Here is a 144,179-nt window from a genome sequence, read left to right as displayed (position 1 = left end):
CTGAGCCCTCTTTTCAATAGCCCTTGCCTCAGTTTACCTATGTGTGAATAAACACCGCTGCACTGTCTCCGTGCAAGCTAATTAGTGGTTGTACAGTGCTATGTACATTCTTAATTCCTAACTGGACTGGACATAACACTGATGTCAGTGGTCTGATTTACTGAGGGTATGAAATATAAGAGAGGCATTGTGGAGATTTCTTTTCCTGTGAAATGAAAGTTCAGTTAATTTTTAACTGCATTGATTAAACATATTTTGTGCCTAACAGTTAACTTCAATCTCACTTTCAAAAGAAATTGATCTAAATTAATTAATGATCATGAGGGGACAGTCAAATCCTATTTCTCTTAAAGATATCACATTTCAGATAACACTATTTCCTTAGCGCTTTAACATGCCCCATTAAGGAGGCTAGGAAAATATAACCATTTCAGGAAATAGCCAGTAGAAGAATTTCCACGTTGTTTTAGATATTATATCCTCCTTGACCAACTGTCACAATTATTACCATCAAATATTACTGGACATAAAATTCATATTGATGAAATGAGTGAATAAAAGCAAACTACCTGTTGATACGTGTAGAGTCACTACCCTTCTGGGCTGGGAATCTGTGGCTTGTGACGCAGTCAGTTAGGTCACAGTTAAATTCAACAGAGACTGGTTTGTTTAGGAACATTACATAAAAGCATTGTATTTGTAGACCTAAGAGGACTTTACAGGCCACTTCATCCAACTTAGTTATTTTACAGAGAAACTGGGGCAGGATAATCAATATAAATCTAAAAGGGGAAAATTGTTATGAAAATAGGTACTTTAAAAATAGTATTTAAAAATATATATCGCCCTGGCCGGTTTGGCTCAGCGGTTAGAGCGTCGGCCTGCGGTCCGGAGAGACCCGGGTTCGGTTTCCGCTAAGGGCATGTACCTCGGTTGCAGTTTGTCCCCGGCCCTGGTTGGTCGTGTGGGTGGCGGCCACTCGATGTGTCCCTTTCACATCGATGTTTCCCTCTTTCTCTCTCTTCCTCTCTCTCCCTCCCACTCTATGTGTGCAAAAAATGTCCTCGGGTGAGGATTAAAAAAAAAAAAAATTAAAAATATATATCTATGCACATTTCATCATGTGTATTCGTGAAGACTAGAAAGGTGACTTTCATAGGAATAGATTCATATCTGCGAGTAGACTACAGCCGTAACCATGGTGCCCCCATGGTTAAACCTGGCACAGAGATGGCACAAAAGCTCAGCCCCTTGAGTTGCTGATTCAGCTGCTGCCATCAAAGGGGGACAGAATTTTTATCTGATGTAAATCAATGAAGGGAATATAATTTAATGCAAAACTCTGGGATTGAAGAACAGAGGAAGAAACCAGAGACTCTAATTTTGGGTTCCAAAACAGTTACACACGGGTCCTTCTTTGATTTCAGTGGTTCTAATATTACCGTTTCACTAATTAAAGTCGAATCTCTTGACTGAACATTCCTCATTGAACTATGTTGAATGTATTTCCGAAACGCTCTGTCTCACACTGGCTGCACCACACCGATAATTTCTCTATCCTGTCATTTGGACATGGTGTCTTGAATGCAGTGTTAGTTACACACATGGATTATGATGATTGGTTTCTTCTGCCTTCATGCCCAATCCATTCATAAATTCCAGCAGTACTAGAGATTGTTATATTATAACATAGATATACATATAGGTGTCTGTCTTCTCCTTTCGATTTTGTGATTATTGAGGACATACATTTCCCTTCCTCCATAATGCCAAATAAGTACCATGAACAGGGTAGGTGTCAAAATACATTTTTTATTGAAAGAATGAATGAATGTAAATGCATTTCCAGGATTATCAATTGTTCTTCCAATCAGGCAGCTATTTATCTTTCTTTCGCTTCTGTCATGAAGGTAAGATTTGGTTAAGGAAATATATAAAGGTATCTAATGTATTAAGTCCCTCTTTCTTACTCTCCCCCGAGACTGTCAGTGTTGGGCTCCAGCTTCTTCTTGGAAATACGGGTGTACAGACTGGGCAGCCACTGTGCAAAGCAGCTGTGTCTGATTCTTTCCTTTGCCTGGGAGAATTTCTGGCCTGATAAGAAAAAAAGTGAGGTTACCTATGGAAGCAAAGACACTTATGTGGGTTGATGAGGGGTTTTGATCCGTGCAGTAGCTTTTCTCCATTGCTCAAATAAATACTTGGTTGTTCCCATTATCACCCCCAAAAACCTGTACTTGGAAGATCATTAAAATACCTCATTAAGAGGGTCATTCATAGATTAATGCCTATTGGGATGCTCTACATTTATGAGAAACTCAAAAAGATTTATTGGATATCTGATGGAGATAAAATGATTGCAGATTTGTTTTTCCTTCCCCAGTTCTATATTCCCTCCACAGCTCTGATTAATGGTACTGCTAAATTGTTGTTCTTTGAAAGCTATTGTACATAATCATGCATCTACTTCAGCAGGGTTCTGTTTGTTGATCTGACGCTCTGAGCTCCCTCACAGTCTCTAGATTCTTTCCTTTCGTGGCACAGATGGTCTCTTCGGCTTAGAACAGAGGTTAGCAGGCTCCTTCTGCAAAGGGACAGAAACAGTGAGTCATTTCAGCCTTATGCTCTCTACTGCAACCACCCAGCTCTGCCTTGGTGCATGAAAGAGCTCATAGACAGTACATTAGAAATAAATGGACTGTGTTCCATTAAAACCCTATTTGCAAAAAAAGGTGGATGGTTGAGTTTTGGGTCACGGGTTGCCAACCGGGCTCTTCTTCTCTAATGTCACTTCCAGCCATGGTGCACTAGCCTTTCAGGTCTGGGCGACATACCCAGTTCTGATTCTAATCCCACGCACTTAACGTATTTTAATCTTCTATTACAGTTCACGTGAGTACTTACGCCTTAGTTTTCCTGTTTATGAAGCAATGATTTACTGCTCTGCCTGTGTGTGAGGGTAAAATTCCCATCTGTGAAAATGTTCTCTGAGTTGTGCTGTGCTACGTAAATGTAAGTGTAGGGTTGTTTGGGTGATCATTAAATCTGTGAGATCATTTAAAGTTCTTAAATTATTGGTTTTACAAATGGAACATTTAAACATAAGAAAAAAACCGTGTCATTTCTGACAGGATTTTTCAAATGTGATCACATAAAGGTGGACAAAACACATGTTCAATTTATATTCAATGACAACTGAGGGCATCTTTGGCACATTAGCACACTAGTGATGTGTCCATTTATCCTTAATCAGCGACTCAAGAATTCCTGATAGTGAACACGATGGCAAACAGTGGCTTCCCACTTCTCACACCAGTTCTAACTAAGAAATAAATGATTCCAAAATGTCAAGAAATTTGACCCACTGGTTATATTAGCATAAATAATGATATGATTCTGATTGTACCTTTCCAGTCTGTACTAGTTTCTCAAAGTCATGAATTTATCTTTAATGCATAAAACTGCTTTCTTAAGATAAAAAAAAAAAAATCTAGCTGCAGAAGCCAGAAAGAAAATGGAGTACACATTCACTGAGCTGTGAAATGTGAAGATCTATTCAACTCCATTAACTACAAAATATACATCACCCACTAACACGCTGGACAATGAATGACTCGGTATGGAGCACTACGTGTCCAAATTGCTGCAAGATGAACACTTTGGTGAAGGTTAGACACCACAGATATCAGTTTACATATTTTACTGGAAGCTAAGCAGTGGCGAGCTCACAGTCCTGTTACAAGCTGAATTCCCTCCAATTCCAAAGAGCACTATAGGAATTTTATAAAATCCTCTGTGTTGATCATTCACAAACTTTTTTTCAGAGTAGAGAGAGATTAAATTATGTGTAAAACTCTTCATTTTAGAAAAGGTATCACCCATGTGGACTTTAGAATAATTTTTATTTTATTAAGCACCTATTAAATGCCTCCTTTATATTTTATGCTACTAAAAGGAGTAAGTGGGGAGGTGGGGAGTAAGCCTCCCTATGTAGCAAGAAGCTTAAGGTATCATTTTTGTCAACATGAATTTTTGTAATTTTAAAGGGACATGATCTATATTTTTATTTTTAAAACATTTCTAATTATTGTAATGATATATCTATATTTAGGAAGCTCTTATAAAGATTAAAAACCCTTTTAAAAAATTTTCTGCAGATATAATTCATTTTGTAGTTTCTATTGCAAGATGAATATTTCCTTCTTTTAAAAAAATTTTTTTTTATTTATTAATTTTTAGAGAGAGAGGAAGGGAGAGGGAGAGAAATATCGATGAGAGAGAACATTGGTAGGCCACCTCCTGCTGCCCCTCACTGGGGATCGGGCCCACAACATGGGCATGTGCCCTGAATGGGAATCAAACGGGTGACCTCGTGGTGCATGAGTCAACACTCAACCACCGAGCCACACTGACCAGGCAAGATGGATATTTTCTGTGTTTTCACAGGGGAAAAAATACTAGGTTTGAATATGTCGCCATAATAATCAGCAAACATGCTTATATGCAAAGTAGGTGGCACAAATAGGTAAAAATGAGTAAATGTTATATCTCTTTTCTCATGGAATTTATTCTATATACATACAGATCTCTGTGGGTGTATATATGAAAACCAGGCATTTATACATCAAACCATAAATAATTCGAACTAACATAGGCAAAGTGACACATAAATAGTAGTTGAACTAAATGTCGGGAATTTAGAAAGACCAGTATTTTCATCACTTACAACAGTAAACTAACACTTCCTGTGTGCAGACCATCTGTCAGCACTGCTGAGTGCTTCCCGTGTACCATGTGACCCTCCCAACCTCCTGATGACATACGTTCCCAGTTCCATTTTACAGATGAGACCTGAGAATGAGACAAATTCAGGAACTGGCCCCAGTTCACCTCGGCACACAGTGGGAGAGGCAGCATCTAACCCCAAGCCGTCAAGCTGCTGAGTCCACACTCTCAGCGCTGCAACCAGACTTCCTCCCACTAAGTAACACACCACCGGTGCCTTCGCCTGCGTGGGTTTGAAATCCCGATGCCACACTTTTCCAAGGTCCTTGACTCGGAGGATCCATTTTATTTATTTTTATTTTTTATCCTCACCCGAGGATACTTTTGCATTCATCTTCAGATAGAGCAAGATAGAACGAGAAGGAGAGAGAGAGGAAGAGAGAGAGAAACATCAATGCGAGAGAGACACATCGACTGGCTGCCACCCACACGACCCCAACCGGGCTGGAGAAGAACTGCAACTGAGGTAGTAACTTTAGTGGGAACCGAACCCAGGTCTCTCTGGATTGGGGGCTGGTGCTCTAACTGCTGAGCCAAACTGGCCAGGGCTTGAAGGATCCATTTTAAAGAGCTCAGAATTTCATGTGGCATCTCCAAACCGCACACACAATTTATACTTATGAAAATTCAGTTAAGTGAATATTTTGAGTTGCCGTAGGTGATGCCCTTATCAAATGATGTGTCACCATTTCTGAGCAGCAGAATTCACACAATTATTTGAATATTTCAATGCGTTCTTTCACCCTTAATTGGTACCAAATCATGAGAAAGCTACTACTACATCCTTGTTATGAGAAAGACCTCATACAATTAAAATGGATCAGCCAGAGTTTGAACCTCCTAGTAGCCTAAAAGCTGTGAGTTTTTAGCCTTATTCAGATTTTTCAAAGGACTTGAGCCAATTGATTTCAATTGTGAAAGAAAAGATCAATATTCACGACCATGTGTGAACTCCTGGAAATGTAGCATCAAAGACTGTGCATGGTTTAGGGTTCTGCAGTGTCCGGGTGCTACCACCAGTCCCCTCCCCCGTCAGTGCCCAGTGAGTGGCTTACTGTTCCCCACACCCTGCCTTTTCTTGCGCTAGTTTTCAGAAGATGTTATGTATTAAATTCATTAACTTCCTGTGTAATACTACAACATTCAATCTTATTTCTGTTCAAAGGCTATTAAGCCTTAGAAACAGTTCATCATTTATCCCAAATGGAAAGCAAAATACTTCACTGCACTTTTTAACCTTTTTTTAAAAAACTTTTTAACCAGTTGTTCGGCCTAGGAGGAGGGTCTGTAATGTAAGGTATGGCCACTTAGTCACTGGCATTTGTTTGTGAAGCTCTCGCCAAGTCTAAATTTAGGGAGAAATAAAGAATGGTTAGTCAAAAATAGATACATGGTATGTACATTACTTGTTTTGAAGGAAATTTCCAATTTCTATAATTATGATCTAATATTTGAACACTAGGGACACAAAGGTGTTTTTTATGTAACAAAAACCAAGTCATTTTAAATATTTTAAACAACCTTGCTTGGCTGGTTTGGCTCAGCGGTGAGAGCGTTGGCCTGCGGACCAGAGAGACCCGGGTTTGGTTCCCACTAAGGGCACGTACCTCGGGCAAGTTTGTCCCCGGCCCTGGTTGGGGTCATGTGGGTGGCAACCTGTCGATGTATCTCTCTCATATCGATGTTTCTCTCTCTTTTCCTCCCTTTCTCTCTCCCACTCTATCTGAAGATAAATGCAAAAAAAGTCCTCATGTGAGGATAAAATAATATATATTTTAAACAGAGCTTCAGAACAGTATCTTTTAGAGAGCAACAATAACAAAAATCATTTTCATACAAAATGATAAGAAAATGTAAAAATGTGAATAATACTTATTAGTGGGTATTTTTTTCCTTCTTTCCCACTTTTCTTTATTTTCACATTTTTCTGTGATAATTTGAGAGCATTTATACTGAAATTTGGATTTGGGCATTTGGCAGAAATGATTGCACAGAATCTCCTCGAGTTTAAGCCACAAACAGATCTTTGTTTTAGAAATCTTTATATCTCAGTGTTTCAGATGGTTAAAGATGTTATATTTGCAGTGTTCTGAATTTAAAACTACTTACTGGCTATAATTTATTTGAAATAAATGTAACTAAATGGAAGTAGAAACCACACATTTATTCCATACCCATTTTATTAACACTCTCCACAGCGCAATTCCGCTTTGAAAACCAGTTTACATGGAATTTCAGTGCAGTATCGGAGTAGAAAAATAATGCAGCTTGAATTGGATGGCTTTGTCTTCACCAATTCTTTGAATTATAATTCCTATGTGTTTTAATCAATCTCCTTAATGGCACCAATCATTTTTGTGGGGTCAGGGTTTTGCCATAACATAGATTAGTAAGGTGTAATAATTCTTCTTTGTTAGTGCAGCATAACTAATTAAGTACTTCCTTTTAATGTTTGATTGAATTTGGTAAAAACCATAGTTCAAACAAATGAAGGTGTGTCACTGACCTCAAGTGGGACCTGAGTTTAAGGAAATCATTTGATGAGGCAACTGAATTACTTCTTTTCCTCACTCTGTTTTACCATATGAAATTTCTCAAGCTGGTTTCAAATCATGAAAGTGCATTTGTAAGATGCTTATCAAATTGTGAATTTTTTTTTTATCTCTGGTGCAAAATTTAAGGCAAAACAGAATTTCCTTTACATATTTATTATATATATATATGATTTACATAGAAATTTTATAGATTTTTCTTTCAAAATGTTATTAAATCAGGACAACTGCTTGTTATGTCTCCATTTATCATAGTGTCACTTTATTTTCGTGTTGTCATATGAATAATAGGCAATCAGGGTGGAAAGTTTTTTCCAAATTGCAGTCCTCTAGGTATTATAATTAAATTAATTACAAATCCAGAATAAACACTTCTTACCCACATAAAACAGTTCTGCCACATGATACACACCTTTGTTCGGATGTAAAAGGAAAGCCAACGGAATACTTTTTTGAGTAAATAAAGCTGCGTGTTCGCCGAGCTCCAGGTAACCCTCGCTAGTACACAGGCGCACTGAGAGGTGCCACAGACATCTGCTGTTGCTCAAGATGACATCTCAGGTTTCCGTTTTAATTTGAACAATTTGACCATCTAAACAGTACTCATTTCCCAATTTTAAACCAACAATCGACAGCTAAACAATTCTTAAGTACTTTATCCATGGGCAAACTAGCTTGACAAAATGGGCTGTTTTCAGGAGAGGGCCAAAGAGGGAGAGGCAGTCAGGGGGTCTTAGTCTGTTGGGGGTGCGACACCAGGGTACCACAGACTGCAGGGTTCATAGACCACAGAAACCTGCTTCTCACAGTTCTGGAGGCTGGAAAGTCCAAGGTCAGGGGCTGGTAGATTCGGCATCGGCTGGGGCGCACTTCCTGGTTCATAGGTAGTTATTTCTTTCTCTGTTTTTTCAGTTTTTTTTTTTTTTATTCCTCACCTGAGGATATTTTTCTGCTTATTATCAGATAGAGTGAGAGGGAGGGAGAGAGAGAGACAGAGAGAAACATCAATGTGAAAGAGCCACAACCACTGGTTGCCAACCGCATGACCCCACCAGGGCTGGGGAGGAACCGCCACTGAGGTGCGTGCCCTGGACCAGAATAGAACCCGCGACTCATTGGTCCACGGGCCGATGCTCTAACCACTGAGCCAAACCGGCCAGGGCCATAGATGACTATTTCATGGCTGTGTCCTCACATGGTGGGAGTGAAGTTCTCCAGAACCCTGTTTATAAGGGCACAAATCCCATCATGATGGTTCCATCATCATAAACTAATCACCTCTCAAAGGTCCCATCTTGGGTCACATTGGGGATTAAGTTTCAACACATGAATTGAGGGGCCACACATATTCAGTGTATAGCACAGGGATGGTAGATCTCACAACTAGTCAAGAAGAATTATGTGGAGACCCAGGTCCTCCAGTGCTGGAGTTATGCATAGACTAAGACACAGTGGGGTGTTCCTCTGGGTCCCCTGTTCTGTGGCAGGCAGGGAGAATGACGAAAGAAGCGGGTTAGAGGAGAGGGAGGGAGGGAGGAAGGGAGAGAGAAAGAGAGAGAGAGAGAGAGAATTCTTGTGAATAATAAAGCCATTAAGTGCCCCATTATTGCTAAGCAAAAGAACTGGGTCTGCCTTTGCACATGCCCAAGGTCTAATAAAAGCCAAGGAGGGATAGAGTTTGAATTGTGTTCCCCTTTTTCAAAGACCATGGCTTGTGCTAAAAGCTACTACCTTAAGGCAAAGGCCTGAGACCATGCCTTCATAATATCTTGGGATTCCGCTCAATTCTCATTCTCTGGCCATAGAACATTTCCTTCAAAACAAGGTTTTCTTTGTACCTATATTCAGGTGTCCGGTGCAAGTCAACTTTTCCTGGGGACATTCAGCTCTCTCCCTGGGAAGTATAGTTTTCTTGGTTTTCTTATAGGTTCCACTAAAGGAGGCTGGATTTTGTTGTTTGTTTTATGAGGTCAGATAACCTGCTAGGTGAAGCTGTTGCAACATGTCATGACCTGGACAACAATTACCTATGGACCTTAACAGTAAACATTTTGTAAGTGGCGGTGCATCTCTGGAATTGAATCCTGTAAATACTAGAATCATTTTAGGGAGGGGAATACCAGATATACTTGGACATGTTTCTAAACTTCAGACTTTTGGGGAGATGACTCAAGAATTAGTTGAGAATGGCCAAGAGCCATATTTTGGAGTGAGAAATCTATTCTGTGTAATGTAAAACATTATGTGAAACAGCTATGCATATGATAAGCTATAAATAATGTATACATAATGTATCATGCACAATTTACCTCCCTGCCGGCATGAACAACATGGCCATGTCTGTGGTGGTCTAGTCTGAATTCTTCTTCTCCTGAGGATTCCATTTATTCACACTTCATTTCTTTCTTTAAACACATATGTGCTGAGTAAACACACAGATGCCGTCCTAGGAACTGAGGCTGCTCTAATCCCTGCTGCTAAGGGTCTTGTTCTCTGGTAGATCCACTCAGCTTGGGGCTCAGTGTCACGTCAAGTACAGGATTATGATGAAGACTCAGGAACGCAAGGGGCCTCAGGCCATTTAAACGCCTTGGGGGGTCAGGAAAGACTTTCTAAAGGAAATCTGCTAGAGACGGAGACAAGAAAGAAGAGCGAAGTTAGGTGGGGAAAGGGATTAAGTTGGAGCATTCCTGGTAGAAGAAACAGTTCCTGTGAATTTCCTATTTCCATAAGTCCCGAGGCCCTGACTTGGAATTTTTGCCAAGTACAAAATTAAGAAATTAGTTTTAAAGAGACTTTATTGATATGGACCAAAAGGCTTTGTTTCCTTCCATTGAACTGTGCTCTATAGCGCCACCTTTTTTCAACCTCCCCGAGGGATGGCAGGTGCTACGCGGCCACCTGTCTGTCTTTCCCAGTTCCATGCCTGCCTGAGTGCTTAGTGTGCTCTGTCTGCCCTGGCCACACTCTTTCTCTGGATGTTGATTAAAGCAGACAGTGTTTCAGATATTGGCATCAAAAATGCTCTCTTTATCTCAGCAGCAATGAAAGTGTTTTTAGGGACAAATGAATGATTTTAAGAGTGCAAAGCAAAATGAAATTGACATGAGCCTGCAAATAGCTTTTGACTCGAGAATAATTTGTTCAAAAATTTGAGTGAATTTTTCTACATTTTCCCCCCTTAACTAAGAATGCATAAGAATCTTGCAGAAGATGGAATGATATTACACATGCCCTAGGGGCCAACCTGTACCTAATTTTGGGACCTAAAAAGTGATCTGCAGTCTTCATTAAGGGCCATTGGCTTAAAAGAGATAACACAATAGCATCTATTTCTCGAAGCCCATACCTTACACTAAAAACAATTAGATTGATTATTATAATTATCTACTTACAGGTATTTTATATACCTTTATTTGTGTTTCATCTGCTCTTTCTTGAGAGTTATTCATTGATTTGTTTTAATCCTCTGTTTTAGAATGAGTGCTTTGTTTTGATTTATGTAAAAGGTAGTATTTATTCATTCAACATTATTTATCAAAAAACAATTATGTGACTATACTCTGTTAAGCACCAGCCTACATACAATCTTTAAGAATTCTATATTACACTAGAAGAAACAGTCAAGAGAGCTAACAGTTATTATATTACAACATACTGACAAAAGATATTCTAGGGGAAAGCTATACCTGGGAATTAAATTCACTAACTACAGTGAGGCGTCTTGGAAAAACTAATACATTAAATGACTTCCGAAGGATACATAAGAGTTAGAAGGAGAAAGATATTCTACCCCAAGAAGCAGCATGCCCCCTGGTTGGGAGCAGTGAAACCGCCTGAGGAGAGCAATTGAGAAACTCAGAATAAGTTGTAAATATCTGGAGTGAAGGGTGGGCACTTGAACGGTAGCTGGGTTTAGGAGCAGAGTCCAAGATAGATCCACGTAAAGAAAAGCTTGGTTCCTTGAGCTGAGTTAGAACTGTATCCGTAAAGATATGAATAGCTATTTGAAATTTTTAAATACTATTAAAGGATTTATGTAGTAGAACAGTAACTCACGCATTAAGCAATATAAAGGTTAGATTGGGGATGGGTTAGGGCACAGGAACTGCATCTCTGAGTTTTGTTGCTGTCCTAGGTGCTACGAGTTATACAAAGTTGAGCAAGATGTAGTCAATGACCATAGATATAGGAATTATTTACTAAGTTCCTTATTTATTCCCTGCCTTTTTTTTTTCCAAAATGAATTTCAAACAGGATGAATCTCAAGTTGCTCAGTACCTCTTCAGAGTCAGAGAGGGACAAGAGGTAACATACATATGTAAGTACCTAGATTATATAAGAACACATACCAAGTACAGGTGAGCTGTTTAATTATCTAAGAGAGTGCTGGCAGGATCAACTTCAGCTGAGGTGATTAGGAAAGGAATCAAAGGAGCCAAATCAAGGAAGAGGGTTCATTTTGGAAATAGAAATTTATTGCCACTACTTTGAGGCTGTCCAAATATCCTCAACTTATTCTAAATTAAAATTATGCAGTACCTGGAACAAGAAGGAATTTAAAATGGAATTTACTATCAATCAGAAAAAAAAGTAAACCAATATTCTGAAGTCTATTAAGGGGATTATTCCATAATGAAATATAGAATTTATAGATGTTTCCAAAAAAGACATTTCATTTTCCACATTATAAATGTTCTCTATTTCCCTTCCAAATCATTTCTCAGTAAAGAAAGTATTCGTTCCCAAATCATTTCTCAGTAAAGAAAGTATTCATTCCCAAATCATTTCTCAGTAAAGAAAGTATTTTTCCAGTGCTTCTTTATTTACACTTGATGATATTCCCTGTCTCTTTCTGAAGATTTGTTGTCATAAATGTCATCTCAATGATCTACTGCCAAATACCAGGAATTTTGTCATAAAAAAATCAAAGTTTTTTTATGTTTTATGATGTCAGGAATTTCATTCAGTCCCTTACTACATTCAAAGACACTAGTGATATAAAGAATGATAACTGAGACCGACTAAAAACAGGAAATAGAAACAAAGACTCAACCTCATCAGATTTTTTCTTCTACTAACATTGCATTTTCTCTAGTTAAAACTTCTTTTAAAAGGGTATAGTTGATTACAAATTAAAGATGACTCTGTGATCTTCTAACATAGTCTTTAACTTTGGCTAGATGTGATTACCAAGGAAAAGAGCAATCTTTGAAAAATGCTCCTATTGTAAAGCCTTTGAATAAAAGAGTAATTACCACTAACTGATGTTTTTTGCCTAGAAACATCTGTATGGTGAATGTGTTTCGATAGGCAGATTAACAGAAGAAAATGTAAACATCTTTAATTTAACTACAAAGGCCCCTTTAGAGACCCCTTTTCTAGAACCAGAAGTGTAAGTCAACTGCTTAAAGTCAATATGTATTTGTCTAGTTCATGGTCAGCAAAGCAAAAAAAAAAAAAAATCTACCCAAAAAAACTGTTCAAATTCTAAAATGGGAGGAGAGCTATCCAAATCAAAAGTAGATCCAAATAAGTTAGTTTTTAAGATGACTATAGAAACATTACACCAAAAGGACCAATGGAAGCATTAAGAAAACCAAAATAGAGGAAGCATTGTAGAATTTGCTTGATTTCTCCTAATTACGCTTGAACTCTCCATAGGTCTCTTTTCCTCCTAATATCTCTGTAGAAGTACACATGGAATCCAAGTGACTGCACTCAAGAATACTGTTACAATTAACTTGATTTTATTAGCCTCTTTTCACGTCTGAGACATTGTCTACAATGCACCAGAAATAGGCACAGCTCAATTCAAACTTTGACCCCAGAAAAAGTGGGTGCAAGTCTTTATATAAGTACTTGGAACCACATTAATACATTCTGAATTTTCTCCCCTTTATCTCACATGATTCTACACTAACAAAAATTTCCTTGCAGCTTTCCGTCTGTTCTTTTCCTATTCCCATGTTGATGCTCCTTCACATCCTGGATGCTAAACACCTTCCAAACTCTAGTCCTTGACTAATTTCTCATCTCTACACTCTTCTCAAAGCAATAAATTTAAAAATAGGACAGTACATATATTCCCAAGAAAATATGAAGAATAAACTTTTTAAACATATAAATAATTAGAAAGGATGTTAAAGTCTTATTGTTTAAAAAGGTAGGCGATCAGATGCAGATATAAGTATAAAAGAGTACATACTTCTTCACAGGAGCACTCTCTCTTATGCATAGCTCTTTATCCCAAACCAGATTTATTTGGTAGGCCTTGCCAGTGTGGCTCATTGGATTGAATGTTGTCCCATGGACCGAGAGGTCCAGGTTTGATTCCCAGTCAGGGCACATGCTCAAGCTGTGGGTTACATCCCCAATAGGGGGCGTGCAGAAGGCAAGCAATCGATGTTTCCTTCTGACGTGGATGTTTCTCTCTCTCTCTCCCTTCCTCTCTCTCTAAAAAATAATTTTAAAAAATTATTTAAATAAATAAATTTTAAAAATTTATTTGGTAGAAACACCTGAACTCTTAAATCTTGTCCTGCTTAATGTGACCACTTACATATTTTTCCTGCAGAAATATTATTATGATTACAGAGTACCATGCCAGACCCAGTATCCAAAAGTAAAATGTTTAAGTATTAGCAAAACAATTACAAGAATATCATTTAAAATAATCATTGTTGTCAAGTATATTTATTTTAGAAAATTCAAGGGTGGTTTAATATTAGAAAGTGTATTGCCTGGGTGGTGTGGCTCACTGGTTGAGAGTCAACCCATGCACCAAGAGGTCACCGGTTTGATTCCCAGTCAGGTCACATGCCCAGGTTGTGGGTCCGATCCCCAGTGGGGAGCATGCAGGAGGCGGCCAGTCCATGTTCTTTCTCAACAATGTTTCTATCTCTCTCACTCTTTCACACATTCTCTCTCTAAAATCAATAAAGAAAAAATATTCAAAAAAAAAAAAAAAAGATAGTTTATCAATGTAAGTCATTTCAAAGGGAAAAAAGATTGCCTTAATGGATGCTGACAAGATGTTTGACAAAATTCTGTTTGTTATAACCTGATGTTTTGTTTTTTTTTTTAACAAAGCATTATAGTTAAACAAAAATTGGAAGAAAAAAAAACATTTTTGTGTAAGTTAAATAGCATTTACTAAAAGCCAAAAACAATCATCAAATCAAATGAAGAAATGTTAGTAGTTTTTTATCTTTAGTAATAAGGCAGAGATGCTTACTGTCACTACTACATTGTTTTTAAGGTTCAGTTGAATGCAACATTATAAACCTAATATAGAAGCACCACAGAAACAAAGACATCAGCACTATTTATAGATTATACAATCATAGTTTTTGAAAATCTTAGAGAGTCAACGAAAATGATTTGTAATAATAAAATTTAGTTGAATGCCTGTCATTAAGTCATTTAAATTTGTGGTACTCACCTAAACTTTCTCTGCTTCAGTTTTCTCATCTGAGAAAAGTGGGGAAATAATATCTAACTCACTGGGTTGCTTTGAGGATTAAATGAGTCAATGTGCGTATGATGAAATATACAAATAGTTGAAGTGACTGGTCTATGGGTGTTATTTATTGTTGTAGCTATTACTATGGATATGTGTGTATATATATACACACACACACACACATGTGTGTGTATATATGTATATATATTCAATCAGAAACATATACTATTATTATATATACATATATATATATTTGTTATTGTTGTTGTTGTTGCATTCAGAATTTTCTTCCCACTAGGCTACTGAAATAACACTCACCAAGTCCCCAGCAATCTATTCAAAATATTTAACATTCAATTTTCTATTCTCATCTTATTTGTCTTCTCAATAATATTACACAAAATGGACTGTGCCTTTGTTCTGGTAATACTTTCATCACTTCTCATAGACATGTTCATTTTATTCCTATCTTATTGGCCACTAGTTATTTGTCCACACTATGAGCTGTTCTCTTTTTTTCCTGCCTCCTAGTATTGGAATGCTTTATGACTTAGGAATTAAGTTCTACTAGAGCTGTGCTACTTTCCCTATGTGGTCTCATAAGGAACTCAATTTAAAATAACTGACAGAGTACTATAACCATCTGCAATGTGTGTGTGCATTTATTGGCTATCATTCCCCACTTGAATGTAACCTGCATAAGAGCAAGAAACTTCTCTGTCTTATCTACTATTTTATTACTGGCAACTACAACTATGCTTGATAAAGGTAAATATTTGTTAAATAAGTAAATAGATAAATAAATATCAGTAATAACTAATTAGATATAGAAGTAGAACACATCCAATTAAAAATATCAACCAAAGTATATAAAGTACATAAAACATTTTAAAATAGTATAAAACTTCTAAGAAGACAGTTACAAAACTTTAAGAAACAAAAAATGAGAGGATTTCAAAAATGGTGGCGGAGTGAATGGAAACTACACAGACCATCTCCAAAGACCAAACTAGAATTACAACTAAAATAAAGACAAAGCATCAGGAAAAAGCAACAGGTCCTTGTGAGGACCATATAACCAGAGACACTGAATTGATCCTCGTAGGATTATGGAGGCACAAGAGAAGGGCTGGAAGCCCATGAACAGAAGCAGTCTTAGCTGTGAGCAGCACCCTCGGGGTTAAAATCCCAAGTCTACTCCACACAGAAGGTTGGGACAGAGTGCTAAATTAAGCACAGCTACTCACCTTGGGCTCCGGCAGAGGGAGAGCAGACTAGACTGGAACTGCGTGGGGACACTCAGGATTTGGAGGGGGCTCAGAGCTTTTGCCAAGTTGCGGCCATGCAGAGTGGTGGCCATCTTACTCCTTCCCAGGGCTGTGGGGAGAGGCAGTGGCCCCTCCCTGGGAGATTCAACACCACTCAGATGGCCATTGAAATGCAAATTGAAGCTCATTAACAACCAGCAACTGCACCAACCTTGGGAAATCCTCTTACACTGAACACCTGAGGAAGTTTTTCATTCAACTGAGAACCCAAGGCTCTTCAAATAACTGAAACTAATAGACTCCAGGCAAAAAACTACAGGATAAGTGAACCATTCCTGGGCTTGCAAATCTACCCAGGAAAGTAAGACTTGACAGTGGATAGACAAAATGATGAAACAAAGAAACAAATCCCAAAGAAAAGAATAAGACACCTCTACCAAAGATGAGATAAATTAAATGCAGTTAAGCAAGTTATCAGAGGTAGAATTCAGAGCCATGATCTTGAGGAAGCTCAACAGTATGAGTAAGGACATCAACACCATGAGTAAAGGTATAGAAACATTGAAAATCAACCAATTGGAAATGAAAAACCACCAAAAAGAAACGAAGAATGACATAGCAAATATAAAGAACACATTGGAGGAACTTAACAGAAGACTAGAGGAAGCTGAGGACAGGATCAGTGAACTAGAAAACAGGGTAGAGAAAATCAACCAATCAGGAAACCAAAAGGAAAAAACAATTAAAAAACAGGAAGACAGCTTAAGAGAACTGTGGGACAACTGGAAACGTAATAATATTTGCAGCATAGGAGTTCCCGAAGAAGAAAAAAATGAGCAAGGGTTAGAGAATATATTTGAAAAAATAGTGACAGAAAACGTCCTTAATTTGATGAAGGAAGAAGGCATTCAAGTTCAAGAAACACAGAGAGCCCCAAATAAGAAGAACCCAAAGAGGCCCACACCAAGACACATAGTCATTAAAATGCCAAAAATTAAAGACAAAGAGAGAATCCTAAAAGCAGCAAAAGATAAGCAATAGGTTACCTACAAAGGAAACTCCAAAAGGTTCTCAGCTGACTTCTCAACAGAAACACAAAAGGCCAGAAGGGAATGGCAAGAAGTAATCTAGGTCATGAAAAACAAGGATCTGAATTGAAAACTACTCTATCCAGCAAGGCTATCATTCAAAATAGAAGATCAACTAAAGAGCTGCCCAGACAAAAAAAGACTAAGGGAATACATTAGCACCAAACCAGCACTGCAAGAAATGTTAAAAGGACGGCTGTAATTAGTAGAAGAAATAGCAAGAAAAATATGATCACACTAAACAAAACTGGCAATAAAGTACATATCAATAATCACCTTCAATGTAAATGAATTCAATGCTCTAATAAAAAGACACAGAGTAACTGATCAGATAAGAAAGCATGATTCATATATATTTTGTTTACAAGAGACCCACCTCACAACAAAAGACTCACATAGGTTGGAAGTGAAAAGATGGAAAAAATCTTCCTAGCAAACAAAAATAAATAAATAAATAAGGTGGGGTACTCATATTTGATAAAATAGATTTCAAAATGAAGGCTATAACTAGAGACAAAGTAGGCCACTACATAATATTGAAAAGTTCTATCTAACAGGAAGATATAACCTTGGTAAACATATATTCACCCAATATAGGAGCACCAAAATGTATTTAAAATCTTCTGGAGGAATTCAAAAGAGAAATGGACAGCAGTACAATCATAGCAGGAGATTTCAACACCCTGCTGACATCACTAGATAGGTCCTCGAGACAAAAAATTAACAAGAAAATACAGACTCCAAATGAAACACTAGACCAAATGGATTTAATAGATATCTACAGAGAATTACACCCCAAAACTACAGAATTCACATTCTTCTCAAGTGCATGTGGGGCATTCTCAAAGATAGACCACATGTTAGTACACAAGATAAGTCTCTACAAGTTCAAGAAGATTGAAATCATATCACAATGGCATGCAACTAGAAATCAATTGCAACAAGAACATGCAAAGACATTTGAAAATATGGAGGCTAAATAGTATGTTATTGAACAATGAATGGGTTACCATGGAGATCAAGGAAGAAATTAAAAACTTCCTGGAAACCAATGAAAATGAATACACAACAACACAAAAGCTATGGGATGCAGCGAAAGCAGTTCTGAGAGGAAAGTTCATACTACTACAGGCCTGCCCTCAAGAAGCAAGAAAAATTTACTATTGATTATCTAACTTCACAATTTAAAGAACTAGAAAGAAAAAAAAAACAAAAACAACCCAGAGCAATAGGAAATAGGAAATAGTAAAGATCAGAGCAGAAGTAAATGACATAGAGACCAAAAAAAAAAAAAAAAATTTCAAAGATCAATGAAACAAAGAGCTGGTTGTTCGAAAAGATAAACAAGATTGATGGACCCTTAGCTAGACTCACCAAGAAACAAAGAGAGAACCCAAATACACAAAATCAGAAATGTAAGAGGAGAAATAACAACTGACACCACAGAAATACAAAGGATCGTTAACAACTACTATGAACAATTATACGGCAACAAATTAGACAATCTAAGTGAAATGGACAAATTTCTAGAAACGCATAGTCTCCCAAAACTGAACCAGAAAGAGATAGAAAATTTGAACAGACCAATAACAACTAAGAAAATTGAAGATGTAATCAAGTCACTCCCAGCAAACAAAAGCCCAGACCCGGACGGCTTCACGGGGGAGTTTTACAGAACATTCAAAGAAGAACTAACACTCATTCTCCTCAAACTATTTCAAAAAATTCAAGAAGATGGAAGACTTCCAAACTCATTTTATGAGGCCAGAATAATTCTAATTCCAAAACCAGAAAAAGACACTACAAAAAAAGAAAACTACAGGCCAATATCCCCAATGAACCTAGATGCCAAAATCCTCAACCAAATACTAGCAAATCGGATCCAGCAATACATCAAAAAAATTATTCACCATGACCAAGTGAGATTCATTCCAGGGATGCAAGGCTGGTACAATATTCATAAATCAATAAATGTGATACACCACATAAATAAAATGAAGAATAAAAACCACATAATCATATCAATAGATGCTGAAAAAGCATTAGACAAAATCCAGCACCCATTTCTGATGAAAACACTCAGCATTGTGGGAATAGAGGGATCATGTCTCGACATAATAAAGGCCATATATGAAAGACCCACAGCCAACATCATACTCAAGGGGCAGAAACTAAAAGCATTTCCCTTAAAAACAGGAACAAGACAAGGATACCCACTTTAACCAATTTTATTTAACATAGTACTAGAAGTCTTAACCACAGCAATCAGACATGATGAAAAAATAAAAGGGATCCAAATTGGAAAGGAGGAAGTGAAACTGTCATTATTCGCAGATGACATGATATTATACATAGGAAACCCTAAAGACTCCATCAAAAATTTACTAGACTTAATAAATTAATTTGGCAAAGTAGTCAGATACAAAATTAATGTCAAGAAATCAACAGCATTCTTATACACCAATGATGAACTCACAGAAAGAGAAACTATAAAATCAATCCCATTTACCATCATAGCAAAAAAAAATTAAGATACCTAGGAATAAACTTAACCAAAGAAGTAAAACACCTATTTGCAGAAAACTACAGAACATTGAAAAAAGAAATAGAGGAAGATATAAAAAAGTAGAAGCACATACCCTGTTCATGGATTGGAAGAATTAATGTCATTAAAATGTCCATATTACCCAAAGCAATCTATAGATTCAATGCAATCGCCATCAAAATACAAATGACATATTTCACAGAACTAGAACAAGTACTTCAAAAGTTCATATGGATCCAAAAAAGACCCTGAATAGCCACAGCAATCTTGAAAAAGAAGGACAAAGTAGGTGGGATCACAATACCAGATATCAGGTTATACTACAAAGCTACTGTAATCAAAACAACCTGGTACTGGCACAAGAACAGATATATAGACCAGTGAAACAGAGAACCCGGAAATTGACCCAAGACATAATGCTCAATTAATATTTGACAAAGGTGGCAAGAGCATATAATGGAGTAAAGACAGCCTCTTTAATAAATGGTGTTGGAAAAATTGGACAGCTACATGCAAAAAAATAAAATTAGACTATCAACTTATACCATACACAAGAATAAACTCAAAATGCATGAAAGACTAAAACGTGACTCGTCAATCCATAAATATCCTAGAAGAAAATGTAGCCAACAAAATTTCAGACATCATACACATCAGAATTTTCACTGATACATCACGTAAGGCAACAGAAACAAAGAAGAAAATGAACACACAAGACTACATCAAACTCAAAAGCCTGTGCACAGCAAAAGAAACAACCATCAAAATGGAAGGGCAACCCACTGTATGGAAGAGCATAATTGCCAATGATACATCAGATAAGAAGTTAATTTCCAAAATATATAGAGTGCTCATACAACTCAACAAAAGGAAGACAAAGAACCCAGTTAGAAATGGGCAGAAGAACTAAATAGACACTTCTCCAAACAGGTCATATAAATGGCTAAGAAACATATGAAGAAATGTTCAACATCACTAATCATCAGAGAGATGCAATTAAAACAACAATGAGGCCCTGGCCGGTTTGGTTCAGCAGTTAGAGCATCAGCCTGCAGTCCAGAGAGACCCAGGTTTGGTTTCTGCTAAGGGCACGTACCTTGGTCGCAGTTTGTCCCTGGCCCTGGTTGGTCGTGCAGGTGGCAGCCACTCAATATGTCCCTTTGTCCTCGATGTTTCTCTCTCTCTCTCTCTCTTCTTCTCCCTCCCTCCCACTCTATCTGAACAAAAAAATGGAAAAATGTCCTTGGGTGAGGATAGATAAATAAATAAATAAATACATAAATAAATAAATAAATACATAAATATATAAATAAATAAATACATAAATAAATAAAACAATGAGGTATCACCTCACACCTGTCAGAGTGGTTACCATCAACAAATTATCAAACAAGTGTTGGTGAGGGTGTGGAGAAAAGGGGACTGTAGTACACTGCTGGTGGGAATGCAGACTGGTGCAGCCACTGTGGAAAACACTATGGTGTTACCTCAAAAAATTAAAAATTGAATTGCCATTTGACCCAGTGATCCTACTTCTAGGAATATACCCTAAGAACAGCCCAAGGGTCCATCGGTAGACGAATGGATAAAAAAGGTGTGGTACATATGCACAATAAAGTACTATGCAGCTGTAAGAAAGAAAGATCTCTTATCCTTTGAGATGACATGGAGGGACATGGAGAGTATTACGCTAAGCAAAACAAACCAAGCAGAGAAAGACAAATACCACATGATCTCACTTATTTGTGGAATATAATGAACATAACAGTCCAAGGAACAGGGTAGACCCAGAGAAGTGGAAGTAAGGTACAGACGGACAATCCTCAGAAGAGGGGGTGGAGGGAGGGAAGAGATAAACCATAGAACTTATATGCATGTACGCATAACCAATGGACACAGACAACAAAGCTGGGGACAAGGCGGGGTGGATGGGGAGGAGGGTGTCAATGGAGAGAAAAAGAGAAACATCTGTAACAAAAATAAATTAATAAAAAAAAGAAACATAAAATAAATACATGAGAGACATACTGCAATCTTGAGTGGGAAGACTTTCATATTGCAATAATATTGATCCTTCTTGAATTGATATATATGATACATTTTATGTATTACTGTGAGATTCACAGTAGGATTTATTTGTTAGTTTGCTCCTTGGAACACAATTAAATTGTACAAAAGTTCAAATGGAAGAAAAATGTGTGAGATGTGCCAAGGAAATCTTGGAAAAGAACAGTAAGAGGAGGAGTTAATATTTCATTAAAACTACATTCCAAAGAGTGGTGAAAAAAGTAATTACCCAATAAATGGGGTTGGGACACCTGACTCTTTACTTGAAAGAAATGAAGCTCTTACTCTAAGGTATTTATTTCACAGAATGAGAATACATATTCACACAAAGCTCTCTGTACAATTATTTGTTATGCTATCTGTTTTTAATCATTGCCAAAATCTTGAAACAACTCACTGTCCTCCAACTGGTGGGTGGATAGAGAAAGGGTGGACCATCCGAACAATGGTGTCTACTCGGCAGCTTAAAGGAATTAGTGACTGATACACAGATGAACCAATCTAAAAACCTATGCTAACTGAGAAGCCAAACTCACAATGAAATCTACGGTGTCATTTCATTTGTATGACTTTCTGGAAAAGTCATACAAAACTCCAGGGACAGATATCATTCTTGCATTTATCTTCAGAGAGAGCAGGAGGGAGAGAGGGAGGAAGAGAGAGAGAGAAACATCAATGTGAAAGGGACACATCGAGTGGTTGCCACCCACACCACCCCAACCGGAGCCAGGAACAAACTGCAACCGAGGTGGGTGCCCTTAGTGGGAACCGAACCCAGGACTCTCTGTTCCACGGCCAGATGTTCTAACCACTGAGCCAAACTGGCCAGGGCGCCAGGCCTTTTCTGAAACCTCTGCTCAGGCAGGGTCCTCTTGCACTGGGCTCCAGCTCATGTTTCTGTCAGGGTGAGGAGTGGGGAGCAATGTTTTCTGGGGCCTGTACAGGCTGTAAGAATCTACAGATGTAAAAGGTGCCTTCACTTGAAAGAAATCTTCAACACCACTCCACTTAGTGATGAACTCCTGAGAGCCTTAACTTTTGCTTGCTGCCTATGAAATCGAATTACTATATATTTATTGTGAAAAGAGTAGAAAATAGAATAGAAAAAGCACCCATGAGTCTATCATTACTTTTTCTCTCTCTCTTTCGGAATGTAGAGAGTAAAGAAGGAAACTGCTCTGGCTGGTTTGGCTCAGCAGTTAGAGCGTCGGCCTTCAGACCAAAGAGTCCCAGGTTCGGTTCCAGTCTAGGGCATGTACCTTGGTTGTGGTTTGGTCCCTGGCCCTGGTCGGGTCATGCGAGAGAGAGCCAGTTGATGTGTCTCTCTCACATCTGTTTCCCTCTCTCTCTCTCTCCTGTTCCCTCCCTCCCACTCTATCTGAAGATAAATGGAAAAATATCCTCGGGTGAGGATTAAAAAAAAAAAAAAATGAAACTCTTTCTCTCCCCGTGGCCCACCCCACCCCCAAGAGGCAGCCACCATCCAAAGCAGTTTGGAGCACATTCCACCAGACTTTTCTGCTTATACACCTACAGGTAGAGTGGAGTTTTGACTTAGTCCGTTCAGACTGCTCTAACAAAAACACTGTTGTCTAAATGGCTTATAAACGGCAGACACGTAATTCCCACAGTTCGGAGATCCAAGATCTTGCAGGATATTTCAGCGTCTGGCGAAAGCCCACGTTCTGGTCCAGAGACCGCCAGCTTCTTGCTGTGTCCACACACGGGGAAGGGCAGGCAGCTCTCGGGGCCTGTGTCAGAGACCACGAATCCCATCCGTGAGGGCTCCCCCCGTGACCTAACCACTGAGAAAATATTCCGTGAAACACCCTCAGGAATGACGTCTTCTACATGTAATAAGGGGAAAAACGCACCATCCACAAGCGTTTAGTTTCTTTTACCTACTTTGAAGACGTTTCTTTTAAACCACGCAGGAAAGTTAAGTCATCAGACTTCCCAGATGGACATAGTCTGCACTGCTAATTGTCTGCTGGCAGAGAATGTGATCAATAAATTGTTGCTGTTTGTGAAACATTTACTTTTTAACTCTCAGAGTTACCAGAATGGTGGTGGTGGTGGTGGTTTTTTCCCACATTATTTGACAGCTGAAATCAAACAAATCCTGTTCAACTACAAGGCTAATAGAAGGTTTACTATGTGTGTCATTAGCATCATCCATATAAGGTAACAGGAAATATGAGGTGTGGATTTTTTTTTTTTTTAATTTTTTTTGCCTCTCTTGATTTTTAAAGAGAGAGGAAGGAAGAGGGAGAAATAGATAGAAAGAAACATTGATTGGCCGCCTCCTGCATGCCCCCCACTGGGAATCGGGCCCACAACCTGGGCATGTGCTCTGACCGGGAATCAACCTGGTGACTTCTTGGTGCACGGGGTCGACGCTCAACCACTGAGTCACACTGGCAGGGCTATGAGGTGTGGCTTTTGAAAATATGATAAAATATATGTTAGATGCACAGGAAGATGTGACTTCAAGCCTGGTGTATACTTGTTAGAAGGAAAGTGCCTCTGTTTTATTTTACTAAAGTAATCAGCATTATATGGGTCTTGAGTTGACACGTTTCAAATTATTTTATCAAGTCAAAAATATATACCTTAATGGAAATATGTTTGAACTACCATGTCATTTTAATGTAATATATGGCATGAAAGATTGATTCATAATAGGCTGTGAAATATTTTTGTATTAAAAATTATCATGGTTTGAATGAAGAAACATTATTTAGTTATATTTTTTAGCTCTTAACACTTTTGCAACATTATTTTTATGCTTGAATAGAAGAGTTTTAAGAACGTTTAAAAGCACATCAAATTACTCTAAATATTTAAATATTTAAGACTGAGAGGGTATATATGTATATGTCTTTATATATTTGTATATATAAATTTTAGTGAGCACATGTTATAATCATGATGCTTAGATTATGTAATATGACCCCGGGGGCAGTTTATAATCCTGCCATTACCTTTTTCTTATTTTGCATTTATACAACATCTTTCATTCAGAGTTATTCTAGGAATTCAACACCAAAAACACAAGGGTTGCCTACCCAGTGTGGCTCAGTGGTTGAGTGTCGACCCATGCACCAAGAGGTTGCTGGTTCGATTCCCAGTCACCACATATGCCCAGGTTATGGGCTCGATCCCAGTGAGGGGCATGCAGGAGGTGGCCAGTCGAAGTTCTCTCTCATCAATGTTTCTTTCTCTCCCCCTCCCTTCCTCTCTCTCTCTCAAATCAATAAAGAAAAAATATTTTTTTAAAAAGAACACGAGGGTTGTGTAGCCTACCTGCAGCCAGGAAGAGAATGAAGAGTAATCATTTTCTCTTTAAAACATGCACACTGGCCTGGCTGGTGTGGCTCAATATATTGAGCATTGCCCATGGACTGAAAGGTCCTGGTTCGATTCCCAGCCTGAGCACATGCCTGGTTTGTGGGCTCGATCCCCAGTAGGGGGTGTGCAGGATGCAGTCGATTGATGTTTCTCTTTCACATCCATGTTTCTAGTTCTCGCTCCCTAAAAAAAATCAATAAAAACATATGAAAAAATGAAATGAAACACTGATGTCCCCAAGACATGTTAAATGCCAGTTGAATTGTATAATTCCTAAGGCTTATTATTTTTATTTCTAATCCTGTTTATGCCCATAATAGTTACTGTAATTCCGTAACCTAATTAAATAAATAAGTATAAGTATGCAAAGAGAGTTGTTCTCAAAAAAAATCAAAATGATGAGTGTTAAACTGGATAAGGACAAATTGCTTTTTACAAAAAGGAATTGCTGTGCATTTAGGTGTGGATGAGACAACTATACAACATTAGAAACAAAATTTGTAAAACTCTAGAATAGAAATTCACTTACATTCCTTTACAAATGTTTTTGCACCACTTAAAGATATTGAAACTCAAGATTGTGAAAAATACAGTATAAATATGGTTAATGCAAGAAAATTCTGTGGAATTTCAGTCAGTAGATCCATTGTCAAAAAAAAAAATTTCACTCTAAATATAAAGTAAAAGAGAATAAATTAATTGGTGAGTGACCCTCTGCTTATGTATTTTAATTAGTGGGTCCTATGCATGCATGTCTGTAATGTTTCTAATCATTCTTCTCCTAAAATGTTTTCTCCTAACTGACTAATTCCTGGCCCCAACTGGGCTTGGTAAGAAGGCTTCTACTATATGTAGTCAAATACTCAGCTGGCAGAATCAGGCTCCCTGGGTCCCAATACAAGCTCCACCATCTACTACATGTGGGGCTTGACCAAGTTGTTTAACCTCTTTTGAGGTTTGGTTTCTTTATCTGTTAAGGAGAATAATAGTTGATGAACCTTACAGAGCTGGGTTGGAATCACTGGACCCTCACTGAGCAAACACGGAGCACAGGGCCCAGCCACTGAAAGTTCTCAAGAGACACCAGCTGGCGTGTCATGAAATATGGGCAAGACTGTGACTCTGGATTTGCTGCTGTTCAACGATTAGCATTTTCCCTTATAACTCCCAGATGTTTAAAAATAAATATAGAAAGGACTCTATATAAAAAGCAAATCTAATATCATTTCAGTGTTATTAGTATTCAGACTATAAGATGTTGAACTTCTATGCTTTTAAAATTAAGAACATAAATATAAAAAATATAGTCTGTAAATAAGACATACTCTAAATAGTATGCTCTGTTTCTGTGTCAAAATTCATAACATGTGAAAACATTCTAAGATAAATATCACTGATTATTTATATGAACTGATAGAATAATGAAGCTGAAATTGGGGGAAAACTGTAGAATCCACTTTTATTATAAGTGTCGTTGATGTTAAGAATATCTCAAGGGTGACTAAAGTCATAAAACTCTGTCCTATATTTGATACCGTTTTTTCCTTAAGATAAACATACGTCAGTATGCACAGGGTTCATTCTTTCAGAAACAGTCTGAGACAATAGCCCTTAAGTTATGCAGTGTGTGTGACTTGTTGCAGAGAACAAGTTTCAAAAAGTATTAGTCATTATTGAAGGCACCCAGTGTGCCCATTTACAAAATGGAACTCATTTTAAAAATGAACAGTTAGCTATAACCACCCCCCTTTTTCAAATTTTTAAATGTCAATGAAACATTGCCTTTTTCTAGATCGACCAATAGTGTTTGCATGATTCAGGTGGCAATCCTCATATACTTCTAGACTTGTTTTAAGATGTGACTGAGGAGGAATTTTATATGTATACATCAAAAGAAAAATGGAGTTCTAGAAATTAGCAGAGAGAGTTTCTTGGATTTTAAACAAGTGTTTCTATTATATATTATTTCAGATGATTTTGAATTTTTTTTTAGTAAAAAGAAGTCTGTAATTCTAAGCCTGTTCTCAAATTTGTGGAGTTTGAGATCAAGAAGATGAATGTCATCTCTCTGGTAATGTAATTTGTTCTTATTAGTCTTTACTTAATATGTGCGAAGGCAGTGATTCTTGTTGATACCACCCTCTGTACGTGACAGGAAAACAGTATATTCCTTATGTGAAATGAGATCATTCTAAATATACGCCATCAACGAATTCATAGGAATAAATGTCCTATGACTCGTTAGCCCATCATTTAATGACATCCCTGATAGCACTGATTCTAATAACTAGCTTAATACTAAAATATCATAAAAGTACATCTTTTATAGTAGTGTGCTAGAAAGAAAAGGCCAACTTGATTGTAGCTTATCTGAATTTTTTCACCTTGAACAATGTTGATTAAATAATACAAACTTCAATAAATAATGCTTTTTGTCTCTAGAGTTATTTCAAACAATTGCAAAAATATGATATTTTTATCCTCCTTGTTGTCTTTTTTCCCAAGCACAATAGATACACAAAGGGAAGAGAGTGTGGTAATAAAAAAATTATTTTCTCTAAGTAAACATCAAGATTATTCAACTCAATAGACTCATTTTCTTGGCCAAAATTAATAATAACTATGATAATAAGCTGGAAGAATAGCCTACAACCTTCCTTCTCTCTGGGCTCTATTAAACTGGGAAAATGCACAGCTATCCTCATCCATCATTTCTGATTACATGATTTGAAATGCTGGTGTAAAGAAGGGAAAACTTGAGAAAGGGACTCTGCTTGTTATTGCTTTGGAAACAGTATAGATTAATCTTAAAAAACGATTCTCAAGACTTTGAAATATAAAGCTATTTCTATGTTTTAAAGTTTTTCAGTTAGGAGATTCTTCTTTGGAAATACCAATGTCGTGTTAACACACGTGTTCCACTGTAAACTTCACAGGTTGGGGGGCTGCACTTCCTCCCGTGATGTAGAGGAAAGCTCACTGTACCTTGTCAAACTGGGTGTGGAAGCTGGACTTCAGATACTGTCACCACCACTGTTGTCACATCTTGTAGTTGACCAATGCTTTGCAGGTTTTTGTTTGTTTTTTTTCCTCACCTGAGGACACTTTCCCATTTTTTGTTCAGATAGAGTGGGAGGGAGAGAGAGAAAGAGAGAGAGAGAGAAACATTAACGTGAAAGGGACACATCAAGTGGCTGCCACCCGCACGACCAACCAGGGCAGGGGACAAACTGCAACCAAGGTACATGCCCTTAGCGGGAACGAACCCAGGTCTCTCTGGACCGCAGGCCGACACTCTAACCGCCGAGCCAAACCGGCCAGAGCTGCTTTGCAGTTTTAAAGGGTCACCAAGGATGAACACATGCCGGTTTGCTCAAGACAATCCGGGTGTGTACACAGGGCCCCAATATAAGTTTCAGTGCTTTCTCCTGCTGTCTCAAAAGTGCCCTGGTTTAGATGACAAAGCTATATAGTTACCCTGACTTTAACCAGCATTAACTTACATGGCTCGTCCATGAACTCCGAGAATCTGTCAGGAAATTAGCACGGCCCTTATGTAACAGATGAGAAATCTGAGGTCTCACTTGACAGTGAGAAACCGAACTGAACTAGGTCTCTTGGCTCCTTTTCCAAGACCCCTAGCTACCAACCAAGTTCTCAGAACCTGAACTCAGGCAGAAGTGCTGCTCTCCTGACATCCTGTAGTATCCTTAAAAACATCTCTGTTTTGTGGAGTGTGGGTTAGAGATTCCCAGGATTCTGTTTTTTCCTTATTGGATGAGCGTGTGCGCGAGTGTGAATCTCGGTCACATTCCTAAGGGTCAAAGAGCATCTGCTCACAGCCCACACGGCCCAGCCTTCTGATGGGACCGCAGCAAACATGACTCTGCGCGACCCGCTTTCACAGTGCCACCGGGCAGACCCGGGAATCCCACAGCCTGGCGGTGCTCCGGCTGCCAGCGCCGTGCCTGCTTCCTGGCTGTAGCCGGGAGGAACCATACCAGCCTGTCTCAGCCCCCGCTGGGGACGTGTTGTCAGAAGAGAAAGTTTTAAGTAGAGAATGTGGTCACAGAGAGGTTTCTCTGAGGGCACAATCTTATCTGGCGTAGGCTTTGTAGGTGCAGAATGTCGCCCCTCCGCAAGCTTTATCTCTTCCCTCTGTCTTAGATACGAGTGTTTACTAACATGGTTTAAACAGTTGCGACATAAAAGCAAATGTTAAGCAATAATTTAGTTATTTTGAATGTGCCTAAGAGAAGATATTTTTGGAAATTCACTGGATTTTAGTCAACATTATTTCACAATTAAAAATAACTTCAATAGCACAGCTTCCAAGAAGAAAGAGTGCAAAAATAATTTATTATGAAACAAGTAGATGCATTTAAAAAGAAAAAAGCGTTTAATTACATCTTAGTATATTTGCAGTGATTCATGATGGCTATTTACATCAAATGATTTTTTAAATATTAAATATTAAATCCATTTAAATGCAATAAGTTGTATGGAGAATTTTCATCTTTATTTCAGAGTCATGCTACTTTAAAATTCGTCATTAGAGTTAATAAGAAATTATATTGGAACTACTCTGTACATTTAAATGAAGCATAAATCAATTATTGAAGCAAGGAATTTTTTCATCATTGTAATGATTATCAGAATAAATTTAGTTCTTCAATGCTGCTTAATGATATCTTCAATAAAAAAAATTGCATAGACTTAATTTTTACTAGGAACTCTTTAAATGTGCTTATAATGTCTTTTTTTCCCCCCAGTCAGAAATATTTTAGAGAATTCTCACACAGTATTGCAATGCTCTGAATGCCAGATTCAGTTATCCTCAATCCCCTGGAAACCAAAATGAGATTCAGAATCAATATTCTGTACTATCCACTTAACATCTAGTCCACCAAACACTGACAGCATTTATGAAAGAGGACCAGACTCAGAAAGGTTAAGCTAGTAAAAACAATCAATATAACAAGTAGTACTACAGAAAGGGAATTCGGTATGTCTGCGACTCCCTCAGGTGTGACCCACAGAAGCGAGTTTGCTTCTGGAAGCATACCGTTTGGAATTTCTTTTCTTTTTTTTTTTAATCCTCACCTGAGGACATTTTTCCATTTATCTTCAGACAGAGTGGGAGGGAGAGAGAGAGAAACATCGACATGAGAGAGACACATCGACGGGTTGTCTCCTGCATGACCTCGACCAGGGCCAAACCTCAACAGAGTACGTGCTCTTGACCGGAATTGAACCTGCGACTCATTGGTCTGTGGGCCAATGCTCTAACCACTGAGCCAAATCGGCCAGGGCTGGAATTTCTTTTGGCATTCACATGAAAATGCCTTAGTCAGGCGTGAGGTGTGGACACCTGCTTGCACTCCCCTGCACTTTGAACTTTTCATCTTTGTCCAGAACAAAATCTAAAATCATTGTTTGGCCACCTGCTGGTTACATGCTGGTGTGAGTTAACAGAGATATATAATAATCATTATCATTATTATTGTTATTAAGTGCATACTGTGTGCCAGGAATTTGGGAAGCACTTAATACACATTATCTTATTCAGTCCTCACAGCACTCTTCCTCATTTTCCTGAGAAAGCAAACACGGAAAGGAAAAATGACTTACCTAGGGTTATACTACTGCCAGGTGGCCACGTTGGAACCCTACTCAATCTACCTATGGCAAAGCCCCTCTCAGTAGCCATCCACGACTGCCATAGTGCAGGCTGCAGTGTTCCCAGGGACTCAAGAGTCTCTGAATCCACAAGAAAAGAAAGCAGTGATATTTGTCATTACCTCACCCCCGCACATACACATGTGCAGTATTCACATTAACCAATAGAAACCTGAGCTAAAAAGTTATTAACCTTAATCTATACATAAAGAATTTAAAATACAGTCTGGCCAATGTGGCTCAGTGGTTGAGCGTTGACCCATGCACCAAGAGGTCGCTGGTTCGATTCCCATTCAGTGCACATGCCCAGGTTGTGGGCCCGATCCCCAGTAGGGTACATGCAGGAGGCAGCCAATCAATGTTCTCTTTCATTGATGTTTCTCTCTCTCTCTCCCTCTCACTTCCCCTCTCTCTAAAATCAATAAAGGAAAAAAAATTTTTTTTAAACAAAAACGAATTTAAAATACAGATTTTAAAAAATGATAGTTTGTCAAATGTCTTCACAAATTCTGTGATTTTTAGGCCAGACAATATCAGATAAGACAAGTGTTCCTGGTAGAGTGGGCCGTGAGAAGGTGACATGGGACTGACTAGTCCACTGCACGTCATGCAGATCTGTGTTCCCTCTCTCTGAGAGTGTAGTGACCCTACCAATGGGGTCTTAATACCTTGATATAGCTGATAACTTATGAAGTGAATTAGGACAATAGCTCATATGCTAATACTTGCAAACAGATAGGTCAGTGATAGATGATGATGATGATGATGATAGATAGATAGATAGATAGATAGATAGATAGATAGGATACAAGAAAGGAAGGAGGGGGGAGAGGGAGGGAAGGAGGGAGAAAGGGAAGAAGGAAGAAAGAGAGAAAAGAAGATAGGTATAGAAAAACAGTTTAATGTGTTACTTTAAAAATACGACTTTCATACAGATATGGTTTCTTGTTTTATTTTTAAAGAACAATCTTTATTTTATTTTTTAAATGAAATGTATTGAGGTGATATTGGTTAATAAGATTATAGAGGTTTCAAGTGCAGATTTTTATGATACACGATCAGTATCTTGCATTGTGTGCCCACCACCCAAAGACAAATCATCTTCTATCACAATATATTTGGCTTCCTTTACCATTTACTACCCCCACCTCCTGGCCTTTGGTTACCACCATACTGTTGTCTGTCCGTATCTATGAGTTTCAGTTGTATATCCCACATATGAGTGAAATCATATGGTTCTTAGCTTTTTCTTACTGACTTGTTTCACTTAGCATAATATCCTCAAGGTCCATCCATGATGTCACAAATTGTAGTATTTCACACAGATATCACAAAAAAGAAAACTACAGACTGCTATCTCTGATGAATACAAATGCAAAAATCCTAAACAATATACCAGCAAATTGAATGCAACAATACATTAAAAGAATAATATATCACAATTAAATGGGGTTCATGTCAGGGGTGCAAGGATGGTTCCACGTGCACAAATCGATCAATTAAAACAGCACATCAACAAAGGATAAAATCATATGAGCTTATCAACAGATGCAGAAAAAGCAGTTGGTGAGATACAACATTCGTTTATGATTGAAGCCCTCATTAAAATGAGTACAGAAGGAAAGTGCCTCAACATTAAATGACCACATATGACAAACCCTCAGCCGATATCATACTCAGTGGTGAAAAATTGAGAAGTTTTCCTCTAAAATCAGAAGCACGGCAGGGATGTCGACTCTCATCACTCGTATTCAGTGTATTTCTGGAAGTCCTGGCCAGAGCAGTCGGGCAAGAGAAAGAAGTAAAATGCCTACAATTGGGAATGAAAAAGTAAAAGTGTCACTTTTTGCAGAGGACAAGATTCTGTATATATTAAAAAAATCCTAAAGACGCCACCAAAAATTATTAGAAACAATAAACAAGTACAATCAAGTTGCAGGATACAAAATCAATGTACAAAAATCCACTGCATTCCTATATACTAACAACAAAACTTCAGAAAAAGAAGTAAAGAAAACAATTTCTTTTGCAATTGCAACCAAAAGAATAAAATACCTAGGAAAGAACTTAACAAAGGATGTGAAAGACTTCTATACTGAAATCTACAAAGCATTATTAAAAGAGATTGTAAAAGACACAATGAAATGGAGAGATATTCCATGTTTATGGACTGAAAGAATCAACATAGTTAAAATGTCCATATTACCCAAACCAATATACAGATTTAATGCAATCCTCCTCAAAATCCCAATGTCATTTTTAAAGAAATAGAACAACAAAAAAAAATCAGATATGCATTCTTGAATGAAAAATGAAGGTTGGCGTTTCAGCTCACCTTTGGGGAATTTGCTTACTGGGAGTACATCACTGATATTAACGTCATCTTATGTGTGTTTCCTACATTAGGAAAAGGTTTGCCGCAGCTGCTCAAGGGGGATGGAACCACAATAGGAAATGTTCCACGTGGACTTGAGGAACTAGCAAACTCATTCAGGTATGATCAAGAGCAAACCGATCAAAATAAGGAATGAAGGTAGGACATACTACATGTATATTTATTCATTATATTATACTGTCTAGAGATGTCATGATTTAGATTTTACATTACTCCTTTATTGACTTCAGCCTGCAGAGACTAGGAAAACTGGTGTTTTTTCTTTTTGGGCATAGATGGAAAATTTTTCATCTGAGTTCACATGGTCCTAAGAAACCCAATTTATGGATATGATGATCTATATAAATATATTTATTTTGATGGGAAAAAATCCGGGTAACCTCAAAGAGAATTCTACATAGAATATAGAATTAAGTTAATCTCTTATTTTGCTAACAACTGCTGGGGGGTTGCTGCTTACACTTTCACTAATAAAATTCTATAGCTAGGCGCTTAAATACAGAAGGACTTAATGACTGTTTTCTAGATGCTTCACATTTCATTCAGCTGTCAATATGTTATGTGAATAGACATGAATTTCAAAAAGAAGCTAAGAGGACATAAAAACACCAATGTAAACATCCGTCATCATGCTCATTTTCCACTTAGAATCTGGCAAAGCACGCCAACCCCAGTACCCTCAGACACAAACCAGATGTATGACTAGAGAGTCTGAACGTGGCCAGCCACTTAGGAGCTGAGTGGCCTTTACCAATGCTCTTGATTGGTCTGGCTCTCAGTTTTATCATCTGTGCAATAACAATATACTTACAGTTCTGAAATGATCAGCAAGGACTTTAAACTGGGTAATGCAAAATTATGCAGGAGCCCTGGCCAGTTTGGTTCAGTGGTTAGAGCGTCGGCCTGCGGACCAGAGAGACCCGGGTTTGGTTCCTGCTAAAGGCACGTACCTCGGTTACAGTTTGTCCCCGGCCCTGGTTGGGTTGTGAGGGAGGCAGCCACTGGATGCGTTCCTTTCACAACGATGTTTCTCTCTCTCTGTCTCTTCTTCTCTCTCCCTCCCGCTCTATCTGAACAAAAAATGAAAAAATGTCCTCAGGTGAGGATAAAAAATATATATATTATTCAAGAAATACTTGAATGGGTTATTTATAAAACTGTATTGTATAGGTTTCTCCCTCACCCATGACCAAATTCTTTCCTCTTGATAAAGACGACAGAAATTGAGTATTATATTGAATAATATGAATATATTTACAACACAATAATTCTGCAGAGGAAGTCATCGCCCTCATGCTCATTTCATAAAGATAAAGAAAACGGAGGCCCAACTCTACTGACATTCCTGGAGTTAAGCTTTGCAGAGACAGTAAGGGATTAAATGTTAGTGCCTTCAAGATGTTACCTCTATGAAAACTCCCTACTCTTCCATTGCTTATTCATGTCTGCCTCACTCACTGGAACATGACCTTTGGAAGGCTCCTATGTTATTTCACCCAGAATTCATCTCATAGCCTGAGGCATCCTAGTCGCGTCTGAAGGGTTCTGAGCAGAGACATTATGGCGGGAGGGAACCGGAGCAGTGGCCTGCGCTCCGCTGTGCGCTCCGCTGTGCTCTCCGCTGTTCTCCGCTATGCTCCGCTGTGCTCTCCGCTGTTCTCCGCTGTGCTCTCTGCTGTGCTGTGCCCCGCTGTGCTCCGCTGTGCTCCGCTGTGCTCCGCTGTGCTCTCTGCTGTTCTCCGCTGTGCTCCGCTGTGCTCCGCTGTGCTCTCTGCTGTTCTCCGCTGTGCTCCGCTGTTCTCCACTGTGCTCTCTGCTGTTCTCCGCTGTTCTCCGCTGTTCTCCGCTGTGCTCTCTGCTGTTCTCCGCTGTGCTCCGCTGTTCTCCGCTGTGCTCTCTGCTGTTCTCCGCTGTGCTCCGCTGTGCTCCACTGTGCTCTCTGCTGTTCTCCGCTGTTCTCCGCTGTTCTCCGCTGTGCTCTCTGCTGTTCTCCGCTGTTCTCCGCTGTTCTCCGCTGTGCTCTCTGCTGTTCTCCGCTGTGCTCTCTGCTGTTCTCCGCTGTGCTCCGCTGTGCTCTCCGCTGTTCTCCGCTGTTCTCCGCTGTTCTCCGCTGTGCTCTCTGCTGTTCTCCGCTGTGCTCTCTGCTGTTCTCCGCTGTGCTCTCTGCTGTTCTCCGCTGTGCTCTCTGCTGTTCTCCGCTGTTCTCCGCTGTGCTCTCTGCTGTTCTCCGCTGTTCTCCGCTGTGCTCTCTGCTGTTCTCCGCTGTGCTCTCTGCTGTTCTCCGCTGTTCTCCGCTGTGCTCTCTGCTGTTCTCCGCTGTGCTCCGCTGTGCTCCGCTGTTCTCCGCTGTGCTCTCCGCTGTGCTCCGCTGTGCTCTCTGCTGTGCTCCGCTGTTCTCCGCTGTGCTCTCTGCTGTTCTCCGCTGTGCTCTCTGCTGTTCTCCGCTGTGCTCCGCTGTGCTCTCTGCTGTTCTCCGCTGTGCTCTCTGCTGTTCTCCGCTGTGCTCCGCTGTGCTCCGCTGTTCTCCGCTGTGCTCTCCGCTGTTCTCCGCTGTGCTCTCTGCTGTTCTCCGCTGTTCTCCGCTGTGCTCTCTGCTGTTCTCCGCTGTGCTCTCTGCTGTTCTCCGCTGTTCTCCGCTGTGCTCTCCGCTGTTCTCCGCTGTGCTCTCCGCTGTTCTCCGCTGTTCTCCGCTGTGCTCTCCGCTGTTCTCCGCTGTGCTCTCTGCTGTTCTCCGCTGTTCTCCGCTGTTCTCCGCTGTGCTCTCTGCTGTTCTCCGCTGTGCTCTCTGCTGTTCTCCGCTGTTCTCCGCTGTGCTCTCTGCTGTTCTCCGCTGTGCTCCGCTGTGCTCCGCTGTGCTCCGCTGTGCTCTCCGCTGTTCTCCGCTGTGCTCTCTGCTGTGCTCCGCTGTGCTCCGCTGTGCTCTCCGCTGTTCTCCGCTGTGCTCTCTGCTGTTCTCCGCTGTTCTCCGCTGTGCTCTCTGCTGTTCTCCGCTGTGCTCCGCTGTGCTCTCCGCTGTTCTCCGCTGTGCTCTCTGCTGTGCTCCGCTGTGCTCCGCTGTTCTCCGCTGTGCTCTCCGCTGTTCTCCGCTGTGCTCTCTGCTGTTCTCCGCTGTTCTCCGCTGTGCTCTCTGCTGTTCTCCGCTGTGCTCTCTGCTGTTCTCCGCTGTGCTCCGCTGTGCTCCGCTGTTCTGCGCTGTGCTCTCCGCTGTTCTCCGCTGTGCTCTCTGCTGTTCTCCGCTGTTCTCCGCTGTGCTCTCTGCTGTTCTCCGCTGTTCTCCGCTGTGCTCTCTGCTGTTCTCCGCTGTGCTCTCTGCTGTTCTCCGCTGTTCTCCGCTGTTCTCCGCTGTGCTCCGCTGTGCTCTCTGCTGTGCTCCGCTGTGCTCCGCTGTGCTCTCTGCTGTTCTCCGCTGTGCTCCGCTGTTCTCCGCTGTGCTCCGCTGTGCTCCGCTGTGCTCTCCGCTGCTCTCCACTGTGCTCTCCGCTGCTCTCCGCTGTCCCAGTTTTGCAGTCTTCACTGTGTTTTGCCTGCAAAAAATGGACCATGAGCATCGCCTCGGCTCCTCTCCCAGGCTTCGAGAACTCTGCCTAGGGAGGGTGGGAAATCGGGAACAATGGGACATGGTGGAGCAGGGTTAGAGGGATTTATAAACTTACATGTCTTCAACATCCAAAAATAGATGTTTAAATATTCACTCTGATAAGCAGAATCGCTGTGAACCTACAGAGGCTTCTGAATAGGACCTGCTTCCCTTCCCAAATATAAGAGAAGTCAGCCGGACTCGGATCCAGAATCGCGACCCCAGTGCTCCCTCGGTGGTAGCATGGCGACTTAACCGAGCTCAGCTTAATGAGCCGGCGATATGGAAACGCGTGGGGTCGTGTCTGGCACGCGACAGAGCCCTTCTTTCCCACTCTTAGGGGTCTTACTTTGCCACCATTTCAGAAACGTTTCCAAATTTGTAATATTAGTAGTCCATCATTAGAAAATTAAAACCAAGTAAAAAACTATATAAACCTCCAAGATTTTTGTATAGATTTTCTAAGTGATGTTTGTTCCATAAAATATTTAATTGTTATTATAAGGGTTGTAGCATAAAAAAATATGAGTATAAAAATTGTTTTCTGGGCGATGGGCAGAATGAGTAAGGGGGTCTCTGGGTAAACGGGAATATTATACAATGAATAGGTAAAGGGGATATAATGAACTGTTTGGTGACTAGAGTTAATAACATTATATTGTATATTTAAAGATTGCAAGAGGGTAAAGCATAAAAGTTTTCATCACAAGAAAAATATTTTGTAACTATGTGTGGTGACAGATAGTAACTAGGTATGTGGAGATCATCTGGCTATACACACAAATGGTATATTATGTTGTACACCTACAAGTAATATATTGACATGAACACTGTATTTGCTTCTAGCAGTCTTAGAATTGTTCTCTTCTTTGCATATTACCCATTGTTTATCTAAATGTGTGGTTTTTTAAAAATATTTTTGTCTTTCCAGACTTTGATAACTAGTAGAAACCAGATTTATAAAGTCTGTCATCTACCAGTTTTTCATACTTATATGTATTTGGTCTAAATACAAGCTCTTGCATTAATCTCATAAGTCCTCAAATACTGTCCTTAAATTCTACTATATCAGTTTCTGTCCATATTATTGAAGTAGTCAATCTTGCAGACGGCCTGATAAAAATAATTTGTAATGAATAATGACATACAAATACACTTTGAAAAAGTTTAAAGTGTGATGGACTGTGAAGTTTTCACACTTGCAACTTCATTACCTGGCACAGCGGAGGCAGGACGCCGTGGTACCCTTACACTTCCAGGGGTCTGAGGGTCAAGGAGTTTTTGCGGACAAATTACTTCAGACAGGGACTCCACTGCTAAGGAGGGGATTGGTGCAGAGGCCATTTTACAATAAACCATAATATGCTAGTTGATGCCTGGGTTATGATCATTTTTTTAAAATAGCACTTTAACAATAGTGAAGCCAAACTTGAGCATCTATGTATTTTTTTAAATTAATTTATTTTTATTACAGATGTTTCTCTTTTTCCCCCCTAGACACCCTCCTCCCGATCCTGCCCCCCCCCCCCCCCCCCCCCGCACTCCAGCATTGTTGTCTATGTCCATTGGTTACGCATACGTGCATGTAAATTCTCTGGTTTATCTCATCCCTCTCCCCTGCCCCTCCTCGGTGGTCTGTCAGTCTTAACTCCTTTGTATGTCTCTGGGTCTATTTTGTTCATCAGCTTATTTTGTTCATTATAGGTATTTCGAAAGAGGTCTCATAGGAACACAGTGAGCATAAAGTACACATCACAGCCACAGTAGATGTTCAGCTTCCCTTTTCTGCTCAACCTTCACCTTGCTATTGTGATTGCCATTATTTCATTTATCTTTCCGCCTCACCTATGCCTACAATTCCCATTCTCTTGGCTAGGAACCCATTCCACTTAGCAAATACACTCATTTGGTAACACGTGTCCAGCAAATGACGCTGTGTGTCGCTGTTCCCATGGAGTACTTGTCCTTGGATAGAAACAGAGGAAACTTCAGAAATCAGACTGCCAAATGGTCATCAGAGCTATGTAGTGAGAAAGAATAAGAATTCCCTTTTCTGATATCCAAAGACAGATGGGAGGGAATATAACACATACACATGAAAGAAACTCACTGTACTTGGAACCATGTAAATTTTTTGCAAACCTGGCATTCTTATTACTACCTTTTTTAAATTTCTTTCTTTTTTTTAATTGATTTTTAGAGAGAGAGAGAGAAACATCAATGAGAGAGAATATCGATTGGTTGCCTCCTACATGCCCCCCACTGGGTATCAGGCCCACAACCTGGGCATGTGCCCTGATCAGGATTTGAACCGGTGACCTCTTGATGATCAACCACTGAGCCACACTGGCTGGGCCTAATACTAACTTCTATTATACTTTTATATAAATACATGTTTTATATAAGAAAACATTCTTAGAGACATCCTCTTGAGAAATGTTTCTTTTTTTCATATTTAAATAGAAATGATTTTTTTTTCTCCACAGAACTCAGTGATTCACTATCTTTGCAATTCCTAAATATAAGACTAATTTTAGGGGGCCCATTACACAGGTGAAGAAAATAAAGCATTGAAAGACTGTAGCTAGATCAGGCTCAGGGATGATGCTCATTACTGAAATTCCACTTTCATAATTCTCTAGTTTATGAAATAAGTCTTTGGGCCAAGATGTCTTTGATGTAGCATATATCACATCACGCTTTTGTCAGGAAATGAAACATATCTAAATTAAATAATCACCACCGTCAATCCTAGTAGAAATGCTTTGTCAGCAGTAACAAAGTTTTTCTATTTAAGTGAAACAGAATCACAGAAGTTTGAGCTGAAAAGACCTTGGAGATAATGTAATCCACCTCCTCATTTTCCAAATAGTGAAACCAATTCCGAAAGAAGTGAGGCAGATTACCCATGGTGACACAGTTAATCCACGTCAGGGTGGGACAAAAGTCAAGTCTCCTTATTCCAAAGTCATTACTTGTCTTCCTACCTTTTTGTCCCCATATATTCCTAAGGACTGTCTAGAATTAAAAGTAAATTTGCATCCTGAGCCCAGCCGGTGTGGTTCAGTGGTTGAGCATTGACCCATGCACCAAGAGGTCGCTGGTTCTACTCCCGATCAGGGCACATGCCCAGGTTGTGGGCCCGATCCCCAGTGGGGGGCATGCAGGAGGCAGCTAACTGATGTTCTCTCTCATCAATGTTTCTCTCTCTCTCTCTCTCTCTTCCTTCCTCTCTCTCTAAAATCAATAAAGAAAAAAAAAAGAATCTGGGGAGAGCTCCCACAACATAGGGCAGGGGTGCAGCCCGTTCCCAGGCATGAACTGAATACAAGACTGGAACAGCACAAGGAACCAGGAAGACTTCTCTCTTTTTCTCTTTCCTCCTTCTCTCTGTGGATCATTCTTTGCTGTTACAGCAGAACTGCTATCTCTCTCTCCCAATCCACCGAGTTAGAAATGGGTACTGCTAATAACTCTCCAGTTGACATCACTTCCACTCAAGAATGAACCAAAGAGATTTGCAACCTTCCGGTCTCAAATACAACTCCCAGGCAAACCTCCCCATTGGACTGGTGCCCACTCCTCTCCCAATGAACTGTGACCAGGGGACTGCTCTGGCTGGAACTATGGGTGTGGCAGAGAAGGATGTCTCCAGAAAGGGGGGCCGAGCAGACTGAGCAGACAAAACGGGTATTGCATACACTGTTGTGTTCCTGTTTCCCTGTAACTAGCACACACCTCACTAGCTCAGATCTTAGGTCTTGTGACCATGATGGGCCAAATGTTTTGAATAAATTAATTCAAAAAGGACCTAGCCAGTTTGGCTCAGAAGTTGGAACGTTGGCCTGTAGACCAGAGAGTCCCCGGTTCGGTTCCTGCTAGGGGCATGTACCAAAAAATAAAAATAAAACAAACAAAAAAACAAAATGTCTTGTACAAACCCATAATTTTATATATGAGTAAACTGAGAAGCAGAAAGAATAAGTGACTTCTTTCAAGGACACATAAATGGTTAGCAATCAAATGAGAGCCTAGATTCTTGGAATATTAGTCTTAGGCTTTTATTTAAACGTGTTTATTTTGTTACCAGGTAATTTGCCAAATGCTTTACCGACATTATCTCAGTCAATCGCCATAAAAACACTATGGTGAATACCAATATTATGTAAGAAGGAGCTGAGATAGAGAAATTAAATGACCTCAGTAGATCAGAACCAGGACTCAAAGCTGGGTCTGTCTTACTAGAAACTTTTAAACCGGCATTGCACATTGATATAAAATGCGACCTTTTCGTCCCACATCTTGTGGAGGCCTCAGTGGTCGCCGCTGCTCCCGGGGTTTCGCTATGCCACCCAAGGACGACAAGAAGAAGAAAGATGCTGAGAAGTCGGCCAAGAAAGACAGGACCCAGTGAACAAGTCCGGGGGCAAAGCCAAAAGGAAGAAGTGGTCCAAAGGCAAACCCAGGACAAGCTCAACAACCTAGTCTTGTTTCACAAAGCGACATATGACAAGCTCTGTAAGGAGGTTTCCAACATCAGGACAGATTTTCAGCCTGACTGATATCCAGCCTTCCTCTGCATCTCATGTTCAGTGTGGTGCTGCTTGGTCCAAGGAGGGTCGCACTAACTTGACATCCTGCCTCCACCTCCAGGTGAGCTACCTGCTGTGCTCCTGTAGGCATGGTGGGAGGCCACCCAGCAAAAGCTCTGGTGGGGACTCAGTTCCTGGAGCTCACAGCAGAGGGGCTCGTTCCAAGAAAAGCTGCCATGAAAAATGTGGCTTCGCCTCCTGCTCTCTCCAAAGACACCAGCTCCATTTCAGTTACTCAAGAAATTCAAAAACAAGTCGCTCAACATTTCTTAGTTTGGAGTTCTGCTCTCAAAGTGACCTCTCACTAGATGACAAGCAATAGGTGTGTTTTGACTCAGATGGTTTTCCAAGTTCCAGTATAGACCAAGCAGGACGGTTGTAGCCCATCCAGATGCAGGCGGGAGGGGCCCAGCATTAAGCACATGTAGAGCCTCCATCTCTGCCTCATTTCTCAGCCCGTGGGCAGCGATTAACATCAGCAGCTGACAATGCTTGTTCTCTTTTCAACACCACTTTCAGCAACTATACGTAATGAGAAGACACGCAAAGATTGCTGGGAAGCCCACGAATCTATGAGAACATGTAAGGTGAAAAGTGAGGAGAGATAATTATGTATGCCACATCTATCCGTGGTGAAGAATAATAATTTTATAAAATCCAAGAACTCACAATTCTGCATTATTTTATTATAGTTCATTTCCAAAATGTGATTTGTTCATGGGAATCTGAGTATATTATTTTATTGATGAACAAATCTGAAGAGATTGAGAACTGTTCTAGAATTTAAATATTAAAGAATTAAGTACCATATCATCTATCGATCTACCTTTTAAAATATTGTTTTTATCAACTCCCCTCTTCTCCCATGTACCTATAATATTAAAGAGTTTAGGATAACCACACTTAAATATGTTAATAACAAATGGGATGTATTAAAATGAATTCATTTACATCACACCCATTTCTAATATCCATGATCTATTTTCTTCCATGTAGAGTAGCACTCATTTGCAAAGTCGACAGATTAATCATAAAGACATTTGTTTTTCCATTTTGTGAATTTTTGTCACATGCTTTTGTCACTGACCACATTATAGAACAAATGAGGAGAATTTAAAACAAAAGACATTGTTCCTGCCTTGGAGAAATATATAATGTGAATTCTCTCTTGGAGAGACAAGACAAACAAGATAAATTACTGCATGACTTCAGTAATCGCCAGAGTAGGTGGAAGAGATGCAAACAGGAAGAACGATGCTATGTGATGGGAGAAAGGAACAGGTCGTCTGAGACTGCTGCTTGGGAGAGTTAAAAGTCCCAGCAAAGTGGGGCTCCATTTAAAAAAGAATTTTTAATATATTTGGGATGAGATTAAAAAAAATCATTGGGTGACATGAAAAGAAGGAATAGAATTTAGGTTACAAAACAAGGAATGGACATTCAGGTGTTAAAAACAGAGAAGCAGAGAGAAATAAGAACTTTAAAGAAAACCTCAATACCTGGGACATAGTCAGTTTTTAATAAATGCTTACTCTTATTAAAATAAATGTAGGAATGGTGAGGATATTTCAAAGGCAGGCAATGAATAATATCAACATAGTGGTTGAGATGACTTGGGAATTATTTTAGCCAATTTAGAGTGAAAATTAACTAGAGGCAGGAAAACCAAGAAGAACAGAGACATAGAAGTCAGAGCACCTGGCCGAGGGAAGGCAAAAAGGAATGGGCAAAAGTAAAACAGCGTCTGGGGAAATAATTGCCTAATTGAGAAAAATGATCACAGGGTACTCATGATTTAATAAAATATCTAAAATGATGATGTCACTCATTCCTGGTCATTATGGGAATAAGTGCAGACTAGTCTAAGGTTGGTCTCTTTCTTGAATAGAAACAACTCATAACATTTCCTGTGTTCAGCTTTTTGTTGAGAGAGGGAGGAAGGGACAGAGAGCATGAGACAGAGGGTGAGAGAGCAAGAGACACTCTTCTGGGCCCTTCTATAATGTTGCTGTGCTAAAAAAAAAATAAATAAAAAAAAAAAACTTGCTTAATATCTTTGAGTTTTTTTAAAAAAAGGTGAAATAATATAGTCCCACAATGACATTATTATTACTGTTGTGTTTAGTACAATTCTCACACCATATTATCAGCTTTTCCCTTTCCTTCTCGTCACAGAATCCTCTCTCTCTGGAGTCCATGGCCTAATTCAGTGCATGTTGCATTTTTTTTAAAGAAATGAGCAAGAATAAACTCTCTGACCAAACATGCTGACTTGACACTTTGTACCAAAAACACATTTTACGAACTCCATCTTCAAATGCAAGGAACTAACTAAAAATTCCTTCTGTGTTTAATTATAGGGATTTATGATACCTGAGTATACATTTACCCTTCTAAGCTGTTTGTATACCTGTGCTACTTTTTAATGATTTTCCATCGTTTTTTATGTCTGTGCCGTGCTTTCTGTTCCAGTTGCAAACTACTCCAAAAACAAGTGGCTTAAAATAAAAGCCATCCCTTATTTAGCTCATACTCTGCAAGTTGGGAAGTGTGCCGTGGGAAGGTTGTGTTTCTCCACAAAGACCAGCTCAGCTGCCCCATGGAAGGCTGTTGGATCTGCTTCCAAGGTGGCTCGCTCACCTGATGGCAACCCGGCTGCCAGCTGGGGGCTCAGCCAGAGCTGAGGAAGCGAGGGTCTCAGTTCTTCCCCGCGTGGCTGTGTCCGCGCAGGCTTCTCTCTGGGTTTCCTTGCAGCAAGCGAGCTGGTTTCAAAGAGTAAGCATTCTACAGAACCGGGCCAGACAAAGCCGCACCATGACCTAGGTCTGGGAGTCACAGAGCATCCTTTCTGCCACAGGCACGGGTCAACCCAGATTCCAGGGAGGGCCTGGCCTGCAGAGCCCACCCAATGGGAGAAATGTTGAAGGTCACATGATAAGAGTTAGGTGGGATGAGATACACGATTGTGGCCATTTTTGGAAACTACAACTGTTGTAGGTTCACAATAGGCCCAACTCTAAGTGAAGGAAACAAATCCCAAATTGTATTGCTCAGGAACCCGACATTCCCCTCTGGGGCTGTTGGTTCTTGAGAGCGAACCAGGAGGAGAGGGTTAAGGAACAGAAATCTGCTGCCTCCTAGACCTACTACGGAGATCAGTTAGCTCTGGAGTCTAAAGCTGCACGCTTCCGAGAGATCACTAGCTACCTCTGTTACAACTCAGAGTACTTCCCACGGATGTGATCGTCATCATGACTTAGCAAATCACAGCGCCCACTGCCCCCTCTACACACCTCCTGGAGTAAATTTAGAGAAAAGCAGGAATACGTAACTTGACAAAGCAGAATAAAGTTAGAAAGCACACCACCAGGGAACAGATAACAGTATGTTTTCTATGGAATAGCATCTGTAAGAGTTGCCTTAAAGGATTGTCTTCCTAAGGATGGATTGGAGAAACGACTTGATCTTGGTAGAGTTCTGGCTCAGATCTAAGGGGCCGTGTCATGGTGGAAGACGCATGGGCTCTCAAACAGATAGATTTAGATTATGATTCAGCTCTGCCACTTAACTGTGTGATCTTGGGCAAATCACTTAATCCCTCCGAGCCCCAGTTCCCTTGTCTGTTAAGCAGGAATAATAACACCCATCTCACAGGGTAAGGACTAAATAAGATAATGTAAGAAAACCTTTCTCTCTACCATATGGCAGGCCCTACATCAATTAATTCTCTTCCTCTTCTCTTTGCTGCTGACTCGCTATGCTTCCTAGCTCCTAATTTTCCTGAATCTCAATTATCCCATTTATAGTAAAGCAACTCAGATGAATTTGACCTTCGTACTTAAAACCAGCAAGTGGATGGCAATGACAAGAATAACATAAATATATTAAATATGAAAGATACTAAGTGCTGTTTAGATGCAAAGGATGTGTAAGTACAGTGAAACCCCATCATCATGTTTTATAAAAATAAAAATAAAAAAATCAATTCCCTCAATGGTGGCAAAGAATGCATATGTATAAATGAGAATTCTCAAGAGAAAAAGACCACGTGGAGACTCTCTGGACCATAACACGTGGTTACATGTAGAGTTTCACGATGTAAAATGTTTTGTGTATATATGCTATATCTATAATTTAGTTTGAGAACAATGCTGGTGAATGTGGCAATCGTGGGGGGAGAGCAGATCTTAGAAAATGCTATGTTTGCTTAAAATCCCGTGGAGAACTTAATTAGATTTAAATATGAAATCACCAAGAAAATACCCATTAAGTGTTTCAAGTGCACCATTTTTGCTGTGGGCTTATGTGACTGGCCTTTTTCTGGATCATTGCCCCAGTGCCTGCTCGTGATGAAGCCAGCAGACAGAGGAACGCTGGCGTCTCGCACATGCTCCGAGCGCTGAGCTGGGGGGGGGGGGGGGGGGGGCGGCGGGGGGGGGGGGGGGGCGGCGGGGGGGGGGGGGGGGCGGCGGGGGGGGGGGGGGGACAAATGTGTACTGTTTGCCGAAACAGCCTGGAGTCACGGGCTGGGCTGAGCTTAGAAGCTGGCAAACGCTAGAAGCTGATTTTAGCGTTAGACGATGACACTGAATCCACACTCTGACCAGAATGCCAGTTCCTGAAGGCTCTAGAAAAGACCTGCAGTGTCACCTGAATGCTCGCAACAGACGTCTTTTATTCGGTAAACATGACACACTGTTAAACCCATCTCAACACAGGGCCAGCTTTCCGTGGCTTTGAACACTGTGGATTTGTGGATTGGGGATAGTTGAGAACATTCATTTATTTTACTTATTTCCAATTGAATCACTTTAAATGGGAAGCTGGCCCAAGAGGGCATTACTAGTCTTATCAGAATCAGTTAGTATTCAATTAGCAATAATTATCTCCAGGCAAACAGAAAAGAGGAAGTCAACCAAATCTGAAAATGGACCCAGTTTCCTCATCTACAAAATGTATTCTTATTTCACAAAATTGCTATTGTAATCAGATGAGAAAATATTTTTTGAAGTGCTCTGTGAACTCTCCAGAGGCGAGGTGAGAGGAAGGGCATCCGATTCACCAGACTGAGAACCTCGGAGAAGTCCCCCGAGTCCTGGGACGGGAATGCTAACAGCAAGCCCTCACAGGAAAGTATTCGGTCAGGAGAGGCAGGCTGGGTCAGGCCAAGTGAGATCATCTAGGTCTGGAGCCCAGGGGATATCTCAGGTCTGGAACCCAAAAGACAGGGGCCACGATGCGAGCCCCAAGTGCAGGCAGGAGAGCTACAGCAGAGGGGGTAAAAGGCCCGGGACTGGAGCTGCATGCTTCCTGCCTCGACATCCTTCTAGTCCAGCCTCCTTTTCTTCCACAGAACGGAACGCTTACCCTCTTTCACATGAGTGTTTTGGGGTTCTTCAGATATATATCCAGAAGTAGAATTGCTATGCTAAGTGAAATATGTCAGAAAAAGACAAAGGCCATATGATTCCACGTATATATGGTGTCTAAAGAACAAAATAAACAAACAAAATAATAGAAACAGACTCATAGATACAGACTCATAGATACAAAGAACAGACTAATGGTTGCCAGAGGGGAGGAGAATTAGGGGACTGGGTGAAAAGGTGAAGGGATTAAGAAGTGCAAACTGCAGTTACAGAATAGTCCTGGGGATGTAAGTACAGCACGGGGAATATAGTCACTCATATTGTAGTAACTGTGCATGGGGCCAGGTGAGTATTTGAAATATTGGGGGAACCACTATGCACAGTACATGATTGTCTAACTACTATGTCGTATACCTGAAACTAATATAGAATAGTATCAAATGTAAACTGTAATTTTAAAAAAAGAGAGAGAATTGACTGTCACACGACAACAATCCACCCAATCAAAATGAACCATTAGTGTGTCTTCCCCAGGACATCTGGTCTCTGACTGGCTGACCACTGGGTCTTGGGATATGACAATGATGAACAATAGTGGCTATTATTTCTCCTAAATGACAATTTAGCTGTAGGGCATTTTTAATGCTATGAACCAAAAAAAAAAAGGAGGATCTCCTGCTATTGCTGGTGGGAGTGAAACTCTGGCCGTGTTTCCAGACAGCCTTGAAATCACCCTCCCGAGGTGGGCACTGCCCCTGCCCGCTCACCGAGAGGCAAGTGGTCGGGCAAATGTCCGAAGGGAGCGCCTCATGGCGATGGTACCGCCAGCAGGGGGATAGTCATTCATTTGAAAACCAATGCAAAACACTTTGGGAGAAGATGATATATAATTCATCAGTCTTTGTGATTTTCCCGAACAATGCAGTTAATGGTCTGAGATCATGCATACAATTACCATAATATTAATTTATTCGACAAATATTTATTGAGCATTTACCGTATGCTGGGCAGTGTGCCAGGTCTGGGATATACAGTGAGCAAGACCGTACCGATCTGAGCACCCAGATGAGTAATTGGAAATGTGAGGGTGGTTCTGAGGGGAGATACAGGGTCGTAGGAGCGAATACTAACAGGGAATGGCCATGTGAACTAGGAGTTAGGAAGAGCCTTTCTGGAGAAGTGTCCTTGAAGGGTTAGTAACAATTAGGTTAAAAAATAAAATAAAATAAAACGGGGGTGGGGGGGAGTGGTAGAGAGGCAAGAACTTTACATTACAGGGGCTGAGGTGTGAAAAGGGTCAGTTATTTTCCAGGACAAGAAGAGCAGTGTGGATGTAATCCAGAAAGCCAGAGGACAAGTCAAGTTAGAGGACTTGGAGAGGTGGGCAGTGGGTACAAGCTACAATCTCCTGTGTGTCTCGTGAAGAATTCTAGAGTCTATCCAGAGTGCTGGGAATGCCCTGGACAGTGGGGGATGGACGGGGCCATTTCATTAGCAAAAGAGCATGTTACTTAAATGTCAAGAAATCGGTCTGGTTCTTGTGAAGATGGAATTACAGCAGGGGCAGAGGAGGTCAAGTGGGCGGGCAAGAGAGGGAGCTTGGATGAGAGTAGAGGCAACAAGTAAGGAAGGGAGGGCAGAGACAAGGTGTATTTTTACAAGAGGGAATTCCGGAAGACGGCGTGATGGATTGGGGTGGGGGTTCTGCGGGACCGAGGAGGTGTCAGAAATGCCTCTCACATTTCTGACATAAGCACGTAGGTACGTGGAGGTGTCATTCATGGAGATGAGTAGATGCTCCCAAACTGATGGGGTTTCAAGCATAAAACTCACAAAGTGTGGAGATCTAGGCTTTACCTTGAAATAGTCGATGAAAATGGCAATGCCAGTCGCTATCATCATTTGAGTGTTTCTGTATGTGACAGCGACCGTGTTTGTGCTTTGTGGAGAGGAGGACAGGGGGCTTATAAAGGGAAATTGCAAACAAGTAGATATCTAGAATAATGAAAAAAAATGATCACCAACTAGTATGGAGGCTACTGGGGAGTCTTTCTGATGCAAATACATACCTAAGTTAGCTATGCTTTCACCTCAGGAAAAAAAAAAAAAAGAAAGAAAAGCAAGGTTTAGAAAAGAAACACTGTCACCACAAGCTACAGATTTCATTGTTTCTAGGGAAAAATTCATTTACATCAAATATCGGAAGCTGTCAGTGCATACAAAGACTTTGAAAGCATTTGTTTGGAGCTAATACTGTACTTTCTATTTATATTCTAATACCTCTTCCACCCGCTTATGATTCTTTGTGAACTTGCTCAAGTTTTGGCTCCACTATACTTTTATTTTTTTTTTTCTTCCCCTGAGACACACTTGTAATCTTTACAGACTTGTTCCAAGAGCAAAGAAACGGATCATTAGAGAAAGAATGAAATGTCATTGGACGGTGTGCCTGCTGCTTTCTTTGTGGAGAATCTGTTCCCATCGCCATGTGAAATTGAGGAGGCTGCATGCCCCCAAAGCTAAGGGCCAGCTTAGACCTGGTCAAGGTCAGAAAACACATGTTCTACCCGCCCCCTTCCAAGAAGATGAATTCAGAAGTGGAATGAAGCCTGAGATTTCTAACTGTTTTTATTGAGAACAATCTGTTTGTGACCTGTCTCAGGAGTGATCGACGGCCTCTGAAAATGAAATCTAATGCAGACTTTGGACACAAAGCTGCCATGAAATGAGTCATAATGATAACAACACTTTAGTGAAAATAGGACTGATCGAAATTAGGTCAGAAATAATGAGGCACTGAGAGTCATTGGCCACTTGAAGTTCTGATGATAATAGTCTGGAAGAAAACACGTGAAATCTTCAGGGAATTTTCAACTCTTATAAAGATAGAGATCAAGAGAATGGGGTCTACCAAGAAAGAAGCAGATGTAAGAAACTACACATGAACCTGTTCAATTTTGGAAAAGAAATACAGGAAGGATGAACCGGAAACTAGAGAGATTGTTTCTCTAGAAAGGGTGGGTCAAGAGTTGGTAGAAAAGGGACACAGTGAATGAGTTGAGAACCAGGTGGAGGGGGAGGGACACCTCTCTGAGGACATCATTTTAAATAGCTCTGACTTTTAGAACATGATATTATTTCACATTCCAAAAAGATAATTACCCGAAATTTATCAGGTTGTGGAACAAGAAATGGAATGCAAACTGGGCAAATAAGCCTAACTGTATAACCACATTTCCGATGAGTCCTACCACTGGAGGCATATGGAATAGAAGATCTAACTGAGGAGAACAGGGAAGGGCCCAGATACGCCAGGGCTGAAGACCGAAAGGATAGAACACAAGCACTGTACTTGTCAATAAATGTGTTTCTTACAGGAGTTTTGGTTTGCAATTCTAAGACTACCTCGTGTTTATACCAGGAAGAAACAAATGAATATTTTATAGATAATGAGAATCTGATTTCTCAAAGGTGGAGAAAGAAGTTACAAGTAAGAAATGGAGAAAACTAGAAGGAATACTGTGGTATTGCATTTAAATCAGAGAGTATGAACTCATGTTTTTACTATGTGGATGCAGAAAGATATAGAAACAAATATAGATGTATATACATGCATGGATATATGTGTGTGTATGTATTCCTGATTCTTGAACTTGTAAGTAAAATTCTTGAGAAAAAGAAGCAAAGTAGAACTAATATAATATTGAATGTCAAGCTTTACGGGGGAGAAAAGAAGCCCATTAGACACCATTGCCTCACAGACCATTTGTTCCTTGGAGTTGCAGAAGACATACTGGTCATAGAATCAATCGTTCATTTAACTAATAATATTCATTACTTTTATGTTCCTACAAGATTATTCTATCAATGTTACAGTGAGAACTATGGCTCATCCAATGACCCTTTGTTAGTTGACACATGCTGGGAAAACCTCATAATAGAAGCAGTTTCTATATTTGGTATTTCACATATTCCCAAGGCATTAAAGCAGGCTATACATAGACTGGGAAAAGGGGGAGAGAGAACACAATCCCATATATCTTTTCTTAGCTCTCTAATACCATTATAAGAAATACAAAGTGACAGGAAGTAGGTTATAATGTAAAGTTTTCCCAGCAGGTAAGAGTGGGTGGGAAACAAGTTGGATTGTGGTAGCCGCAGGGACCTTATGTGGTGATGGAGTAAGTATTTTCTTGAGTTCCCTAAGGGGCCTTCTCCTTTCCAAAATCTTCCTGCTATGATCACTAAAAATGGAATGGCTTTACAAGATTCTCATTTCATAAGTATCATGAAATCAGAAAGAGGTACAACAATGTCTTTAGAGCACACCAATGAACAAATGACTAATAACAGGTCCTATATCCAAAGCTGACCATGAAAGGGCACCACAACAGAGAAGTATATTGTCTCTTACTTAAAATATTGATTATTCTTTCTCTAAAAACTTGTCTAATTTCTTATCTGATTAAGTGAGAGAGAAACTATTGGAACATAATGATTCCAAATCTCTACTGAGTCTTTACTCAATACCAGGCATTGTTCTAAGTGCTTTTAGGTATTAATTCATTTAATCCCCCCCCCAAAAAAAAAAACTCAAGGAGGGTATTTTTATTATACCCATTTTGCAGAACAGTAAACTGAGGAAGGTGAAGCTAACAAAACTAGAGCGGCAAGATACTGCCTTGAAGAGAGTAAGGGTAATTCTTTTACTAACAGTGAGATTATTGTCAGTGGATAAGTACCGCAGTTTTTAGTATTTTAAAATAGAATATTTCCAAATGCCTGTGCTTGCTATTGTGGTATGTTTAATGCTCCAGGACTCGCAGGTAAATCAATGGTTATTGAGGGACTCATGTCACGGGTACAAATCCTGATGTAATCCTTTCCATCACGGACCTTCCTTCCAAAATAACGTAACAACTAGATATAGAGGGAAAGATTTTTGGAGAAAAGGACAAAACAGTGCAGAGAAGAGGTCCAAGCAATTCATTATTGCAGCCAGAGAACTCTGGGATCCATGCTCCTATGTACGATGAGCTCTAATTTTTTCCATGCTAATTCTTCATAGATTCATATTTTCGATTTCTGAGCATGTCATATTAATTTTCATGTGAAGAATAAAAGACAGAAACCAAGTAAATGTTACCGCTCACAATTTTATGAGTTTTGCAGTAACGTATAGAGGAGACAGATTCGTTATGTAAACCTTAGGTACAAGTGCGAAGGGGTTAAACAGAGCAGCCGTCACAGCGGTTCAGGTTGGTGAGGAATCTGGAATAGGGGCAGGGGAGCCGGACGGGACTGCAGGCCCTTCGGGGGGCTGATCCTAAGGGCTTCCAGACCTCGCAGAAGTGCTATGGTGTGTGCGCGTGTTGTGCACAAGGAGGACCCTCAGCAGATTTCAAAGAAAGCACAGCCTTGTTCTTTTTAACAAGCCCACTCCAGCTTTGGTGTGAAGAACACAGTCAAGAGGTTGAAGCACGGAGCTGGGTGAGAAGTTTACTCTAATAAGAAATGATGGGACATTTCGAGGGCTTGAGGTGAGCGGAGTGCTGTATCTTCCGTTGGACCGTGGGCATCCAAGCTTTGGGGAAAGAGCAATAATCACAGAGCAGGAGCAGAAGAGCCTGTGGAGAAGGCTGAGGGGAGGCAAACAGGTCAAAATGGCAGGAGGAGAACCAAGGGGGAGGAACTCCCGGCGGAGGAAGCAAGTCCTGGGCCGCATGACACGGAGAACTGGAGCCGAGAGCCCTCCAGGGCCCGAGACTCGGGAAAGGCTCCGTTCTCGGAGGACAGGTGGACAGGGCGCAGGGAACCTCTCTCACGCCCGCGCAGGGGAGTGACGGCTCCTGATGTCTCTCAGCCTTGTCTCTGGTGGGAAGTGGTCTCCTCTGAGAGTCCTAAGCCTAGGGCCTACCCTCCCCCATATGGATTTTTATTTGAATTAAACTACATATGCGGTCTACGAACTGTCAGACTTTGGAATTAACATAAAAGTGGTCTGCAGCCATTGATAACCTTGGAAAAACTGTCAATACAAAATGTATCTCAGAGGGATATACCCTTAACTCCAGAAGCAAAAAGAAAAAAGACTACTCGATTACCTTGCTAAAGGTTAGCTGAAGTTTATAATCCAAATGAGCACACACATAGTAACAGAGAGAGAGAGAGAAGAAACAATAGATCATGAGAAATTAGGAGAATATTACAGACCCCCTCTCCCCCATTTTTCCTGGTAGAACTATCAGGTAGAGACTTTGAAAAATAGACAGTGAAAATAGTAGACGTAAAAATAAAAGAGGAAACATGAAGGGGGAAATGCAACCGATACCAGGAAATTTGGGGGAAAAAAATCATTTCTAAAAATTAAAAGTAGAGGTAAGAAATGCAGTCATTGAAATTAAAACAACATTTAAACATCAGACAGACAGATAAACAACAGAATCAACAAAGTTAAGATAGGAGTAGTGACCTTCCATGGTTCTCACTGATCATCATTAGTTGACTCAGGACTTGGAAGTCTGATACAGTAAACTGCATTCTCTCCTCAGGCATTTGTAACAATGTGGTTTTGTGAGAGTGACTGAACCTCTCCTAGCCTCAGCTGTTGTTTCTGAAAAGCTATATAAAGGCTATGTAAGAATCTGAGAAATCTGTGCAGAGTACAAAAAAATCTGTACATAGTAGGTACTCAATTAACAGTGGCAATTGTGTTCTTCTCCTGTTAGTATCTGCTGCAATGCTAACATATCTTTTATTTTCATTCTGAGTCTCCAGTGAGTCTATGTTTGTCATATACCAGATGGGAAAGTGGAAGCATGGGGGATTACAATAAATCTGCGCTTCAAACTCCCTACCCCTCCAGGAGTTATCCGAAACTCCCAAGCTTCTGAGATGCTCTGTAATATTTTCCCCTATAGTCATTGTCTCTCTTTCTAAACCATTGGACAGGAAGATATATATATATATCTCCATAAGTATTCGTAGCTATTATTTTAACTTAAAAGTCTATAGCAAATGTATTTATTAAAAATATTAACAAAGAGCCCTGGCCGGTTTGCTCAGTGTTTAGAGCATCGACCTGTAAACCAAAAAGTCGCAGGTTCAATTCCAGTCAAGGGCACATACCTCAGTTGTGGTTGGGTCCCTGACCCTGATTGGGGTCATACAGGAGGCAACCAATCGATGTGTCTCCCTCACATCGATGTTTCTTTCTCTCTCTCTCTCTCTCTCTCTCTCTCTCCTTCTCTCTTTTTCTCATTATCTCTCCCTCCCACTCTGTCTAAAAATAAATGGAGAAATATCTATCCTTGGGTGAGGAACACACACATATATATTAACAAAGATAAAACCCTACAAAGAAGAAGAGACCTATTTTGGGTGTGTTGTGGGATGGGTTATGACATTAGTTTTGACAGGTAATCATTCCTACATACTATAAACATTTTAGTTAATTCTAGAAACCAAATTTGGACCTGGAAAAGAACACATACAAACACAGTCAACACCTTCATTATACAGAGGAATAAACCCAGAGAAGCCAAGCAACTCGTTCAAGGTGCACAGCCCTGGATTCTCAGTCCAGTTTCCAGAATGTAAGTGGCAGCAACCACATGTGAATTCTCCTGTTTTATGTACAATGAGCCTTGAGCAGAGCTTGGTCCGGCAGTGTGTCCAAATCCACAAAGTGAGGGGCAGCAGGACCACAATTAGAAAGCCCTCGTTCTACACCCCATTTGTTAACCTTTGGTGGGTAGTTGCCTACTCTCCCCAGCTTTGTGGGAAAATTCATTTTTTCCTCAGTGGCCAGCACAGTAATTGACTCGTGGGAATAACTGTGAGTGGAATCTAAGTTTAAACAGCGAACACTGGACGCTACGTCAAAAAGGTCTCAGACAAAGCAGGAATTAGAAACTGAAGATCTGTGAACTTCGTGCCATGAAGACAACTAACCTGAAAAATTAGAACAATAGGGTGTAAGTTGATGGTCTAGGCAATAGAAACAAAGGAGAAAATGAACACATGGGACTACATCAAACTCAAAAGCTTCTGCACAGCGAAAGATACAATCATCAAAACGGAAAGGCTACCCACTGTATGGGAGAGCATAATTTCCAATGATATATCAGATAAGGGGTTAATTTCCAATACATATAGAGTGCTCATACAACTCCACAAAAGGAAGACAAAGAATCCAATTTAAAAATGGGCAGAGGAATTAAATAGACACCTCTCCAAACAGGACATACAAATGGCTAAGAGACATATGAAGAAATGTTCATCATCACTAATCATCAGAGAGATGCAAATCAAAACAACAATGAGGTATCACCTCACACCTGTCAGAATGGCCGCCATCAACAAATCATCAAACAACAAGTGTTGGCGAGGGTGTGGAGAAAAGGGGACTCTAGTACACTGTTGGTGGGAATGCAGACTGGTGCAGCCACTATGGAAAACAATATGGTGTCACCTCAAAAAATTAAAAATTGAACTGCCATTTGACCCAGTGATCCCACTTCTAGGAATATACCCTACGAAGCAGAAAACACCAATCAGAAAGAATATATGTACCCCCATCTTTGTAGCAGCACTATTTACAATCGCTAAGATCTGGAAACAGCCCAAGTGCCCATCAGTAGACGAATGGATTAAAAAGCTGTGGTACATATACACAATGGAGTACTACGCAGCGGTAAGAAAGAAAGATCTCTTATCCTTTGAGACTACATGGAGGGACCTGGAAAGTATCATCCTAAGTGAAACAAGCCAAACAGAGAAAGACAAATTTCATATGATCTCACTGATTTGTGGAATATAATGAACATAACAGTTTGAGGACAATCCCCTAAGGAGTGGGGAGGTGGGAGAGGGATGAACCACAGAACTTATATGCATGTATGCATGAACAGTGGACATGGACAACAATCTGGGGAAGGGGCAGGGAGGGAAGGGGGAGCGGGGAATCAGTGGGGGAAAAAGGAGAATCATTTGTAACAAAAATTAATCAATAAAAAAAAAAAGTTAAAAAAAAAATTAGAACAATAAACCAGTTATGGAGGGAAAAGGAGTGAGTTTCTAATTCTATAAATCAACTGCTTATAAGGATCTAATATCTCAGTCGCTCATCCTCGACTTCCATCAGCCTTTGGCTCAACTTGCTTGCAACCTTCGTTTCAAAGTTCAGAGCATCACTGGTCCTCAAAGCAAGAATACAAGTTGAATGCTCACTGGAAGTCTTACAGCTTGTCATTGTTTATGTTTCTTTGACAACCTTTCGACTTGCCTCTACATTGTACCATCTTCTCTTGATAGTAACAGGGACTTCTATTAAATCCCTTTGTTCCACTGTTTGCTATTTTAAGTTCCATTGTTTTGCCATTATCTTAAAAGAGGTACATGATCTCTAAAGACTTGCAATGATAATGTTTTGACATTGCAGTTTAACATGGCAAGGTGGTCTCAATAACCTTTCAGCGACGTTGTTTTACCATTGTCTTGACATTGTAAAATGGTCTCTCTAGACTTGCATTTTGCCATCACCTTGACATTGAAATATAGTCTCTATAGATTTGCATTAAAATTTGTTTTGTCATTGTCTTGATATTATAATGTCCTCTCCATGGACTTCTCTCCACATATATCATCCTCTCCAAAGACTTGCGTATCAGCCCCATTACAAGAGCAATGTACACGGTTAACTCTCCATGCAGGTGAACTGGGAGTGATCTTTCATGATTTCTACTTAACAGAAAGTATTACAACTCATCAATAACTATTTTCAAACTCTTTTATCTCCACTCTTCCCAAATCTCATTCCTGATGCAGGGTTTTTACCAAGAAGCAACGTGGACAAATTCTCATTAGGTCAATCTGCCTTTACATTTTTTTATTTTTAATATGAAACTCACTCACTTTAAAAGCATTAAAGTGGAGCAGATCATGAGGGAGTCTGCATCTCTCTAACCCATAATAAGAAACTATTTCATAGAGTAGATCCAAGCTATATAATAATACAGTAGAGTACATTAGAAAGAGAATTCTGATACCTTCCCTACTCACAAAACACCTCGGTAAACTCTGTTCCCCTTGTTAATGTCATCACTTTTAATGCTCGCTTCTTCAGACAGTGGATGGCACTGCATATAGCACCTTTTGCCATTGTCACATACCCAAAAAACACTAGGGGTGTTTAATATTCATATTTTCATCCACTTTCTAAATGCATGCCTCAATGAAATCACTTTTTTTTCCTAGTCGTAAAATGCAAGTTTAAACAAAGCAAGCAAGCCCATTTAGTGAGATCATGAATTTTCTCCTGAAATGTGAAATTCTCTCATTTGAGCCCCTTGGGGGAAAGCGAAGGATAAAATAGGTCTCTGGTATTTGGCCTGTGCCTAGAATGCAGCCCCCACTGGTTGAATAATCAACCCCTGCCCCCAGAGTGGAACACTAGGGGCAAGTTTATATGTAGTGAGTTCCGGCATTGTGCCAAGCACTGTGCCAACTACTGTGTGCATAATCTCGCCCGACAAACCCATAAACTCTATACATTCCCATTATTCTTCTTCCCCTTTATAGGCTTAGTATCACTTACTAAGGTAACAGCTGGTAAGTGCTAGCAGTGAGTGGGATTTATACCCAGTTCATTTAGACACCTGACCAGAGGTTCTTATTTTAAAGAGCATTTGAAGGAGAAAGATGTATCTGAATTTCACTAACTTCTAACTGAAATGCATTGTTCTTTCAGTTTTGAATGCAGGCAATAAAGCATAGTAGTATTAGCAATATCTGTGACTTTGGCACCAAAAGAAAGCACAGGGTATTTTCCTATCACACGACAGTTAACTGCAGATCTCCCAAAAGAGCGTTGATGCTCATCACTACTGCAAAATTGCAACTGTTATCACACCTGCCATTAGAACGAGTTCTTTAATGTGTTAAAGAAGCACATATATTGCTACATCATTATTTGGTTTCTAATGTTTTGATAACTTTCTGTGATTTCTTTTTGTGATTTTTTTTTTGCTATGTCCATACATCACCTGTATTTTATTTATATAATGTTTTCTTTAACCAATAACTAGTTTACTCAATGAGGGTTTATTAAGGGAAATTTCTCTTTCTCCTGTTATAACAAATAATTATTTTGTGAAGACATTAAAATAAACCTGCAACTATTAGAACTTTGATAAGAAGAATCTGTAGCTCACATTACACATTTTGAGAAATGCTAAACTAAGGCATAACATGCCAGGTCTGGCGCTGTCCTGGCAGGCAGTCTGCTTTGCTAAAGGCTAGTGTTCCCTGGGTGAGCAAAGGGTTCTCCAAGTGCCATTCTGTAAGTGCAGAGCTCACGGCAGCCCTCCGAGTAGGAGTACTGCATGAGTCAGTTTCCCTATGAGGTGGCGAGACCCTGGCTTTGGAGTCACACTGTGGTATAGATTCTTCTCAGCCATCTTCTAGCTAAGATTAACTCACTCAACCTTAGATAATTGACCAGATCTCCAGTAGTCCAGTAAATAGCGAAACCATGAAGATTCCACCAAAAAACTGTTAGAATAAAAAAATTCAATGAAGTCGCAGGATACAAACTCAACATACAAAAAACAGTTATGTTTCTATACAGTAATAACAATGTATCTGAAAAACAATTTTTAAATCACACAATTGCATCAAAACAATAACACTTTTAAGAATAAATTTAACCAAGAAGATGAAAGATCTGCACGTGGAAAACTATAAGGCGTTGATGAAAAAATTGGAAGACTTAATGCTATTAAAATGTTTATAATGCCCAAATTTATCCAAGATTTAATCCAATACCTATCAAAACTCCAATGGCATTTTTCTCAGAAATAGAAAAAGTCCTGAAATCCATATAGAACCAGAGAAGACCACAAATAGTCAAAGCAATTCTGAAAAGGGAGGACAAAGCTGGAGGCATCACAGTTCCTGATTTAAAACTATACTACAAATTATAGTAATCAAAACAGTGTGGTACTGGCATAAAGACAGATAAATGCAACATCAAGAGACCAGAAAGAAACATACACATATATGGTCAACCAATATTTGACAAGGAAACCAATAATACAAAATGGGGAAAAGATAGTCTCTAATAAATGGTGCTGAAAAAACTGGATATCCACATGCAAAGGAATGAAACTGGTCCCTAGCTACACACTATACACAAACATTAACTCAAAATGAATTAAAGACTTAAAGGTAAGATATGAAACCATAAAACTTCAGGAAAAGCTCCTTGACATTGGTCTTGGTAATGATTTTTTTTTTTTTCCCTCACCCGAGGACATTTTTCTATTTTTGGTTCAGATAGAGCGGGAGGGAGAGAGAGGAAGAGAGAGAGAGAGAGACATCGATGTGAAAGGGACACATCGAGTGGCTGCCACCCACACAACCAACCAGGGCCGGGGACAAACTTCAACCGAGGTACGTGCCCTTAGCGGGAACTGAACCCGGGTCTCTCTGTACCACAGGCCGACGCTCCAACCGCTGAGCCAAACCGGCCAGGGCTGATTTTTTTTTTTATATGACACCTAAAGCACAGGCAACAATAGCAACAATAAATAAGTGGAACTACATCAGACAAAAAAAGCTTCTGTACAGCAAAGGAAACCATTAACAAAATGAAAGGCAACAAATGGAATGGGATAAAGTATTTGCAAATCATATATCTGATAATAGGTTAATATCCACAATATATAAAGAACTCATACAACTCTATAGCAAACACACACACACACACACACACACACAATATCCCATTTAAAAAGGGGCAAACGCCCTGGCCAGTGTGTATCAGTTGGTTGAGCATTGTCCCATGCATTAAAAGGTTGCTGTTTCGATTCCAGGTCAGGGCACATGCCAGGTATTAGGCTCAATTCCCAGTAGGTGGTGTATAGGAGTTAGCTGGTCAATGGTTCACATTCACATCAACATTTCTCTCTCTTCCTTCCTCTCATTCTAAAAATCAATTAAAAAATATTTTTTAAAAAATGGACAAGGAGCCCTGGCCAGTTTGGCTCAGCGGTTAGAGCGTCGGCCTGCGGTCCAGAGAGACCCGAGTTCAGTTCCCGCTAAGGGCACGTACCTCGGTTGAAGTTTGTCCCCTGCCCTGGTTGGTCGTGCAGGTGGCAGCCACTCAATGTGTCCCTTTCATGTCGATGTCTCTCTCTCTCTCTCTCTTCCTCTCTCTCCCTCCCACTCTATCTGAACAAAAACTGGAAAAAAATATCCTCGGGTGAGGATAAAAAAAAAAAAATGGACAAGGACCCGAGTAGACATTTTTCCAAAGATGACATATACATGGTCAACTGGTATTCAAAAAGGTGCTTAACAACAGTAATTATCAGGTAAATGTAAATCAAGACCAAAAAGAGATATCACTTTATTCCTGTTAGAATGACTATTATCAGAAAGACAGGCGATAGCAAGTGTTGGTGAGGATGTGGAGAAAAGAGGACCCTTGTGCACAGTTGGTGGGAATAAAAATTGACATAGCTATTATGGAAAATGGTGTGGAGATTCCTGAAAAAGTTAAAAATATAATTAACAACTGATATGCAATCTCACTTCTGGATATATATACAAAAGAATTGAATTCAGGATCTCAAAGAAAGATCTGCATCCCATGTCCATTATTCACAATAGGCAAGATATGGAAACAACCTAAGTATTCGTCAATGGATAGAGAAAGTGTGACACACACACGAGAGAGAGAGAGAGAGAGAGAGAGAGAGAGAGAGAGAGAGAGAGAGAGAAATGTTACTCAGCCATAGAAAGGAAAGAAAATCTACCATTTGTAACAACATGGTTAAACCTGGAGAGTATTGTGCTAAGTGAAATAAGTTAGACAGAAAGACAAATATTGCATGGTGTCACTTTTATGTGGAATCTAAGAGTCAAACTCATAGAAATAGTAGTATGATGGTTGAGAGGGGCTGGGAGGGGTTGGTGTGAGGAAAATGGGCAATGTTTGTCAAAGGATATAAAATTTCAATTATAAGATGAATAATTTCTGAAGATCTAAGGTATAGCATCTTAATTATAGTCAATAATATTGAATTACATACTTCATACTTGAAAATTGTTAAGATACTAAATATTAAATGTTCTCACCTCACAAGAAATGTTACCTATGTGAGGTGATGGATGTATTAATTAACTTGATTGTGGTAATCATTTCACAATGTGTACATATATCAAATAACCATGTCATACACCTTAAGTATATACAATTTTATTTGTCAATTATACCTCCTAATGCTGGGGGGTGGGGTGGTGAACAGGATGCCATTCAAGGTCCGGATTAAGCTCACAGAATGACCTCTCTCTCCCCTACTCCTACTTCCCACTGCTCCTTCTCTTGGTCAGGAGGAAAAGGAGACGTCTGCAAGCTGAACAGAAAGACAGATGATTTTAGAGATGTGGTATCACAGTACTCTAACAGGTAAAGACTCAGCTTTGAGTGGAGCCTAGGGTAGTAGAAAATGTGCCTTATACAGAAAATCTGGATTCCTATGTCTACATATTTCCGAGTGACCTTGGATAGGTGAACCTTCCTGAGTATCAAGTTTTCTTCTCTCTACATTAGAGTGATGTATAAGGTACATCACTAGTTTGTTGTAATAATTACATGGATGATAGATGCAAGAGTACTTTGTCCATGACATACAGGAATATTTCACAGTTATTTATCTGGCCTACAGACTTCTGAACTTATTTGTAACTTTTCTGAATGACTCAATGTCATCATTATGATCATCTTTTTTTTTTTTTTTTTTTACTATATGTTAAGTTAAATTGTTTCTATAAATTCTGTTTCTTCCCTACAATATTGGACTACAATATTGTCCCACCTGCTCTATGTTAATTGCTGTACTTAAGTTTTCGCCAAAAAAATGTATTGATCGTCTACAATATGTCAGACCATAGTGATGACAGTGATAGCTGGTAGGAGGACCTACCACTTACATAGAACTCCATATGTGTCAGACACTATCCAAAGCCTTGTATATATATTAACACATTTAATGTTTACATCAATTCTATGATCTCTAATTTTCAGATGAGGACACTAAAACATGGACAGGTTAAGCAACTTACCCAAGGCCACACAGTAAGTAACTGGCAGAGCTAGAAATTATCTATTGCCGTCTAACTCCAGAGTCTCTGTCCTAATCACTATATTATGCCCCCTCTACGACAAACAATGGGCATCATATCTCCCTTTCCCAGGGAGCATCTGTAAAATAAGTGCATCTCAACAATAGTAAGGAAATAGAGCTTTACGTTTTCCTGACCATTTCATATTTCGTCAATAGCCCTGGAGATAGGTAAGAAGGATATTAGCATCTTCATGATATAGATATAAATAATAAAACTACAACATAACTTTGTTATTTATTTTTTCATTACAGTTCTGTGACATAATTTAAAAGTGCTAAAAACTATCAAAAATTGAGAAGCAAAGACCTTAATTTGAATTTTTCATTGATTTGAGAGAGAGAGAGACGGAGAGAGGAAGAGAGACATTGGTTTGTTGTTCCACTTATTTATGCATTCATTAATTGTTTCTTGTAAGTGCCCTCATGAGACTGAGCCCGCAACCATGGTGTATTTGGACAGTGCTCTAACCAACTGATCTACCCAGCCAGGGCCTCAGTTTGAAATTCTCATAGCATAAAACATCATTTCATGGGTGTTCTCCTCTTCTCTAATACTAAGGGTAATTATGAAGATAGAATAACATGATAGATAAGGAAATACTTTATAAATTCCAAATAACTATACATTACCATAAGAAATAATAAGAGGAGGAGGAATATAATTTTCAATGTCCACAGTAATCTGACTCTCCATACAAGATTCATGTACTTTAATCTAGGACCATGGCCTTCATAATAATTTCAGACCCCAAAGATCCTATTCTGGCCTTAAACCCACACACAACAGTATACATAGAACTCTGCTAACGTAACATTGCAGGATATTTCAAACCACCAAAAAAAACATCAATTGTCTCTTCCTCAAGGAGGGAAGTCTGAATTCCAAACCCAACCCTGAAGCCAACCTACTGGGGGAAGTGGTCCAGCTGCAGACCTCTGGGCTTAACATCTTCTTCTGCAAAATAGTTGGCAGAAGTAATGAGAGTCCTCTTCTCTTTTCTGTTTTCTTTGTGGGTTGTCCTTGTTTCGCCCTTTACCCACTTGCCTCCCACACCCATATCAGAGTTGTGACGCCACCCTCTCCACACTGTCTACTGCAGGCATTCATTCAAGAGTCCTGATGTTGCCAGCATGCATTTGATGATAAATGGAATCCAGTTTTTCTTGAGAATAATTGTACTATTAATCAAACAATATTTTTTAAAAATCAGGGAGCTAGATTATTCTTCACCTAATATACTGTATATTTTATTTTGTCATATTATTAGTTGGAGGGATCTCAATTTCATCGAGTTTAAGATTACCAGTATGTATGGTCAAGATTTGTCCATCCTGCGCAAATCTTCTTTTACAGCCACAGACCTCTTTGAATCAAACTTGTGTAGGAAAAAATTATTCAGCTTCATCCATCTTGCAAAGTAGAAAGAGCTCGGGCTCTGCAATCTGACAAATCTAAAGTTGAGGTCTTGATGTTCTTACTTGTAAGTGGACATAAGACCATATATCTCCCAAGGTTGCTCAGAAGGGAAATGCAATAACGTGAGTGAATTCCTTTGCTCAGTGCCGGGCACATAGTAGATGCTCAGTAAATGTTCATTTCTTCCTATATTCCTTTTGCTCTGAATTTTCCACATTTGAAACCTACACTCAAAGGTCCAGAATTCAGCATATTTGTCAGAAGGAAGCCTTGGTTTGGTATTCTGTAGGTAGCTATAATGGTAAATAATAACCGTCACTTAAGTGTTCAAACACAATTGATTTTTCTTGTTAAAAAAAAAAAGACAACAAAAGGTTATCAACTTACAGAAGCCCATTCCCAGGCACCTCATCTTCTGCTAGGACATGAGGAGCAAAATTATTGCTCCTAATATTTATTATGACTTTCACAACATAAATCACCAACAGACGTTTGCATGGCTGTTAGTCATAATGACTCCAGTTCTGTGCAGAAGGCACATCCCGATTTATTCTTGGCACTTAAATAATTCTTATTATTCAAATAAAAAAAAAGGGTCTTCAGATTAGCTTCTAATGCCAGGTTTTTCATTAATTTGTACACTTTGGATAGAAGTAGGCAACATTTGATGGAGGGAAAATCTAACTAAAACCAACTGTGCGTTCACTAGATAACGTTATTCAATTAAGAACGACCCCGAAGTACATCAACACAATCAATAACTGTTCATGTAGTCCATACAAAAATAAAAAGGTATTGAGTGATAGTGAGAGCTTCCAAAAACAATTGTACGATAGAAAAAGGAGCTCCTTGTGTTAGAGCTCAAGTTGAACATTTGGTTTTTATTCTGCACTATTCCGTTTTACATGCATGTTATTCCCAGTAATGTCGGCGTAGGGAAGCAGAGCATCAGTCAAGATCCACCAGACAGATGTGAAAATTGAATTTTTCCAGTAAGTTACAAAGTAAAAGGAAACACTGGTACGTTGCAGGGTTAGATGGTGGAGGAAGAACACTGCGTGACGACGGGAGCTGCAACTATAGCAACGTGGGAAATTGTGATTAGAGAAATCAGAGGAAGAGCTGTACTGCTGAGGACGAGTGGGGGCAAAGGAATTCTCCCCTAATGATTCGGATGTTTGAGACTAAAATATATGCAAGAGATAAGCTGATCTTCCACCCACACTACCATGGAGGTAACGATGCCCGATGCCCGGGCGGGAAGACGGGCTGTGATTACGGACCGCAGCCTAGCTGGACCGCAGGTCTGCTCTCACACACACCTTGAGCAGTGTTGCTTTGATAAGAAATACGCCATCCGCCCTGGCCGGTTTGGCTCGGCGGTTAGAGCGTCGGCCTGCGGTCCGGAGAGACCTGGGTTCGGTTCCCGCTAAGGGCACGTACTTCGGTTGCAGTTTGTCCCCGGCCCTGGTTGGTCATGTGGATGGCAGCCACTCGATGTGTCTCTTTCGCTTCGATGTTTCTCTCTCTCTCTCTTCCTCTTTCTCCCTCCCACTCTATCTGTACAAAAAATGGAAAAGTGTCCTCGGGTGAGGATAAAAAAATAAAATAAAACAAATTAAAAAAAATAAAAGAAATACACCATCTTATGAGCTTTACTAATGTATCCTGTGGGAGGATAGACATGATTAAAACTTCTGTTTATCCTCAAATTTCTTACAAGTATAAGAAGTGCACATAATTCTATTTAGGATAGAGAATGGTCATGCTAATTTAAGAAACAAATAATGACAACTGCTATTTGTATAATCATAGAATATTATACTTTTCAAATTTCTTTCACATGTGTTCTCTGGTGATTCTCTCATTAAACCACCTCAGAACTCCCTTATGAAAAGATTATTGTTAACTCAAATTCTATGGACTTTGTAGTTAGATTCGGGGAAGTGCCCATAATCACACACTGGGTGTGTGGCCTTCTGGGGACTAAAGTCCTGCTTACAGTTGTTTTTACTACTCATTCTCCTTTGAAAACCTCATGCTGTTACACTAATGTGAGCTTACAGAGTTTATAAAAGTTTCTCTGTGTGTTTTCTCTCCCTTAAATCATGCAACTACTGTGTGAAGTAAGTATTTTACTCATATTTTGCAGATGAGAAAACTAGGGCTTAGCAAAGTTAGTACCTTGCTAGAATCTCCTAACTTGCAATAGCACAACCAGGGTCTGGACAAGGTCTTTCAGTCCTACGCTGCCTGTTTGGGAACTCAGAGGCTGAAGATACTATTTCTTCCTCTATCAATCGTCCTTTTGCTGGGTCTTGAAACTACACGAGGAGCTGCTGGCAGAAAGGAGAATAACCCAGGTGGAGGGGCCCTATCAAACAAAGAGTATAGTAGGTCACACCGTCTAAGAAAACAAGAATATTGGATGTATTGGGTTATAAAATAAAATCAGATTGGAATCAGTTGGTGGAAAATCTAACTCCTTGCACGAGTTTAGATGTCATTCTTTGGGAAATAGAGAGCTTTAAAGATGGATGATAATGCATTTTTTTATTATTCTTTGTTGTGTTTTTGTCTTTAATCTAGTAAAGGCATAAGAAGGAGAGATTGAAGTCAGGGAAACGGGGTTGAAAATTATTGCAATAATATAGACAAGCAATAATGAAATTATGGCCCTGGTTTGTGTGGCTCAGTGGTTGGAGCCTTAGCCCAAACACTGAATGGTCATGGGCACAATTCCTGGTCAAGGGCAAGTGCCTGGGTTGCAGGTTTGATCCCCAACCCCAATTGGTCAGGGTGCATGCCATGGGGGCCGGTAACCAATTGATGTGTCTCTCTCACACCGATATTTCTCTCTCTCTCTCTCTCTCTCTCTCTCTCTCTCTCTCTCCACTCCCTTCCACTGTCTCTAAAAAAATCAGTGGATAAAGAAAAATATATCCTCTGGTGAGGATTAACAAAATAATAATAATAATAATTAAATTATGAATTAGGTATTGACAGTAGGAATGAAAACCAAAATAATCATCCCTATTTTGCAGATGAGAAAATTGGAGGCATTGAAACGATAAGTTTCAGGTGAGAGCGGTGTTGCTCTTGGGTTATTATACCCAGGGAGAGCTCGTGAATACGATGCTGACCTAACACCCCAAAGCTCAGGACGCAGGGCTCTTCTCAGCCTGGACATTCTTACCAACCTGTTTTCCATGCCACACGCCCCAGCCGCAGAACTCCCAAACTACCCCTGGTCTCCCATTGTACTCTGTTCTCTGTGCCATTCCGCAAACGGAGCCCTCCGCTGTGGAATCCTTTTCTGCCACAGGACACTTGCTCTGCCCACAGCCCAGTGTGCTTCAAGAGCCCTCTCCGGCAGCCCGGGGTGCAGCTACGCTGCCTACACGAACTACGCGCATGGTACTAACACTTAGGCATTTGTCTGTCTCGCCTAGAAGCCAAAGCTAAATTGTAATTGTCTTCATGTCCCTAGAACCTTACCTATTTTAAGGTCCCCATATAGTTTACCGGATGAATATGTTGAATGTCTTCATCATTAATAATCATTGGTGATTTGATTGGATGATGAAAGGATAGCATAGCAAGATGTCTAACCCACTGGTTTCTCAGGCTCTAAACTGACAAGGCAAGTGTATAGTTTGGGCCATAATATGTTTCTGAATTTTGAAAAACCCAGACAGGCATCTAGCTGTACATATACGTACTGGACTATTCAAATGGTTGTCATTTCTAGGACTCTGTTTCTCCCCCGACTCTGACCTTGTTGCGTCATTTATTCAGCTCTCCCCTGCCCCCCTTGTCCCTTGCTCCAGACTTGTTACCTGATCCCCACCTCACCTGACACCTATTCCTTCCTCGTCCAGGCTGTCTCCTGCCCTAATTAGGCAGCTGAGCTCACAGCACTGCTGCCGCCTGGGCCGCGCAGGGGTCCCCGGTGCCCTCCTGAGCAGGCGGAGCAGGGGCGCGATTAGTAATATGTTGGGGTGGGGAGTGGTATTCGGGGAGTGCTCTTCCTAGAAAGATGTTCCCTCTTCATTGCTTACATCACATCTTCTCTCATCAGATGAGTAAGGACATGCAAAAGCAAGATGTGAAATGATTCAGACATTGTTGACGAAGCGCCATCCATACAGAGTAGACAAAAAATATATATTTAAAGGGGAACATACCCATTTCAAACCAAGTCTTATGTGTTCTTTGCAGATTTTCCATTGTCCACTCAGAAATGAATATGGACCACACGTGGCCAACAACAAGGTGCTGTGGTTTCCCACCGCCAGAAAAGACAGGGCACCGTGATTACCTAAGCGTGTTGGGCCTTTGAGGGAGCGCTCAAGAACACATTAATGATTCTTAAGAAGGAATTTGAGGTTGAGTATTAATTTTACTTGGTTCAGTTTATGCCAAGTTCCTGAATTTGCAGATGAACCGCATGGGATCACAATACAAAATATGAACGAAATACAAAATTTGAGAGGAATTAGGAAAAGTTTGTTTCAATATGAAACAACAAATTCCACACCCTTTGGAATAAAGAAGTTTTATAAATAATGTGAGCAAGTTTACCATCCAAAATATCTAGGCAACTGTGATCTTTATAGGTTGGTATGACTATTAAGACCTTGAATTCTGGCCCTGGCCGGTTTGGCTCAGCGGTAGAGCATCGGCCTATGGTCCAGAGAGACCCGGGTTCGGTTCCCGCAGTTGCAGTTTGTCCCCGGCCCTGGTTGGGTCATGCGGGTGGCAGCCACTCGATGTGTACCTTTCATATCAATGTTTCTCTCTCTCTCTCTCTCTCTCTCTCTCTCTCTCTCTCTACTCTATCTGAACAAAAAATGGAAAAATGTCCTTGGGTGAGAATAAAAAATAAAATTAAAAAAAAAAAAAAGACCTTGAACTCTGGAGTAAGAGCTAATGGATGAAAATCCCTGGTATCCCCTTTGCTTGCATTTTAAACTTGGAAAAATTCCTTCACCTATATGAGCTTCTGTTATGGGAATAACACAACTAGCTACCTTATAGACTAGATGAAAGTATTAAATGAAATAAAATATACAAAGTGTGTTAGTGGCTGCATAATAATGCATAGAGATCCTGTGTGAATATAATTAACTATACTTCACTGGTTTTTAACACTTTCAGGATTTACCTTCATAAGAAAGCAGCTATTATTTCTTTTGAATAGGCCTTAATATTAATTATATATTGACTGATTTCTGCATCTACTGTAAAATTTTGATTATTTAAAACAAATGCGTCAAAGGAAAGCCTGTGTTCAAAACTACATATTATCATGTAGAAAGTTCTGCTGTTTGGTGATCATGATGGTCTGTGAATGTTTTTACTCCTCCTATAAAAAAGTGGAGTCCAATTCCTCTCCCCTTGAATGGAGGTTGGCTTTAGTGACTCGCTTCTAACAATGAAATGTGGTAGACATACCATGGAAACAACCTCTGAGCCTGGGTATGAACAGGGAATAAAGCCAGGCCAGCTCCCTCAGCACACACACCTACCCTGAGCCCCGGGCTTCCATCCTGAAGACCATGTAGAAAGACCAAATAAAGACAGAAGATACCCAAGGAGCCTGAGGCTACTCTAGCCTCTCGGCTGTTTGAGGCCCTGCATCAGTGACCAGACATATGAATGAATGAGCCTTAGATGATTCAGCCTCCAGCTCCCAGACTCCAGCTGATAATGAATGAAGCAGAGACAAGATGTTGCCACCACTCCCTGCCCAAATTGCAGATTTGTGATCCAAATAAATATTGTCTTAATCCACTAAGTATTGGAGCCGTTGGTTGTACAGTTAGAGTATTGGAAAAAGTGATCAATGTATTTGCATCTATGGGTATAAAATGTTTTGCTTATTAGGAAGGTTGGTTAATTATATAGGTGTATTTGGCTGTACTTGAAAATTTAACCACGTGTCTGATAGTGCTCCAAAAGATATTATTAAATAATCAGCACACCGTACCATTTTCCTACAAATATATATTTACTGAGCCTTAGATATAACGTAGTCTTAACCATTTTTTAAATGAAAACCAAGCTCAGAGGTCATGTAATTTCCCCCATATTTTATAGCAAGAGGGTACCAGCCATTGAACTGGCTATTTGCATTCCTGATACTTTGCAGAGTATTTGCTCAAGAGCATTCCTTTGACAAAGTGTATAATTTGAATTTTTTCTGATGGAAATAAGTGAGTGGTTTTCAACCCGGAAATACTGATGTCAAGATCATACTCCCAGAGGCTCTGATTGAATTAGTCTAGAGTGGAACCTAGATGTCTGTGATTCTGTAAGTTCCCAAGCTAAGTCCTTCAAACAGCTCTGTTACACGCATAACTACCAACAGTCCTTCCTTGGTAGGACTACACTGTATTTACACAGAAGCAGTAACCTAAAAGAAATCTCTTGGGAAGACAAATTTTATTTGTCTTTTATCTCCATCAGTATAGATCAATTGTTGTGCCCGGGGATATACTTAAGGCCGTGGCAGGAGAGGTGGCAGAAGCAGTGCCCAAACCTAGCGAACCATCCACCACTGCACACCTAGGTTGGTTGGTTGGTTGGTTGGTTGGTTGGTTGGTTGGTTGGTTGGTTGGTTGGTTTTAAACTCCTAGAAGTTGTCCAATTAACCCCTAATAACTCTAAGTCAATTGTGATGCCTAAGGCAACAGCCTGGTTCCTTTAACAGCTTTTTATCTATAAAGGTCTGCCCTTGAATTGGGTGAGAAAAGGGGGAAATGGTGAAATAGTTTTAGTGATTTTAACTTGATCCTTAAAAAAAAAAAAAAAACACAGCATAGTGGAGCTTGTTGAAAAATACCAACTATTTTAACAGCAAAAGAATCATGAGTTTAACTATTTATTTAGACATCCAGTCTGATTTTGTATGCCCATGTGCTTTTATTTATGTTTGTTAACTTTTCTTTTGGCAAAATAGGCAGTTAGATCCCTCTCACACAGAAAAACAAGTTAACCCCTTTAGAAATAGATGAAATAAGTTGTGCAGCCACTGTGGAAAACACTAGGGTGTTAAAAATTAAAACGTTAATTGAAAATATTAAAAATTAAAAAGTTAAAAATTGAACTGCCATTTGACCCAGGGATCCCACTTCTAGGAATATACCCTAAGAAGCCTGAAACACCAATCAGAAAGAATATATGTACCCCCATGTTCATAGCAGACTATTTACAATAGCTAAGATCTGGAAACAGCCCAAGTGTCCATCAATATTATGAGTGGATTAAAAAGCTGTGGTACATATACACAATGAAATACTATGCAGCTGTAAGAAAGAAAGATCTCTTATCCTTTGAGATGGCATGGAGGGACCTAGAGAGTATTATGCTAAGCGAAACCAGCCAAGCAGAGAAAGACAAATACCACATGATCTCATTTATTTGTGAAATATAATGAACTAAACAAACTGCTGAACAAAATAACCCGGAGACATAGAGGTGGGGTACAGACTGACCAAGCCTCAGAGGAGGGGGAGTTTGTGGGGGAGAGATAAACCACAGAACTTACATGCATGTATGCATGACCAATGAACATAGACAACAATGCTGGGGGTGGGGAAGGAGAGGAGGGTGTCAATGGGGGGGAAATGAGAAACATCTGTAACCAAAATAAATTAATAAATAAAAATTTTTTAAGAGAAATAGATGAAATAAACATAGGGCATATTTTAAGAATAAGAGTTTATATAATAATTGCAAAAATAATATACAGCCGGACGCACATGGCCCACACCCATCTCTTTCGCCTGCGGAGCTATAGTTCATTTACTTCAACTCTGTTCAGCTCAGTTTCCTCGTTTGTAAAATAGCAACCCAATAGGACTGTGATTAAAATCAATAATACACTCCAGAGTAATCATTAGGAAAAATCCAAAAGAGGGGCACACTGCAAAATCCCTGACCTGTATATTCCTCAAAATGGTCAAGGTCATCAAAAACAAGAAAAGACTGAGAAACTGTCACGGCCCAGAGGGGCCTAAGGAGACATGACAAGGAAATGCAATGTAGTGTCCTGGCTGGGATCTTGGAAAAGAAAATGGGCATTGGATAAACACAAAAGAAATCTGAATAAAGTTGGGACATTCGGTAGTAACACTGTATCAATATTGGTTCAATAATTGTAATAAATGTACCAATGTAGATGTTAATAACTGGAAACTGGGTTTAGGGTATATAAGAATTTGCTATACTGCCCTGGCCGGTTTGGCTCAGCGGTTAGAGCGTCGGCCTGCGGTCCTGAGAGACCCGGGTTCGGTTCCTGCTAAGGGCACGTACCTCGGTTGCAGTTTGTCCCCGGCCCAGGTTGGTCGTGCGGGTGGCAGCCACTCGATGTGTCCCTTCACGTCGATGTTTCTCTCTCTCTCTCTGTTCCTCTCTCTCCCTGCCGCTCTACCTGAACAAAAAATGGAAAAATGTCCTCGGGTGAGGATAAAAAAAAAAAAAGAATTTGCTACACTATTTCTCAGTTTTTCTGCGAATCTAAAACAGTTCTAAAAAATAAATATTTTTTAAAAATCAAGTGAGGAAACATGCTTCCTAAATCTTTCATCTTCTCCTCTGGCCAGTGTGGACACACAGACAAACTTTTATCCATGTTCTCCTGTGTCTTCACCCGCACCCCTTCCTAATCCAGCAGAGGATTCTGGGGAAAACACAAGCCACGCTGTGTTCTCCTTCGAAGGTCACCAGGAGTGAGAATGGTTACACTTCGTTTAAGGCTATTTTAATTGTGTCTGTGAGGCAGTTTCAGCCACCTCATGTATGTAGATTGATGCTTGTTAGACCCTAGCAGGATTCTTTTGGCCCAAATAACTTTACAAACTCTTATATCAGTTCAATGTATCCATAATTCCCCATGGATATACATTTTGTCACCTTGAAAGAGACTTTGGTACGTGAAAGGTATTTTAAAATTAGGAACAAGATCTATATAAAAATGTTTCCAAGAAGTATTTTTTCCCCCACAAATACAATGTATAAGCTATTCAAATGTCTTCATATGCCTCCACTAGAAAAAATCTCTCTCCCTTTTTTTTCTGGCTTAGTTCTTTAGAGAACTGTTTCTTCTTACTTTACAGTCTCGCTTCTATTGTATCAATAACACACAACCCAAAGATGAAATAAAAACTTGAACTTTTAGAATATAGGTGAAGATATGAAATGTTAAAATCTTGTTTTTTCCAAGTTATATGATGGATTTTAGTGTACAAATCATAAAAACACTTAAGTAAAATTTTACTTTGGCAAGCAAATATCCTACACAAAATTCACTATATGGTTTGACCACTATCTTAAATACTTCTCTACTTATGATGTGTAGTATTTTAGTCTGCATATTACATTTTATTATATTAAGGCATAAGATATATCTTCCTAAACCAGAAAAAAACATGCCTAAGTATCCCCATAGTTTCCTCCATCAAAGAAGTTGCACCCTAAAATGTACACCATTTCCTCTTGAATTTTGATGTAGAAAAATCCAGGAAGAGTGCTAATCTGAGGCCTGATGAAATTCCCCCAGTGTTCTGGGATTCCGGTTCCTACTGCTGAGGTCTTTGTCGGGCAGTGTGCCCAGTGAGTCTCAGCCCGGGATTTAAGATTCCTTTGCTGTGTTAACACATTTGAAAACATTATTCCGATCAGTAGTCTGGAAGTGCCTTCATTTTCTCAAGTACAAAATGGACATAATTGAATATTTACTACAACTTAGAGAAGTGTGCAGCTTTCAGAACACTGGAACATTTAAGACGCTCAGATGAAAGATTATAGAATTAAATGTACAAATCGTCTGTCTAAATTTTGATCCAAATGGGTAATATTCAAGATGATGTAACCCAGCACGTTACCTAGCATAATTTGACATATTGAACAAAATATCTCAAAAAGCACTAGATGGACCTAAACTGTAGCCAATCGCTTCCTCCATTAGTTGTGAGATTATTAGGGAGATAATATAGGTAATGTTTCCAACTGCCTTTTTTCCTTTAAAGCAAAAACCCTCTTCTTTGTTTGTTAGAATGTTCTTGACCTTCAGCTAAGTGAATAATTCACTCATTCCTTATTAAAGAAAATAAGAGGAAGTGAGCACAAAACGAAAAAAAAAAATTAAAATTCTAGCACTTGAGACTGAATTTACTACCTATAACAGTAATTTCCTGTACTGTTTTCAAGATGCAAACTATTTTATATATAAGAATGTAACGAGTAACAGTTATTTAGTTAGCTTCAGAGCAGACCTTACAGTTGCAGAATTCATTATCATTTTCATATAAACCTGTTCTAATGGGTTCAACAATTCTTTGTGTTTAAATTATAATTATTTATTATAGAAAATATATTTTATTCTAAATTCCCTAGTATCACTAAAAACGAGGACTGTTGAGTGAATACTGTAACTTATTTTGATATGCTCTGTAAGTTAGATCAGTAGCAACATTCTAACAGAGGAAAAGATAATCCACTTTCTGATACTGCATGTCCTTTGTTACTGCGACCATTCACATCTGTGAGCCGCTGTCAGTAATTTCTTTAATGACATTATCGTGTTTTTTCTTTTAGAAATGTAACTGTCAGGCATTTTACATTTGTCCTTACTAATAATTCCCCAGGCCTTTATTAAAGAGATTTACTGATTTCTTAAATCCACAATCCTGCCTCACTCTGATACCGACTTCCAATAAAATAATAAATTAGATTTTATTCTTTGTCTTATCCTTACAAATGAGCAAATAAAAAATGTTTACGGAATAAGCTGTCCAAAGCCAAAATATATCTTCTGCTTTGCTTTTTCAAGCATTTTGATAGCTATAAATGAGCATCTATTTGATATTGAATAAAATAACCCCTTTAAACATTATGTATTTTTATAAAAAGGAGAACTTCGTGATTGGAAAAGAAGCACTGCGGTTCAGACGCTTTTCAAAGAAAACATTCTGTGATAGCAAATTAATTACATATTTTTTCAACAATCGCTTTCTTACTTTGGGCAGGTTTGCTTAAGAAAACATGCTAAATTGCAAAATGTTTTTTTTTTTTTCCCTTGAATTCCAACTCACTAGAGCAGGTCTGTTTACTTAAGTCGCTTAAGACATAAGATTTAGAAATATTTTCGGACATCTCCACCATAACTACTAAATGATCGATGTTCATCATTTACGGTGAAATGCTATTTCTCTAAAACCAGCAAACATTACAAGGCTGACGATTTGGCTCTCCGAGTATTCCCTCTACCTGTTCTTCCTTCCTTCTCTCCATAATGCCATGTTGTAGTACATCCTTCTGAGCCTCCAATCAACATTTCAAGCACTGGGATCATGTTTGATATTGTCAGATGGCCTGGAAAATTAAAAACCCAATTAAAGGCTCAGCACGCGGGTCAGCTCTTCTGCATATCAAAAGGCCTCCTCTGGCTATTCTTCTCAAATTGTATCTGTTAACAGCTCACTTTGCAGAAAGTGAAATAGCAGAGCGTTTATGAGTAATAAGTACTTTCCAGCTGATACATTTCAAACATAAACCACTTTCATGGCCCCAGCAAAAAGTACAAGTCATAATCAAATTGTCAATTTTTTTCCTGTGAGATGCATAGATCTATTGTAACTGTGATTGTTAAAGAAGGAAATGCATTTTATTCACATGTTGGGGGGAAAAAAGATGCACATTTTCCCTACAATTAAAGATTTTTTGTCACTTTTTTACTGCCTTTTCTTTACATTTCTAAATAGTTACTGTAATTGATTTTCAGCTTGCATTCTTTTTTTTTTTTTTCCTTTTCTTTCTTTCCTTTTTTTTTTTTTTTTTTTTTTGGTAGGAGAATCGTTTATAGTTTTTATGTAGTGGAAGAAATGGTTGGAGTGAATAGCATTTTTGTTTAGCTGGGGTATTAATGTTCACCCAAATGTTTATAATGTGAATGTGCAAAGCACTAAAAGCTTTCGAGCTAAATGCAAATTAGTCGAGCACTCAAATGACATTTTTAGAAGGAGTTCTCATCTGTCAGTGTGGCATAATATTAAGTCAAACTAAAGTCACTACTTTAGCTACTGGCCATTTGAAAAAAAAATTTCATAAGATACCAGGGTTGACAGAAAAGAAAACAAACTACATAAATATTTTTCAACGTATTATATTAACCAAGCAGCTGCTACAGGATTTCACAAGAAGTTAGCATATAATGTCTCCCCTTAGAATATATTGCGAGTGGATGCAATGTCAAAAATCTAAATCCTTGGGTTTTGCATAATGCATTAAGGTCCACGTCTAGACACGGAAGATTTTTCAAAGAAATGTCATGTGATGAAATAGCACATACTTCCTTCAGTTAAAAAAAAAAAAAAATAGTGACAATAATCCAAAAAACATCATGAATTAGGAAAATGAGTACCCACCTACAACGTGTATTTATATAGTTCTGATTATGCCTCTTAAAATAAACACCAGTGTTTCTAAGTGTTTCTGTATGTACCTGTTAATAATTTATAGTAAGCACTTAATCTCTATATTGTTCTCCAAACAAGAGCCTACGAGGACTTAAGGTAATTGTCCAGAATTATTGAGAATCCCGGACTCATCAAAAGGAAGGGAATCGACAGCCACAACAGAAACCTCACTGAAGTGCGCGTCCACGGAACGTAGATGTAACAAACCCCACTCACCTGCTGTTCGAGCCACTCGCAGCCCGAGGTGGCACAGAGAGTTGTTGTCGTTAATGGGGGATGAGCCTGCACACTGATGTTTTTTAAATCTGCATTTGGTGGACTCACTGATGCTGTGTATGTTGACATTCTCCTCTGTTGTGTCCACAGACCCCTTGATGCTTTAATTTCTTGTCTCACGCTATGGACTCTTTTTATCGTGTTTTGCACAGATGCCAATAACACATTTGAGAAGGGAGTGCCTTCTTTCTTCCATGAAGGGGAAACTAAAAGATGGAGGAAAATCTTCACATAGGACTTCCAAACCTCTTTTGATGGACTCGATTTATTAGAAACTAGGTGGCTTTCCACCTAGTCTTCAATGCATTTTTGCAGATTTTTTCCAAGCTTGAAACAGTGGTCTCAAAACACAGCGGCCCATCCACTATGGTGCCTTTTGGTCCACAGGAAAAAAAAAATTTTTTTAAGTGACAGATCTTTAACGATAGAGGCACAAGTGGGTGCCCTGTTAATGACTCAAGCGCCTCGCTACACCTTATTCATATTAAAGGGCAACATATTGCATATTAATAGACAATTTAAAATAATTACAGGCTTTAATCTTTTCTAAAGAACAGTTACTTGTCTCTTGAAAGTTTTGTACTTCTTATATAGAAAAGAAAGCAAGTGCTTTTTCCGAGAAACAATGTATAATAATATGTCAGTAAAGATTGAGCAATTTTGAGTAGTGATGGGTGAAAAGGACATTATGTTCCTTTTTCTTGTCATGGTCGGTATTTCTCTGACAGTCGGCAAAGGCTGCACTCAGCAAGAAGAAGCTAAAGACCTGCATTGAGAGACGGGAGGGTGACAGCTACCCTGACAGGTCAGAAGATGACTGCAGAATTAGCCTTACTTTAATTCGCACTAAAATTCACAGCTCCTGACGAGGAAATGGGAAAAAGAAATTTCCTTACACATTTTCTTTTCATTTCATGTGCAGATTATACATATTCTGCTTCCATTAACAAGAAGGAGATTGTACTTTATGCAGCTCTATATTTAAGGGCAAAAGACCAAGAAGATGACAAGAGTGACCTCTCTCTTGTCTTATGATCAGTGCCAGTTTGACATGACACTAATTAGACTGCCTTCATCTAAACCCAGTCAGTCTGCACGCTTGCAGCAAAACCATTGTAAACCCTAACGCAAATTGCCTTCGGCCTTTGTCTTCTCAAATCCCGCTTTCTCCCTCCACCCACACCCCCCATCTTTACATACTCACATGTGTACATGTGAAGAACCGGATCTTTTATCATTCTACCCCATTAATCTTAACAAATAAGTCCACGAGTGTCCTCTTAATATTCCTCTTCTGTAAATGTCACCAACGTCCACTGCGTAATACTGTCTGGTATGACTTGCTGGACATGGTGGGAAGTTGCCTTTCATTGTAAAAACCTTGAGGGGAATAAAGGTCTGAAAAGGGCAAGGGAGATTTTTTAAAGTACATGGTGATGCTAGATCTATGAAATACGTTTAAGTGTGAATTGAATAGATTTCTCCTCAACAAAGAAAAAAGCAAAGGGAAGAAGAAGATACCTTCTTGACCAGCTGATTAAAAAGGGAGTCAGTTAATTTGGCAGGAGGTCACAGAATATTGGGAGGGGTCTCGAAGATGAATCAGTAAGTCAACTTTCTCTTAAACACCCCAGGAGACTCTGAGCACAAAAAGGTATATAAGGAAGGAGAAGAAGAGATGAGCACGCTGAGACCTATTTGAGAATCACTAACTTTAAATATGTGTAATCATACATAAATCTCTTGAACGAATGCATTGATGTCCAGCCAAACTATTGTTTGTCATATGAAGTGTTACCTGGTAAATGCAGGCAACAGGAGGTGGCCGTGCTGAGTGTCTTCCCAAAAGAGGAAGCTACAGTTGAACGTGCATGTCTGCATTGCTTCTCGCTTCTTGCTTTCTTGCAAAACCAAGGTTGCATTTCTTCCATCGGCAAGTCCTCAAGGACGTGGCAGCTGTATTGTAAGGACATACTAATTCCCTAAAAAGCATGTGGCCAGAGATATGTGCTAATGAGATGGTATTTCCATTCTTTTCTGTACTATGTAAAATATAAAAGTGCATTTGAAGACAGAGCTGGGAAATGGGCTTCTTCCTGTCAACACCCGTGATGTTTCGTGTGGGAGTGACACTCCCTGACCTCCTCTACGCTGCAGGCAGAGATCCTAGCCACAGCATTGACTGACCCAGGGCTGCACAGCTTCCCAAGCCTGTTCCCACATCCTTTTTATAACAATCTCATAACAGTGTCTACAATATATTGAATACCTACTCAATAAGTCTGAGGCAGGGCACCATGTGCATGATCTCATTTTATCCTGACCACAATCTTTTCTTTAAAAAAAAAAAAAACATTGCCCTGGCCAGTTTGGCTCAGCGGTTAGCGTGTCGGCCTGCGGTCCAGAGAGACCCGGGTTCAGTTCCCACTAAGGGCATGTGCCTCGGTTGCAGTTTGTCCCCGACCCTGGTCCAACCAGGGTCGTGCGGGTGGCTGCCACTCGATGTGCCTCTTTCACATTGATGTTTCTATCTCTCTCTTCCTCTCTCTCCCTCCTGCTCTATCTGAACAAAAAATGAAAATATATCCTCGCATGAGGATTAAAAATAAATAAAAATAAAAAAAATTTAAAAAAATCATTATTTTCCCATTTTACATAGAATGGAATTGAGGATCAAGGAGTCTAAGTAGCGTGTGTAGGATCAAACATCTTCTATGGACAGTGCTAGGATCCAAGCCACATGGTCAGTCCCCAGCGCTGCTTCCTACGCAAACAGAGAGGTGTGTGAAGAGGGGTGAAGGATACAATAGGGAGTGATGGGGAGGGTGGTGAACCTGAGTCAGCATGGTCATCATTTAAAGGCTAAATAAAATATGTCTATGGGACAGTTATGCCAACAATCTGCAGCCTGGACAATGTTATACCGTCTCTGCTTTAGGAGCCTTGAGAACAGCCACTCTGCAGGAGCAAAGTTACAGCCCACGTAACACCAACGGGAAAACAATATGGACTTCATTTCTTTCTCTAGCCTGCATCTCTATGTGAATCGCATGATCAGGGAAAGAGACAATTGCGTAGAGGTCACTCCAAACACCTCCAGGTCAGAATCTAAATTGTTATGATTTTGTTGTGAACAAACACCAGTAGTTGTTTGTGAATCTCAGGAGCGCTGTCTTTCTCTCTCTTGGTTTGTGTACAGATTTTCTTGGTTGAATAATGGAAAAGTCACTGCTAATGAATATTAAAAGCCTGTAATTTAGTCAAAAACAATATTGTCCACACTTTTTTCCTGAGTAATTTCAGTTGTGTTTTTTTTTTTTCAAAAATCAAGCCTAAATGGTAGATAATGTTCCTCGGAATGGGACCCTCAGGCTTTCTTGGCGGAGGCTTGTTTAGCTTGCCAAGTTTAAATATTTTCCGAACTGATCCCAGAACTGAGAAACCTTCATCACAGCACAGCATTAAAAATGATGGATGTGATACATATTTAATACAATAAAATGGCCATTTATATGCCCATACTAGACACAAGGGAAATCCTCACAGGAAAGATTTCTAAAATCAAAAGGGGCCTATTCTCTAATCGATGTGCGGGGATTTAAGCGGATAACTCCCATTAATGCTAATGGGTGTTCTGAGCTTATATCCTGCATGCACCATTGGAAAGATACACTCAGTGCCACTCGAGAGGAAGCTGCCGCGCTCAAGAAATTCCACCAGAGTGTTCGGGGGAAAGAAACTCGGAGGAAGAGCTAAAATAATGCGAAAGCTGCAGTCAGTTTGCTTCATGAAGACACTGCTCTCTCCGTTCAGGGGGCTGGGTTCAGGGCGGCTGTCGCCAGGAGAGGTCCTTTTGACTATGGGTCATGATGAAGTGTGGTTGTAATATGCAGACTCCTAAGCTGTATTATGATGCTTTTAATTCTGCAGTGCAATGCCGTGTTAGGTGATCGGGTAGGTTCGGGGAAGTGAATGATGCTGAAAGTAATTGTAACAAGTTAAGTCTGAATCACGTGACAGTGTTTGCTCCTTACTCTAGGGAGAAAACTATAACTGACTGAGGTAGTCTTGGGAACCCCCTACGCCCACCTCCAGGACAAAGGGAGACAGTTCCTCTGGCTTGCTTAGTAAAGTGAGTTTAGGACCTTCATCTCTGAGGCTGGTTTGCTAGTAGCGTTTACCGCGCATTATGTGACATGATTGAGGGATCATGTCCTCTTGCCAGGGCTGACGTCACCCAAGTGGGCTAGGAAGAAGGATTTTTGAGGAGCTGTAGCCACATTCCCCTCAGATAGGGTATTTAGCAGCCACTGAAAGTGTTCTATGTCCTAGAAATACAATACCTTGAGTTAACACTCTGCAGAGAAACTCACAGTGATTCACGTATAGTATTTTGTACTTTTAACAGTTATCTTTCCTTAATTTTGCAGTGGAGAAAAACACTCAACACCAAGAAGCTAGATCAGAAGCCACTCAGAGAATGAGTAGAATGACTGCTTATAAGACTCTTTGCGCCAGTATCCTCCTTCTCTGCTGAGCACACCTGTCGTACTTCCTCTGTGGCTTCCTTGTGATACCGGTCCCATGTTCCGTGGCATTTTAACGATCTATGTGCTTGTCTCAGATTCCCTGAACCACAAGTCCCCGAGGTCGGGATCCATTTCAGATTCACCTCCATGTTGTCAAACTCACAGGATGTTCTCAACAAATGCTGAATGAATAAATGAACAAGTTCCTAACACCCATTTGTGGCCCTCGGTAGCTGTACAGCTGTTCTTTTTAGTGCACGCCCGATGCTCCATTCCTGTGGCATTCTTTCCAGGACACATGGAAATGCTTCGAGGAAAAGGGCAGAGGGAACCCGAGACGCCCGAGGTGGCCTCTGCGCGGTGAGGAGAAGGGGCTGGACCTGCGAGTCTGTGCTGGGCGCTCCCAGCTTGGACAGCTCTGCAGAACCCTCCGCCCGCGTGTCCACACGGCTCCCTGCCCGCCTGACTGCAGCACATCACACTGTCCGGCCACTAAAATGCCACCTAACGGTATTTTTTCCTACTGAGTATTTTTAATTACATGTAATTCTCTCTCTCTTTTTTTTTAAAGAATACTTTTGGATAGCCCCATACACTTGGTGTTTGGAGAGGGAAATTAGGTCCCAGTTGAAAAGAGGCAAATGGCTTTAGCCCATCCTGTGTGCACGCCCTTGTTAGAAAGTCCAGGAGGCTTAGCTGAAGTGACCATACCTGAACTCTAATGATGAAGTCTACAAGAATACAGCAGACTAGGTAATACTTGAGATTCTGAAACTTACAGAAGAGACTCAAGTCTCGTAAATGACAGAAGCCAAGACAACTGCATTTGAAAGTAAGCCACCCGAAGGCGGATATGCAGCCATATACTGTGCCTGATACAAAGTCTGGCATTGGGCTGGACACTCCTCAAGTATTGCTTAAATGATCACCACAATGGCTGATCAAGTCAGTTTCATAAATAAAAGTGAGCCCACCTGGATTCTCAGTGCCAAGTACGCAAAATAACTAATTAACCTTCTATATATCCACTTTTCTATCCCTTAGTCCTGACATTATAGTCACATACCTTTTCACTTACATATTTCTCAAACAAGAAATAAAGTCCTTAAAAATTCAAACCACGCCCTTTTAGTTTATTTACACTGTTTTATTTCAGCAGTTGAAGAACTGTAATGCCTATCAAATCATTGTAAAAATAATCAGGATAAAAAAAAAAGGTCAGTTTTATTTTTCACTCCTGAACACTTCTTTTCTATGAAAGTTCTCCACTAACCTCCTCAACGATCCCTACTAGTGGTTTTAAGTTTGGTCTGAGAAACAGTTCAATAACATGCAGGAGAGACATCAAGTTAAAATGAAAATTAAGCACTTTATTGATAAGAAGGATTAATACCCCAACAAAAAAATAAAATCCATACGTACTTTCTTGCTGAGGAAAAAATGATGTGCAGACAACACAAGACTATCGATTTGAACCAACTGATGTTAAGGTAGAATATTTACTGAGCCTTACAGTATTTAAATGCCCTAAATTCCACTCGGTCCCACTGGCTGGCAGCGCTGCGGAATTCTAGGATTGCACCCTGCCGTTTGTACTAATTGGTGAAGGAAGCAGGCCCGATGTCAAAGACAACTATAATTGTCTGCTGCTTTTGACACCAGTATATGGTGCACCCCATATATCACATCCTCCTTGCATAAGGAGGTGTTGTTTTATGTAGCCAAGGTAATTATAATTGGCTTTAATGTATCTGAAATAACCGCGTATAAAAGAGTGTTGTAAGAAAGGAGAGGCTTACCATGACCTGGTAGCATTTATGATAAAATGGTTGCTCCAGGAATTTAAAAAAAGAAGAAGAAGCCTAACTGAAAGCAGAGGCTCATATTATGCAGGTTTTAGAACGTTAGAGAGCTGCGATTCAGTGACGATCCTATTTTGACCATAATGCATTTTGTCACGTGAAGATTAAATGTGGGGGACGTTCTCATTTCTCCGAGTCACCGAGCTTCCACCGCAGGACTAGCAGTTTTTTTCTCTCACATCAATAGACATCTTTTTAAACATTGTGTTCATGTCTGTCTCTCTTGACAGCAAATAAAATTTAATAAATAAAATTCTGTGTGATACATATGTTAGGTTTATGGAGCAGCCTTGATAAAGTGTGACGTTTTCCAAAATGATTTGTGAAAAACAAATAAATTTACCAGGGCTAATGTGTTACCAGCTCCAAATATATTATCGGTGATGCATAGAAGTATAATGACCCAAAAGAGCATTTGCACAGGTTTTCACGCTGTTTAAATTACTGCCAGATAGGGGGGGGGAAATTCTCCAGAAGTTGGACCCATTGCCTCTGTAGATCAACATCTTACTGTAGCAACATCTTGGCTTGTCAGTAAATTTCAAATCAACAGCAGCCACTGATAGCTTAGAACAAGGGAGTCTTTCCGCTTCACCAGCATCAGAGCCGGTGGCACATTTTTATAATGTGTGGGCTTTCTCCTCATCCCCTAGTCTACCCTCTGCCAGGCTTGAGGCCTCCTGACCCACTACGTTCTAGTTGCCAAACCACGTCATTACCCTTCTCTCTTACACCAGAATTCACAGGCTTTGGGTTTGTGAAGTGGGATGGCCCCTCCTCCTGGATTTTATTTTATTTTATTTTATATTTTTTCTTTATCGATTTTAGAGGAAGAGGGAGAGAGAGAGAGAGAGAGAGAGAGAGAGAGAGAGAGAGAGAAACATAGATGAGAGAACATTGATTGTCCGCCTCCTGCATGCCCCACACTGGAGATTAGGCCCACAGCCTGGGCATGTGCCCTGACGGAGAATTGAACTGGTGTGGTGACCTCTTGGTGCATGGCTCAATGCTCAACCACTGAGCCTACACTGGCCCGGCTGCTCCTGGATTTTATTTTTTTTATTTTTATATCCTCACCCAACGACATTTTTTGTGTTTATCTTCAGATAGAGCAGGAGGGAGAGAGGGAGAGAGAAACATTGATGTGAGAGAGACATATCGAGTGGCTGCTACCCACACGACCCCAGCCGAGGCCAGGGACAAACTGCAACCGAGATCCATGCCCTTAGCGGGAACCAAACCCCGGCCTCTCTGGTCCGAAGGCTGACGCTCTAACCAGTGAGCAAGACCGACCAGGACTGCTCCTGGATTTTAGAGCATTCATTATACTTTACATCACAAAATGTATTTCACACCCCCTCACTTCCCCGCCCAGGACTGTGAAGCTAACATCTACTTTGTGTTCAATTAAGCCAGTCAGTATGCTGAACACTTTATATGCATCATTTCAGTGAGTCCTCAACACCTCGATTCTGTCAGATAGTTACTGTTAATCATCTCCATTTTATCGACGAGGAAACTGAGTTTGGATGTCAACGCCTGTGCTCTTAGCAACTTAGTAACACCACCTCCCTCTCTGAAACTGATGTTTTATGCCACATTTATGTTTTTCTCACATTCATTATGTTTACCTAACAATAAGGAACATCATGTAGCCTCTACCACATAAAATACAATGGTGACCTTTTGATAATGACAACTAAAATATATAGTTTTAAAATACTTAATAGCTTCAGATTTTCAGAATTTTTAGATATCTTTGGAATAGGACAATAATTACTCTGGGTGGGGGGGGGTGGTATGTCAGGACTCTGATGACATCATAGCAAATTCTCTACCAAGATGCTATAATGAGTCTTGAATTAATAGAGAATCTATTTACAACCAGGAAGCATCTACAGTGATTAAAAACAGGAGAAGTAATAGGGAGGGAGATCTTGAAAACATTTTGCCAATGACAAAACGATCTCCATTTGTCGGTTATATACGTAATGTTGAAAAGTTTCCACATTTTCTTTTTCTGTGTGTATGACCAATCACACATCCGTGCAGTTATTTATTAAAGTGTCATGTGTGTGTATTTCTCCAAATTAAAAAAATAAATAAATACTATCTATGAAAGGGATGTATTGACTCTATTCCCTCGTTTTTAACATACCCAATTTCTCTTTTTAGCAATAGTATAATTTTTTAATGGAAAGTAACTTTTAACACTGAATTAGAGTAGAATTAGGAGAATTAGAGAAGAATTACCAGCAGCCTCTCCAAATCCACCAAGTCAGAGCCAGCCTGCGTAGTAGGCGTATCCAGGTGCTTCACAACGGAGCTGTGCTTACTAAACAAAACACATCGAATTTTTATGGGGCATTTGGATTAGGCACCATTTAGTGGTGCCTACTTTGTATCAGACACTATAATGGGTATGATATACAGATGTTAGGGAGAAATTGATAATAATAATAATAATAATAGAAATAGAAGCCAGAATGTATTGAGAATGTCCTCCTTCACATGCACTATGCTAGGTTTCTTGCTCATTAACACATATTTAATGAGACAAATCTGGTTCTGGGTGGCAGGTAGGACAGATAAATGAATAGAAGAGATAGGAGCTACATAAGGGGAAGTACTACCATTAGCTTTCATTTTACAAAATAAAAGAGCGAGCCTCAGAAGTATTTAAGAGACTTATCCAGCATCATAAGGCAGGAAAGTAGTAAAGCTTAGATTTAAATTCTCCATCTATTAACTTTAAACTTTTTATTCTCACCCTACCCACACCCACCCCAACACACTGCATGCAGCCTTAGTACTATTCTAGTCATAGAGGACTTAACATTTTTTTTATTTGTTGATTTGAGAGAGAGGGAGCAATTTGTTGTTCTCTGCATTCATTGGTTGATTCTTGTGTGTGTTCTGACCGGGGATGGAACCCACAACCTTGGCGTATCAGGTCCATGCTCTAACCATCTGGGCCCAAAGATGACTTTTCATAATGTTTGAAGAAGAGAAATTTAAGGTTAGTACTTGCCTCAAATTAACTCTGATATAAATTCTTATTTAAATAAACTTCCAGGGTCTTCTTGAAAAAGACTAATTTTGTCATTAAATCAAAGATTTAAAAAATCTAAAAAAATATATATGCTACAGGGTGGTGAAGCTGAGGGCCACACTCCTCCGTAACAGGACCTTTTATTTTATTTATTTATTTTTATAAATTTTTTTATTTATTTTTTTGTTACAGATATTTTACCTTTTTTACCCCATTGGCACCCCCCTCCCCACTCCACCCCTGCCCCGTCCCCGGCTTAGTTGTCCATGTCCATTGGTCATGCACACATGCATATAAGTTCTGTGGTTTATCTCTCCCCACCCCCCACCCCCTCTTCTGAGGGATGTCAGTCTGTGCCGTAACAGGACCTTTTAGAGCAGCTTACGTGAATAGATGTTCATGGAAGGCTGTCACTGTGGGGCAAGAACATAAAAATAGACATCTTCGTTTAAAGCCATAATTCTGACATTAACTAGCTATTTTAATTTTTCAACAAAATTTAATGAGTACCTGTTAAACATCAGGCACAGAAATAAGTGCAGAGGAGACAATGGTGGAAAAGGACGATCCCCGACTCCATGTAGCATCCGTCTAACCCGGGCAACAGACAGTACACATCTGGTTGAAATATGAGAACTGTGAAGAATAAGAACAGGGTATTTTAAAGAAAGATTAACTCGAGGGAGTCATAGGAAAACCCACATTTAAAATTTTTTTTCTGTATTGATTTTTTTTAATTCTTTTTTTTTTTATCTTCACCCAAGGACATTTTTGCATTTATCTTCAGATAGAGCAAGAGGGGGAGAGAGGGGGAGAGAGAGAGAGAAACATCCATGTGAGAGAGACACATCGACTGGTTGCCACCTACACGACCCCAACCGGGGTCGGGGACAAACTGCAACTGCCCTTTGCGGGAACCGGACCCAGAACTCTCTGGTCCGCAGGCCCATGCTCTAACCACCAAGCAAAGCAAACCAGGACTTTATTGATTTTTTTTTTTTAGAGAGAGAGGGAGAGAGAGGTAGAAACAGCGATGAGGGAGAACATCCTGCATGCCCCCTGCTGGCGATCTGGCCCACAACCTGGGCATGTGCCGGGAATCAAACCAGCGACCTCTTGGTGCATGAGTCGACGCTCAACCACTCAGCCACACCAGACAGTTCCGATCATTAGTCAAGTGAAGAAGTGAGGCTGGATGGTAGGTGGGATCCCCTTCAGCCACTACATTTCACAGGTTCCATTATTCAACTAAGTTCAACTCTGTGTGATCAACTCTAATATGCCAGGTTCTGTGCTGGGTATACAAAGATGCATGTTGCAAAGTGATAACCCATGGAGTCTATTTTCCAGGTGCCTAAATCCAATGAGGAAAAAGGACATGAGCACAGGTGGCTATAATACAATGTAAAAAACGATATCCCAGAGGAATATGCATTGCATAAGTGCATACTAGAAAGTGTAATACGATTTAGATCCTTTACTTATAAAATCTTATGCAAAAGAATTGCATTTTAGAATTTCATAGGATTAGGTTAGCTTGACCAAGAAGTTCTGCATGAAGTTCTCTTCGAGGAACATCAGTGTGTCTTGGTGTTTAGCATTCCTATCCTCTCACTTGGGTTTAATCTTTGCCATCAGAAGTCCCTTGTTAAAGTGTAAATATAACACATGGACGCAATGAACATTAACTCGGAAAAATTGATTTCAATTTGTGAGTCAACTCAAATCATTTGGAAGTAGCTCCTTGCAATGTTGTTCCAAAAAGACATCTGAGACCACGTGCGAACTCAGCAGAAGGCACGGTAAGATCAATTCTCACATGGCGATGGGTAAGGACAGAGAGCAGCACGTACTTGTCGATGCAAAACTCACGATTTAGTTTGGCATGTGGCACTGTTATCCCTGGATACATGAAACTGTACACTTTACACACGCAGTTTTTTACTTTATACTTGCACAGTAAAATTTTGCAAGAGAAGAGTCTTTAAAAGAATGAAAGATCAGTGGATTTGTGCCCGGAGAAAACTCAAATCTCCACTGGATGTCATGGTGGAGGCCACAGGCAGCTAGGATCTTGCTAACATGGGAGATGTGAGGTGGAGGAGGATACAGAGATGGATGTAGGAAACTTCAGAATCATGCTTTGCCTTCTGCGTCACCATCCGCCCAAGTTGTACGCCTAGGATACCAGTCTGTGCTGCCCAAAATGAAATTAAAAGTCAAGATCCCCCCGTAGTAGCAGGAAGAAAGGTGCTGCTGACCTCACAGCTGCTTTGGTTCTGATTCCATTTCTGCGTCCTGTATAGAGAGCACCTGAAAGCAGCCATTGAGGTGGGTGAGCCGGAGGAAAAGGGCCCACGGTGAGTGATGCCAGGGAGCTCAGAGCAATGGTTTCCAGAGCTTCATCGCTTCAGTAAGAGATGAGCTGTCCTAGAAATAACTGATCTGTTCTGACACTTCCCCCATTGCACGTGTTCATTTTGCGTATGATACTGTTTTGAACAAAATAATTCTATTTGATTGATAACTTCCATGCCACATTTCAATTTAATTGGAAACAGCCCAATATTCTCTTAAAAGACAAAAAAGAATGCAGAAAATGTGCAAGAGAAAAATATTCTCTCTCTCCTTCTGGTGTTCAGCCAAATTAGCATGCTTATGAAAGAACTCACCTCTTCCTGTGTTAAGCACTGTATCTTTATATAGATAACTATTTTTATCAAATAACAATTGACTACAGGCTTAAGGAAGAAAAACTTTTTATGTAGTTCGTAGTAAGGTAAAATTGTGTTTTCTAACACAATGTTAAATATAAATATAAATTTTTATAAAAATATTCTCAGTGAACTAAATCTTCATAATTGGTCAAATTGGTGAGGATAGAAAAAAGGATGGAAAAATAAAGTCACTTGTGCTCTTAGACCAATTTGAAAGTCTGTTTCATTTTGAAAAATAACTATCTTCATTCATACTTAATTACCCTTAATTTGATCAAATATTTTCTGTAAAAATGTAACAACACAGGAGCATAAATAGCTTCATGTTCATATCCATAAGGCCACATTTTAAGAAATTATTTTCTGCTTTATTGCAGATACAACAATGTAATAAATTAATAATATTAAACACATTGTGACAATTTTTCTGAAACAATAAGTCACAGAAGCTTCACTTTCTGCAAAATTATTATGCGAATAGTTAAAATATTGAAATGAATCTAAAAACTGATACTCTAACAGATCAGTCCTGTTATAATTTGTTGACGGTGAGTAATCTATTTGAGACAAAGTGAAAGCGGCTACAGAGGAAACTTAATAGGAAAATTACGCCTACGAAGCATTTAAATATAGGTGCTGAATAAATTATCTATACGTTAAAAGGTTCATCTATTTCAAAGAAATGATAAAAAGTTTGAAAAAATATGAGAGAATTTAGCAGAAAGCAATAGAATTCTAAATGTGATCAAAACTACAGGAGAACTCTATTAAATGTACAACCTTGTTGCACACAAATTACTCATTTCAGAGCCTGTTCTTTTATTGGATTGCTCTGCCATTTTATGGAATATATTTTAATGTTGTACAAAGAAAATGAATTTCACGGATTTGATTTAACAGCTCCGTTTCTCCATGTTACTGTCTTGTGCTACAATGGAAGTTTGCTCTTTTATTCCATTATCTACTCCATTATAGGTCTGACAAGGTTTCAGGGTGTGTGTGTGTGTGTGTCTGTGTGTGTGGTACAGCTTGTTACAAACCATGTATTATTCAAGGGAAGTCTATCATTTTATCAGGAATGTTCCACGCATGCTCCCTAAAAGAACATCGGATCGATAAAAGTTAGATTCAGCAAATCATTTGACCTCCTCTTTGACAAATGACTATCTTAGAAAGCATTCCAGGGCTTGTGGAATATTGCAAACTAGAGCAGAGAGTTGATTTGTGGAGACCATCTTCTACTTTTTAAATTATCTTCATTGATTTTGATTCTTTTGAAATTGCGTTTATTTTGAAGCAAACTTAATTGTGGGGTATATGCTATTTCTGGAAAGGAGCCTTTTAAATAGTAAAAACAAAGTGATGATGTAATTGCATTGACAGAAACAGACCTTATGTCCATATTTTAGGAATCCAAAGTTTTATGATAATAGTGGCCATTATTATTATCATTATTATTACTATGATTATTATTATTGTTGTTGTTTTAGAGGAGGGCATGAAATTATAAGGCCACTGAATTCAAAAGAAAGTGCATGGTTTGCCTCGCTCCTATATTCTTGGACAAGTCAGCACTGGCAACCAGTCTATATAAAGTGGATTTGGGTACCGGATAATCTGCCTTTCCTCTTCTTTTGTTGGGTTTCCAATGAAAAGAAGACCAAAGTCAAGAATTGACAGAAAAAATAGGGCTAACCAACAGTTTATAACAATATTCATTTGCAACTCTGCCTCAGTCTCCAGAATTTACCCTTTAAAATGGTACTGCCCTTCCACCTCAACCATGTCCACAGTCATGTCTATATTCCGCTGTGTCATCCTTTAGGAAAAATCAAATATACCAGACAAACAAAGTACTGCATCAAGGGCTAAATTTAGTGAACCAGGAGAAATCCTACAGCCCATCAACTCCAAAACCCTCATTTCCCCCATTTCTGAGTAAGGCTCAGAAACCGTTAATGAACTACCCAAGGCCACTGAGCTAGCTAATAGCAAAATCAAGATCAAATTCACTTCCCTGATTCCCAAACCCTCCACCATGTTGGTTGTATTCCAGTTTGGGAAGTCGGCAGGAAACGAAATCTGCATGGCAATGAGACTACAGGATTCCTTTAAAGACATTAGGTGATATGCAGTGTGGAGCCAATGAGAGTTTAGAAAAAGATATGTTGGAAAAGAAAAAGTATTTACACAGTTTTACAGTTTTGTTTGTTTGGTTAATCCTCACCACTCTCTCAGAGATGGGGTTAACATTTTTTTTTTCTCCTGCATTGAAAATGATGTATAAGGTGTCTGTAGTTAATTCAAGAATATTTTTTTTTAAATAAATGCTTTTGCCCTGGCCAGTTTAGCTCAGCAGTTAGAGCACTGGCCCACAAACCAAAGAGTCTCGGGTTCAATTCCAGTCAAGAGCGCTTGGTTGTGGTTGGTCCCCAGCCCTGGTCCAGGTTATGCGGGAAGTAACCAGTAGATGTGTCTCTCTCACGTCGATGTTTCTCTCTGTCTCCCTCTCTCTTCCTCTTTCTCCCCACCCCCAACTCTAGCTGAAGATAAATAGAAAAATATCCTCGGTTGAGGATTACAAAATTAAATAAATAAATAAATAAACAAATAAATAAATAAATGCTTCTGTTAGTACAAAAACTTTGGGTACCAATGACCTTTTACATCAGCCTAGTTTACCTTGCCCAGTATCAATATTATCCCTGAACAGACCAAGCATTTGATAGACAAAAGGAACACATGATTTTTCTAATTACATAGAAAAGATACAGCAGAGCTAAAACCAAATCATTTATCTTCACACTCATAAGCTGGTGGGGGGAAAATATGAAAAGAAATGGTTACCCCAGTTCGTGAAACCTGGCAATAAGTAGTTACTTAAGATAAAGCAGTGATTTAAGAACATTCCACCTGCAGAACTATGAGTGGGTGTATTAGGGGGAAGGAAGTGTGGAGGACAACTGTTGGTGATAATGATGGTAAAGAAGTTTTGATAAGTAGAAATTTTAAAATAAAAAATATGCTTGACATGGAAGAAATTTTCAAAAGCAGGAAAACATGAAGACAGGAGAAATGGCAGGCTTCACTATGTCCACACATGGCTAAATTTTAAGGGCAATCATAATAATGATTTAAAGTTCTAATTAATTGCACTTGGGTTCTGGGAGAAGTAAGGGTGGTTAAATTTTGGATGCTAACAGGTTAACGGGTAGGTGATCCCTGTAGGCATTTGAGGCCTTACTTATGTTTGTGGTTAAACTAAGTTAACATTACTGTTGGTAATTTGAAATTGATTCAAGTTTTTATCTGACAGTGATGCATCTCATACAATTTTAGTTTTTATTATTTTTACTTATGCAATGGTAATAAAACCTGGGGGAAAATATGGAAGTTATTTCAGGCATGAAACAGGCATTTCATGAAGATTTTTAAAGAAGGAAAAAAAAAAGAGAAGACTGCATTTCTAATCCATGCATTTCAAAGCTGCCACTACAGTATTCGGAATTGTCTTGTAATTAATTCTTTCCATTTCATATTATTCTGGGACTATTCATTTGGAGAAAATATGTAGAACTCCTTGTCTGGCCTTTCTGAATCTATTTTTCACAGTTGCAAAGTACTGGTCAAACAAATTAAATTACTGCAGCAGTATGTAACTAATTTTATGTAAATTAAGGTGTTAATGTTCTGAATCACATTCCTGAAAATGGTCTGTTTTCTCTTGCAGCTTTTCTTCATTAATGATGCTATGAATAGTCAAATCGAAAAATTAATTCCTACAAGACTAAGTGGATAAATTGTCACCCATTGACCCCTTGAAGAATTAGATCTAAATACAGTTTTATGGTCATCTCAGTCTGCACTTGTCAGTAGCCCAACCAAATACATCAACATTTTAAACTTAATGCAACTAGGGGTGAGATGATGTGAAATAAATTCCATCTTGTTTATACAGAAGGGGATCTTTTAGAGCTAATGATCAAACTGTGTGAGACAGAATTAGTGCCAAGCTTGAACCTTTATGGGCAGTCTTTCTGGTCCCAGTGAAAGGTACCATCTCACTCCAACATCTATTCTGTTTGAACTTTGCAATGTCTACCTAAAAAAATAATCCATATGAACTCATGGAATATCAGAGGAACACAAACATTTTAATTGGAAGTACCTAAGAGAAATTGAAATAGGAAAGGGAGAGTAAATTCATCCTCCACTGAAGTACTTTGCAAAGCATGTAAACAAATCAAAGTGTTTTCTAATTACTTGGCAAACTCACATAACCCATTGATTGAATTAAAACTGTTTAGTAGAAGCAAACACTTAAATTATTTATTTGTTAGGATTTTTATCTAGAATAATAAATGTGTATCTTCTCCCTGAAGTACAGTGTATATAGATAACATTGCAGCACAGAGTTCGAGAAACGTAACTGGATTATGACCAGTGCTTCTGTGACAAGAGGCAGTTTGAGTAGTTGGGACCACAATACTACCTTTCCAGGTGCCAAAAGATAGTTTTTAATTTTAAAAAATCCAAATTTGGCCCTGGCCAGTCTGGCTCAGCGGTTAGAGCATCGGCCCACGGACCAATGAGTTACGGGTTCGATTCCGGTCAAGGGCATGTACCTCGGTTGCAGTTCACCCCTGGTTCTGGTCAGGTTGTGCGGGAGGCAGCCAGTTGATGTGGCTCTATCACATCGATGTTTCCCTCTCTGTCTCTCCCCCTCGTTCCCACTCTATCTGATGATAAATAGAAAAATATCCTCGGGTGCGGAATAAAAAATAATAATAAAATCCACATTTGTTTTTATGTTATTTGAAAAATGTTTTCTAACAATCTTCTTGTCATTCTTTTTACAACTTCCAACAGATAATCTATAGATAATCCAAACCTACCTAATGTGCATTATTTCCCATTCTTATGTTGATCCTTAAACCCATTTCTAAACGTGCAAATTTAAAAATGTAATAACAGCACACTACCAATTTTAAGTAAGCCTCTCAAACACAAAACACTGGGACTTCTCTAACCAGTTAATGAGTTCCAAACCGTGACCCTACTCTACATCAAGGGCTCAAGTTCTTACTACTATTAATAGATATCTATGTTTTGTAACTGGTTATAAGAAAAGATAGCAGAAGACCCTGGCTGGTTTGGCTCAGCGGTTAGAGCATCAGCCCTCAGACCAAAGGGCTGTGGGTTCGAGGGCATGTACCTGGGTTGCAGGTTCGATACCTGTTCCTGGATGGGGTCGTGCGGGAGGCAACCAATTGATGTGTCTCTCTCACATGGATGTTTCTCTCTCTCCTCTCTCTCTCTCTCTCTCTCCCTCCCTTCCTCCCACTCTACCTGAGTCAATGGAAAAATATCCTCCTTGGGTAAGGATTAACAACAACAACAAAGAGATAGCAGAAGAATTAGAATGAATTGGGAAATAACTGGAGGGAGAGCAGTAATAATGTCTGCAAGCCAGTCTGGTCTGGTAGTTTTACATGTGATGCTGTCTACAGAGTAGGCTCCTGCCTGTCTCCTGAGCTCAGGGCAGAACCCACTTTGAGGACAGGGGTAACAGGAGCCACCAGCCCCATTTTCTTGGGCATCCACGGAAGAATGCCCTTGAGGGAAGGAAGCCTCGGAGCTGTCAGAATGTAAAAAGGGAACCATGTAGAAGCAAGGTTGTATTATTATTTTTGAGCTAAGTTAGCTCATGCCTATTTAATACCCATGAGCGTCGGCATATGTTATTCTAAGCCCTCACTTAAAATTTAAAAATAATTAACATCCTCCAAATGAAATACATCGCAGCGGCTTTTCCAACTTTATAGCTTTATTACCAGATTCCCGGGATTTTTGCAAAGCCAGCTGCGCTGCGGTTGGAGGGACATCAGAGGAACACGGAGCTACAGGGAGAGGCAGTCGGCTCCTGGCTCGGGAACCAGGCCCGGGTTCTAACTGTAAATCTCCGAGCGCTTTTCATACATTACGTCTAATATCCTCTGGGACAGGCTGGTTGAGGACTCTTTTTTCTTTAAATATATTTAGTTCTCATAAAGTCAATAGTGCCTATCCAGGATTCAGTATTAATAATACTTGGTGCTTCCATAACACTTCCTCTCTTCATACTGCGTTGGAAATACATTCATTTATCCTCTGACCCCTGGAAGCAGATCTGATGATGCGGTATCTTTATATGCCCCACATGATGGAGCACAGTACTTTGATCAGAAACATCTTTTTCTAGTGAAAGAGACACTGGACACAACATCCAAAGAGGCCCAGTCAAGCACCGGGGTGTAACTTCGGCGAATCGATTGACCTCCCGGAGTCCGCCTGCTCATCCGACAGCTCTGGGAGATTAAATGAAAAATAAGTGTGAGTGCCGTTTTTATCATTAGTTAATTGGTTTAATTGATTCATCTATTCAAAAAGTATGGTAGCACTAATGGGTGCCAGCTACGTGCCAGGTGCCGGGGACACATCTTGAGCCGGGTTGGTCCTGCCTCCCGAGGAGCGCGTGGTGCGGCCGAGCACACAGACACCCGCTGGTGAGGACACGCAGGCCGAGGCCCGCAGGAGAAGCCACGACAGCCCGCCGTGCGGTCAGGGCGCAGGCTCCACAAAGGCGACAGGCAGCTACTCCAATACATGTGAATGAACACATGATAAGGCTAGGTCAAGATAAAGACATGTTACGTTTTCTTTTTTTTTTTTTATTCTCACCCAAGGACACGTTTCCATTTTTTGTTTAGATAGAGTGGGAGGGAGAGAGAGGAAGAGAGAGAGAGAGAGAGAGAGAGAGAGAGAGAAATCGATGTGAAAGGGACACATCGATTGGCTGCCACCCGCATGATCCAACCAGGGCCGGGGACAAACTGCAACTGAGGTACGTGCCCTTAGCAGGAACCGAAATCGGGTCTCTCTGGACCTTAGGCCGATGCTATAACCGCTGAGCCAAACCGGCCAGGGCAAGACATGCTACCTTTTCTAGGTCAAGCAAAAAGATATTGAAAGAAGTAAGATGAGAAACCAGAAATTGGAATTCTTTGCCTGGTTTTTGTCCAACAGGCTGTAAGTCTGTAACATCTGATGAATGGCTGGGTGGAAATACAGGAGACACCTGCTCATCACGTAGCTCATTGGTGACGTCTACTTTCCAAGCTGACGACTGAGCGCACTCTGTTGAGCACTGTTATAATGTTCAGGACCCTTGGACTGCCTTTGTAGAAGACTCTCTTCTAATAAAGTCTATTTAGTACTAATTTAAAGTAAGCACTCTGCCTGAAATGGAGACCTAATTTATCTTGAAAACTTCATTGTAATATACTTTGTTGTAGCAAAGCAAAAGACATCAACTGGAAAAACTATCACAGCAACTCAATACAAATATTGAGACAAAAAAAAAAAAGAGGAAATCAAGGATCATTGAGCCCGCCCTGTGCTCCAGGCACTGTGTGAGGATGCTTTCACACATATTACATGGCCTAATCCTGTTTAAAATGTTGTGAATTCCTCAGCCAAGTGATCAAGGTTAACATCAACAGTGATAAGTCATGTTGCTATTATGTACCCTTGAAATGATGTGCTGAGAATGGCACTTTACCCCTGCTGTCTTCTTTCTAAAACACCATAATCATGAGAAAAACATCAGACACATTTCAATAGAGGGCCATACTACAGAATATCTTACCAGGACATCTCAAAGCTGTCAAGGTCGTCAAAAACAAGGAACGTCTGAGAAACTCATAGTCAAAGAAACCGACACAGACACAATGACTCGATGTATTGTGGTGTCTTGGATGAGATCCTGGGAAAGAAATAGGACATTATTTTAAAAAGGAAATCTGAATAAAGTACAGCATCTAGTAAATAACAGTGTATCGGTATTCATTTATTAATTATAACAAACATACCACAGTGATGTGAAATATTAATAGTAGGGGAAATTGCATTCAGGAGATTTGGGAATGTTCTGCACTCGTCGTAATGTCTCTGTAAATCCAAAAGTGTTCTAAAGAAAAGTTTATTTTTTAAACGTTTGTAGATTTTATTAATCTCATTTTACCAATGAGAAAAATTTAAATAATTAAATTACATAGCTAGTAAACTATTCATTTGAACACACGTCTGCCTGAATCCAAATCTCACACTCTAAATGAGGAATCTGGTTTTGGCTCAAGGAAGTGTCATTTCCAAACCTTACATAATGTTTTATTATTTTAAAATTTCTAGCACGAGGAAGTATATAAAAACATTAGACAATAATTGCTGTAGCTGATTAGCCAAGTGTCATGCATCTCTATTCAAGGGTTCGCTGGTGCTGTGTATTCATTCAGAGGGAAGGTCAGGGAAGGCACCCACGTGGAGGTGATGTTGACGCCAAGCCAGAAAAATGGGAAGCAGCTAACTATACAAAAAGGAAAGAATGGGCCTACCAGGGAAAGGGAGCAGAAAGTTCAAAAGCCCTGTGGCAAAAAAAGAGCTGAGAATGTTTTCGACACTCTTGGGAAGGTAAGCAAGCCTAGAGCCACACGTGAGACTTGATTGGCATGGCAAAGAGGGGCCAGATCCCGTGGCCATGGTCATGAGCGGGGCTTCATTCAAATCTTCAGCAACTTCTTCTTTATATCCAGTTCAAAACTGCACCCTTGTAATGAAAGGTCATGTGACTTACTTTGACTGACAGGACCTGAACAGAAGGGGCGTGAACCATTTCTGGGGCAGAAGCCTCAAGGGCAAGTGCATGCTCTGTCCTGTGCTGTTCCCTGGGCTGCAGTGTGGCTGGCAAAGCTCCACATGGTGACCGCCCTTCAACCTGGGTCCAGTAAGAACCAGAAGCAGAGCCTCAACGGACCCCTGCTGGACACATAGCTAAGTAAGAAATAAACTTTTGTTACTGTAAGCCACTGGGGGGAAAGAAAGAGTTTACTGACTGATTTGGTTGAAATAAAGCCCATATCTGTGATAATGAATTTTGTGTTTTAAGCTGATATTCCAACATACCTGCACACACTCACACATCCTCACACACGGAATGCACACGTGCACACTCGCACAAGAGAAATAACTAGCGAAATGTGTGATTTTAAATTCTTGTTAGTTCCTGGAAAGTGTCTTTTTCCCCAATTAACATAGCAAACCAGAGGGAGTCCCTCGTTCAGCAGCTTCTCCTTACTTCATGTCGTTTGTGTCGCCAAATAACAGATGAACTCCTCGTTCTCTCGTTGGTTAGGAACCGTATGTCCAAATTAATGAAAAGTCATCACTTGCATATACCTACCACTCATTCATTTATTCATTTCCAAAAGAACCTAAATACCATGCAGTGTTCTCAAAGTAAATGTAAACATCATCACAGGTGGTGCAGGTGGTGTTACAGGCGCAGGTTGTGCTATAGGTGATCGAACGGGCCAGAGGGGGCACTTCAGCAGAGGACACAGCATGAGGAAGAGCCCAGAAACATGAGCGTGGAGGAGGTGCTGGGATCAGCAACCAGGCGGCAGAGGAGTTCATTGTTCAGTTGTCTTAGAACCCTCAGAAAGCAAAGGTCCTTCCAGACAGCTTTATAACTTAAATATTTCTATTTTTTATTTTAATTAATTAATTTATTTATTTTTCCTTTACTGATTTTTAGAGAGAGAGGAAGGGAGAGGGAGAGAGAGATAGAAACATCGATGAAAGAGAACATCGATTGGCCGCCTCCTGCATGCCCCCCACTGGGGAGCAGGCCCACAACCTGGGCATGTGTCCTGACTGGGAATCGAACCAGAGACCTCTTGGTGCATAGGTCGATGCTCAACCACTGAGCCACACCGGCTGGGCAAATATTTCTACTTTTTCAAGGCAGATATTATGTTTGATATTTTAAACGGATATGTATTTGTTTGCTTATCTAATAATTCTAAATTTCAGGGCATGTTTACCTTCCTCACGAAAATGTCTGCTAATTTGGAAAAACCAGTTGTAGCAAAATATATTGGTACTATCTATGAAATTGAGTTTAGTCAAAATGTGGTTAAGAATTCATGCCCATGCTTGAGTAAGGTTAGGGAACTGGTCATTTTATCAACATTTTATTTTTTAATTGTGCTGATGAATTATGAATTGTCAACGCTGGAAACTTTATCGTAGCTAAAGGGCCATCAATATTGCTGATGCAAAGTTAAACCAACTTTTACAGATGAGAGACGCCTTTGGAATGGCTGTGGTGAAATGTACTTCACCAGATGAATTTCTGTGGCATGATTGCAAAATGAACCTTTCTCCCTCTCTCTTTTTAAACAGGCAAGGGAAGGGGCAGTCAGTCTGAGATTTACACCTGATTTGTGTAATAGTAATCTTTGAAATTAAGAAGTGTATCCTTGCATTTCATTAAATTCCGGCTAATGAGATAACTGTCTTCCCAAGGAGGGAATGATAAAGTACTCAGGCCATAAAGCATAAATTAATACTGCAAGGTTAAACACTGGAACTAACTCATGTTTCAACAAAAGCCCCTACCAGCAGTTAAATTAACTGACATAAATACCATAAAATCTGTCTTTATTTTAGTTTCAGATGATGCTTCTTTTTACACCCCTGATTTCAGTTTGTATAACTCATTTTTGCACATTATTGCATGCACCATTTGCCATTTAAAGAATCAGCTACGATGGGGGAAAGATTTAAGGAATAAAATACTCAGAAAGGAAAAAAGAAACTGGTGGGTGTGGGGATATCATATTGAAGATTGTTGGTGCCATTGAAAAATACAATAGACAACAGTAGTTCAAAGAAACAGTTAATTATGAGACAACCAGACCAAAGAAATCTACTTTTTAAGCTTTTGATAGACATTTTGGGGGGGAAAAATGCTAAAGAAAACCTGTGGTGATAATAGGTTTGATATATATTCTGGCAAAAATTATATCACATTAATGAGGTGGCTTAAAGGGCTCATGCATTTTGTAGGAGGCATTTCAATGTATTAGTATAATTAGCAGTGATGAGAAAACTGTTTGGAACTGAATTACCTCTCACGAGTTCATTTGAGCTATATGAAATTACACCATGCAAGAAGGAAAATTATGGAGCCATCCAGAGAGAGTTCATGCCTGATTTGATCATAGCCACTAATTGGATGATCATTTTCGTAAAGCTTTTCAAATGGTTGACAGTTTCTGCCTCTCATTTTTTTTTTTAATGGACTAGCTCTTTATTTCTTGTACTAAGCAACCAAACATAGGTTTGTTAGAGATTTGGGTGTTTCTACAGAGACCTTACAGGTGTAATTGTCACAATCTGAGCCACCTTTGTCCCTAATTAGCTGCTTTTGGGGAACCCCTAATAAGAGTTGCTGTTCTCGTTAACAATCTTAGAGCATACCTGATGAGTGAAGCTCTCCAGGCCTGATGCATGTCAGCAGCCACCATATGACAGCAATTTAATGAAGTTAAAATCTGACCCGAGTGGGATGGATAGAGGAGCGTTTGTGTTGTACTGCTTTTGATTTCTCTCTCTCTCTCTCTCTCTCTCTCTCTCTCTCTCTCTCTCTCTCTCTCTCTCTCTCTTTCTCTCTCTCTGTCTCTCTCTCCCTCCCTCCCTCTTTTTAATACCAAGTGAGTGCTCTTGTGACAACAGAAAAGTGAAGGGTAGACGGTAGAGAAATGAAGTTTATTAATGGATCTGCCTTGTGAACTCAATTCACAAGACAGCCAATCACCAGTATCAGAGGTAAATTGAAATCATGGAATTAGCTTTCTTTGTAGAAGCTGCTTCATGTGAACTGTGTAATACAACAAAGTCTTCCTATTTGGGGGATAACTAAACATTATATTTGCTTTCTGCTTAACTTTTTACTTATCTTCTCCATGCCTCTTCTTTGAATTATTATTTTCATTATAACCAGACAAGATTTTCAAATGAGATTCAATCATGTGGAGTTAACCATTTTTTTTAAAACATTGTAGCTTTTTTCAAATAATAAATATGACCTGATATATCAGGAAGGAACATCATATGAAAACATGCCACCCAATTTGTTGCTGAAAAGAAAGATGCAACATTAGATTAATGGTTTTTCTGTCTGATTGGGAAATTCTATTATTAGAACAAGCCGGCTGAGATACAAGGTAGCACTGGTTGTGTTTGTGCCTAAATGTGTGTGTGCACCATCAAGCTCTAAATTGTTGTTCTTTCTCACGGCCAAACATGGCAGGTGCTACTTTCTCTACCTGGAAGTGTTGCCCTATCTGCAGCTGATAGATGTCACAGGATGCTTTTGCTCATAAACACTGCTTTTGGCAATATTTACTATCTGTATTAAAATCACAAATTGGAAGGTGGAATATCGATAATCTCAACGTTTCTGGCTCTCCCTTGGCTAGGCTGTGCCTCCAATTTGCTTAGGTATGCAGAGAAGTTGCTAAATTTAGCCGCTTAGAAGTTAAAACCAAATATCTTTTTATGAGAAACAGAATATTTTGTAAATGTTTGCTACACTCAGGGAACATAATTTCAAGGCATCTGAAGTAGAAATTTCAAGGAATCAGAACTTCAAGATATTGTTATTCTTAGATAGGTTAGTTATTTCAAAAAGCAAACATGTTCCCTAGTAATAAGTGTGTCCCATTTTAACTTTCGTTTTGTTTTGTTTTTTGTTTTTGTGTTTTTTCCATGCTAAAGGGATCATAGAGATCTGTGAACAAATTGGTGGATGTAGTTACAAGACCTATTTGCAATCTACTCCCTGTTCTGCCACTGACATGGGTTTGTTCAAACTCCCAAGAGATAAAATAGTCAGCAAATTTCTGAATAAAAAATGCAAAGGATATTTTTTAAATTTCTCATTCTAATGGTTCTCCTGAACTATTTTGTTGTTGTTGTTGTTGTTGGCTTTCTGGAGATTCTCCTTTCCTTAGCTTCTTACTGTACCAACTTCCCCATGAATATCTAATCTATGCTTTGGTTTATTTTCATTTTTACTTACTCCTTTCTTGAACTGGAATTTGGTTACCTCTGGGTTTCCTATGTTAGTTCCTCTCTCATATGTCCTGTCTTCTTTCTTGTATTGGTGTTAATTTTCTGAATCCTTGCTCTCATATTTGATTGATAGTTCAGCTAGGTATGGAATTGTAGGTATCAAAGAATTTTAACACTGCTGAATGATCTTCAATTTAATTTGCTGATAAAATATCTGATGCTAATTTAATTCTTATTTCTTTATAAATTACTGCTTCCCCACCCCACCCCAAGAGTATAAGGCTAATACATTTTCTTAGCTCTTATTTATTTCAGAATGTCTTTCTGTTACCACTACACATTAAAAGAAAACCTGACTGGGTAAAGTCCTTGGGATACAACAATCCCTACTCAAATCTTCAGCTTTACTTTGCAGAGTATAAATCTGATACTGTAAGTCACTTGTATTATTGGGTATGAAATATATTCTCCTTTTACACTTACAGGATTATTTTTTCTTTAACTTAGTGTTCAAATATTTTTAGAAAAATATATTTGTTTATCTGAGACAGATGAGTTGCTCCTATATGACTATGTAAGTAATATACTCATATATATTTAACCATGGGAAAATTTTTCTTCAATATTATCTTTGATTATTGTTGGTATTCTGATTATTATGCTTCCTCTTTGGGAATACCTGAGCACTGAATTTCTCTTTGCATGATTTTCATCTCTTCTCATCTCTTGGTTCTGGTCTTCTACATTTTGGGAGATAATCTCTGGGTGTTTTGTTAGCTGGTTTGTTTGTTTCCTTCACATTACTGAACTGAGCTTCTATAGAAATAATTCTAATTGTTTTTCTGGTTTATTAACTCCAGAACAGACTTAAGTGTGTGTGTGTTTTTGTTTTTTTTAAGTCTACTTAAGTCTTTTCACTTTTTATTTTATCTTCTTATCTCCATGTCAGACTCTTCTCCCCTTACGATTTTTTGTGTCTGTTTCATAGGGGCCAAGTATTCTTTGAGCATAGTTAGAATGTCAAAAACTGTTTATATATTCTTTGATTTCCTGGAAATTAACATTTTCAATCTGCAATGATTTCTCCTCTTCACTCTTCATAGTCCCATGGCTGGACGTTTTTATCGAGTCAGTGAGAAACTACCTCAACTTTTCACTACCAAATATAAAAAGTGTACTCTGTCTGCACCCATTCATTCTCCATTGCTGCTACTAATTGTGTGAGATGCCCATTCTCTTCGGTGAGGTGAAGGTCTTCATCTGCGCCCCACAGCCCATTTCTTCTGGGCCTCTCAGGAACTTGCATAGCTGATTATGCTGCTCATCTCACTACAGTTCCCTCCAATCCCCCACCTACATCAATAAGTACAAATTGGTAGTTTCAAATAGTCATAGTGATGTAAAGTACAGCATAGTGAATATAGTTAATAATATTGTAATAACTATGTATGGTGCCTGGTGGGTACTGGAAATACCGGGGGAACCCTTTGTAAAGTATATGATTGTCTAACCACTATGCTGCATACCTGAAACCAATACAAAATAATATTGACTATAAACTGTAATTGAAAAATTAATTTTAAAAAAATCCCCTACCTAGAGCCAACATCTCTGACCTTGTGGATGTTTCTCTTCTTCCACCTTCACAGACTTTTCAGAAGCATTGTCTACCTTCCAACTCTGAATTTCTTTAACTAACACAGGCTAGCTCCTGCCAAACCATTTCACAAAAATTGCTTTCATCCCAGAGAGGAACGACCCTCCTCCTGCTAATTCCAATGGATGTTGTTCACTCCACATACCACCTGACTTCTCGACAGAATTTGAAATATGGTTGACTACTCTCTCCTTCTTGAAACACTTTTTATTTATGCCAGAGAATTTTCTGCCTATATTCTTCATCCTTTTATCTATTTAGGTCCCTGGTATTTACAGTATTGATTTGTATAAGCTTTACCTATTAAAGGTATTAGCATTTTGTCTGTGATGGGAGGCATTTTAGGAAAGAGATATTGCAGATCACTTAGGGCAATATAATACGGGCACTTGTTTAACAAATTAAGAAAGGGAGATACTGAGGAAAACTTTTCAAGAAAATAACATATTTTTCACTTCAAAAGTATATATTTCTCTGAACTTCATAGCCCTGTAAATTATATCAAATAAATTATATAGACAGATATTAATTTTTAGTATTTCTTCTTGGAAAAATAAATTGTTCTTGATAACTTACTATTTTATTATACTAATTATACTAAAAAGCTTCTTATTAACCATGTACTTCAGAAAAAATTAGGTGAAGAAAATATTTAGCAAATGTAATCAATTGTTTGAAAATATTAATACATTTTAGTATTTGTATAATGAATATTATTGTTTAGTTTTATGGAGAGGAGTCAATACTGGAATAAAATCAAGGTTTTTAGAAAGAATGAATGAGGGCGGTTATGTTGGGTAATTGATCAACAGTCTCTGCTATGAGAGTTTACAAGAAAAATGCTTATTCATCAGCACTGGTCTAACAAGGTTGCAAGGTAGAGAAAGTTTGCCTTAAGGCCCTTGAACTCTCCACCTACTCTGCAAAACCAATACCTTTTCTGTGGCATCCACACTCTGATAGCTCGCTACTCTAGATGAGTTTTTATTTTCATTTAATAGAGATCAAAGTGTTAATGCTTTCTTCCTCCTTTCTCTGGAATAATCATAAACAACTTTAGAGACCACAGGATTATACAGTAATTTTATTATTAATGTTTTTCTTTTATACTCCTCTAAGCTACTGTAAATACTTCCAAACTCACACATAAAAGTCAAGAACATAATTATAACCATTATAAAACAAACTATTTGGAAAGCACCATTATACATATATATTATTATTTCTTTCATTATAGTCTGGTGAAATAAATATTATTAAAATCTTCACCTTAAAGCTAACACATTCAGAGATAATGGCGTGCCAAAGGTGGCGTGCCATGTAAGGGGCACGTCCAAGACTTGAAGCGACATCTGCTAACTCCAAAGGCTGTCATCTTCCCACTATAAGATGCAATCAAGGGGCACAATGGGACTGGAAACAGTAAAAGTGTTGTGGGGGGAATTAATAGTTGCCTATTCCGCATCTGTTCTACTCCTTTGATAACAGAATCCTCATTATTTTCAGAGTGACAATGGGCACAACTCAATATTTGTATTTCCCATTCTCCCTTGCCACTGAGAAGCAAGTGGAAACAATGTGGAAGAATGCCATAGTGTGCAGGAATAGCATACGAATGCATCAGAACACCATGACGCACAGGGAGGCTGACTGAGCTGGAAGATGTACTTCTTTAGGCCCCTTTTCCTTTCCTCTTTCTTGTTGCCTGAAATACTCTAGTAATCAGCTGTCCTGGTCCACGAGGTAGACTTCAGTACACAAACCATGTGCTTGAGGATGACGGATAAAAATATAGAGCACCATAGCACCTCTGACCTGCCTATCTCTTGACTTCTTTTATGTAGAGAATAAGTCCTTGGGTCTCAGCCCTTATTATTTGGAGGTTTCCCTTCTAGGCAACTGGAAATAGTTCTAATTGATACGGACGTATAGTATTTTGTTAAATCAGAAAAAAAATCCATGGATTGTCAATAAGCAGCATCCAAAACAATCTTGTGCAAAATATTGCCTAAAGCTAACTGTGTTGCAGAAGCATAAAACACTTTGCGGGGGAGGGTAACAAGTTAATAGAACTATGGGATTTAAAGTTTATTAGGAGAAGAATTGGATGCTTTGCGGTTATTCTCCGGCATAGGGAGAGTTTATGTGTGGCAGTAATGCTGCGGGCGGAAAGCTGGTGGGTAGAGTGACAGACTTAGAACAGTTATTTGAGAGTGAGGCTGCTGTGAATGTAGAAATAGCCTCAGACAGTTCATGCCCTTGAGGACAAATGATGATTCGTTATTAAGCTTGAACCATGATGAAATCAGTGAAGGCATCGTAGTAAGAAGCAAAACCATGGGGATGCTATTAAGAGTTTAGCAATTCTAGTTGGTGTGGGAATATGGCTTCCACTTACCAAAAATAATAGCGTATAGGGAAAGAAGAAAAAACTTATTGTCATTGTTTTGAATTGCTCCTGAGCTATGCCATTGTGTCATGAATTTCAAGTCAGATTTAATGTTATTAGTATTCATTTTATTAGTGTGATGTATGTACAGTGCCACGATATTGCTATAATACAGTAATATGATATTATGGGTTGTCATCCTCAGGTCTAAAGTAATGGTTGTAAAACATGTAGTGGAAGTGCACACCAGTGTGCAAGGCAGAGAGAGCCCGAGCGCGAGTGCAAGGGAGACAGACAGGAGAAGGAGAGGGATGGAGAGATTGATTCTCTCCTACGCGCTCCAGTTCTTAGGTGCCTCAGTTACTCTCTTAGTTAATAACACACTTTCGTATCAGTGCCCCTTTGTTTATAGTTCATCATTAATATGTCTGTGTTAATCTATAGCATACCCAGGCAGAAATGCCTTTTTAATGCAGCATTATACTAGCATTACTGTTCACTGGACACCTGACTCTTAGTTGTGGCAGCTAGGCAAATCCCAACATTTACCCATAAATACACCCAGAAGCATTTTTAATTGAATGTATTAGGGAGACATTGGTTAATAAAACCATATAGGTTTCAACTGTACAATTCAACAAAACATCATCTGCATCCACATTGTGTGCTCACTACCCAAAGTCAAGTCTCTTTCCGTCCCCATTTCCCCCCAAACTTTGCCCACCTCCAAGTAGCCCCCACTCCCCGTTCCCTCTGGCCATCACCACACTGTTGTCTGCGTCTGTGTGTTATGTATAAATGTTTGTTGTTCATCCCTTGGCTTTTTCATTGATGGCTATATGAAGAAAACCACAGAACCATCTGGAAATGACTGAATCGGAATCTACATTCTGAAATAAGAACCAGGTACTTATTTCTAGGCAATTAACTTTGGTAGACTTACATATAACAAATTACAAATGATATAAAATGGAGTTCTAGGAATTTCTTCCTCTTCATCAAGGACCTGGAAATTCCACCTTGCCGTAGGAGTTGTCCCTGTACTCATTCAGTATAGATTTGCCTTTCCTTTTTTTTTTTTTATCCTCACCAGAGGACATTTTCTCATGTTTTGTACAGGTGGAGTGGGAGGGAGAGAGAGGAAGGGAGAGAGAGAGAGAAACATTGATGTGACAGGGACACATCTAGTGGCTGCCACCACACAACCAACCAGGGCCGCAGACAAACTGCAACCGAGGTACGTGCCCTTAGTGGGAACCGAACCCGGGTCTCTCTGAACTGCAGGCCAACACTCAAACCACTGAGCCAAACCGGCCAGGGCTAGACTTGTCTTTCAAGGGTCAGCTGACATTCTTCAGGTCGGCCATAGTGGGATTCGGTGTCACTGCCTGTGATACAATGAATGCATCTAAGGTCTTAAAATATGGGTAGGAAGTAGATGGAATAAAGAAAAGGAAAGAGTATTCTGATCAACATGAACATCTTAAAGAAATTCACACAGCTGAAAAGAGAGTGACGATTATTACACGAGTGCTGGCTGGCGGACTGGGAATACATGCTCCTCCTGTGTTATTGCAGCAGCCAAGCTGGGCAGCCAGGGCAGGAACCTTAGACAACAGGCATTGAAGGCAGGTCTGCTGTTCCAAGCCCCAGCAGCCTTTCTGGGTGTTAGCGAAAAGGGTGCCATGACGAAAGGGGTATTTTTCAAACACTATCTCACTTGTGCAGAGGTTGAAATAAAATGGGAAAAAAAATTTTTAAGGCAGTTTCATTCAAGAGGATTTAGTTATAACTCAAGTATAATTTAGAAAAACTCAAACTATCTGGGAGAAAATAGAAAAGCACAAATGTTTAAAGGAAAAATAAACTCTATTCACTCACATCACCAAATGAGGAAAAGGTATAAAGTTAGAGACTAATAGAAGCAAACAGTAGCCCTTTAGTAAAGTTATTTATTATTTTTAATTTAAGGAAGGAGGGAATAAGTTATAGTATACCTTAGAATCTTCCTATATTTGGAACACATAGTATTTGTGGATGCTACAGGCTTCTTTGTTTTGTTTGTGATATAGATTAGAAAGAGAAGCATCCGTTTAGGTAGACACTCCTGTTTCTATCTGATGATTTGTATATATTGTGGGGATTTCTGTTATATTTTGGATAACTGCAAAAGTTTATATTGGGTTTATATGGAATTATCAAATCAAATTGATACCATAGCCTTAACCATTTACCTTACTCCTGCAGTCCACAGAAATATTTTTATTTGAACGACATGATTAGTATAGACCAGAAATAAGATGGAAACTATGGTTCGTTCCATTATTAATGACCTTGGAGCACTAACTGATAAGTGAGAAAACAAACTTTTCTGTTTTCTATATATGACATAGGCAAGACATTGAACCAGCCTCTGCCTCACCAAGTCATCTCTCAAGTCATTCACCCTCAGTGGCTAAAAAATACTTTAGCAAAGGAACTTCATGGTGATTGATTTGCTCTCTCAATCACCATGCTCTGTGATGTTCTACAAGAAGGAGTTTCTGCTTCATAAATGGAATTGCACATTCACTTCTATACATAGGGTCTGGGAAAAGCTGTCGAGTTTATCAAAAATAGGGAAGACTTTTGCATTCGGACTGAGTCATAGAAGGAAATTGCTCAGCGTTGGGAGTGGGTGGGAATAAGGATTGCTACCCCTATTCCTTAGTTCATTTTTCTCCAAGCACTTATCCTCCCCCGATGTACGATTTATTTAATTATTGATTAGCTAACTGTGGGTCCCCCACTGCTAGAATGAAAGCTCCATAAGGGCAGGGATTGGGGGGAGGGTTGTGGATATAGTCTGAAAGCATTTACTCACGCCCTGCATCGTGCGCAGCTGCTGGTACGCAATGCGTGGTTTCAGTAACCAGGGATTTGAGGGGGAGAGTGTTGGGTGTCTGCATATTTAGACAGCAAATGTAGTTATTCTATTTTATAACAAAATACAATATTAAAACTCTGGAAGAAATTAGATGTGAGCTTTTCGGCTTCAATATTGTGAGTTGATAATGTCTCTGTAATCTGGTGTTACAAAACGCTCCTGCGTGACATTCCCTGTGAACATTTTTCCCCACCTACTTTGCATTGTCTGGGAGCACTGGCTGAATCTATTTTGAAAACTGTAATAAGCAGCAATCCAACAGAATGTGTTTCATCTGACTTAAAACAATGGGTGGGTTCTCCAGTTTTCTTCTCGCTTTTCCAAATGTTTGCAAGTTGCTTCTCCAGACTAAGGTATCAGGATGTTCAGTATTATCCAAGGTGCAAATCCACCGCTGAGCTACATGGGGTAAGATGACAGGTGGTATCACAGAGGATAATAGAATCCAGTGGTGAATAGGATAGAAATTAAGAAATTTGAGACCAAATAAAAAAAGTAAAATTTTATTTCTAAGAACTAATAAATATGTACAGGAATTGAAAGGTGATTACAAAAATCTGAATTTTTTAAAAGTGTTTCTCACCTGGCCAGTGTGGCTTAGTGGATTGAATGTCGTCCATGGACTGAGAGGTCCTGGTTTGATTCCCAGTCAGGGCACATGCCCAGGTTGTAGACTCGATCCCCAGTAGGGGGCGTGCAGGAGGCAGCAGATCGATATTTCTCTCTCACATCCATGTTGCTAGCTCTGTCTCCCTTCTCTCTCTAAAAAATCAAAAAATCAATAAAAACATTTAAAACAATAAATTAAAAAATGCGTGTTTCTTGATCCAGGTGGTTAAATAATGATAATTATTTAAGCTCTTCCTCCAGATTCTTCCTTCCTCCAGGGGCAATTTAGATAAATCTGAACAGCACTGTGTCTTATTTTGGTTTGTTTTACTTCCAAACATTCCACCCTTTTAAATTTTTTCTAGTCTTATTTTTATTGCCCCAGTGGACAATTATTTATGCCCCTAGAAGCCCAGTTTAGAGTGTAATGTGTCCTTATATACTATTTTTTTTCTGATTAATATTAATGAGAAAAATCTATCTTAACGTTCTCTCTGATCTTTGGACTTTGATATCTTTGACTGAAAGTTTATCATCTTTATCCTTCATTTAAGAAAAAAAAATAAATTTCAAGTAAAATCATTTTATAAAGCTTCAACCTTGTTAAAAAAAAGAAAAAAAGAAAACGAAAGAAATATTAATGCTAGTGATGATTATTTGCCCTGATGGAGACTTACAGTGGAAAAGTGAATAAAAAATGGAAACAATCCTTCTATTTATTTGGGGGATGAGATGTAGAACTTGTATTTAAATATGGTGAGTCTGATTTTCTGAATCCAAAGAAAGAAGCTAATGTAGCCTGGACCTAATTTAACAGACAGGAAAGAGGTTGGCTTTGCATTTGCTTCTCAGCTCCTTTCTGCACGCTGTGGATAACACTCCCTTTCTGACTGACACAACGCAACAATTTAAGATAAATTGCCCTCTCTTAACTGTACTGAATTCCTTGGTCCTAGGTGAACCAAAGAGAGAGAACAAAATGGTTAGAAATCTGTTCCAAGGTGAGCATTTGATTTCTTTAAAAAATTTTTTTTTCTTTATTGATTTGGGAGAGAGAGATAGAAACATCGATGAGAGAGAACATTGACTGGTCGCCTCCTGCATACCCCCCACTGGGGATCAGGCCCACAACCTGAACATGTGTCCTGACTGGGAATCGAACCAGCGACCTCTTGGTGCATGGATCAACGCTCAGCGACTGAGCCACATCAGCTGGACAGGGTGTTTGATTTCTTGAGTATAAGGCTGGACAGCTTCACTCTTCTTTAGGTCTATCAGTTTGGAAAGGGAGGGCAAACGGTATTTTGTCATTTTCTTCCACTTCTTTGAGCACATGTAATTTTGAATTGCTTTAAACAAGTTAATTAGCAACAGGTTTTTCTTCTTTGTTGGACTGATGTTTATATATTTTATTTATTTTAAATTTGGGCATTTGTATTTTGTTATTGATCAGTGAGAGCTTGCTAATCATTATGAAACTTTATTAACTCAAGATCTGTTATAAGATGTGTGTGTGTGTGTGTGTGTGTGTGTGTGTGTCAGCACCTTTTCCCCACTCCTGTCAGTCAGGTTATTTCATACGTTTGTAATATAGTTAAATTTCTTTGTTATATTCTGCCTTGTATCCTGGGCTCTCCTCACCTTTTCAGTGTTTTTATTTAATTCGCATATGTATGGTTCACTCTTTTTTCTATAAAGTTCTATGGGCGTCTGCAGATATGCAGTGTTGTGTACCCACCATTACAGTATCATACAAAGTGATTTCGCCACTCCAAAGAAGCCTGTGCTTTACCTTTTGAACACCTCCGCGTCCCTAAACCCCTAAGCAACTTACTCCCGCTAGTTTTATCTTTTCCAGAGTGTCATATAAATGCAAGTATCCAGTATTTATAGTTTTTTCTCAGGCTGTCTTCTTTCACTCAGTATTTCAGATTCATAAATATTTTTGCGAGACTTGATAGTTCACACGTTTTTATCACTGAATTGTATTCCACAGTATGAATGTACCACAAGTTTATATACCCAATCACCCATCACAGGACGTCTTGGTTGCTTCCATTTATGAACAAAACTGCTATAAACATCCACGCTCAGGTTTTTGTGTAACTGTGAGTTTGCAGATCAGTTGGATAAACACCTAGGTGTGTGATTGCTGAGTCATATAGTAAAACTATATTTAGCTTTGGAATAAACAGCTGAACTGTTTTCTAAAGTGACTGTACCATTTTACATACCCACCAGCAGTGACTGACGGTTCATCTTGCTTCGCGTCTTAACTAGAAATGAGTGTTGTCAGGTTTGTTTTTTTTAGTTGTGTTTTGTTTTGTTGGATTTTTACCATTGTAATAGACATATTATGGTGTCACATTTTTCTTTTAATTAGCATTTTTCTAATGACAAATGCTGTTGAGCATCTCGTCATATACTACTTTTCCATCTGTATCTTTTTGCAGTTTTATTAAGGAATATTGACAAATAAAACTGTAAGATATTTAACATGCACCAAGTGATGAAATGATGCCCCATTGAGTCGATTAGCACACATCGATCACCTCACATATTTACATTTTTGCATGTCTGAGAACATTAAGTTCTACACTCTTAGCAAATCTCAGTGACACAATATAGTGTTATCAACTATAGTCACAGTGATATACATTAGATCTCTGACCTCACTCATCTTTTAACTGAAAGTTTGCACCATCTAACGACCAGTTTCTAAGGCTATTTCCCCTATCCCCCAGCCCCTGGCAAACACTTCTCTACTCTCTGTTTCTATGATTAAATTTCTTAAGATTCTACATGTAAGTGATACCATGCAGGATTTTTCTTTCTCTATCTGACTTAGTTGACTTAGCATAATGCCCTCCAGGTTCATATATGTTATCGCAAATGACGATTGCCTTCTTTTCTAAGTTAATAGTATTTCATTGCACACATATTCCGCGTCCTATGTCTATTTATTCATGCATGGACACATAGGTTGCCTCCATACCGAAGCTATTAGGTTACTTCTGTAGCAACAAACATGGAAGTACAGGTATTTTTTTGAAATAATAATTTTGTTTCCTTTGGATATATACCTAGAAGTGGAATTGCTGGGTCATACAGTAGTTACATTTTAAAATATTTTAGGAATCTTCAGGATGTTTTCCACAGTTGCTGTACCACTTTACATTGCCACCCACAATATACAAGGGTTCCCTTTTCTCCACATCCTCATGAGCACTTGTTTTGTCTTTTTGATAACAGACATCCTAACAGATGTGAGGGGATATCTCATGACGATTAGTGATATTGACAATCTTTACATGTACCAGTTAGTCATTTGTACATCTTTTTTGAAAAAAAAAGTCTATTCAGGTCCTTTGCCCATTTTTAAATTGGATTATTTGGGGTTTTTTTGTTATTAAGTTGTATGAATTTCTTGTATATTTTATATATTAATCCTTATTGGCTAAGTGGCTTGCAAATATTTTCTTCTGTACGTTATCTTTTCATTTTGTTGGTGGTTTCCTTTGCTGTGCTAAAGCTTTTTGGTTTAATGTAGTCCCACTCATCTCATTAAAATAACAAAAGATAACTTTATCTCTCCCAGCATTTAGGAAGTTCTAAGGTCTTTAGGAATTCTGTGCCCAAAACAGATAAAAACCAAATACATATTTCTTATCATAAATCACAATATCATCACCTCTCAATTCAGGTGTTTTTTTTTTCTAATGCACTACATTTGTTTTTATCTTTACATATGTCAACCTCAAATAAAATAATTAACAAATTATAAAAGCAAAGTTGAGTTTATTTGGGAGTAGCAGAAAATTACAGGTGAGAACAAGCAAGCTATGGTGGCCAGAGGCAAGAACAGAGAACAAAGGAGAGGGACTTGCCTTGATAGAGCGAAGGAGGGAGTTGGGAGTGGTGATTTTGACAGAAAGTCCATTGGAAAGGAGTGAGAATTTGAGTGGTGACAACTTCTCATTGGCTGGGTTTTGCTGGGTTGTTGCTAGGCAAGGAGAAACATCTTCCTTTCTCTTGCTGGGGAATGAAAATGATGTTTCTTCCTGTTATAGTTTGCCAAGATATGATGAGTGGTAGAGTGAGAACCTCCCCTACAGGGATTCCTGATTTTAAGTATGATTTTCTTAATTTTCATACACTATACCTCAGTTTTCTTAGTTCTGTTTCATTTTTACTTTTCAAACATCTTGAATTGCAATTATTTGTTTAATTTTCCCCTTTTCTCACTTAAAGAAAGCATGTTGTGAGGTGTTAAGTAAGTTAATTCGTTTGAACGTGGTAATCATTACACAAATTATAGCAAAACACCACATTGTACGTCTTAAATAAATACAATTTTTTATTTGTTGATCATATCACAATAAAGCTGGAAAAAAGTTTTAAAACATGCAAAGCTCGGAATTTGCCTCTAAGTACAGCTTTAAGTTTTTATTTGTGGTCTTACTGTAATTTTTTAATATTCCACAATTGTAGTTCTAATTTCCTCTTGGGTAGTAGAATTATTTAGTAAAGTGATTTTGTTTTTAAATTTCCAACTGACTTTAATGTAATATTTTTAAAATTGAGTAATTATATTGCTTTGCTACAGAAATATGCCTTCTAAATTTTCTGCACTGGAGAATATGCTTACTCAAAATCAACTTTTGAAAATTCTCCAGAATCGTTATTCTCCTATAAGTCTTACATATTTCAAAAAAATTATACTTTACACATTAATTTTGCCCTTAACAATTCATGACTTATATTCATTGTGCATTTTACTCTTTATCATTAAATGTCAACTTTCTTGCCCATTACATTCTGCCTTGAATTTTCAAATATTACAACCACTGCTGCCTTTTTGTTTGTCTATTTAGGTATTCTGTTTGAAGAAAAGACCTTACAGAAAGTACTATCTAAAAAAATTTAGGGAGGCGGGATCTGGAGGAGGGTGTCAATGGGGGAAAAACGAAAAACATCTGTAACAAAAATAAATTTTAAAAAACTTTTAGATATTTTAAACCTATTCATTTTACTGCAATAACTATATGTTTATCTAATTTCTGTCATATTGTTTTCTGTTGTTAGAAAAATGCTTTGTTTATTTTTATTGTGTACTATTAAATTGTGTTATTATTGATTCTTATCCTCTTAATCTTTTATGTTTTCTAAGCCATACTTTCAGCTATTTTGTTGTAATCATTATTTTAAATTATTAGAGTTAAGTAAAATCTATTAGTTCTCCCTCTTGACCACTGAGACCATTAACCGCATTGATATAATGTGTTGTTTTCCTCCTGCCTTCCCAATCTGCAGGGGTTTTGTTTGTATTATCTGTGATATTTTAAGTAGTTCCTTATTGTTTGTTACCTCATACTTCTCTTTAAAGTAATATTTAGGACTTCCATTCATAATTATTTTTATGAGATATTTAGTCTAAATTCTACTGTTTCATGGTTTTAACATTTATTGACAGGTTTTTTTGTTTGTTTGGTGAACAATACTGTATAGTTTTCCCATTACTGATTTTTTATCTTAAAATATCCCTCAAGCACTTGAAAGGTCTCTTGGAATAATATTTTAAAGCCAGTATATTAGAGGTTTACTTATCAAGTCCTTTATATCTGAGAATGTCTTTCTGTTACTATCACACATAAATGCCAACTTCCTACAGGGTGAAGAAGCAACTAAGAAAGTCATGCTGGCAAAATAATAAGATTACTGCCATTGGCATCTTTTCTGACATTTTTAAACTATTTCAAATTATTTTCGATTAACTCTATGAGCTCCTACACTATTGAATATCACATCTTCATTTCTGCTGTGTCAATAGTTCTTTCAAATGTTGCCCTAAATTTTTCTTACAAGCTGCAAGAACTGTTCTTAATTATAATCATATGAAATTTTGTGAAAATGTCCATGACTTTTACTGACAATATTCACACTTTATAAATTTCAATTAAGCCAACAGCTAACATTTGCTTTTCAAAACTGAAGACCCCTCGTCTTCACATTCATTTCTATTTCTTCCTTTCTTTCATTTGAGCCTTTTTCCTAGTATTACTTAGCAACTTAACCAACTGAATTCTTTCTCTTTTAACTCACTTGTTTAAAGATGCTATTCTTTCTACATTTGAAACAATTACATGTAAACACAAGAAGTATTTTGCTATCAAAATTAGTTGCCAAAAGTATCTTTTTATTCCTAACTTTTAAGGATTTCAAGGTTGCATTTCTAGTATAGTTTTTTTATGGGTTATTTTCAAGGCTTTCTAGCAGTCTCCAGAAGATTAACAGAGCTAAAGAAATAATCTACTAGACCATAATGTCTTATCTAAAGTTTAAAATGACTCAAAGATAGATTATAATCCTGCCATGTTTACATTAAAGATACATGGCTGCACTTTTAAGTTCCCCTCTGTGGATTACAACTGCCTTGCAAGGTTAGTGGCATGATATCAGTGTGGCATGTCTAGTACATAGCAATGAAACTATATGACAAAACAAAACAAAAACACCACAGTAACAAGACCTGATACTATCCTATACTTCTTTAAAGGCCATTAACTATGGGCTTTGATACCTTCAATAATATTGGGTAAGTTATTACCTCAATCATTACAGCACTGCTTGATAATCCAAGAAAAGGAACATCAATGTCCAAACTACCTTCGGTCTAAATTATTTCTCTTAGCCAAGCACCCTTCACAAGAAAAATTTCTTAATGACGCACCACCATTGTAAGAGTTTGTTTATCTACCTTGTCCTGAAAATCTATGTGCTCTTTTAGTCTGACTTGGCAAAACTTTCTAAATTTTCCCAGCTTTTGATTCAATATTTGAACAGGAAAGGTCATATCTCTCAGTGGTAAAAGGATGAATTGTTTCATAACTGCTTTGCCACATGGAGAAAATAATGTTGGCTATACACTTTATACCACAATATATAAAGGCATATTACAGATAGATTAAAAACCTAAATGTAAAAAGTAAAACTATAGCCCGGCCCTTGTGGCTCAGTGGTTGAGTGTCAATCCATGCAGCAAGAGGTCGCTGGTTGGATTCCAGGTAAGGGCACATGCCCAGGTTGCAGACTCAATCCCCAGTAAAAGGCATGCAGAAGGTAACTGATCGATGTACTCTCTCATCGATGTTTCTATCCCTCTCTCTCTCTCCCTTCCTCTCCCTCTAAAACCAATTTAAACAAAAAAGAAAAAAACATTTTTAAAAAGTAAAACTATAAAGCAATAGACAAAATTATAGAAAAATATTTTTGTAACCTTGACAATGGGAAGGACTTCTTAAACAAATATAAGAAGGTAGAATATTGATGGTTTTCACTGCATAAGTAGTAAATATTTCTATTCAGAAATAATAACACAAACAAAATTAACAGAAAAATATTTAGATTGTCAAAAACAAATTAGGAGCCAAGACAATTCAATAGGGGAAGAATAGTCTTTTTAACAAATAGTGCTAAAACAACTGAATATCTCCAGGCAAAAGAGTAAACTTGGACTATTTACTCATACCACACAAATATCAACTTAAATGGATTATAGATCTGAATGTAAGAGCAAACACTGTTAAAACCCTTGGAAAAACACTAGAGTCAATCATCATGACTTTAAGTTAGGCAACAACTTTTTGGTAAAAACCAAAATTATAAGAAAAAAAGAAATATAGTTAACATTTAAAATTTTTATTTTTCAAAGGACACCATCAAGAAATTGAAAACAGCCCTGGCCAGTTTGGCTCAGCGGTTAGAGCGTCGGCCTGCGGTCCGGAGAGACCCGGGTTCGGTTCCCGCTAAGGGCATGTACCTCGGTTGCAGTTTGTCCCCGGCCCTGGTTGGTTGTGCGGGTGGCAGCCACTCGATGTGTCCCTTCACGTCGATGTTTCTCTCTCTCTCCCTCCCACTCTATCTGTACAAAAAATGAAAAAATATCCTCGGGTGAGGATCAAAAAAAAAAAAAAGAAATTGAAAACACAATACATAGAATGGGAGAAAATATTTGCAAATCATACATCTACCTGATTAGGAAGTTATGTTCAGAACACTTACAACTTAACAATAAAAAGACAAATAATACATTTTTTAAATGAGTAAATAATGATAATAGACATTTCCTCAAAGGAAAAAACTAGCCAATCAAAAGCACAATGAGATATGATTTCATAACTACTAAGACAGCTATAATTAAAAATGTAGATAATAAGTGTTGGCAAGAATGTGGAGAAATTGGAGCCCTTATACCATGCTGGTAGGAAAGTAAATTGTGCAGCAGGTTTCAAAAAAATTATATAATGATCTTATATATGTTGGTCTGGAGATATAATGTATAGCATGGTGATCACAGTTAAAAATATTCTATTGTATACTTGAAATGTGCTAAGAGGATAGATCTTAAGTGTTCTTACACACACACCAAAAAAAAAAATATATATATATATATATATATATACACACACACACACACATATATAAACTATAAGATGATGGATATGTTAACTAGCTTAATTTTAGTGATCATTTAAAAATGTATACACAGTCCGGCCCCTATGGCCCAGTGGTTGAGCATCGACCCATGCACCAAGAGGTAGCCGGTTCGATTCCCATCAGGGCACATGCCCAGGTTGTGGGCCTGATCCCTAGTTGGGGGCATGAAGGAAGTGGCCAATCGATGTTCTGTCTCATCAATGCTTCTATCTCTCTCTCCCTCTCCTTTCCTCTCTCTAAAATCAATCAATAAAATAAAATAAAAATGTATACACATATCAAAACATCAAGCTATACCTTAGATATATACAATTTGTAATTGTCCATTATATTCCAATAAAGCTGGGGGAAAAAGGGAAAATAAAGAAATAATTTATCTTTCTGGTTCTTTTGGGAATCCTATCACCTGACAACCTTGCTCACTAGCCCTCGCTCTTCTTCCTCTGCCTACTCATCGATGTTTTCTCCTTGGCCGTTTTCCTCTTCATGGCAATATCCAGGTAAAGAACTTAAGATATTATTTCAATATAACTGATTTCCTGAAATATAGACCAGAATTTCCAAAAATACCACCTATGGATGCCCCTGCAGCACTTCAAACTGAGTGATCCCCCCGCTCAGACTTCCTCCTCCTGTTATATTCTCTCTCTTAGAAAGACTGGTCCAGCCACTTTGGCCGGCAGAGTTGCTAAGACCACTTTGCTTTCACGATCTGTACTCAATAGCCAGGCATCCTTTTCAGTCTATGTCCCCGAGCCTTCTGCAGCCATCCTCTCCTCTTCATTCCCACGACGACGACTGCCACACGGATCTGCATCGCCTCTCAAATGGACTGTTTCTATCACCTCTTCACTGGACCAACAATGAACAGGAATTCTAGTTCGGTGTATCTTTAAGCCAAAGATACAAAAAATACTCCTGGAAATAAAATATGACAGTAAAAGTAGGAATCAGAGTAGAAAAAAACTTAAGGTGGGGGGAATAACAAAATTAGGGGAAAGACCTGCGAATCCCTTTTTCGGGGAGATTAATTTTTAAGTGTGCTTTTCCATTCAAACAATGACAAGTTTTATGCTTTATGTTCATGGGCATGTCATTCTCTTACACACCTATTTCTAGCCCTTATTAATTCTATTTCCTGGTGTGAATGCTCTGCTTCAAAATAGCCTGTCTCCTCATTATCTTGATTAACTTTGTCATATTAAAATAACACTTTCCTAAAGGAATTTTCCTGGCTTTGGTTTCATAGCTGTCATTCAAAGTTTAAGAATCACATTCTTTAAAGCAGAGATATCATTTTTCACCTATTAAATAGACAAAAATAAAAAAGACTGAGACTATGCAGCAGAGGGGAAAGAGCTCCATCTCCATAGGACTGTATATGGGGGCAACTTATTAGAGGTTAATTTGGTAAGTACAATAATGCTTTTTTTTTAAAATCCTCATCTGAGGATATTTTCTTTTTAATTTGAGAGAGAGAGGAAGGGAAAGAGAGAAACATTGATGTGAGAGAGAAACATTGATCAGTTGCCTCCCATACACACCCCGACTGGGGATTGAACCCATAAGCTAACCAGGAATCAAACCTGAAGCCTCTGGTGCACAGGACAACACTCCAACCAACTGTCCCACCCAGCCAGGGCCCAATAATGCTTTCTGAAGATGCACACCATTTGACCAGGGCGACCACTGTAGAACTACAGCCTACAGAATTGCTTGCATAGGAAAGCAAGACTGTTCTTTGTAGCGTTCCTCACAGGACTAGAAATTTAAAAACGCTCTTAAATGGGCATCCATGGGGAGTTTTTAAATTATGACTCATCCATATTGTGAGATATTATTCACATTTTTAAATAATGAAACAGATCTGTGTTCACTGGCATGGAAGTACATCCGTGAATAAAATTTACAGCATAAGTTTTTTTGTTAAACAAAGAACAACAACAATACATACAAATTTGACTGTGTGTGTTGTGTGAAAGTATGGATGGTACTAGTATTATAGAATTATGTGTGTGTGTTGCTTACAATTTTTTAAAAGTTATTTATCACGAACTCTACTTCTTATAATGTCTCCAGCTTATTTTTGCTCCCCCCTTTTCTGAATTCCTATTGCGTGCTCTGAGCCTGTCACTGGTATCTCGTCAACACTAGCAACTGTAAATTTGTTGAATAACTAAAATGAATTTTATACATGTCTCACATTTCCTATATTACCTACACATATACTCAAAAAATACTTGCTGAGCCCTGGCCAGTTTGGCTCAGCGGTTAGAGCGTCGGCCTGCGGTCCGGAGAGACCCGGGTTCGGTTGCATGTACTTCGGTTGCAGTTTGTCCCCGGCCCTGGTTGGTCATGCGGGTGGCAGCCACTCGATGTGTCCCTTTCACATCGATGTTTCTCTCTCTCTCTTCCTCTCTCCTGCTCTATCTGAACAAAGAATGAAAACGTGTCCTCGGGTGAGGATAAAAAAAAAAAAATACTTGCTGAGTTAGTTTAAATACCTAACCTTCGTGAAATTGGAAATATGCATTTTAAAAACATGTTCCAAAATATATAGGTTGATGCCAGTCTCCGTTTAAAACTGAGTGCCTAATAGGATCCTTGAGATGCATTTCATAATCCACTAAATTACAAAAGAAAATTAATGGCTAAGGAATGGAACTAATGACCAATCAGTTAAAAGTTAGACATTTATTTGGTATTCAGCAAGTCAGCATAAATCTTTCTAATCTTTGAGTCCTAGTTTGACTCTGTCGAAGAACCTAATAATTAAGAATGAAGAGAGTGTGGAAGTGCATCTTATAGGTCTTCGGTGAGGGGTGCGGAGCTCGTGATCTGATAAAGTAGTGACAAAGGAGATTTGCTACCAGGGATGATACTTAATAAGTCAACATACCCCACAGAGTTATTTCTCTCTGAGGAAGTAGTAGAGTATTGGGCAATATAAGTTTCCCTAAAATAAAATGGGACTGGAATTCTATAGTATTACCTTTGGTTGCCTTCTCATTATATTAAGTTCCACAAGTTCCCCAGAGTAAATATAGCAAAGAACATTTATTTTAAAATAAAAACAAAGATGTTAGTACTGTTCTAAGCATTTTACAACTTAGCATTTTAATAAATATTTTATAATTACCTATGTGTGTATTTCTTATAACATTCCTACAAATAAACAAATATATTATACATGTATGTATAAATACGTATATATGTATCGTGTATATAATACTCATATACTCATTTTCAGATAAGGACCAAAGAGGTCAAAGAGTTCTTCCAAGTTATGCAGCTATAGGTTTCAGTACTAGAATTCAGCCTGAATTGGTATAATTCCAAGCTTTTTCCTAGGTTCCCTGTCACTCCACAGTGTGATACAACATATTGAAATCTGAAAAAAAAAAAAAAAGTTAAGTGGGAGAATATTTCAAATAAGAAGTCCTGTCATTTACTGGTTTCAGCAGAGTGGAGAAAGGCATCACATGAAGGTGAGGGCCGCTCCCTGCCTGCTATTCTGACTCAGCCTAGTCAGCAATTAGGACCAATATGCAGTATGGACAGCCGTCACTCAGCCACTTGTGCAGACTGCGGATGCTTCAGATTGCCTCTGGAGGAGTCGCTAATTGCCTTCCCAGTTTGTGTTTTGATTGCATGTTCTCTACTTTTGCAAGAACAAGGCACACATCAGCAATGCGATGTTGCTGGCCCTTCCCGTAAGACTGCCGCTTCCAGTGCTGGCTCCACACTCAGATCGCTTGGGTTTGAGTCCTAACTCGGACGCTTCCTCTCCCGACCTGGGGAAATTGCTTAATCTCTCTGAGCCTCAGTTTATTTAGCTGTGAAGTGGGCATCACAAGACTACCTATCTCATAGGAATCACTAAGGTCGGGTGGACAGTGCCGGTTTTAGGAGCTGGCTCCTAGGAAGATCTCAATAACTATTAGCGAGTGTTATTGAGGAATGAGATTAAATCACTTGTGTTTCATTGAAAATTATTTTTAGGAAGTGTCAGGAAATAATTGTGTCTCTCTATTATACCCTGACCCCCACAGAACTGGGTTGTGTTTTCTCCGTTCTTACAAAAAAAGCTGTCACCTAGGCAGTGCTCCTCAAATTGGGGGCAGTATCTGAAGCCGTTTTTGTTGGTCACACAGGCGGGGAGGGCGGGAGGCGCTACTGGCATCTAGTGGTTAGAGGCCAGGGATGCTGCTGAACATGCAGCAGCACACGGCAGCCCCCAGCGACCGAGAATTATTCCGTCCAAATGCCCAAATGTGGTTGGAAAACCCTGACTTGGATATTTCTCTCCCTATAGGACTGCAGAGAAATTCCCAGCCGAACTTTCTCTCATCATTCTACCCATTTCTTACATTAGTCCCGCTATCTCAGTTTTATATTATAACCTTCTCACGTTTGTCCATAAAAGGCTTGAAATTATTTTTGGAAAGAAGCAAGTTATATGCAGAGTCAATAAATTTAGTTTGAAAATTTGTAGATGAATCCTCCAACCAACTGTACCATCTTTCCTGATTCCAGTGTCCGTCAATATCCATCCAGTTATTCTTAAACTTATAAAACTCACTGCTAAATTTTATACAGCACGCAGAGGTGTCATGAACAGATAAATGAGGTTTACGATGATTATGATAATGACCTTTCAGCATCTGAAATATTAAAAGGAGTCACAAAGCAGAATGCTGGCAATCAATCAATACAAGTACAGGCATTTTTGAGCTCCTGTAATGAACTCTACCCTGTGCTGGATGCTATGACAGAAGAGAAGTGTATCTTATACTTCTTTTATATTCTTTGAGAAGAGCTTAGTTACATTTAGAAGAGAAAAAGAGTGACACTTTAAAACAAGACATAGATATAACACTGTGTTCCCTAAGTGCTAGGTTGTGTAGACCAGTTAAGTTGCAGTGAATTTCTCATAAGGTAATTATATGCAAAGATTTAAAATATTTATATTTATTGTTAGGGGGCTTTTAACAATTAAATAATGCAATCATATGTTAGAGTCATTGAAAATGTAGGTAACCCCTTTTTTACTAAATTACCCAAAATTAAAGCATTTTAATTTCTAAGGTAGTTTACAGAAATTAAGGTAATGGTTTTACTCCCATTATGTAAATGGAATGGAACGGCGTTCTGACTTGTGGTCTTGGTCTAATCTAAGAACAGTTCCGGGGCTGACATTGCATTTGATAAACCCCTAGTGTGTCTAAAGTCCAAACTTTTTATTCTTAAGCTGATTGAATTTCCAGATCTTCAACATCTATGGCATCCAAATAAAATGTGTATCTTGGTTTAGCCAATTAAATCAATGATACTACTCAGGCCAGAAATGGAATGGATTATTCACAACAAATTCGTTTAGGAGAACCAGCAAACCTTGTTAAGGGAAGACCAGGTGTTCTCTAGAGAGAGCCGGTACAAAGAGTGAAGATGCAGTCTAGGTCCTTGGACTTTTTCTTTGGAGGCAAAAAGGGGATCTCTGGCTGTGAGACCGTTCAGAATGTAGCTGTGTGTGACGTGGGGGACACTTGGCATTCTTTACCTTCAGGGTGGCAATTACCTTCACAATTGCATGCACATGGAGAAGAAAATATACTCCAAATTACATTGTGAACTCTGGAGATTAGTGCATCATTTCATGGACAGTTGAACTTGTGTCCCATATAAATGTTTCCATAGCAAAAACAAAGAACATCATTATGCTGTCTTCTAGATTCCCAAGGAGTTTGCATCGGGCTTTTGCCACCTGACTTCCATTACAGGGAATGGGAGTCAGGGGGCAGAGGCTGCGAGCCATGCTTTGAAAATTTAGGGGGATGTGTCAGTGTCTGGACTTACACATTCATCTTTGTGCTCTTCGGTGGCAATTGAATATAAGATGCATTGCCTCTTCCATGCCTTTTGGGGATGGAATTCTATACAAATTGTATCTGTGTAGTCAAATAACACATGTAGATGTAGTGCACTTTAAGTCTACAAAAGAAGTTTAAAATGCTTTATAGTTTGAAATCAACCTCTGAGTCCTTGACCCTATATAGGAAAATTTGAATAATGACTTCCTGCATTCTTAAAATTGTGAATGAAGGTAGTGTTCCCCGTTCTGAGAGTTGTACTGTTGGGGTGAAGAAAATCTCTGAACTTGGAGGTGTTTCATAGAGTTGGGAAGATTTCTCTGACTCTTAGCCACCTCTACTCCTCCTTGTCTCACCTTCGTGCATACTCCCGGGTCATGCCCTTCCTTCAGGTGTCATGGTTAGCGTATGGGCTCAGTTTCATGGTTTCAGTTCTATTGTACCCACAATGCTTGCAATCGGAGCCTTCAGAGTTTGAGTTATTATGTGCTACTATTTCCCCTGAATCCTTCCTCCTACCCTACCCTTCTCCCATACCTGAGTTCAATCTATTCTCTTTGCACAGAAATTCTAATATGGTTCTGATATGTAAAAGTTTATAAAATGTTCAATAATGCTTACAAAATTCTGACCAGTTTCCTAGAGTAGAATGGCAGTGAGGAAAGCGAGATACAAAGATGAAAGAGCCACAGGCAGAAATGCACACAGGGCAAAGCCACGACTGCCAGATCCCAAACCACTAACCACTAAGACTCCCCGGGTCTCACTAATCGTACCCCTCACTAAGCCCCGGTTATTTGGTGGATGGTCAAAGAGCCCAGTTCCTGAGCCTGTTGGATACTTGCTACTGAAATTATCTCAATCACACCACTAATGAGCATGTTTCCTTCAGTCCAATTTCATTGCTTGGAATTGGAAATAGGATATTACAATTAGGTCTCCATAATATAGGGGAATAGTCATGGGTTTAGTCTAAAGGATCTGGAGAGAAGGTCCCTTAGTATAGGAAGTATGTTATTTAAAATGTTCAAATAGATGTCTATGTTGTAGAATATTGACAACTAATTGGAAACATTAGGGTCATAAGGGAATTCTGTGGTGCCTTCTGGCAATTGATCAGTAGTCAGAACAACACTAGAATCTCATCTAGCTTTGGAAGATGTGAAATTGCAACCACCAAAGTAGAATATACCCTTCAGGATTTGCTATGTCATGTATCAGTCTACAGTACTGTTTCTCAAAACATTGTCTGGAAACATCAAAAGGCTCATGTGTTACCTAAAGCTGGAGGCACATGGGTTGATCTCATAGCAATAATATTTACCGTGTAGTAATCCCTATATTTATGGTACTGTAAGAAATCATCATTTCTATCATATATTTATTTTTGAAGTCAATATACTCCTTCAAATTATAATAGTTTTTCCTGCAGTGGCAAACAGAGCATAGAGTTGGAAGGTCCATATTCAGAAAAATAAATCTGTTGAAAACTGTTTCTCTGTTCTGAGTAATATAACCATGACTCAGATGTGCATTCAAATACACAGAGAAAATGAGCTTCATCACTATGTCTTTTTCAGAGATGATTAATGTTCCTCATGACAACCCTGCTCCAACATAAGAAAAAAACCGGCTCTGTAGAATACAATAACCATAGTCTTATGCAATAATTTAAACTATTTTAAGGTAAAATACCTTGTGGTAGGCAGAAAAATGGTCCCCCAAAATCTCCATGCCCTAATCTCTGGAATCCATGAACATGTTATATTAAATGATAAAAGGGTCTTCGCAGTTGTAGCTAAGGTTCCAGACCTTAAAATAAGAGAATTAAACTCTATTATCCTGATGGGCCAAAGGTAATAAACATGGGCCCTTAAAAAGAGGCTCTTGTAAGTAAGTAAGAAGACAAAGACACAAAACTAGTCAGAGACATATGATGGAAGAAGAGGCAGGAAAGATTTAAAACATGAGGCAGACTCAACCCATCGCTGAAACTTTGAACGTGGAGGAAAGAAGCCAAAAATGTGGGCAGCATCGTGAAGCCTGGAACAACCAGCAAGGAGATGAGAGCCTCCGTCCTGCAAACACAAGCAGCTGAGTTCTGTCTACAGCCTGAATGAGCAAGAGAACAGATCCCTCTGAAATCCTCCAGAGAGGAACACTGCCCTGCTGACACGGATGTGACGTCAGCCCAGTGAGACCCCTGTCGGACTCTGACTTCATAACCATGAGATAATTTATTTATGTTGTTTTAAGTTGCTAAATGTATGGTGTGTGGATACAATTGTAAGCTATTCATACAATCAATCTCTCTCTCTCTCTCTCTCTTTTCTCTCTTTCTCACTAAGCCTCCAAAATGGTGCCAAGTGTATGGAGAGGGGTGTGGCTTTTCTGAATTCAAGACAGTAGGGTGCAGGGTCTTGGGGCCTTCTTTGAGAGCTGAAGGTGGGAGCTGGTATAACCTGTGACCTCTCAGTCAAGTACCTCCATGCTTTCTGACTTACTGAGCTTCAAGAAACTTCAAGAAGCCCTGAAATCCCTCTGAGCCCGAACCTGTCCAGAAATCCCCAAGATGAGGAAATTAAGGCCTGGCCTTCCTGCTTCTTAGTGGAGAGGGTGAGTTTACTGAAGGGAAGAAACAACACAGGGATTACATAGACACATGAATGCCTTAATAAATTCTCTAGTTGCATAAGTTCTTGCACTCAGTTCAACTTAAAATGTCTGAATATGAGCAATAAGTGTAGGAAGTGAGGAGACTTTATAATGGAGGACAAAAAGCACGGGGTTCAAATCCAACATAGGTCACTCAGGAGGCTGATGGTCATGATCAAGCTCTACACTGTCTCTGATTCTCAGGAGCTCCTCAGTGGGTAACATGTGAAATATAACACCTCGTACATCAGGTTGTGTCAGTGAGTAATGAATAATGTAGGTTGAGTATCTAGCACCCATGTCTGTCCCCCTTCACAAAATCCTTTAGACCTAGTAATATTTACATTTGTCTCATTTTCTTCAGGTTTTGGGTAGAAAAGACACTATTTTCAGAGGCTTTCAATTTTGATTTCAATTTAATCTCTCAGATAATTTTCTAATGCCCTGCTCTACAGATAATATTTATTCTACTAGACTATTGATTTATTTACTTGCCTAGATACCTCCTAGAATATTATTTATAAGAAAATATTTTAAAAGTATTATTCTAACTTCACTAAATTTACCTCTACTTCTGTTAAATGTGAGAAGGATGGATTTTGTGATTATTTTTCCTTGATTTTCAATTATTATTAGCCTTTCAATCATTGCAAATGTCTGATATTTTCCCCTATAAAAGAAAAATTGAGAAACAACCTCCTTAGATTTATGTTTTGAAAGCAACTTTTCAAATTACTGTGCAATGAACAGGTATAGTCATACATCTTTTTTATAATATACCTACATGAGTAAACATCAGTGATGTTTAGAAAAAAATTTAATGGGATGTGAATGAGGTCCCACAAGCTACAAGAAGGGAACCCAATTATTGCTCATCAATAGACTGGTAAAATCAAATAATCTTATAAAAATGGTCTGCATCAAGCAAAAAATTTATAGGAAAGCAGATGGGTTCCTCTTTTTTTTTTGAGGGGTCCTCTTTTAATGTAATGTTTTCATAAGTATAAAATGTTTGAATGGCAAATAAGCAAATTTAATTGAAATATTGTAAATACTTTCAATTCATGGTCACCAATAAATAAACATAAATCTTAGTTTATGGTTCAAGGACACACACTGGTGGAAACTTTGATGAAAATTGAAGCAAGACCATCAGATCTTCTGATGAAACACTGTACTTATTTCTATCTCTCTTTTTTTTTTTGTCATAAATCTTTGGGCTTTTTTCATAAAATAATTTAATTATAGGACTTCATAAAACTATCAGTGACTAACACCATAATTTAGCCATGGAAAAAGGACTTGATCAAATAAGGTAACAAGAAATATATATCAGTACTAAACTTACTCACTCTTGTATTTGTTTGTTTGTTTTCTTGTTGAAATGTTTTTTGATGTGGAATTATTATATGTGCTTGCCAGAACTTGAGAGAGGTAAGTAGCCCACAAGGAAGTAATAGCAGTGATTAGTGGAGTGCCAGCAATGAAAACGCAGCAGGCTAGAGAGAAGTTGTAGAGCGGTATCACTTTTAAAATGTAACTCTAAAGCTATTCTGGTCTACCTCTAGCCTTGCAACAAAATGACACAATCATCCCACACCAATACATTTTATAATCTTAGAAAGAGATTCTATAGTATCCTTAAACAACTAATTCCAATACCTTAAGATGGTCTTAATTCAAAAGTTTTCTCTGCAGTCTCTTTCCGATGTGATTGGTATCTTTTCCCTGGTTTTCTGCCTGCATCAGAAATGCAGACTAATGACAATCCACTCCGAAGGGCATATCCTCTCAAATTTTTTAGGGCAAAATTACAGCAAAAATCCTGAATTTCACATTGTTGCAGAGAGAACCCTCTACTGCTTTGTAACTATCTCTCATGGGTGTGTCATGAAAGATGATAAAAATGAGCACACCATTAAAGAAATATTTAAAAGAAATAGTGATGTGTGTAACCCATATTAGCATGAGGTGAATATGTTTATGACATGGGCTTCCTTATGAATGAGGCACATCTTGAACCAGAGCTGAATGAAGGATGCATGGGTATCCACGTTAGTTTAGTCAGCAAAACAGCCAGTAATACGCTCATAGTTATATTTTATGATCTATCAAATTGAATCACCAATTCATTAAATTTAAACTTCTAGCATGTAGCAAATCTGTAATTAAACTAAACTAATTAACATTTTATCCTCATCTGAAGAATGCATTTACTCTGTTTATATGGGATTATATTTATAAGATTTTCTATGGACCATCTGTGTGGTCTCTTCTAAATCACCATCTATCTTGTAGTGTATTTCCTTAGCTGGGGGGAAAAAAATCTGTTGTTGGTGCAGGAAATTTATTCACCACTAAAAAAGCATTTTCCAATTTAGAAACAAAAAAATAGGTACACTGTATTGTTAACTAACTCTTACTGCCTAGAGAAAGATTGATTTTGTTTGCAAACCATATGCTTGATATCTAAATCATGTTCCGAGTCTTTCATTCATGATTGCAGATTGATACAGTCCTCCTCGAAAATTGTATTTATCTTTTCCAGCACTCATCAAACACTAAATACCTAACTAGGTTGCAAGAAGAATCTTTAATTCCATCATTTTACTCTGGTAATTGCTTTTCCTTCCTTATGTTTAACCAGAGTAAATGAACTATAATTTTAAATTTCTCTTGACACTCACTATCAGATGCTGTATAAAACATGAGCAAGGTGAGAAATGATGAAAAGACAATAGACATAAAAAAGTCTCTTATGCAACAAAAAAATGGTGGTGCTTATGTGGATCAAAATGATGACTGCAAAGTCATCCAGAGGCCTTAAATCGCATTAATCCCAAACAGGGTTTCAAACTCCCGAGGGCCATGTATAAATTGAAAGGCAGGTGTCCTATAGAAAGGGGGAGCCACCTCTGAGCTGCCACAGGATTGTCACCAGGTGGGGGTGCCAGGCTTGTGTACCTACCTCCTAGCTTCAAAAGCCCACAATTTAGATAGATTTGTAAAAATCTCTTTTCTTTAAATGTTGACCACCTTGTCGCTTTATTGACATCACACTGTCCAGACCAAGCAAAGTGGGCGCCTGAAGGGTTCAATCAGCCCTTCGTCTCTCAGATACAATCTCTTTCTCGGATTTTGTTGCCAGGCAACATTCTCAATAACCTGGTGGAATATTGAGAATAACCTGGTAAAATAAACTTTTTAACATTAAGAATGAGGTTTTTTAATTAAATTTATTAGGGTGACATTGGTTAATAGGATCATAGAGGTTTCAGGTGTGCATTTCTATGTTACAAGATCTGTATATTGCACTGTGTGCCCACCACCCAAAGTCAAATCATCTTCCGTCACCATATATTTGGGCCCTTTACCTCCATTACCCCCCCGCACTCCCCTTCCCTCTGGTAACCACCATACTGCTGTCTGCCTATGAGTTTCAGTTTATATCCCACATCTTGGACATTTCTTATAACATTATTTTTTTCTGATATATCTCCTCAGGCAAGGGAAACAAAAGAAAAAATAAACAAACAGGGCTACATCAAACTAAAGAGGTTTTGCTCAGCATAGGAAACCATCAACGAAATGAAAAAACAGCCCACTGAATGAGAGAAGATATTCACCAACGATACATCTGATAAGGGGTTAAAATCCAATATTTGTAAAGAACTTATGCAATTCAACACCAAAAAAACCCCACAAACAATCCAATTAAAAATGAAGAATGGACCCAAATAGACACTTCTCCAAAGAGGACATACAGATGGCTCAACATCACTAGTCATTAGAGAAATGCACATAAAACCACAATGAGATACCACCTCACACCTGTCAGAATGGCTATCTTCAATAAATCAACAAACAACAAATGTTGTCAAGGATGCGGAGGAAAGGGAATCCTTGTGCACTGTGGTGGGAATATAGACTGGGGCAGCCACTATGGAAGCAGTATGAAGTTACCTCAAAAAATTAAAGATGGAACTGCCTTATGACCCAGCAATTCCACTTCTGGGAAAATATCTGAAGAAACTAGAAACACTCATTTGAAAGAATATATGCACCCCTATGTTCATTGGAGCATTACTTACAATAATCAAGATTTGGAAGCAGCCCAAGTACCCATCAGTAGATGAGTGGATTAAAACATTGTGGTACATTCACACAATGGAATATTACTCAGCTGTCAGCTGTAAAAAAAAGAAAAAAGAAAAAAAGGAAGGAATTCTTACCCTTTGAGACAGCATGGATGGACCTGGAAAGTATTACACTAAGTGAAATAAGCAAGTCAGAGAAAGACAAGTACCATATGATTTCACTGATACGTGGAGTCTAGTGAACAATATAAACTAACAAACAAAATAGAAACAGACTCATAGAGACAGACTGATGGCTGTCAGAGGGAAGGAGGTTTGGGGGACTGGGTGAAAAGTTGAAGGAATTAAGCCAAAATAAACAACCTCATAAACACAGACAACAGTGTGGTGATGACCAGAGGGAAAGGGGGTGGGAGAGGTGAGGGAGGGAGACTTGACATGGTGAACACACAATATAATATACAGATGATGTATTATAGAATCATCCACCTGACATCTATATAATTTTATTAACCAATATCACCACAATAAATTCAATCAGAAAAGAAAAAACAGTAAGTTTTATTTCAATGATATCATTGGCAAAGTATTCAGAAGGGAGCTGGGAAACCTTAGTTGCAGTAGCCTTTCTGCCACTGTCTAGTTTTTAGGCTTATGGCGACAGCCACGATAACAAGCACATACATTTATTACATACTCGCTGTTTTGAGTTCGCAGCATGGTACTAAGTGCTTTACTTCTTTTCTCTCATCTAATCCTCTTAACAAGCCTATCGGGGCTGTGATTACAGTAATTCCCACACTATGCTTAAAACAAAAAGCATTCTTGAGCACCTAATATATGTATGCCAGATACCACATAATACATTAATTACTATCAATTAATGCCTTAATTACTATCAATTGATGCATTAATTATTAATTATTTAATACTTATTATTAAAACAGATTGAGTCCCTGCCATGCTGGATTTTCATGTGTGGAAAATAGATAATAAAAAGCTATGCAATCCAAATCTTAAGTGTCACGAAATGCATATAGTAAAATTTCCTAAAGCCACTCAAATAATTTATTGCAGAGCTAGAATTTAGAATAAGTAACATTTATCGAGCACTTACTGTATGCCAGGCACTGTGCTAAATGCATGCCCAAGATCAGCTAACTTCTACCTCAAAATAATCCTGTGAGTTAGGTGCTACTCTGTTCCCATTTTTCAGTCGAGTTACCTGAGGCACAAAAACGTTTATATAATTTTCTCAGGCTGCTCAGCCAGTAAGTGATGAAGCTGGGATTTGAATCCAGTCAGCCATGTTTTTTGCACAAACCATTCTGTCTCTGTGAAGCAAGCCACTGAATCTCTCTGCAAGCTCAGCCGTAAACTCCTCACCTGGTTTACTACAGTGTAAATTATACACGGGTGTGTGGGTGGGAATGCCGATAGGAGCAAGGGAAGACTGGACTCCGTGATTTATAAGTTGCCTCTCTGCTCTACAATTGAAAATTTGAAATTTTGGTAAACTGTATGGATCAAGATTGTGTCTCTTGTGCGCTGAAAAATGTTTTTGTTGATATTGGTGTTCAAACCATTCTGGGAATAAATTTGCTAAGTAGAATTTCATTGTGAAACCACTCCCTGGCCAGATATGCTCACATTAAATATTAATAAAGTTTAGTCTTGTACTCTTTCAATGTCAAATCCAACCCACTGCCCTGTCAGAATAGTAGCCAGGAGCTCTCCTCAACAACTGGTGGCTATTTTCTGTGGTCTGGGAACCTAGGTAAGCTACTGCTTTTCATTTCTGTCAGTTTTTTGGAATACAGACTTGTGGTATCATTGAGTTCATGTTCCCCCAATCTTTAAAGAGTAGTAGTTTATATTTGGACTAAAACGATCACAAAATCATTTGTCATTAATCACACACAAAAAATGGTCTTTTACCTATGCCCCCCTATCCTGATTATTTTGTAACAGAAGCAGCAGAAGAGTGTGTTTATATGATGTTATTTTGAGAATTTATATACTGTGTGAGGAAGAATTTTAATAAATATATATTGCTTATGAATAGCACTAAAATACACTTTTGACAGGAAATGATCATGTCCTACATAATGTCAATTACATAAAACGGGCATATGTGATTATTTTATTTAGCTACTGGGAAGTTACTATAAACCATAATCAATACATTCCAAAAGTGATTTTCTTTGCCACTGCCGAATAGCATATCAAATATAGTATTTGTCAGCATCACCATATCTTTTCCAGTAGAAAAAAACACTTGAGAATAAAAGTAGAGGAAATAAAAGTTTATATATATGCTGCAGTCTAATTTTATACTGGGACAAAGGTTTCCTTTTAATTTGGCGTGTAACATGCTCCTGAATTGTGGCGATGTAGCAGCATCTCCAAATGGCTTATATTTGTCATAGACTAGTGAGGAAATCGAGATAATAACATTTTGTGTTGATGGCTCTGTATCCTTCCTGGAGAATTTACACACAAGAAAACAGTCATATAGGATTCAACTGCAAAAGCACAGGTGAAAAGGAAAACATCTGGTCTTTACAGGACCCCAGAGGAAGTGACCTGCTACGATGGAAGTCATTATAATCACAAGGTCCTAATGCACTGCAGAAAAAATGACATACTAACCTATGAACTGCTATAGCTAATTAAAATAGTCTCCAGGGAAAATCATTAAACTTATGGTAGATAAACATTCATTATTAATATTTGATGTTCTATATCTTCTCAGGATACTCTGGTGAAATCTTTTATCCTTTAATCAAATTTCTCCTTATGAAAATATGAATGTTTTAATATGTTACAAACACTTGTCCCTGGACATTATAATTAAATTCTGGTGGAATAAAATTATTCACCTGTTAGCTATCTGCAGATCTTAAATAGCATCATTCATGTTACATTTCAACATGTCACAGCTGGTAAATACCTAAGAATTCATGGAGCATAGTTTCAAGAAACTGTAGCCCAAACACTTACTAATGCATTTCATAGCACTCTTATTATTATTTTATAACCAGGAAGTACCTTTTTGATTCCAAATTCTCATTCTAACCATCATATTCTTCCTTGGGCCTGGGTCAATTCCTAGATTCCCCCCCTCCAAAGGGAATGTGGAACAGGTGTAGTCTTCGGAGGACAATGGCAGTCATAATTCATTCACATTGAAGGTAACAGATAATGTATTAAAGGTTTATGAAGACTTTAGCTGAAACACTAAGGTGAACATTGACTTTTTTCTATGTAATAATTTATAAGCTTCATTCTGATATTGCAAAAGTTTCTTTACTTGCTCTTCGATTGTGCTAAATGAATGCCAAGGACTGACCACCCACTAAAGGTAGAACAACAGATGTTAAATGCAGAACAACTTTAGATAATCCTCATGTTGCATGGAAGGAGCAAATTTCTAACGAGTCATTAAAATTGAAACAAATCTGAAATCCCTACTTAGAGGATTTTATAAGACAAGATTGCTCCTATTAGTCTCAGAAATCATGTAGGCTTTTCACAGTGTGGGCACCTGCACGCATTTTTTTTTTTTTTTTTTTTTTGGATCCTCATCCCTGTGACTTTTCTGCACATACTCTAGAATGTATCTGTGACGGTTAATTTCATGCGACAACTTGACTGGGCTAAGGAATGTCCAGATAGCTGGTAAAATTTATTTCTGGGTGTGTTGGGGGGGGGCAGTTCAAGAGGAGCTTTGTATTTGAATCAGTAGACTGAAGATCACCCCACCAATACAAGCTGGTATCATCCAATCAATCCATTTAGGGCTTGAATAGAACAAAAAGGTAGAGAAAGGGCAACTTCGATCTCTCCGTGCGAAGTGGGGGTATCTATCTTCTCTTGCCTTCAGAAATCTGAATCCCTGATTCTTGGGCCTTTGCACTCCGATTTATACCATTGGCTCCCCTGGTTTTCAGACCTTCAAGTTTGGGCTGGAACTACACCACCAGCTTTCTGGGGCCTCCAGCTTGCAGACAGCAGATGGTGGGACTTTTCAGCTTCCGTAATTGTATAAGTTGATCCTTCCTACTGAATCTCTTTATCTGTTCCTAGATCTATATATCCCATTGGTTCTGTTTCTCTGGAGAACTCTGAATAATACATAGCTATGTAAATTTTCCAGCTATGCATAATTTTTTATGTCTCTGAGTGTTTGCACAGACTTTTGCTCTGTCGCTCACTTTTCCCATGAACATCTCTGCTATTCTTTCAAGACATAGGTCAAATATGACCAGCTTTCTGAGGCTCTCTGTAACTTCAAACACTTCCTTTTCCTTTTGTGCATAGTGTCCTTATCTAAATTATACCTCTATTAGAAAAGCCTGGCTGGTGTGGTTCAGTGGTTGAGCATCAACCCATGTACCAAGAGGTCACCGGTTTGATTCCCAGTCAAGGCATAAACCCAGATTGTGGGCCTGATCCCCAGTGGGGGGCATGCAGGAGGCTGCCAATCCATGTTCTCTCTCATTGATGTTTCTATTTCTCTCTCCCTCTCCCTTCCTCTCTCTCTAAAATCAATAAAAAATAATAATTTAGAATGTACGTAGTATATATTATGACACTATAGTTATATACTATATTATAAACTATTAAAAATATAATAAATATTATAATAAATGTAAAGCATGTCTTTGTCATGGGTCTGACAGACAGCTTACTAGATGCACCTTTCATTTGGACAAGAAGCAACTTGGGATAAACATGCGATTTTAATACTTAGGGCTCTTCATTTGCAAGCAACAACCTGGTAAAATGACGGACTTCATTGACACTGGTAACTTAAGCAAAGAGAAAGAATTTAATACAAGGACATATAAAGTAGCTTACAGGTCCACAGGAAAAACTAAAGACGTTTTCTTCAGAAAGAATAGAAGCCAGAATGACTCCAGGGTTCTAAGTAGCTGAAAGTGTTCAGTCTTTTCTGAACACCATCGTAGATGGAATTTAGCCTCAATTTTAATTCTTCCTCAAACCTCAACATTTCCAGAAAGAAAGAGTCAGATTAGCCAAGTTTCAGTCACGTGCCTCTTGGCTAGTAGACGGGAGCCCTGCGTGACATGAAGAACGTACGATGTGGGAGAAGTGATTGCACAAAGCAAATGAAGGGGGGACAACCAGAGAGGGAGTCGCTGCTGGGCGGATGGAAGCAGGGAGTGTTCACTGCAGATGCCTATTGGTGAAGCATATACATTTTTTCTAACTTTATATCGTAAATATTGGTCTCTGTAAGAAGTTACCAAGTAATAATGAATAAACACCTTAACTTTCTCCTATTCTTTCATGTCGATTGATGAAAACAATCTTAAACTTCAAATTATAATATGACATTCTAAAAAGGCAAGCCTTAGTCTAGAAAAGAAACTTTCCAGAATATGAAAAACAATAAGAATGCAATTTTATGAATTGAGTAAATAAAAAAGAAGTTTTAAACATCTCTTAAGACACCATTTCTGATGCTTCAGTTGATTTGTACTACATAAGGAAAAGAAATATATATTTACCAAAAAGTTAATAGTAACAAAAGCTCAACAGCAGAGTCTATATTTCTTCATAAATTCTCAATATATACACATTTTCTGCTGTCAAAAACAATCGAGTCAGCTATGCTTAAGTTTATGGCTCTGGGGAAGCCCAATAAGATTGAACGTTTAACAAAACTTGCAACAGAATCAGGATGAAGTTCACCCATTTGTCTTGCTGTCCCACAGTGGGTGATTTCAATGTTTGTTCATATAATCTAAACTGGTAGCAGGAACGAATCATTTTGATTGGTTTATTTGCTTGCACAAAACATCTAAACCACTAGGAGGGTGAAAACTAAAAGTGAACAGATCAAAATGTCAATAATATCTCTTCCATTTTTTAATTTTGATTCAAGAATGGAGGTAGTTTCTGTCTTAGCCCTGTGGTCACTTACTTTCCTACCTATTAGCCAACATTTATTGAATAAATGTCGTCAAAGCACTATGGTATCCTAGGTGCTAGGTTAATAAATAGTTAGATAAAGAGGGGGAAAAAAGCAGTAATGGAAATTTCATATGTGCTTATGGTAACCTAGAGATCCATCTTTTTAGGACCAGGCTACTCTCCCTAAACTAATTTAATTTCTTTATTCAAGTCTGAGTGGGTCTCTTGAGTACCTCTGTGTATTGACCTTTTCTTTTGTCTTTTTTTTCTTTCTTACTATTTTTGTGAGTGATATCAAGATCTAATTCATTTTTATTTTTATTTATTTTTTGTTAATCCTCATGTGAGGATATTATTTCCATTGATTTTCAGAGAGAATGAAAGGGAAGGAGGGAGGGAGAGAATGAAACATCGATGTGAGAAAGATACATCAATCGGTTGCCTCCCACACACACCCTGACCAGGGCCAGGGATCAAACCTGCAACCCAGGTATGTGCCCATGACTGGGCATTAAACTCGTGACCCTTCAGTGTGTGGGCCGGCGCTCTAACCACTGAACCACACTGACCAGGGCAAGGTATAATTGATATGCAATAAAAAATATCAACATTAAGTGATCAGTTTTAATTAAATACGTTTTGACAAATGTATATATTTATATGACTACTACACAATAAGGGTCTAGAACATCACCGTCACTCCAGAAAGCTTCCCTGTGGTCATAGCAAACCTTGGCAAACACTGAGCTGCTTTCTGTTTTTTCTTTAATTTAACATAAGACTTTTGAGAGTCATCCATACTAGCATGTATATCAGTACTGTATCCTTCTTCATGGTGGATGACATTCATATTATAAATAAATATGCACAAATTGTGCATATACCACTTGTAAGACATTGGGTTGTTTCCAGGTTAGGGCTATGATAAATAAAGTTTCTATGAATATTCAACTACAAGCATTTATGTACAATCAAATGTCATTTCGCTCTGGCCGGTTTGGCTCAACTGTTAAAGCGTCGGCCCGCGGACCAAAGAGAAGCAGGTTCAATTCCCATCAAGGGCACATACCTCGGTTGCAGTTCAGTCCCTGGCCCTGGTGGAGGTTGTGCAGGAGGCAACTAATCAATGTGTGTCTCTCACATAGATGTTTCTCTTTCTGTTTCTTTCTCTCTCTTTCTCACTCTGTCTGAAAATAAATAGGAAAATATCCTCGGGTGAGGATTAAAACAAAACAAAACAATCAAATGTCCTTTCTTTTGGGTTAATGCCTAGGAGTGGGGTTGCTAGGTCATGTGGTAAGAATATGTCTAACTTGACGAGAAACTGCCAAGCTGTGTTCCAAAGTGGCTGTGCATTTTGTGTTCCCACCAGCAGTGTAGGAGAATTCCAACTGTTCCCTTCCACTTACGGGTTTAGCTCTGTGATCTCCTTCAGGTTAAACTGTGAATATAACTTGAGGTCATGATTAAGGTTTTCTCAGTCTCGCTCTTTCTCTGGTACATGGATGTCCAGCAGTCCCATCACTGTTTTTTCATAAGATCATAACTACCCCCATTAAAGGGTCTTGACACCCACCTTGAAAAATCAATTTATGAACTTCTATTCTGTTCCATGGATCTTTATTTCTATCTTTATATCGATCTACCTGTCTGGAATGCTGTGGCTTTAGATCTTGAAATCAGGTAGTACAGTCTTGCACTTTGTTCTACTTTTGCAAATTTATTTTGTCCAATCTAGACCCTTTCCATATATATACAAATTTTAGAATCAGTTTTTAACATCTACAAAAAGTCTGCTGGGATCTGATGGGAATCAAGCTCAATTTGTTGATAAGGTTGGGGGAAACTAATATCTTAATATTGCATCTTCTAATTCATCATCATGGTCTATCTCTTCATTTTGTGGTCTTCTTTCATTTATCTTAGAACTATTGTATCTTTTTCACTGTACATATCTTGTATGTATTCTGTTAAATTTATTCCCAAGTGTTTTATTTTTTTTGAATGATACTGTTTATTTATGCTTGATTTTCAACTTTTTGTGGCTAATGTATAGACATATAATTGGTTCTGTGCATTAACCTTGTTTCATGACACCTTGTTATATTCACTTTTGTAGATTCTTTGGAATTTCTATATATAATTTTACTGTCTGTAAATAAAAACCATTTTATATTTTTTTCTTTCCAATCGGTAAGCATTTTATTTCTTTTCATTTCCTTATAACACTAACTAGGAATTCTAATAAACTGAATAAAAGTGCTGAGAGCTTTGTTTCCCTACTTTAGGGGAGAAGAATTCAGTCTTTCACCATTAAGCATAAAGATAGCTATAGATTTGTTTCCATTGGTGCTTTTAACCAAATTAAGAGTGTTCCCTCCTCTTCCTAATATGATTGAAAATCTTTATTATAAATAAAATATGAATCTTGTTATGTACTTTTTCTGCATCTATGGAGATGACCATTTGGGTTTCTTTTTTTCATCTGTTAATATGGTGAATTACATTGATTCATTTTTCTAACTTTAAGCCAACTTTGCATTCCTAGGATAAACTCCACTTGGTCATTATTAATCATCTTTTAGTATATTTCTGGATTGAACTTGTTAATGTTTTATTTAAGCTTTTTTATCTATATTTATGCAAAATTCTAATCTCTGGTTTTCTTTTCTATGATGTTTTATTCTGGTTTGCTGTAAGGGTAAAGCTGGCCATCTAAAATGAGTTGGAAAGTGTTTTCCCTTTTTTTTGCTTTTTGGAGAGTTTTTGCACAATTTCTTCTTTAAATGTTAGAATCTGCCAATAAATCCACTTGGACCTAGAGTTTTCTTTGGGGGAAGATTTTAACTGCAACAAATCCAATTTCTTTAATAGGTCTAGGATTGTTCCGGTAACTCACCTATTCAGTGAGCTTTTGGTGGCTTGTATCTTTCAAGTGTTTGGTCATCTATTGTGAGTTGTTCAATTTAGGGACATAAAGTCATTCATGATATATTTTTACTATGCTGTGTCTAAAGAATTTATAATGATGCATTTTCTCATTCCTGATATTGACAATTTCTATTTTTTCTTTTTTCCTGGTCAGTCCACTAGAGGTTCATCAATTCTCTTGCTCTTTTCAAAGAAATAGGTTCTATTTTCATTGTTATTCTTTATTTTTCTGTTTTCCATTTCACTGATTTTATCTCTTATATTTATTATATAATAAATTATTATAATATTACATCATATTATTCTGCTTTAACTCACTGCTCTTTAGAAGTTTTATAAAGTGAATATTTTGGTCATCAATTTAAGTCCTTTCTTCTTTCTTAATATGAACATTTAATGCTTTCAATTTCCTATAAACACTGATGTAACTATATCCCACATATGCTAATTTTCCTAGTGATTTTGACCAGAGTGATAACCATGAAAATGGTAAAAAGTGATAAGATTTAAAATATTTTAAAAACATGTGTGTGTGTGTGTGTGTGTGTGTGTGTGTGTATCTACATCTATAGATATATAGATATGGAGAGAGAGAGAGAGAGAGAGAGAGAGATGAATTGATAAGGAGTGAGAAAACGAGAGGCAAGCTTAACCTTCACAGCTTTGTTAGGGCTGGCGAGATGAGATTGAATTTCACAGCATTTCGGCAGCACATACTGAGATTACTACAGTTTGAAGGTTGCACACTTTGGAGAATATGCATGCTGTAAGACCCTGAGAAAACATGTAACACTTGCACCTCGATACACTGAATAATGAATGTAAACTACCACCGCTAGGAATGAGAATATTTTGATAGCTTGATGGCTCTGACAAATCGTAATATATAGACTTACCTCTTGTGATATATGCTACGACTGAACCGCTTGAACTAGCTCAAATCCCTTCTCAGCAATATTTCACCTGGTTGGATTTGAGTGCTGAACAAGGATTTTACTCTCCATGTAACTTGTCCCCAACTTACCTTGTAGCATCTTCCCATCAGGTCCTCAATGCAAAAGTCCCACTGTGTTGTTTATAGTCCCTGGTTACTCAGGTGCTTTCCACATTTTCTTGATATTTCCCTGCCTCCAAAGCTCTTTCCCTTCCGCTCCACAGGCAAAATACGTTTTATTCTTCAAGAATTTGCTCCAAAGTCATTTGATTTGAGAAGCTATTCTAAATACACCTTCCTCTGCTCACCTTCTCATCCCAGGTAGACTTTGTCATCGCCCACCTTCCACCTCTCCACAGAGGGAGTGACATTTCCTGGGACTGTATGTCGCCTCTCCAGCACCCCATCTCCCTAATTGTGAGGCCTAGCATTGCCAAAGCTATTGACCATATGTTATAAAATTCATTACCAATCATCGTGGTCAGCACTGTCTTTTACCATGTACCAGACACGATGGGATGCATTTCCTAATTCATCCCCGCAACAAGCCCACAAGTAGATCGCAATCTGCCTCACACGAGAAAACAGGAAGAGGCCGAGCAGTTTCATGGGGGTCACAGCTGGGACGAGGTTCGGTCCGGCCGTCTGACTCTCCCTCTGCTCTGCGCAGGGAACAGAGGGCCTCTCCAAAGGACTGCGACATGGAGCGAGCCTGTGCTCCGGCGGCCGAGGCCCCGGCGGCGCCCCCCAGCGTTAAGAGAAGGGGAGTGCCCTTTCTCAGCAAAGGAAGAAGTTTTCTGTTCCATAACCTCGTGAATATGCCCAGTGTGACAAAAATAGATGTTCTTTTCCGCAGGTGGACATAAAACATTTCAAAACTGACTACGGATCTGCCCATTTAAATTTCCGTGCAATGGCAGCACCTAGCCTCTCTCTTTCTGGAGAAATGCTCACCAGTTAATATTATGAGAGATGCATATATTTACTTGAAACAAGTCTTGAGAAATGTATACATGATGCTGTGAGTGAGGTTATCAAGTCGTTCTGATTAGTAAACGGAGCGAAGTGATCCCAGCAAAGGAAGTACAGGCATATTGAAGCCTGAAAATAGGTTGGGTCGGCCACCGCCCTGCTGGCTGGAAACCGGGGAGCCGGTGCCGGGCACAGGCGGCTCTCACCGCGAACACGCGGCCGCGGAACCCGTGACCTGGCTAGAGAGAGAGCTGCAGTCACGCCTCAGCTGAAAATCAGGCCTCCTGAGCTCAGCGCGGACAAATTCAATAGATAAGGATGGTCTGCAATATCAGATCAAGCTTTAACTTCATTTCCAAAGCCAGGATGAACAATGAAATGGCCTTGGAGGAATAATGAACACTATAGAAATTTCTTTAAGTCAGTGAGTGGCAGCAGGTCTTTTATTTTTTGTTTTTGTTTTTTTCATTGAAGCCACAGAAAATAATATTTGTGCAAAAAAAAAAAAAAATACAATGGAAGAAAAAGCCAAGTCAAAAGTTTAATCTATAGTATAAAAGTACATAGCTGCAGTAGAAAGAAAAAATGACGAGTTGAAGAAAGTATCTGCAATAGACTTTGTCCCACTTCAACCTAAAACTACTTCCTTAGGCCAGTCTTCTCTCATCCCCTGACTAGGTTAAATGTATTGCTCTCTGTCCCATCTATACTTCCCCTTGGTAGAATTTATCACAATTGTATTTATATCGATGTGTTATTTGTATGATTGTTTCAGGAGCAGACATCATGTGTCTTTTACATTGTATCTCTGTTTTTCACACATGTATGAGGTGTTTAAACATTATTTGATGAGTAAACAAATGATTATTCCCATGAAAACTGTAGATGATATTGAGGAGGGGGGATATTATTAACTTTCCACAGTAATATAGAAGCAGGTACTAAATTAAGAGAGAAAATAAAATTTCTAAATCTGGAAACTGGGTTCACCTAGAAGCATCAACATGAGTCTACTTCCACTTTCTAATAACACTTTTTATTTGGGTCTGTGACAGATGGGTGGGGAAAAGTTCTAGTAAGAGCTCTCCAGCCTTGCTCAGAAACGTTATCATGTTGAAGCCCTAAATAATATTGACATGTAATTTGGATCATTTAAACATTAAGTTCTCTTAATAATTTTTTAAAATTCCCGAATCCGCATTTGTTTTATCTTTCTTTTTAAAATAAATAAGAAAATTCAAGATATACTTAGATAGGTGTGCCAATGAGTTACTCTGTATACGTTGTTTGATAGGTTGAACCTGCTAAACACTCTGGGCATGCTATGAATTGATGATATCACGTTCACTGCAATTATTGATTTATATAAGTATTGCAATTACCCTATCAGTATAACAGATTTTAGCTTGAAAGGATCATAAACTGAAAGGCTCACTACAGTGTAAAGTTGGCAGCTGGCGAGGAAATGAATTTCAAGCCAGAAGAGAGAGTAGGCAAGAGGTCCCTGCTGTTTCCTTGAGGAGAGTGTTCCTGAGTGATACATCGCTGTTGAAACATCAAAACATGTTTCACTGGGGAATCCTCCACACGTGCATGGTCCAGACGTCTTGGATTTTAACTTTATTTGGCAAAATGAAAAGACATACACATTTCTTATACTTAAGGGGAAAAAAAAAAAAATGCCAAACTCTTTTAGTAAATACTGACTTCTCTGGTAGGCCATATAATGCCCCTCCCCCAAAGACTTCCACATTCTGATCTCTCCAGCATGTGATTATGTCCCTTTACGTGGCCAAAGGGACTCCTCCTGTGTGATTAAGTTAAGGATCTTGAAAGGGGAAGATTATCCTGAATTATCTGGGTGAATTGAATGTACTCAAAGGGTCCTTCTAAGGGTGCAGGAGGGTCAGAGTCAGAGAAGTAGCTTTGAGGATGGAAGCGGAGGTCGGAGCAGCTTGTGGGGCAAGGGCGCCGCAGCCAGGAAAGCAGCCGGCTTCCAGAAGCTGGAGGAGCCGAGAGAGGATTTCCCTGGAGACTCCGAAAGGAACACAGGCTTGCCAACACCTTGATTTTAGACGCGTGAGACCCATTCTCAGACGCCAGACCTACAGAATAGGAAGACAATGTGTGTTGTTTTAAACTGCTAAGTATGTGGTCATTTGTTTTAGCAACTACAGAAACCAAATACGATTTATGTTATTTACCTCTATTATCTCTCGCAATAATTCCTTTCTGTAGGCTCATTGTCCTTACCATGAATTTTATCCTTAACCTTACTTTATGTGATTCAGCTCACCCGAGTGATCAATTGATCTGGGAAGGCAAGACATGGCGGTCAATAGTCAAACCACAGGTAGAGTATTTATTGAGCATTTGCTGTATTTATGTATTGCGCTACATAATTAATGCTTGCGGTACTATGTTTATTATATTATTCCTGATATAATATTGCCCTCACATGTGAAGCAATTGTGTTAAGAAATAACTACAGAGCCCCATTCTCTTGTGAAAGTTGCCTAGTGCAGTACCAAATAAAAGAGGCCACAGAATAGTCACCCTGGAAAGGCAGGCGACTACTCTCCTGGTTCCTAAAGCCATTTCTATCTCATAACTTTCCTGAACAAGGCTTGCATTTATCTTTACCTATTTCCTTTCAACATTTAAATAAGAATCCTCTACTAGAAACTCTTCTCCCCCCTCCTCTTTTACGTTTTTGTTGTCACAAATTGTCCCTGTTCGTGCTGTAAGTTGGTTGGTGATCTTACTTGTAAGTTCATGAACGTCGTTCTTTGTTTCAGGTAGAATAACCCTCTTGAATATTTCCTGCAGTGGAGGTTCTCTGGCGATATGTTACCTCGGCTTCTGTATGTCTGGAAAAATACTTATTTCTCCTTCATATCTAAAGGATAACTTTGCTGGGTATCTTATCTTAGCGGGTAATTTCTCCCTTTCAGGGCTGAATATTTGGTTCCACTCTCTTTGAGCTTGCAGTTTCTGCGGAGAAGTCTGATGATAGCCTAATGGGCTTTCCTTTATAAGTTACTTTCTTCTTTTCCCTGGCTGCCTTGAGAATTCCTTCTTTATCATTAATTTTGACAGTTTTAATACAATGTGCCTTGGAGAAGGCCTTTTTGGATTGGGGTAATTAGGTGTCCTGTTTGCTTTCTGAATTCAAGGCTCTAGCTCTTTTCCATAGGGGATAAAAGTCTGAATTTGCAAAGGAGGATGAAGATCAGATGCATTCAAAACAAAAAAGACTACTGCATTTACAAAACTTTCTTTTACATAAATCTGATGGTAACCACACACACACACACACACACACACACACCCAGAACTGAGACACATAACTTACAAAAAGAGGAAACTGAACAAAAAGGAGGAATGCCACCAAACAAAAACAACAGAAACACAAAAGAAGAAAAAAAAAAAACTAATGGAGGCACATAGCTACCAGAAAACAAAAGATAAATGGTTATAGGAA

The sequence above is a fragment of the Molossus molossus genome, unplaced genomic scaffold, assembly GCF_014108415.1.
Source record: "Molossus molossus isolate mMolMol1 unplaced genomic scaffold, mMolMol1.p scaffold_m16_p_1, whole genome shotgun sequence".
Taxonomy (NCBI): Eukaryota; Metazoa; Chordata; class Mammalia; order Chiroptera; family Molossidae; genus Molossus; species Molossus molossus.
The sequence above is the reverse complement of the archived record's forward strand: the minus strand, read 5'-3'. Positions refer to the sequence as shown.